Raw genomic sequence first — 144,179 nt, forward strand, 5'->3', positions numbered from 1 at the left:
GGCAATGCGTCGACCCGACTTTCGAGGCAGTTCTCTGAAAACAGAAAAAGCTATAAAGAGCGCGACTGCTTTTTTTTAATTTCCCTGTTTCTTGGCTTTGACATTTCGCGACGTTATGTAATTTGCGCTAGTGAGGAGTAAAATGATGCATGCTATTTAATGTAAATGTTTTGTTACAATCAGTGCCATGATAGGGGCCAGTTGGTACTGTGATGGCTAAATGCTAAATTGCCTGTGCCGGAACTTGGGATCGGGTTTCGCGTGTGTTCCGGGAACCACCGACATCTCCACAATTTTGCCTGCTCGTGTCGCCTTTTGTCCGAAAACCGGATGCGAGAAGGGTCGCTGAACACGCTGGAATGCAGGGAAGACGCGTTAATGACGGCTACTCGTGCGCTGTTGCGGAGATGGCGAGAGTTTCGGGAACGGGAACCAAGGACCCGAGGTGACAAGGAAAGCAACAGAAGGACGGTGGGGCAGAGAGGAACGAGAGCCGCTCTAGAGCCGGTCCACCCAGCCTCGTCTCCCGAGGGACGACTGCCTGAAAATACGAAGACGGCTCGCTAGTCCTGGCGGCGCGCCTATTGAGCTCACCGCGTACACCGTCACCATCAGCGCTGCCTGCAGCTATGGCCATCATCTCCCACCTCAAGCACCGGATCATCGCAGCGGCGTCCAGACGCAACCTCAAGACCATCGGGTGAGAGGGTGGCATCCAGCTCGTATTAAATCTGTTGCTGGCCCTACTTCGTGTGTGATTCCTACTCTCCACCCCGGAAAGAGACCTATAACCGGGATATCACCGTACTGCATGTTGGTTCTCAGCGCGCTAGCATCCACAAACAGTTGAAAAAACGTGAAAACAGACAGGACGAACAGAGTGCACAAACAGAGACAATGCTATTCGAGACTGCGTGCCTGAGTGGGGGAGTAAGGGAACCTCCTATATCGGTGGCAGTAAAGTTGTCAATCAATCAATCAATTGTGGCCGTTTCGCAAGGCGCTCCTCTGCTGTGGGATTGGAATGCATGTTAAACTACCCCAAGTAGTCAACGACATCGAAGCCCGCCGCTACATCCTCTGTCATAGCAGATGTCGCTTTCTTTCGTTAAACCATGCTTACTTTTTCTTTTTTTTTTTTGCTATTCAAGGCTTTTGCGTATCCGTAACTGGAACAGTGAGAGAATTCTGCTTTCTAAAAATGTTCAAATATGTGAGAAACATGCCTTCCCATCGCATAATCGTTACATTAAATATTACATAATACACTTACATCAATATACTTCACAGGTATTCCATTAAAATCCCTTTTCGTATAAGTGCTACTGCTGTCTCCTGAGCAAACACGTTGTTTCTGACAAGGAGAGTAAAAAGTAGCTTCATGGGGGCTTAACTATCGGTGGAATAAATACATCTTTACAGTCGCATGATAAAATGAACTTCATTTCTTTCGGGATAGTTTTATATATCCGGCACCTCTTTTGCAAGAAACCCGAATATTTTGCTCCGCATAAGGTTGAGTAACTGCTCAATAATTACGGTGATAAAGAAATCGTCAGCCTCTCAAAATTCCTTGCCAGAACATGACAGCGCCCATGCGCAGTGTTTTACAATGTCTTTGCAGCGACTGCTTCGCAAAGCATGCACTTTAAAGTTATTGGAAATTAATCGCTGGTAGTCCTAAACTATGTCAAGTGTGTAATTCTCTTAAACAGTGAAATTCATTGGCATTGTATACAAATTATTACACTACTAATTTACCATTTATCAATGCCACACACATAAGAAATCCTTATATTTTCCTCGGTTTCAGGAAATATTTGAGTCATTGGCGCAGTGCTACACTATCAGATTCTCTGACATTGGCCGCAAGAAGCATTCGCCTCGCTGTGAGCTCGGTAAACTCAATCCACTCAACACTCCACACGTGAACAGTAGCTTTCCTGTGCGGCGACATTTTCTGTACAGTGTCGGCGTAATCTCATTTTTGGGGAATACTTGTGCCTGGTTGTCTACCAAGGGTTGGTGTGCCCTCAGTCTACGGCAAGTTGCCTTACAGTGCACTGTCAGTGCTACATTTAACCAGCTTAATCCTCGAGTCAAGTGCGATATAATGAACCAGGCTGTGTCTCCATTCATTCTAAAGGACTGCAGGTCAGAGGACGAACTTTTCATTTGCGTGGGCTTGACACTAAATTTGCCTTTCTGACGCTCTTATAAGACACGCAGACATTGTTGAAAAAACAATACGAAGAACAAAGCTGTCATTAGACAAGTGGTACACAACAAAGATATCAGGCCCACGAGCGCGGTACAACGCAAATAGCGTGCAAAACGACGCCAGTAAATCTAAAAGACCCGTTTGTTGCGTGCCTTGTTTTCCTGAAACCAGCGCTTCTTTTCCGCAGCATTGGCCCAGTCCATTAATTTTTTTCTGCAATATTGGAACATATTCTGTGCGGTAAATCACTAATCCATTGCAGAAGGCACATTTTCTTCGCCAACAAACCCGCCGTAAACTTGGAAGCAGACATACGCCGCATGCGTTTCCGCGCACGCGGCGTAGCCACGGTGGCACCACCTCAAGGTCGATCTCGCGACGATTCTTGGACTCTCTCACTGCTTCTTTGGCTAGCCGTTTTTTTGAAAGCAGTGCGAAAAGCTTCAAACTTCTTCAGCTGCATCGAGCAAATATGAAGCATTTGAACCAAATTTGTTGCCCTTGTTGAAGAACTAGAAGTTAAGGCTTTTACTGCTTCGAAACCTTCAAGGAAGGGGGTATATATTATGGTACGATACGTGGCGCAACAAAACTGGGGACTCTTGAGATGTAACTTACTTTGAACGTCTGCTTCAGGTCAAGACATTCTTCCCCGCTGTGGCAAAAGCCATTGAGGCGGCTCTGGCCTTGCCATTTACCACCTGCGCTGTTCAGCACAATGAGGAGAGTAAAAACCTGGCCACACTCAACAATGACAAACGACAGGCTGGACGGCTTTTTTTTTATGTTGAGTGTACACAAATAAAGATCGATGAAGAACAAAACTGACTTTATCACCAGAAAAACCCCCAGATGCCTGCAGCTCTGTTCACATGTTGGTGAGGAGAAGGACGAGTAGAATCGAGGCACGCAGGCCTCCTGAGCCTCCGCACGACCACCTTCTCGCGATCTAAACGTTCATATGATGTTGATCCATGACGTATATGCGGCTCGACTAACGACGATCTTCTGCCTGGCCAGGTCCGCCAGGCCAGGTCTCCCAGTCTTCCCAGCATATTGTGCTGCGTGTGTCACCCGTTAATAATTAGAAGATTATTATTACCGATGCGCCCTTAACGGTGCGCACACTCCCAGACACCCTTGGAGTGAGTGGGGGTAGCTGTTCCGGTCGCAAAGGAGGTGCCCTCGACTTGCGTGGCAAGCTCAGCCGGAATTCAACTACCTTGTAGTGACAGAAGGGGGTGGCCGTTTGGTGCCCAGCTGTCGCCAGTTCAAGCCAGAGTAGGTTCGGACTCAAAAGTAACAAACAAAACACAATTCATGCACAGCAAGAGATGATACAATGGAATACGTAAAAACACTTTAAGTGCACAGACGAGAGGTTCACAGAATACAAACGCTAAGCATGCAACTACAGATGTATTCAATAACACAGAGGCTTTACAACACAGATCAAAAACGAGAGAGTCACATAAACAAACGCCAAATTGTTCACCGGGCACTGTTGCAGTCCGACGCCTCGAGGGTCACGATGTGGCCGCCATGCAAGACGAGCGCCACTCCCTCGCAGGTCCGTGGGCTTGCCAGCAGCGGGTGATTCCCGGGAGTCCAGCCGAAGCCCAAGCGAACACGTCGCAAACACCGACTGACTGACTACACAAGCGGCGCGGCCTCAATAAATAGGGCGCGCCGCGTCTGTCTGTTAAGGCGCGCTAAAGCTAGCGCGCACACACACTTGGCTTCGCTGGTTAAAGCCCGGTTAAAGCACTTCATTTTCCTCCCGTCGAGCCGCGCGTCGTCATTGGCTAGGACCCGTAGAAATTTCTCGAGATCTCTGGCATATTCCAGTCTGATGAGTCACCGTCATCGCCGGGTGATGAGAAAGAGGGTGACGGCAACACGTACAAAGCTACGCGCTCTCTCACGCGTGGAAGGAGGCTTATCTCGAACTTTGTGGAAACTTCCATGCGGCGCCGCCGCACGAGCCTCGCGCCGCGCCGGCTTGATAAAAATGTGCGCCGATTTCGTGACAGCGTGCTTTTCTCACGGTGTCGAGAACTCGCCGCAGCGAGACTACACTACTCGTCACGAAGTGATAGAAACTGTTCGCATTTTGCTTCTTTGTCCAATAATAAAACTCAATGTTTCTACAAGGATGGCTCTGCGTATAATTATTATTTCAAGTGCATAGCTCAGACTGCTAATAGCTTTTTTGGTGCTAACCTACTTCCCCTCCCCCCACCTCACACACCCCCGGCTATCGCACCCATCCCCCCCCCCCCCCGCGAAAGGTGTGGCGGACGCCCTTGAACACAACCATTATAGCTAGGTTCTGGCACATGGAGCTGCACCGCAGCCAGCCGAAGCTAGGGTGCAGTTAAGGTGCACAAGACAGCACAATTCAGATCCAGTAGTGACGACGCCATAGTGAACCGGAATTTCCTATAGGCACGATGTTCCCATCCCATGGAAAGCAGCGCGAAAAACAACAAAGCACAGACTGGAGAACCCTCCAGTGGTATTCTTTTTAAGATTGTGTAATAAGTAATTTTGAATTTTACGCGTGTAGTTTGCTAGTTTCGATAACCTCTTTGAGAGGGCTAGATCATAGACCGAGACCAAGCTCCCGCCATCGCTAACTCAACTTATCCACTGGCTGGAAAGCTGAGATGATGGACTCGGGCGGAGTGCACTACAGCCCAGAAGGTGTGCGCTTTGTGACGAAAAGAATCAGTGGGGTGACACGGTCTTTTGTAGGTCGACGCGCCAGCCCCGAGCGCAAAAGTAAAGAGATCCCCTCTGCACCGCACCTCTCATGCCCACCATGGATGATGCCATCACCTACATGGAGCCTCCAGGCAGGCCCACCAGAATTGTATCACGCAGTAGGAGATTTTTAGAACAATGATTTAATATCTAGCCTAGCGCTAGGGCTCCTCTCGCGTCACTGCCGATCTTCTTCTTCGCAACAAGGTATTTATTTATCTAAATATGTACTTAACTTACGAATTATCTCCAATTATTTCACTGCCTAGAAAGGCTTTCGAATGAGGCAACATTCTCCATGAGCGGCGCCATTGAGCAGTGAAGCGGCCACCCGTGTTCGGGATGAAACGATACCCCGACACCAGAGACTAATGCTATGCGTGTGGCAATATATTTTCCTTTGTTCTTGCCATGTTTTTGCAAGGGACCATTTTTCAATATAGTTCTGGTGTTAGCGATTTGCAGTGGCGCGTTGGAAATAAGCGAGGAGAGCGCTTTACAAGCAGCGATGACCTTCGCGGCGTCCAACTACTGCAAACGCAATACGGTGCCACCAAAACCGCCGAGGTGGTACCTGCCGGAGATGGCCTACGAGTGAGTCGCGCAACAGTTTGAGGCCAGCACCATACACCAGACACCACCGATTTCATACGGGGCGTACGTTGAAGAGCTTCACCGCATCATGAGAGCGCACGAGCTATCGGCCAATCGCTGGCCGGCACATCGACGGAAGAGGTGGTGGGATGATGAGGTGCGGGCGGCCCTCGAGGCGCGGAGAACCGCCAACCGCCTCCACCGAAGAGCGGTGAAGCGCCGTTCCCCCGATGCATCCCAGGCGGCCTAGAATGAATACATCAGGCAGAAACGAAGAATGCAGCAGCTTGTGCAGGCCAAAATGATAGCTAACGACAACCAACTTCTACAAACACTGACCAAGGCTGGAAGAAACGGGTCAAGAAAGTTTGGGTCATATGTGGCTCCGCTAGACTGCAAGCCCCCGGCGCAAAGGCTGGTAGACAAGAGTACGGACGAGGAGATCCTGGATGTGGCGAAACGTTCGATTAAATAAAGACATTTCTGTGTCGCTGGAGTCTCGCAAGCCATTATTTCAAGCAAAGGCGGAACTGAAACCGAAACCGTACCTGAGGTCAGATATGCCAGAACTGCAGCGTGTAGTCTTGGCTTGACTCCGTAGCCAAAAAAACTTAGCAACCTATTCCACACTTTGATTGTGCAAACCTCTTCCTGGTTTTTCTTCTTTTTTCTTTTTCCTTTTTTACCGTTTATTTAGGATAGTACACATTCATTGTGACCGCCCGATACGAGGAAAATAACCCCATCACCATCATTGCCATGGTAGAAGAACAAATGGTAGCGTAACTCCCATAGAAGCCTGCGTGTCGACTCTGAGCGAGGCTTTAGTCTCCCAGCGCCCCCTGCGAACTGTGAGGCACAACAATCACGTGACGTTGCTTGTGACGTCACAGGGACGTGCTTTTGGCGGGGAATTTGATCGTCTTTTTACTTTTGAACGAAAAACAAGGCCAACAACGACGGAGGCAGAACGATGCTCGGATAAGGCAGAAAAATGGACACCGTAACTGTTCAGCCAACTTGACATGGATTTCTACAGTCAAGTTTTACGTTAACTGAAATGTTACGGCATCTTTAACCACCTTATCATAGCATCGTTCTGCCTCCGTCGTCGTTAGCCTAGTCTTTCGTCGCGCGTCATGTAAACGCATTCTGGGGCTTATTTCTTCGGGCACATTTGTGAACAAGGGCCTTCAAGTGAATTCGGCAAGCACATGGATAGAATCACATGGCTTGAGGCATTTCACTAAGGGCATAAATGAGTGAAGCTGTGCTGCATAGAAAGCCAGGCTTTATTAATTCACGATTACTTACATAGACGCTTCACGACAATGAAATCTTTAAGTGTGGGAAAGCGACCACCGCTCATTCACGTTCTTCATGAAGTCCTCGTGATAACAAAATATCCTCAGCGTAGGTCTCCTAACGAGACGCGGTGCGATTATAAAAGGGCAAAAAATCTTGCTAACAAACAAAGTACATATCAGTGTCAAAGAACAACAAAAACAAACGAACGGAATAACTAACGCTAGCGCTAGAACGCCAACCTGTAAGAGCTTAGGTAAGCAATTCAAATTGGGATTACTAGTATTTAGAAGCTAATGCGTCTGAGAAGTCAAAATATCTACGATATAGCTTTGCTCCAATAAATCTCGCCCTGTTCATGATTCCATTATTTTACTCGCGCTTCATTTGCCACTGAGAGGAGTCAATGTGAGGTTACAAATTTACAACTTATGCATTTAACATGTTCATGAGAAAGATCCCATTGACAATAGGAACATCACTGTAATAACAGCTAAAGCACGTTCAGCGAACGTTGGTGCGGTAATAGGACGCAACAAGCAAAACACGCAGCAAAGGGAGCGGAACGGAAGGTTTTGAGCAATGCGACACGCGTCTTGGGGGCAATAAAATCTCACCTTCACCGCTCAATTAAAACATGCAGCGATACGCCGCTCATGCAGACGTGTATCCGTAAAACAAGCCACCACTTTTGCGACGTGCCTGGGAGGCAGAGCTGAGCCGCCGAGCTGTGACGCAGCATTGTCCCATCGTCCGGAAATGCGCACATGCAGCGGCAATCAGTTTCTCATCGAGCACAGACAGTCTTAGCCTTGCTGTAAAGCTCTACCACAACTAGCATAATAAAATACTGACTGTTTGTTACAGATAACCCACTCTGTACGCAGCGCGCAACGATGAACGTTGAACCGGGGCCGATGACGCACCCATCCCGCGCATAAAAAAAGCTTTGGTCTGAGCCATATCTGAGCTTTGGGCAACTACGCAGCGGATAATAAGTGGCCGAGAGAGGCCGTTAGAAACAAGTTAAAATATTATTAAAAATGTGACACGTTTTTTTCTTACGCAAGAAACAAAAACTGCATTCATTCCTGAGCGAGAATATTATGTTTACTTTCTAGTTCTTTGGAGTTCTGGCAGATCTTATTTTCTGTGCGCTAGTAATTTGCCTCACAGTTCGCAGGAGCCCTCATCATCGAGTTGATGCCGCTGGCAGTAGGCAGCTGCACGCGCTTTCTTCCAAGTTGCGCGACCAGTTGTACATTGACCTTGATCATTGCGGTGATGCCACTAATACCATTTCTTGCAATTGTAACAAGCTTTTTGAATAAAGCGTGCAAGAAAATAAGAGTATTCATTAACAAGAATACGTCAAGATATAACAAATCTATAAGCATCTTAATAAAAATAAGAAAATTTATGCGATTCAAATGTAATTGGGGAATGTCAAGCTCAACTCACTATAGCAATGTGCTAGGCGTAGGGACAGATGTATATATACGAGGACGCAGGGAGGGTAACTGTACTTCGGTACATATGCTCAAATTGAACAGTGACTGTGTTGAGTTTCACACGCACGAGCGTGAATCATTCTGACACGCAGAAGCGTGCATCGTTCAACATATTTTTTTTCTACATTTTTTAGTAATTCGACCGAGTTATTTCTTTACCAAGGCGTCAAGGATAGTGTCCGAGTTGAAAAGTGGCCTTCAAACCTACACAAGGTGCGGCGGTGCCTCGACGTGGTTTTTGGAGATTTTGGAGCCGTATCGCAAATGTTCCTGATTCCAGCGAGGTTCTTCACGGACAGCAGCAAGAATCTCCTCACAATGAACTCTCTGTACGTGAAGCGTATAGTCAGTATAAAAGCAGTGATAAATGTGAGTGTAGTGAAAGTGATCACGTTCGGAAGGACAGCTTTTTTGTCAAGCTGCATGGTGAAACCGCCCGCGTGTACTACATGTGTTACGAGTGAAAGTTCAATGAGCACTCCTTGCTTTCCGAACGCTGAAATGAATTTTGAGCTGTACATCGTTCTCTTACAGCGATCCAAGCGTACGGTGTTCCTGTTACGTATCGATGACTGATTGTGTTTCGTGTTGTTTTGCTTCATGCAGATCTGTCGTGGGTGCGACGCGACGTGCTTGCGTGCGCGAAACGATTCTACCTGCACGGTGAAGCGTCACCACCAGTCTGTGGTTTGCGGTGGTAGGTTGTCTGATGCGCTTTATTGGAATTAATTTATTGTAATTAATTGTGTTATGAGAGCTCTTATTACAACCAAGCGCTGATGGGATTGTTGTTGATGTTCTTGGCCTCTGTATAGACCTTGGGTTTAGAGGTCCTTTTCTGTCTCTTCTTGTTAATTATCTATCCAATCGCTCACAGCTTGTTGCATTAGGCAAATATAGAAGTGGCCAGCAGCAGATTACATCTGGTGTTCCTCAGTGATCTATACTTGCACCTATTTTGTTTAATTTATATTTCAATGATTTGAGCTCTGTTTGCAGACTGTGCCATGTTTTTCAATATGCTGATGATATGCTCTTAGTTTCTAGACGCAAGGACTATAAGATGGCATTATCTTTTATTCAACGTGACAGCAAGTTAATTAGTTATGGAATTATTCAGCAATAACTTAATATGTGCTAACAATAAAAAGACACAATTAGTATTTTTTCACAATTATTTAAAGGGAATTCCTAATGGTGTGTCAATTCATTTGCACAAACCTTATTGTGTTCATTGCAAGTGTCGTCAAATTATGCCTGTGTCAACAGTCAAATACTTGGTATTCTTTGATTCCGACATATCTTGGAATACTTGTCTTTTGTATGTTCTCAGCTCTGGAACGTTGCTTGTTTGCTGTACTCTGTCAAGTCCCTTTGCCCTATGAATGTACACAAGCAAATAGTATAAGCCTTAGCCTACAGCGTGTTACGCTATGGTATTTGCTGCTTTTATTTCTGCTCTGCCTTTTGGCAAAAAAGAAAGTGAACAGTTTACTGAAATCCGCCCTTAAATCAGTATTACATGGTAGGTCACGTGATGAATATAGTAACGTTTTTGAACTTTTACGTATGCCTGACTTTTTTTCATCTATTTTCTGAAACAATAGTTTTTAAACACATCTGGTCAAATGATCTTTGCACACCTTATGTTCCTGTGAAAGATCTGCGAAGTCGCGATCGTTTTCTCGTGCCTAGAGTGCGTACACACTATGGCGAACGTCTTCGAAAACATTATGTTCCCTCTGTTCTTAACCGGTTATCCAAAGAAATATTTTCTGCTAATTCCAAATAGATAGTGAAGGATTGTCTTGTGAAATTAAGATGTTAGTTCCAGTACACAGCTTTGTTACTTATGTTTTTACATGTTTTCTCACCTGGCGTGTGTACATTTTTGCGTTCGCTCATTTGAATCATTTTATTCTCTCATTGTTTTTTTTTTTTCGTTTTTTCTTTTACATGTCTGCTCGGTGCATGGCTTATATGCTGTCTACTGCCGGGCACTGCCATTCAAGCCTCCGGAGGCTTTGGCAGGCCGGCATTTGTACTGGAAAAAGGAAAAAAATAAATTTTATTATTATATTATTGCAACGATTGCCTCTTAGGCGTCACCATATTGCTCACTGGGCTGTTATGTGCACCTGACGTCAACACGGTGAAGGCGGCAGCAGAACCAGTTTGCAACAGTCCAGAGAGGAGGCGTTTCGACAACATCCTCGCCCGATACAAAGGTCTATAGCCGCGGGTTGCACATATCCACAGGGTATTGCTACCAAGATTTAGTGGTGAAAAAAAAAAAGTACTTTTTTTTTTTATTTATGGGAAGGATCATTGTAGAAACGACATAAGGGCACCAAAAAGGTCTTTAATAAAGCTAGTGAAACAGATTGGGTTGTCTTATGATACAAAATGAAAAAATATGTTGATGCAATATAAAATTGAATTTCATATTTATCTGTTAGGTACAGTTTCCCAATTGTTGCCAAGGTTTAGTGCTGAGCAAAAAAAATATGTTACACTCCTGTTCTGTTAAATGGAATGATCGCTGTAGAAATGGCTTGGCAAGCCAGAAACGTCAGGTCTGTAAGATTAATAAGGTTAGTGAAACAGACTAAGCAGCATTATCATACAGAATGAAATATATATATATATATATATATATATATATATATATATATATATATATATATATATGTTGAAACGATCTGAAATGTAATTTCATATTATCTGTTAACCATACAGTTTGCCAACTAGAGCAGTACAAGGATGGAGATTTTTCTACACTTTTTGCAGGGCAGGCCTCATGATATTCGCACTAAAAAGGAGAGAAAAACCAAAACTCACATAAGTGAAATTGAATAAGGAGAATCTCCAAACCAGTACTCTCGACAGCAAACTACTGGCTTGAAAGTGTATAATTGTCCAGGGATTCAGCAAATGCTATCACATGGCTCACAACTGATAGTGTGTGAACTTTGAACACCATAATAAATATTGGGGTGCAATTTCATGACATAAGAGCAGTGTTTAATCTGGCATGCCTTGGGGTGCATGAACTGACATTTCATAAGAATGATGAATGCTTATATCAATATTTGGCACAGGCATCGGTGAGCAGAAGGTTAATTGTAGGTAAGATGGAGCAGGTGGACTCAGACTGAGTTTGCTAAGAAATCGGCTGCTGTATTCCACTAAATTCCACAATGCCTGGTTCCACCACAGTTCTTTCACATGCGCTAGAATGGAAAACCGAAGCGACCCTCACAAGCTTCTGGCCTCTCTAGACAGGCAGTCTGCATATATCACTTCAGACATCACGCGAAATCATATGAGCAGCCAATTCAGTGGCAAGAAATTTGGCTACATATATTGTCATATAATATAAGTTTCCCTCTTCATGTCTTGTGGATACCCGACAATAAAACAAATGCTTATCATAATGGCCACAGCATGTACTACCTGTTATTTACCACAGATTTCATGCTCCCATTGATGCGTTTTTATGTTGTGCAGTTTTACTTCTTGATTGTTTTATGAATGAAATCGCCTGCAAGTATATATTACGAAAGCCCACTATGCATGATTATCTCTCCTAGTGCTGAAATTAACTTTGATATGTACAGCTATTCGCATTCCTTCCTTTCCTTATAGGGACCATGCACACATGGTATGGTCCCTGCAATGTAGCCATTGTCAATATTGATTGCTATTTGTGCACGTACAATGCTTGAGAACAGCCGTGTATGCGACATGATCTTACCGGAAACTGTTTTGAATGTATGAAATGATCTTGGCTTCTTCCCCTCTGTTCTCTGACGTGACTACAGAAGTGTCGCCGCCACTCAGTGGCTTCATTCCTCATAAAGCATATTTCTTGTGATGATAACTCGTTATCGATGTTTTGACCTGCGTGGTCTTTGTGCTGCTCCTTATTCTGATTAATCGATGTGTTATAGGTGCTGGCATTACAATGGTACGGTGATGATACTGTTTTTTTTCTGGTCTCTCTTGAAATTGTGCATATCCACGATGAGGTATTAATTATCAAGAATTTAGAGCCGAGCCAAAAAAAGTGAGATCCTTGTCCCAAAAGATCAAAATAACACCAAATGAACAGTTGAGGAAGATGGGAAGGTCTGTTATAATACTACTGAAAGTATTAAAAATTTTAGGCACAGAATTAAAAAAAAAGCTTATTACAATTAGGCTAAACATTCATCCGGTTGCAATGATACAAATATGAAGGTACTTGGGCACTTATCAGGGCAGGGCCCCTGATCACACTATGTCAAGGGACAGCGAGCTCAAATAGTGAGCCATAACCGAGTAAGGTGAATTTCCAAACAACTCTCCTTGAGAGCAAACCGTGAAAGTTCGACCAGTGTGGCATCAGTGTGAACGCTGTACAGCACGATAATTGTAGTGAAATCTTGTCGCACAATTGCATTATCTTTCAGCGCCTTGAGCTGCACGAACAAACACTTCATTAAATGCTGCTGCTCAGTGTAGCAAAAGGAGTTCACGATTTTGTGAGTGAAGATGTTAATGATGTTTGAAGCAGGCCTTTGTTAACAAGGTAATAATTGTCATGATGGAACAGGCCTATGAATGGCCGAGTCTGCTAAAAAGTCAAACACTGCAAATCACTAAATGTCATAATGCCCGGCAACCAGCGATGTTGCACTTCTTTTACATGAGCTACAACAAAAAACTGAAGGAACCTACAGGAAACACAATCCTTGTGAACACTTAGTACAAATGAGTATTGTGTTTGTGTAATCATTGGCATTGCATGGAATCCTATGAAGTGCCAATCCAGTGGAAAGGAATTTTGCTACAAACATTGGCATATGAATTCAAGTCCCCTCCATGTCTTGAAGGCAGGTGATACAAAAAGTGCCCATTAAAAATAGCGTGCATAGCTACCTATTATTTACCTCAAATTGCATACCCTCACTTGATGGATACATGCTTCAATTGTACATAATTTTCTTTAAACTGATCATTTGTCCTACTGTTTAATGTTCAAAGCAGGCCTTTCATTTTGCAAGTGATGCTTCTAGTAATCTGCTTCTTTTTCTATCGTTGCTTGCCTTGTAAAGGAGGCTGCAGGCTCTGTCAAGTCATTTGCTTCTAAAGCGACTTTTACCCGCAGTCCCCTCCATCATTGATGGAAGTAAAGAAATCGTTATTATTATTATTATTATTATTATTATTATTATTATTATTATTATTATTATTATTATTATTATTATTATTATTATTATTATTATTATTATTATTATTATTATTATTATTATTATTATTATTATTATTGACAGTTGTTTTTTGCATGTGTTTCTGTTTAATCTTTGATATATTATCTGTATGGATAATTGTTTTCATTTTGTACTTTATGCATTACTTAATATTCTGTAGAGGAGCCATCTGTTTATATCAGCTACATTAGTTTGGTTCATTTAAAGCTGCATTGCACTGCTTGGAAATGAAAAATGTCTGAAGAAGAGAACACTAATTTTTGTACGGTGGTCATGAGCATTTGGGCACCACTGAAATAAACTCGCAACAGAGTCCACACTGACCTCTCCACAATTGTCAGTGCAGCAGCATGCACAGCATCCAGATAACAGCAAAATGGCTGAAGACTCATTGAAATACACATAGTCCTTTCAGTGGTATGCTCAAGCCATTTTTAAGGTTAACATCAATGTATATTAATAGTTGGTGTCATTTCTGCACTGTCACAATTCACTTATTGAATCTTGCACTGCTGCTCCCTGCTATGCAGAAGCACGGCCGCTCGATGGAAGCGCACTGGGTGCGGCCTAAAATCCTTTGATAAAACGAGTTATCGACATAAGGCCTGTACTAGATTTTACCTAATAAACACCTTCATATTTTCACCATAACATTTGTCAGAATGAGATAGAAAGGTTGGTTACCTGTCGCATTTTCACAGAGGTTGCTCACAGTAGGAAATTTTTTTTATTGGATAGCGCTAGCAGTTTCGAGCAGGTTGACATCAATTTGTGTATAAAAGCTGTATGCAGGAAGGAGTAGACGGTATGAAAATGACATACGGAATTTGCGAAGTATTGATGTTAGTGGTTATGCATTAGGCTACCATGACAGCTGAACAGCTTCGAATTGTTCACAGCCGGGTGACATTTTCATTTGACAAACAACAGGTCCATTCGTTTCACCTGCACTACGTGAACTGGTTCACGTGATGCTGCACTTCACCATTCGTTTCAATGATGCAAGATAGCGCTTTCTGCACCACGCCGTTCGTTTCAAAAAGTGCAGACGTCATGCAGGCCGAGTTCACGAAAAGTTCAGCAAAACTGTGCACCTCCTCAGCGGTCAGTGCCGAAATGGTGCAGCTGCAGGCGCCGCATGAAAGCAGATGACAGCTTGCGCGACGATGGCTTGCGTGTTATGATAAACAGTGAAGCGGCCCTTATTCCACTTGTCAACGAGAACGGTGCCTGTGTTTGCCAAAGAAACGATGACGCGTGCTCCAAACTATGTCTACCAAGTAAGCACGTGCATGCGTTATGGTTCATGCTGACTTCAATCATGATCGAAGTTTGTTTGCGCTTCATGCCAGCTGCCGCATAGTGCGCATACACATACATCGATCGAGGCTGATTCGTGTCAACGCTTCATTGCGATGTGCTGTTTGAAAATTGATCGTATTCGGCATTTTGGCGCCGGTTGATGTGAGTGGCAATATAATTCACAGATAGCCGACCACGTATATGCGGTCGGCTTTTCTACATATACGCATTGCATAATCATGAATGAATAAAGAAACATGAAGATTTTCAAGTATACCACATCGCATTAAGTATGTCTTGTGCAAATGCATATATATGCACCTTTTGCGGCAGCCGGCGATCGAAGCGCACATGGTCATGATTGAAATATATAATCAGCATGCATCACACCGCATGCGTGTGTCTACTTCTTGAGTATGCGTAGCCGATACCTTGGCGAACTCGATCGTGTTTTCGTTCACAAGTGCCGTTTATTACAAAGCACAGGCCAAAAGCATCGCGGCTGGATAATGTCAAAACTCCATTATCATGTGCTATTTGAAAATTCATCAAGTTAACCGCAACGTTGGCGTCAGCTGACGCGATGTTACACACAGCCAGCCGCAGCTTGTTGGCGACGCCAAGGCTAGCGGACGGCCCGGCCTGCACTCTACCATTCTTTTGTAAGTAGCTGGTGCCGATGCTGCACCTGAACTGCTGGAACTGGTGCTGCACGCTTGCGGCACCTCCGCAGAACTTTACAGAACTGGTGCAAAGAGTGCAGCTGAATCGAACAGACCTAACTTGATCTGAATGCAACATCACGATAATGCGAGCAGTCCAATCGAGTGGCCTTGAACCACCATCACATTAAGTTTTTCTGGGTACACTCTAGTATACATCCTTGCCGAGCAAGCGCTAAGGGCTGACATGCCCACACTAACACATGACAGTATATTCGTGTTGCCAAATTGTATGAAGCGGAGCTCTTATATCCTTAAAATAACAGGCTCCTACAACGCCGACGCCTCACTCAAAGCGCAGCCAGGCGCAGCTCTCCGCGCGTGGCAGCGCGCTGCTGTCCCCGAGCGGTGGCGCCGCGACGGCGGCGACGGGAAGTAGGCGCCTCCCGCCGGTTTGGGGCGACACAGCAGGCCGCACCTAGTGCGCTTCCATTGAGCGGCCGTTATAGTGCTCTAGAGCACTATACGGCCGTGGCAGAAGACAGGCTCGACAAGACAAACTGCCACGAGCTTGCCCCCCCCCCCCCCCCCCTTTTACTTTTTGCTTTTCTGGAAGGCGTTGAAGGCTTTTTGACATTTTCAGTGGTCTGTATACTGCATTTGTGAATGCAGGTAAATACTTAAATAAAAAGCGGCAGCTTTACCGTAAAATAACTGCTCAGTGCACTCGACTGGTTATCCAGTCACGTCTTTTCGAGGTGGCCGCGGGGATCACTTTGGATGCCTCCGCGGGCAATCGTTCTCTGCGAGCGTTGTTTGTCACGATGTAAGCTCTGACCGCAGCTGGACGTATTTCCATTGGTTTGCGGCAGCTTTGATGATGCTTACATGAGGTGCTTTTAGCTCCCATTGTCACTCACTTTGGTGACGTCGAGCCGAGTTTTCCGCAGAAAGTATATGTCGGTCTGCACTCCCTAAATTTGGACCTCTGCGATTAAGAAGAAATGAATGGCGGCGCAACAAGGAAACTAACAAGAAATTGGGATACTGCATATGCACATGCGTGTCCCTTTCCTAATTGTTAGTGTCCTTGTTGCACCGCCGTTAATTTCATCATGCACCAACTCGCCCCTCAGGCATCCCCAAAATTTTACTTCTTCCGAATTTGACCGAAATTGGTGTTCACCCTAATTTGAGCATGGCGAATTCAGCGGGGACCTCCAATTTGAGGGGCCAACCACAAATCTGGTCATCTGGGCCCACAAGATTATATATACTTGCTCCCCAATTTGACCAAAATTGGTTTCTAACCTAATTTGACCATTCTCCGCAGCAGAATACAGTTTGAAGGCCACTCTGTGCCCTCTGTATATGCGATATTGCGCAAACCCGACCGCGGCGGCCGTGCACGAAATTCCAGGCGGTCAAAATTATTCCGCGATCGAAGTTCCAGGCGGTTGAAATTATTCCGCAGCCCTCTACTGCGGCACCTCTTCTTTCACTCTTGCCTTCCTCTTTTCCTTTATGGCGCGGTTCCTAAAGATCCCGAGGTGGCTGAAATTACTCCATAGCCCTCCACTAAGGGTCCTCTTTTTTCTCTATCCACTTTCACTCTCACCTTCCTCCCTTCCTTTATGGTACAGTTCAGGTGTCCACAGAAACAACTGTTACAGATACTGTGCCTTTCCCTTCCTGTGAACCAATTATTATTATATTGTCCCCGGAGAAATTGTGACCAATACTGTGCACACCTTTCCTTTCCTGTAAACTAATTTACATTTTAGGCTTACCACGCTCGACGGCGTCTCATCTCTGCTTCAACCCGCCTCCCATGAAGGCGTGTTTTAGTGCTACCGAGAACGAGATAGCTTTGCGCCTTTTCAATTCTGCGCTGCGGAATATATTTTTAGTGACTCGAAGCCTGCAATCTACAACTACGTGGTTGGACGGCACTTCGGCCGTCGGTATATTTTGCATTCCGGCATCGTCTACACTGCCTTTCATCACTGGGGACCCGTCGAAACGGCTGGTTGTCTAGACTTTATTATGGTCCCCTTATATCTCTCAGTTGCAAACTGCTGAAGCTCTGTTTAGTGTTTATTAATTAATTTTTTTATTTATTTCATTACCCTCGGGGCCCGAGAGCATTGCAGAGGGGAGCGGGGTACAAACATGAAAGTGAAAAACAAAAACAGCAGTAAAAGAAACATATATAACAAATATAAATGCAGTTTGCAGGAAAAAAAGAAAAAAGATTGCAGCAATAATAAAAAGGAACTTAATAATATAATGGCATAAAGTAAAATAAAATAAAGAAACCAGATAAGTATACGAAGCGTAAGCAGAACTATTGCAAACAAAGAAACAAACGACAGAAAAAAATGCACTCGACGCAGTATTATGTGCCTGCAAAAAGAATAACACCCGTTTTGAAAACCTGCAGTGAGTGGAAAATGAGGTAAAAAAAAAACAAACTATGATAATTTGCAACACCATCTGGCGTTTATGGCGCTAGCAGGTTAGTTATAGCAGCTTTGAACTTAAGATTAACGGATATTTCGACAATAGATCGGGGAAGATGCTTCCAACTTGCTGATGTGCTGGGGATGAATGAATTGTAGAAATGATTGGTGTGGCATGAAGTAACAACACCCTTATGACAATGGTCGATGCGAGCTGAAACGTAACAAGGTGGGATTATCAATTTATTCTTAAGAATGGGGTTGTCATGATATATCATGAAACAGGCAAAGAAGGAATATATTTTGATGCTGTGATAGCATTGGTAATGATAAGTTTGCTTTCATGGCAGTGACGCTCGAGTTTTGATAATTAGAGAGAATAAAGCGAGCTGCCCGGTTCTGTACAGATTCTAGTTGAAGGATGAGCGTCTCTTGACTGGGGTCCCAAATAGATGCAGCATTTTCCAGTTTAGTACGAACTAAAGATTTCTATAGTAGTAATTTTATAGGACTAGAAGAAGGCTGAAAATTGCGGAGTATGTATCCTAGCATGCGATTAGCGTTGTTGGTTACATGGTCTACGTGCATCTTCCAGGAAAGGTTCGAAGAAATAAATACACCTAGATATTTGTAATAATTAAGGCACAGATTCCAGGTTACTAGTGTTAAGATGATATGACGGCAATACGGTGGGAAGCACGCATGTACTTGCATTTATTAGTGCTTAGTTCCATGTCTTAGCCCAACCAAGAACATGGTCAATATCGGAATGAAGAATACTTACGTAAGGGTCATTGTTAATTTTGTGGTACATGACACAATCACCTGCAAAAAGGTTAATTGATGAGCATAAGTTATTGGGTAAGTTGTTTATGTAGATTAGAAAAAGCAAAGGTCCTGGCACGGAGCCTTGTGGCACTCCCGAGTCAACTGGAGAACTGAAGGAGGAAGTATTATTAGCTGTGACAAATTGCAAACGATGAGTGAGGAAGGAATGCAGTCATGCAAGAACGTTAGCATCAAGGTTAAGTTTACTTAGTTTTATTACTTACTTATTTTTTATTTATTATTTACTTAGTGTTATTGATTTCTTCTGCATAGGCACCAGGACTAAATCGCTTTAGCTCTTATAGCTCAATGAAAGTACACATAGCGAAGGTGATGCCTCTTTAGGATTATGCAATTCTTGCTGAGGCTTCAGTAGCCAAATTCTTTATGAGCGCGTCTATAATTCTCCTTATCTAGAGTAAAGATGCTGGAGGGCATTGAGAGAAATACGGAAATAAAAATATTAAAAAGTAAACAGAATCACAATGGATTAACATTTTAAAAAGTAAAATTTACAAAACAAAATAAAAAGAAAAAATTACAGATAAAAACAAAAATAAAGCATCATGATGTGTTTAGTGTCACAACAGGAGGAGCAGTAACGCTCATGCTTTCATATTTCCCCAGTGCAGGTTCTGCAATGCTCATAAATTTTATTTCAATTTTATTTATTTATTTGTTTGTATACCTACATCATTCATGGGGCATTATTGTAGGGGGATTGCAGACATTGTATTTCATAAATAAGAAAAGTCAGGAACAAAAAAAAAGAAAGCACAACAAGTAATAATAAAAAATAATGCATCCAATATTTAATGAAATTCATAATAAACAATGAAAAACGTAAAGAAACTCACAGAAAACACACTTCAACCAGTACTGATGAAAAGATGGTGGATGGGACATTGATTACACTTTGGGGCAGTCGATTCCATTCATTTACCGTAAAAGGGAAAAATGAATGAGCAAAAACATTCGAGCTGCAAGCAATCTCTCCAACTTTCTTTGGATGATCATTTCTAGCAGAAACATAGCGTGGAGCCTTCAGGTAAATACTTTTGAGTGTCACCATTAAATACACTGTGAAATATTTTCAATCTCAGGAATTTTCTCCTTTAATTGGTACAGGGGCTGCCACCCAAGCTCAGTTTTAATGTTTCTTATGCTGGAGCCAAAGTTATAATTGTTGGTAACGAAACGTGCGGTGCGGTTCTGAATACATTCTAGTTCGTTAATCAGGTTGTGTGTATGTGGGTCCCAGATTGGGCATGAATATTCTAGAATAGGGAGTATATTAGTAATATAGAATGCTTCTTTGAGGGTAAGAGGTGCAGTTTTGAAGTTTTGCCTAAAGATATTCAATACAGTACTAGCAAATTTGTTAGCCAAGTAGTCTACATGTTTGTTCCATGAACAGTAGGACGAGAAGTATACGCCTAAATACCTGAAATTATCAACATGGTCAAGGGAGTTGCCACTAATGTGGTATTGGGAGGGGAAAGGCTGGTGCTTTCATGTGAACTAAAATAACATTTCTTGATACTGAGGCGCATTTTCCACATATCACACCATATGATGCCACGTAGTTCAAATCACTTTGCAGAATGCCAACGTCACCAGCTGAATTGCGGATGAATCTGTAAATTACACAATCATTAGTGTACAGACGTATATGAGACGAGATTCCCTCAGTAAGGTATACTGAAATGTCGGAATGTATAACTTCTGCACCATATGCAAAGTGTTAGTCAAGTACAGAAAGCCAGGCATAAGGAATTGTTTTGTGGTTCTTCATAATGAAAACGTAAATTGAAAGCAAGATCTCAATGCTTAGCGCAGCTTTGCTATGAGCACCAAAAGAAACAGTCAGGCACAAGAAAATAGCCAAAAGTGAAAGCGACTAGTCTTTTTATTATACAACCATTAAAGAGCAAAGGTTCTTGGAATTGGGAAACCTTTTTGATCTGTACTTACACCTTATATTATTTTCTCTAGTAGAACTTTTGCAGCGCATTTTTTACAAGAGCATGTGATTAATGACCTCCAAGATAGGCTGCGAGTGAGTAGTAGTAATTGTGACAAAGTGCCTAGTACAGGAGACAGAAATAATCTTCTATAGACTTGTGGGCGAGTAATAGCAAGCTGCAAGAAGATGCATGGTCCAGAGCACAGAAATCTTGCTTCGGCAAGATCATACTTCGCTAACCTTCACAATTTGTTAGCCTTCGCTAACGCTAGCCTTCACAATGCTGTAAAAATACTTACCGCCATCAAAACACTCGAAGCAAAGCCTAGAGTTTCCCGTGGAGATGGCCGTTGGCAGTCTGCAAGCGGATTGCAACGGCCAGCCTGCTGTTTCTGCCAATCATTTTCTGACGGAATTCAGAATATCTTGCATCCCATTTCAAAGAAGTTTCCGCAGCTTAAGGCAAAGCATAACACCGTTTTTCCAGCGATACGAGCGCTATTGTTGACGAAATACAGGTTGAAAATACACGCCAGCCAGCAACAGCTGGACAAACAAAACCACAGAAACGATCCAGAAATCGGAGTTCATGTGACCGGACGTTTGCATTGACGTAGTATCCGCCTTAGTTTGACCAGCCACCAACCACCGTGTCACCTTTCTTTGGCTTTGTTTCGTTACTAACTAAATTCCAGGCAAAAGAGCGCTGTCTTTTTCTTCTTTTGCCAAGTACGATTTATTGTAATAAACATATTAAAAAGAAAACGAGTACAAAAAGAAGCGCATCAACTTGTTCAAGAATGACTGAAACCCTGAAAATTTTTGAAATAACGATAACCTTAAAATTGCTATAGACCTTTGCATCGGGGAAGAGGTTGTCGAAACGTCTCCTCTCTGAACTGTTGCAAACCGGTTCCTCTGCCGCCTCCACTGTGTTGACGTCAGGCGCACACAACAGCCCAACGAGCAGTATGGTGACACCCAGGAGGCCCTCGTTGCAAAGGTCTATATAGGTAGTGTCCAATCTAAACAAGCCGCAAAGCACGCTGGGTAATTCAGACTTCCGGGTCGATCTGCGAGACACGCGTCTGCTACGCTGTGCTTGAAACTCAGCATAGACAACCTTAAATTCGACTTTTCACGTGTTTTATAAGCACGAATAAGGTCGTAGAAAAGGTTATAATGATCTGCACACGTTATGACCCTATTTAACGTTTCGTATTTGAATAAAACGGGTGAAAAATCGCTGCAAGTGCAACCATAACGTGGTGTGTCGTCTAGCTGTTCACGCTGAAGTTTGCATGCATCATCCATTCGGTCAAAGTTCGTTTTTCGTTGATGTTACCATGCAGGAACTACATATATCTCTAAACTATACTAGAATAAGCATTTTTTAGAGGTATTTCGCTAGCAGAAGCCGGTTAATTAGACTGTCGGCAGCCGCAGTTTAGTGATACCTAGGAGCTGATTGTCGAGCAAGTTGTAGCTGCGACGACTAGAGCTGAAAGCATGCAAGTACCACGCGGACATTGTGTACTTTTTTTGCAGCCTTTACAAAGTTTTAGCAGTATATGCTGCACTGCCCGAGATAAAGCAGCTACCTGGTTTCCTGTATTGCGGTGTATCGAAACCTTAGAAGTGTGCACAATCTTCGCTATTTTAAGCTACATGTTCTTGACAGCTCAACTGATTTTGTTTACTTATGTGTTTTCTTTTTTCTGAAAACTGTAGGAGGTAGAATGCCAAAGAACTGTATCATGGTAAACATCATACTGTCAGTCAATGAAAACATTAGAAGGATCACGAAATAAATAAAAATCTCTCAAGCATTTGATTTTTACACGAGTTGTATTACGAAAATGCAACTGCATGATATACATGAGTTGCATTTTTAGCACGGCTGTATTCCTTTTGCATGCATCATACCCCAAACTGTATGCAGCCAAAAACCTCTACTATGCTTGTTGAGGGCTTGGGTCGGCTGCTATTCCGGCAGTCAGAAAGACATGTCCACTAGCCGTGGCTGCAGTGCATGCGAGAAAACCCCACTCATAAACAAAATTAACCAAGCATAGTGTGTGGGACATTTTATGCCATTCACATACAAGCGTGGAAGCTCTCCATGCTTGATTCCCCAATACTGATTGCTGCATTATGTCGGCCAAAATAGGGAAGTAGTAAAACAAAAGCATTGTTCTATTGGAATCTTTTGAAACCTCCAGAAACTTTAAAATTAGAATGCGAAACCATTATTTCTTCCAATAAAAGTTGGGAAGAGACTAACTATTCTGCTGTTGTGTATTTTGTGCTGGAGTCTGACAGAAAAACTAGATTGTGTACATTCAGATGTTTCCAGCGGGCCCATAGGCTATTAATGCATACATACTGAAATGTGGGAATGAACTTCTGCACTATATGCAATGTGTTCAAGGTAAAGGAGTCAAGTACGAAAAACCAAGCATAAAGTCTGGTTTTTGATAATGAAAACATAAATTGAAAGCAAGGTATCAACGCTTAACACAGCTTTGCTATGAGCACCAAGAGAAACGGTCAGGCACAAGAAAATAGCCAAAGATAAAAGTGATTAGTCTTTATTATACAGCCATGAAAGAGCAAAGATCCTTGGAAATGGGAAACCGTTCTCGTACTGCAATAACTCCTGCTATTACTTTCTCCGGCAGAGCTTTTGCAGCACATAAGTGATTAATCGACCTCCATAGCAAGGCTCATGCAGAGTAAGGAATAGTAAACTGTGACAAAATGCCTAGTACAGGCTGTAGAAATGAGCTTCAATAGACCTGTTGGCAAGTAACAGCAAGCTGTAAGAAAATGCATAGCACAGAGCACAGAAATCGTCAAGATTTATACTTCTTATCCCTACAGACATAAAAGCTGCTTGCTAGGCCAGCCCCTGCCTACCTTGCAGAATTTTGCACTTCTTGAGATAGCCAATGACCCCCAGCGCCTTGTTTTCCATCTGAAGGCCACACAGCAAATGAAAATAACACATAAACTTCACGTATGCAGCACCCTGCATTGCATCACAAGATAGCTTGTATGTAAATATTAATTTAATTTTCGCATGCACGTTTAGCAGCACATAGGCCATTAGAAAACTGCTTTGTAACAGCAAAATTTGTTTTCATACCATGTATCTCAGCTGTCAGCTTTTCTATGTGCCATACAATGAAAGATGAAAAATAGCTGGACAATGTTAGTGCAGTCCTGAAGTGAAGATTTTCACTCTGACCCAGAGCATATAAAAATGCTGCCAATTTTTATCCCTGAAAAAGTCTGTCTCTCTCTCCACACAGGATAGGAATAAACACCACCGCACCATGTAGTAGGTCTGCACAAGCAGGAAACTATCAATCTTGCTCGTATTTCTCCGCAATTTTGTGCGTACTCACGCTGATTGCTTGGCTAGTGAAATCATGTTTTGTTTTCTGGAGTTAAATCAGGAAATAGTTGCTTACACAACAATGTACACAGAACAATGTATAAATCTTATACTAACGGTGACACGCCGGCCTAGTCAGGCTACGAGACCAACCATCGACAGCTGATATTGTACTGGGCGTGGTTGTAGAAACTTGCATTTAGCAGAAATGGCCGGGGAGAAAATTGCTCAGTACTTATAATATCATATAACGCTGTACTGACGCAGGCCAAACAACACAATTTGCGAACCTTTTGAAGATGTGGAACGACCAATCGCTGCTACCATCATGCGAAAACAGCTGTAGCCGAAGTCGCCCGAGCGATAACTTGGTGCTCCTGAACGAGAAAAAACAACCTACTTCACAAAGTTTCCCAGCGTTCACAGAGCTATCCAACACTTGCCATTTACAAAATACTCGAAATAAAGCCTCGTGTTCCACGTGTAACTCGCTGTCGACGGTCAGCCAGCGGATCGCAGCGGCCAACTGTATTCGCCGTTCACAACTCGACTGCACTCGGAACATCTTGTATCGCGTTCTATTTGAGTTGCCGTAGTTGGAAGCCGAGCACAACATCACATTCCCAGCAAATTGGCGCAAATATCAAGAGAATAAAGGTCACATCCACGAGCCTGCATGCAATGCCAGCAGAAACCAAACCACAAAAACAACCCGGAAGTCCAAATTAACGTAACAAAGCCTGGCTGGCCTGGCCCTGGCCGTGACGCAATGTCCGCCAAAACTTGGACACCACCTATTACAGTACAAAAACGATGTAGTTTAAAAATTGTAATGTAAGTGTATTATGCAGATTGTTTAAGTATAATTATTAGCCTCAAAAAAAGTTTTTATTTATTTACACGAGAGAAATTTGGCGAAATGTTCGGGTCCAGGCTCACAACTCTGCCCTCAAATTAAAATGGCTGCAAGTTTGGGCAGTAGAGCTCCGGCGAAACGGCATAAGTGGTCGTTCGCGTCTTCTCAGAGGTAAATATTGCGGTATTACATTTGGTTCGCGGTGCTTTGGTACTAATATTGAAATCCACTTGAGAATTTGTTTCTGTAGCTTTTGCTACTTGCCATTTGGCGTATTTCTCCACCAAACGGCACAACTGAGCTTGGCTTGCTGATGACGTTGCGAAATAGTTGAATAACCACGCATTTCAGCAAGGAATTTACCATATTGAGATGTTTTACTTATTAAAAGTTGGCCCTTAATGGTGTCGGCGCACTTTGCTAGTCGCTGAGTTCAAGCATGAGTCTATTTCCCATATACCTGTAAAATAAACCACCTCGTTTTCACCTAACGCGGACTCGTTTTGCGTACGTAAATTGATTGAGCTGTGGCGCGTTCTCCGCTCTCGAAAGCGGGTGACATTACATTGAATTTGCCATGCTATACTTTACACAAGTCACGTGCTTTCTCTCTGGTAGAGGCTGGTTTCTTTCGGGAAATGCTTTGTTTCGTACTGCGAAATCACGTCTATATGTTTGCTGGGAAAACTGCGTTTAGAGGTCGTGGTGGATGAGCATTTGTCGCTTTTGTGGCATGAATGAACGATGTTTGCCCTGTCTCCATGACATCCTTTTGGGCAACACGATTTACGGTAAAAAGTTTTGATTTGTTGTACACTCTCCAAGCAAAGTTTTTATTTTTTTATTTTTGGTTAAGCGGTGCTCTGTCATTATAGCTGCACAACTTATTTCTTCAGACGAAGTGAAAAAGTGGCAGAACTGGCGTCACCGCCGGGCTACAGTTCATCCCTGGGACAAGGGCATAGTGAAGCAAGTCGTGAGACGGAAGCAAATCTCATTGTTAAGGTAGGAACAACCTGTTAAAATGGATTTCTGTGATTTCATGTTCCAGCTAATAAGGCATATTGCTGAGCTGTAACATGGTCCAGTATTGTCCAAAAAAAAATGTGTTTTTCGGTATCAGTTTGCTGCTTCTGCTGGGGATGAATTTCTTCTCTCATGCAGGCTTCAGCAGATGCACGATGGCAGTGATGCCAGAAGTAGGTTTGAGATCATGTGATGCATACAAAAACTGCGGTATAACCGGTTTTTCGTCGTTTTAATTCGCTGCAACTCTTGAGCTGTCCTGCCCAGGAGCCGAATGACAGTAAGTGAAAAAACGGCTGTTGCCATTTTTGTATGTTTCATATGGTGTCAAACCGACCTGTGATGATGCAACCACTATTCAACTTGTAAAACAGACTGAAACTATTTGGGCATAAATAATAAATCCAACTTATAACCTGCTATGAATTCTTTGTTGCGATCAATATTTACTACTGTCTAAGGGCATATCCCAATCAGTGATCCGGAGCAAATTTTTATTGTCTGCAAAACTTGGTGATTTCAACGGGTGACTTGAAGTGAAGTTCATACTTTTAGGTCTGATAGGCCTGTAATGAATTTCATGCTCTTTTGCAAAATTGGAAAGCCACTGCAGATTGCCGATTGGAATACGCCATTAACCATCATTCCAAAGGGGAAAATCTGCGACAAAACATTTGGTGAATCGACCCATTTAAGAAACTATACAGCTAGGCAGAATTTGAACTCCAGAGTGGAATCCGTGTTTAGTATGGATGTTGTTTTATTAAAACAGGCATATTCTTGTTACGCACTACTTGATAAAATGTCATATACACTGTAGACTGGCACGTAATGGTTTTTATTTTTTACCAGTGTGTGTGCATTCTTTGGCAATCAAAGTTCTGTTATGTTAATGCTTTGTTGTGTTGCTGAGTATGTTCTGATCACTGTTTACAGCTGGGAGGGCTTGCTGTGTTGTTGCTATCATTGCATGTATTTCTTGCACTGAAAATCAAATGGCGTGACAACTTTTTGTTATTGTGCTGTGCTGTTATGCAATTCCCATATGCAAAAGTGAGATGAAATTTAATGATGAAATGGATGACGTGTGCATTATCACATTTCAAGTTCTTCCTTGCCCTGTGATGAGATTTTATGCATGCATTCTAAAAGCACAAATTAAAGGAATGGAATTACGGTTCTTTGGTACCGTGTTTCACTTATTTTCACCTCTCTAGTGCATTTTTTCAGCTTCTTGTATCTGTTATGCAACTGCTCAAGACATTTGCATATAGGTACATATATGTGTGCGTTTAGCAACTTTAGAGCCTTCTGTTTTGACCAGTCTACGTTTTGCAGAAATCGTGGGACGTAGCTTTGGCCCCATGGAAACAGGTGCCTATGAACCTTTTCATTATGTACATGGCTGGAAATTCTATCTCAATCTTTCCAATCATGATGGTTGGGATGTTGTTTTTGAGACCTGTCAAAGCGCTGTTAACAATTCAATCAAGTAAGTGCTTTGTGTCATTATCATACTACTTCTTACTGTTATGCGTAATGTTTTTAAACAGTCAAAAGTAACTAGAGCACATGAGAAAGAAAAAGGTTGCTACCATTCAGACTAAATGCATCGATGCGATATACACTACAGGAAGCCATACAATTTTTTCTGAAATTTTATTGAGAGATGCTGTAACAAATACTTTTAATCCAAATGCCATTGCACAGTTAATAGACAAGTGTGGTTTCAGAAATTCAAACTCATGGTTACTGTTATCTATAATTTAAACAAATTTCAATGCTTACTAGGTTGAATATGCTTCTAGTGCACATGAAAATACCTAGTTTAAGTTTGCTATGAATGAACACAATTTGCCGTTTTACACAATGCAGAGTATGAGTTTTGCAGCCAGAAGCTGCTGTGTGCTAAACATTTGTCGGAGCTTGACTTGCCATAAAGGGAAAATGCTTCACTAGATGCAAAACAATGCAGTATTTTGAACATAGCCATAAGAAACAGTTTCTGATTACAGTTTTTAATTTTAAGGATCATGTTCTGGAGCTCTCTATTCTGGCATTGACTTCATGATGGTTATAGAATCGAGCCCACTTATAACAGCTGAGTTACAACAGCCTTGTTTATAATGATGTTCGGTTATTACGAATGGGGTGGAGCTATTGGTTCAGCTGTCGACTGAGAAAAGTGACAGATACTATACCTTTACTTTGCAGTAAACCAGTTTATAATTTTAAAGAAATAGACATAACTTTCATACAACTTGGCATTTTTTGAGCTGGCATAAGAAAGGTCTACTTACTATGAACTTCGGATACAACTAAGATCTGTGACCGTCAAGTTACAAGTGGACTCAATCATATGTTATTGACAGACAATCATAGATCCTAGTGTGCAGAGAAAGCAGTGACTTGTGGAATGTATGCTAGTTTCATGACACCATCTGCCTATGCATGTCTTGATGCATCTTCATTCTCACTCTTTAAACGACACCTAGTGCCTACTGTGTTTGGCTGAGTCTTCGTGTATGCTCCTAAATGAGGAGCATTATGAATCAGGTGCATATATGTCTCTTGTCATTGGGATTGTTGTCTTGCTTTTTTTCCGGGTTAGACAACCATTGGTAGTATTGTTTGGTGGGGCAAGTGAACAAAAATCATAGGTAACAAAATTTTCACCTCGAAAAATGCTTTGGTGGTGAGTGAGTGCCTTTAGGTTCTTTGCTCGTGTTGTGCGCAATTGAGTGGACACTTTAGCTAATCGTTTTGTCCAAAATTACGCTGTTGTCTCCTGGAACACATCTGGCTCTGCTTTCTCAGCTCACTTGAATGAAATAATGTGCTATCAAGCTTTGCTTATCAGGTACAGTGGTACATTTACAGAAGGTTTTCAATTTTTGTGTTATATTTTTCATGCAGCATTCAAGATGATTGAAGGGGGCCAAGCTATTCTTCAGAAAATAGTTTATCTTTTTGGCAACTTGGCTTGTCTGGCGTTAGCGCTCTATAAATGTTCGTCAATGGGACTACTGCCAACACATGCTTCGGACTGGCTGGATTTTGTAGAGCCTCTTCAGGTGAGTTTCCTTGCATGTAAACGGAAAGGGTTTTTATTTTATTATACAGTGTAATATTTTTAAGTAAAGCGTAAAGGTTTGAAAGGACTGCCTCAGATAACGAGGATAATTTGAATTCATGGGAGCTGCTGCCACATGCAGTGTGCTGTGCAAGAAAGCATCTGTGTTGATGCTGGAAACAGATAACACAGCTAAGCTCCAAAGGTTGTATGGTCACATTGGCGTAGTAAAACAAAATATTGGTTATGTAGATTTCATTCACTAAGGTGGTAAAGGTTATTTGCTGGTCTACGGCCATATGCAGCTTACATTTCCTTGCTATACAACAAACTCCTCTCTGGTATGCCCCAATCTTACAGTTTGGTTTGTTATTATTAGAACATTAGAAGAAAGCAAGATTATTGTCTTTGTAAGAAAAATTAGGTGAGCAGTGGTGCATCGAGCTCAGTAGTAATGGCTGTTTGAGCACTGTTATGGCCTTTTGGGGGATTGAAAGGCTGCTTTAGCTCATGGCTTCAGGTTAAGCATAAATTATGCAATGAGATGTTCAAGTTTTTCTGTTCTGCACTGAAAGGATCGTGCCCTTCTTTTATTGCTCAGGGCTAATGTCAGTTGTTAAGGCGAAAGCCTTACTTGGCTCATCAGCAGTGTAGACAATAAGAGGCACAAAATTCACGTGACCTTACGACATAAAAAAAAAAAAAAAATACATGATAGGTACCACTCCCCCTTTACCACTGGTGCAGCAAGCGAGATGATGGCATGCACATCAGATGCCCTTTTGGGATAGGCCCCCGTTCCTGTCTATTGTCCCATTTGCTCGTTTGGCCTCTTTTTCATATGAAAATTGTGGTGCAACCGTGCTTTGTGCTGCGTTCCAGGTGGTGTCATACCATTTTGCTTTCTAATTGGCATGCACCTGCTAGTCCAGTTGGTGATAGTGGTGTGATATACCTCTAATTGTATGCCTTAATTACCACACTACACCACGGGACCTAACACAGCAGGCGTTGTCATAGGAGGAGCAGTAGAGAGAGTGCTGTCAGATAAGCAGAAAAGGTACAGAGGGCATCGTGCTACCAGTCGCGTGATGGCGCATGTCGCAGGAGGAAGCGTGGGAATTGGGTGTTGTGGCAGCACCTTTTAAAAATCTCTTTGCTATGCAAACCATTTCGTTTGCGATGAAAATTTGACTTTGGGAGATATCTTTCCATTGAGTCCATTGCGTGCACATTGCCATTTGTCAGCACATCATGAAAGCAAAGGTATTGCTCACCTTTGAGCTCTTGCACTTGGCATTCATTGGCAACCACAGTGCTCTCTTGAATTCCTGTCCTACCTCAGTGGCAGCCATGGTTGCTTGTTTCCTTCGGAAAAGCCTGTTTAATGCTACCCTGTTCCTCTTTATTTGAGTACTCTTGAAAGCTGTTCACAGTAATCATGCCCCAAGTTTTTAGCTTATGGCTCTTGCAAGCCAGAGGCCAACTGGGGCCATATTTTGTAAGGCTACTTTTCATTTTTCTTTCTACTGACCCTCTGTCATTGGTGTCATTTTTCATGATCTATGCCATGTGGAAGCAGCACCTAGTCAAAGAGGACCAAAAGAAATTAGAGCGAGACATCACCAAATGCAGCTTGCCAGGTTCTGCAGTCTTATTAAACATGCAGTTTAAACATAGGGGTGTTTCATGCTCAATCGTGTCCTTGTGCAAACTTGCTGCCCACCTTTGTTTTATGGGCACATGGGCAGTGCACATATCTCCACATTATCAGAGGTGATTTTGTGTAGTTTCTTTTTGTGCTGATTATGTAGTAAAGCCAATGGATTATGGACCTTGCTACCCTGGAAGTACACTCTAGTCTTAACATAAAAGTTCAAATATCAGATGGACGAAGGAAAAACTTTTAAATGTATCTATCATATTAATTTGTTTTGTTTGGAAAAAGGTGAGTGTTGTACAGCTGCTTATTTTCATTAGGTCGTAGCAGCAGTGACAGCACTCGTGAGTCCTGCCTTGCATTAAGTGATTTGGTTTAAAATTCTTGCGGCTTACAGTACAGTATTTGCAGTAAATTTGTGCAGCATTCGCTTACAACATTAGGAAATCATGGCAGTCCATGTTTTCATTAAAAGTAATCAGCATTTGACACCACTGACCAATGCTCACTTTCAAAGAACTTTCAAAGGCAATGAAAACTGTTCTGATTAATGAGGTTCATACTTTTGTACTGTTGAGGTCCTAGTGTACAATGCCTTGATGCAAACTTGAAAACTCATTACAATAGTATCACCAGAAAATCATGTGGCAGTATGGTGCCTCTGTATCTTCATATAAATATTGCTGCTAATGCTCCTGAAAGAAGGTCAGGAAGTGGTTCGGCATCTTTCAGCAATAAAGTATCCAAGAGTGGTGCACTTCTAATTCACTGCCATCTGGGATTGTGCATAGAGAAAGAATCTGCTGGCATTCATTCTCCTGGTAAACTAGGGAATTCAGCGAGTTGTTTGTTGGTGTTCATAATATGGCCCCTGTAACTTGTATTTCTCATAGGATTGAGCATTCAGTTCATAACATGGCCCCTGTAACTTGTATTTTTCAGAGGATTGAGCATTCAGGAGGGGGCATCATATTGTCATGAACCGCTGCATTGGCCACGAAGCTGATGGAAGCTGCAAGCACAGTGCACGTGCCGGGACTGAATGTCTTTCGCTTCTCCTGTGTGCATGTTCTGGAACAATATGCATCCCACATCTTATGCACACACATCAGCACTCTTGTAGGATTTTGTGGCTTACGTCAGGCGTTGAACGTCTTTTTTGCCATTAGAGTGCTGCATGGACTTGGCTTTTTAATGCCCGGAGGACGGCGCGTTTTCTGTTTTACTGGTGGTGTGAGGGTTTTTTCCCGTATGTATTCTACATGTGCGAAAAGAGGTGAACCAGCCGTGCACAATGTTTACTGTTGTATTTTTAACTAGACGTATACATATATGGAGCTTTCTGGTTTTGCTTGTAGTCTTTAGGCTTTGTACAGTTAGAGAAGTATTCGTGATGGCATCAGCATAAAGAGTGCGCAATACGATGTGCATCTCTCTTTTTAATGCGATTTGCTTAGTATTGAAGCTAATATGCAGTTGTGAAGTTAAGAATTGTTAATCGATGTTATAGACGGTATGTTTATTTTTTTTCAGATTGTAAATGTTAGGAATGCAGTTTTAGTAAAATGCTTGTCAATGATGCGATGGTATAAGATGTAATTCGCACGTGTATATTGACAGATGTACAATACGAATTAATATAAAAGATTTGCAGGAACCGAAAAAAATTGTGTACATTTTGTTGTCATCAAGGAGGTGTATAATAAGCCTGCCTTACGCACACGCCGGCCACTTTTGAAATAAATAAATGGAATAATTTGAGCGCCCTTGCTACCTTCTCTTGATCCATTCATTTCACTTATCTTGGATGTCCTCCTGTAAGTGCACCTTACTCCAGTCAGCACATGTTCATTTAGACAGTATTCATACATTCATGCAATAGTTAGTGTTATACTGCTGTTACATGGGCATTTTTCATGATAAAGATTGAACTTAGTGCAGTTCCAGTATCCTGTGCAGCCAGATCATTTGCAATCAAGGCCAAACATGTCTCCAATGCTGCCCCCCTAGCACCCATATGCATAGGCTGGTTGTACAGTCTTTGGCTTGTGTTTGTCACAGGATTTTTTATCGCAAGCGTTTTCATTGACTTCTTGCAAACCCGTCTATTTACCACCGTTTTGCAACCAACCAGGCATGCAGTGCAACCTATATAGTAGGCCACCTTGCTCGTTAGATCACATAGGAACATGTAGCGCCACTGGATGTGGAGCGTGCTTGGAACCTTGAGATTGGGCTTGATTGGTGGGATTGGAAATGCCTCTACGATAGCAGCATTAGGCTGGGAGGCCTTTTGCCTTCCATTAATACTGGGCTGCCACCATTTGTTCAAGAAGGACTGGAAGGAAAGCATTCATATATTTCATCATCATCATCATCATCATTTATTGTCCCTTAAGGGCCCTGGGTCAGGCATTACATAAGGAGGGGGGGAGGGGGGTAACGAGTAAAGTAAGTATGTGGTCATATGATTATACAGAAATGAAAAGCAAAGAGGCAAGGTAACGTTATACATTTCTATGGAACCTTAAGTAATGAAATGACAAGACGAACACCCATTTGATTCATGATGCATTCAATAAAAATTTATATATGCACAATAAAAGAAAGAAAGAAAAAAAAAACACACACAAGGCAAAGCAGAAAGATTGACATATACATAGGGAAGAGCTACAAAGCAAAATTCGTGTTTGATACATGAGTCAAGCTGGAAATATTTACTGATAATAAGATTATCTGGCAAAGTGATCTGATATTACCTGCCTGAATTTAGAGTTATCACTTTCGTAGACTATTGGTTCAGGGATTGAATTCCATTCTTCAATCGCCAAGGGTAAGAACGACTTATTAAACGAGTTTGTCGAACCAGTTGTGCACTGCATGCTCATGGAATTGAAAAGACGACGCGATGTTCGTACAGGTAGCACTAAAAAGAAAGTTCTCGGGTCAGGGCGATTATAATATAGACTATGAAATAGGCACAGCTGCGAAATCTTTCTTCGAAGTGCTAATGAGTGAAGGCTAATGGATGATTTAATGGCACTAATGCTAACCCGTCTATCATATTCAGAATAGATAAAGCGAGCCTCCCGATTCTGAATGCTTTCGAGAGATTCCATTAGATATTGCTGGTGAGGATTCCATATTGCACTGGCACATTCAAGTTTCGGTCGAACGTACACCTCGTAGGCGAGTTTTCTTTTGCTGTTTTATTGTTTTCTGGGGTCTGTTGTACCAGAAATATTTCAAAACCTTTCGTCCTTTGGTTCAATCCCAGCCAATTTTAAAGGGAGGCAAACGACAATGCTTCTTTTACAACAATTTATGAAGTCTCTTTGAGCCTTGTGCAGTAGTTTCATAGCATGGCTCACTACTCTGTACTCTGAAATAATAACATGTTGTAAAATTTGATACTCCGGGTGTTTTACTGCAAGCTGAAAAATATGATTTTTAATGCCATTTCTTTGGCCAGTGCTCTACCACTGTGGCTCAGTAGTTGGGGTGCTAGACTGCTGAACGCAAAGATGCAGGTTTAGCCCTGGCTGCGGCGACTGCTTTTGCATTGAGGCAAAAAACATGAAGACACCCGTGTGCTGTGCGAGGCCAGTGCATGTTAAAGAACCCCGGGTGGTTGAAATTTTCGGCCCTCGTCTATGGCATCCCCATAGCTTGAGTCACTTTGGGACGTTTAATCATATAGCCAAGCAACCTTTGCCGGGTAACATCTAAGGAAATAGATCAGCCAAAAGCAATGGGATCATTTCAAGCGAGGTTTTTTTTTTAACCTGCTGCATAAATTACCAGGTTTCTTTTTCATTTTGTACAGCCCTCTGAACTGTCCACAGGAGTTTACAGCATCCCTTAACCAATGTATTTGTTAGCATTTTTTAATTTTTATGAAACTTGGAGGCTGTCACTTAAGAAATATCCTTGAAGTGGTTTTGGTAGCCGTCTCATAGCTGAAATTAACATGCCATAAGTACTTAACATGACAAAAATGAATTCATAATTATTTTCCTCATATCATAGAAGAGTCGCTTGGCTAAAATGCATGCTTGTCTGATTTCCAATTGTCTGTTGTACATGCATTGTAGGTAAATTAGTTAGCAAGGGGAATATAAAAATTAGGAATGCTGAACCCTGAGTAATATCTATTTGCAAGTTGTAAAATGCTAGCTACTTATTGTGTAGTTCGGAAGAGAAAAAGTAATATATTGCCTGCCACTTGACTTATTGCAAATGATGTTGACCTTGTGACAAATTTTAAAATGGGCTCAAATGAAGCATCCAATCAAATTTCAGCATCTGAAAGGCTTCATTGTTACATTTGTACAGTATTAGCCAGAATGAAACCTATTTATGAGCCTGCATATGTGGCTTGAATATATAGTATATATAAAATATATCTCAACTATTCTAGGTTTGACGCATGGAAATCATCAACTAGTTTTCCATCCTCGCTGGCATTTTTTATTTATTACTACCTCAAAGGTCGTATTGTAGGGATATTATACATGAGGGCATTGCATTGACTGTGTCCTATACTTATTGCATGCCATCTTGCAAATATGTACATAGTCGACTTGAATATGGCTTGGTTTGGTTTATAAGGTTTAACGTCCCAAAGTGATTCGAGCTATAAGATATGCCCTAGTGGAGGGCTCCGGAAATTTCAACCACCTGGAGTTTATCGCACAGCACATGTGTGCCTTGCTTTTTGCCTTCACCGAAAAGCAGCTGCTGCGGCCGGGACTCAATCTCGTGTCCTTGGACATAGTTGTCGAGTGCCCTAACCATTACACCACCACGGCAGGGTTTGACTTGAGTATGTATTGTATTATTATTGAAGTTTTGTACAACCGGCTGGAATCAAGTAATTTAAATTTTCGATGGCTTCTTTCCATGCCTTCTAGTGCACAGCTCATCTCTGAATGAGCCTGTCATGCCTGGTTTGAATATACTTTGTTGTCGAAGCTGGCTGGGAAAGTTCCACGTAATGTTGGCTACAGACTTTAGCACACACTTAAACGCACGGCTTGTACGGACATTAGTGCCACTGAGCGTTGGCCGGTGGGTCTGAGACCATTTTAGGGTGGCTGCAATTGTCACCTTAAAATGTCAGTAGAAGCAATGAACATAATCATAGGTGTTGGGTTATGGGCGGTGGTACATGGCTGGAAAGAAGTACTCTATGTTGTTGGTGGCTACAGCTATTGCAGCAAATTTCTTCTGGCTATCTTGCAGAATTTTGTGCCTGTTATTAGTGCCACTGAGCGTTGGCCGGTGGGCCTGAGACCATTTTAGGGTGGCTGCAATTGTCACCTTAAAATGTCAGTAGAAGCAATGAACATCACAGGTGTTGGGTTATGGGCGGTGGTACATGGCTGGAAGGAAGTAGTCTATGTTGTTGGTGGCTACAGCTATCACAGCAAATTTCTTCTGGCTATCTCGCAGAATTTTGTGCCTGTTATTCTGAAATTTGAGCATGGAAGACATGAAATATGAGCTCATGGGGTTATTTACATTTCTGATGAAAGAAAGTGAAGCTAGTTTGTATTTTGTTGCACTTCAGTCTTTTCCTGCTGAGAGTTTTAGTGTGAAAGCATTATTCAGGAGGCTACTACACCAAGAAAACTTTTGCTTGCTTGTGGAGCATCTGCAGAGCGACGGGTGGTACTTTCGTCACGACAGCGCAGCGAGGAATACGAAAGCATAGATGTGTGATGGACAGTTCCATGGCAGAGCGTAAGATGCAGCTCGCTGTAAAATGATCTTTAATTGGTGGCAAATGTTTGTCTTAGTTCAGCCAACTACACAAAGCTAGGAGACAGAAGAGAAAGACCTGTGCATCTCTGCTTTCACACGATGTTAGATTGTAGGCAAAATTCTCTGCAGTTTTTTAATACTTCTTTTTGCTTTAGTTTACAGTCTTTGGTAGTATATACATATCATTCATGCAGATTGGGCACTGCAGTTGGTGAAGCCATTGAAATGGTGGTATTTTATTTTATTTTTATTGTAACTCTTGGAAAATTTATGTAAACCAAACTATGTTTTATTCCTAAGGTGTTCTCTGGCCGCTGGTGCTGGCTTTGTGGCCCACTAAAGCCAGGCACGCAGCTGAACCCTGAGCAGAGTGTTAAGGTTCGTTGAAGTGTGTGTAGATATGCGGAGGCGGACCTGAAGCCATGTGCATCAGTCAATACTAGTTTGCTGGCACTGAGAGTCTGCTGGTGTGTGGTAAAGACCTCTAGTTCTTGAAATTAATCCCATGTTCTCAACCACAGGCACCTTGCAGCTCACAATGTTGCTTTGGCTCTTAAATGCCCTTGATAGTGTATTTAAAATATATATTTGAATAGTGTTCTTGTATGCGCGACGTTAAGCATTAAACCAGTGTGGGTTGTTTTGAGAGTGCAGGATTTCGAGCATGCCTTAAAGGAGTCCTGAAATGGTTTGTATGGTAATATTCAAATGTAACTGATCCATATGTGTGGTCTTTGTGGGTATTGGAGTCAAATTTAAAAGCTCTGCATAGATAGTATAGTTTACAAATAATTTTCAAAAAGTGCTTGCTAACACCAATTTTAGGCGTCACCTTCCGCTGACATCAGCAGATCCTTCTGGATGCGCCCTCTCAATGGGCATGTCCAAGTGACGCGAGCAGGACGAGGAGCACTGAGATGGCAACGTGATCTGCTTTAAAATATTTTTTTTATTACATGCCAGTGTGCATTGAGCTGAAGGAGGAGAGGAGGAATGTTATTTTTTTTAATCGCTGATATTATCAGTGTTAATGCAACTAAGCTTCAACATTTAAGAGATGACTGATGGAATACTGATTGTTCGTTCATGTTTTCTAGTTTTAGCAAGCAGCTTTACATGGTCCCTTTAGGTACTAGAGCTTCTTTGAACTTCAAAGGGACTGTACCACATTGCAGAGTTCTTTGGCTGTCGCCATAACACCTCTAGCTGCTAGCTTGATGTTCTGGAAGTGGAGACGCATGTAACAAAATTGCATGTACTGATGCCTACGAAACTGGCACAATGTACAGCATACTCCCTAAAGCTGGTTGGTGATGTAGAACTGGTGTTTACATGTTGCATGGGAAATACTTAAGAACCTATGCCAATGCAAAGTTATGTGAAGGATGCATTAGGTATCATATGGGGCATTTTGCTGGATCTCGAGCATGAATGTAGCAGGTGCTAAATATTATGAAGTAGTATGAAAAATGCATGTGATGTCATCCTAGTGAACTTTGAAGATAAAAAGGCTTTTTTGCATTAGAGAATAGACTTGAGACATTCTATATAATTTTTTTCCCCAGAAATTCATTGTTCATGGAACTGGATGTCAATGTACCAAAACTTGTATGGCATTTCCTATAAGCAGTGCACCAACATAACGTGACTATATGTAAGTTGTATGTATAATAATAATAATAATAATAACTGGTTCAGAGAAAAGGAAAGACACAGTATCTGTCACACTTGCTCTGTGGACATCTAAACCATAAGGGAAGGGAGGAGGTGGGAGTGAGAGTGGAAAGAGAGAAAGAGGAGTCATAGTGGAGGGCTACGGAGTAATTTCGACCACCTGGGGATCTTTAACATGCACTGACATCGCACAGCACAAGGATGCCTCTTCGTTTCACCTCCACCGAAACACAGCCGCCGCCGGTCGGGATCGAACCCGGGTACTCTGACACAGTAGTTGGGCATCTTAACACTGCACCACAGCGGTGGGAGGATATGTACTGGTTGGTAGATTTAGTTTCTAGGTGGCTGCTAGCTATGTTTATCTTTCATTTTCCCTCATTTGGTCCAAGTGCTTTGCCCAAGGATCACCTATAACTATACTATGCAGAGGCAAATTATGAGCACTTCCCAGCAAGATAAAGGTCCTGAATATATGTTGTGTTAGTGCACTGCTTATAGTAAATGCCATACAAGTTTTGGTACAATTAAAATCCAGTTTCAGAACTATGAATTTTTGTAAAAAAAAAAAAAAAAAAAAAAAAAAAAAAAAAAAAAAAAAAGATAGAATGTCTCAAGCTTACTCTCAAACGCAAACGTCTTTCTTCTTTGAAGTTTAGGATGGCATCACATGCATTCTACATCACAGTTCTACTTAAGTTGAGGACAACCCAGAGGGCTATGGAACGAAAAATGGTAGGGGTAACATTAAGAGATAGGAAACGGGCAGAGTGGGTCAGAGAAATAACTCAAGTTACCGACATTCTAGTGGAAATTAAGAAGAAGAAATGGGCATGGGTAGGACATGTAGTGCAAAGAGAGGATAACCGATGGTCGCTTAGGGTAACAAACTGGATTCCAAGGGAAGGAAAGCATAGCAGGGGGCGGCAGAAAGTTAGGTGGGCGGATGAGATTAAGAAGTTCGCAGGGGTCAAGTGGATGCAGCTAGCACAGAACCGGGTTAAGTGGAGAAATATGGGAGAGGCCTTTGCCCTGCAGTGGGTATAGTCAGGCTGATGATGATGATGACATGCATTTTTCATAGTGCTTCATAACATCTAGCACCTGCTGCATTCATGCTTGAGTAACATATATGCCCCACGAGCACAAAAGCCAGCTGTGGGATCCATGCATGCCATGAAAATCACAAGCGTGCCTCTGGCAGGTAATAGTTGGCTGATATTACATGGCAGGGCACTGATTTATCAATGGTTAATTGTGGGCATCGCGAAACCACACATCACGGTTGCATATGGAAAAGTTGCCAACTTGGGCAGCACATTTGAGATGGGAATCAAATACACCAAAACTCGTGATCCCGAGACAGACATGCTCATCATGCAGGCATGGTGGGAACAGCGCTAACACAAGACGGAGTGAAATCACAACACAGCGTCTGTTTTGTGTTCTCGCTCCGTGCTTTGTTAGTGCCGTTTCCACCATGACTGTAAACCAACAAGCCCAACTCTCCACTCTTCTGAGTTCCATGCAGGCATATGTTTGTGTGGCTTGCTTATAGTGGGGTACACATCAGGCCTATGTTGCTTCTGCAGCATACATCACAATCTTCCTCATGAGCACATGCTTCTTATATGAGCTGCCCAAATTGCTAGCTCCTGCGAATACGTCTTACAAATTAACATTCCGACCAATCACTACCTGCCAACGTAAGCAACAAATTTGAGATCTGGGTCTGTAGTCCAAGTTTGAGTCGTTATTGAAAGTGTCACTATCTCCCCGGCCTCATACATCACAAGCGTGGCAGATGGTTGTTGACAGGTGACATATATCCAGGTATTGGTTGATATAAGCTGCTATGACTCGGCACTTCACACAGAATGTGAGGTGCAGGTTTCTGCAAAGTATGCATAGTCATAGCTCATAGTCATTATGCAGCATATGCAGCACTTTACATTGTACCGTAATATAAAGCAGCTTAATGCTTTCGCATTCGTTCTGTTAGTGTATGAAGACCGGGTCACATGCATGCATGGCTATGCAAACCTGAAGACGTTAGTTTATTTACATTTTGGTTGGCACTCGTGCGTGCACGTGAAGTGTATTAAGTTTACTCGAGTCGAGTGAAAATCACCGATGCGATGAATGTACTTTTATATAAATGCACGTCTATGCGGCTCTCAGTTTTGTTTCGTAATGCTCGAACTGTTCTAACAACCACACAAAACTAGTAAAACCAGTAAACCCCTCGGAAACTACGCGGTCGTCCACTGTAGATTTTGCAAAGGGGACTGTGGTAATGTGCAAAGAATGCGACATGAATTGACCTTGTGCGACATCTGTAGTTCTGGTGGTTCTGGTTGTGCTCGTTGCATACTGCTACCAACCATGTGCCACCGTCATGGCGGCGGCCACGGATGGAGGAGTGTACGATAGCCTTATCTTGTAAGTTTTTCGCTTTTCCCACGTCCTCAGTGGTTTGTGTGCATGCTTATTAGGTCGCAGAACATGCGTGAATGACAATTTCTTAGCTTATAGCGTTACAGCTTTAGTATGGGTCGCTGTAAGTTGCACAAGCTGCTGTAATGGTACCGACCTCTTCCTGGCCATCTTATCCGAGACCCGTAAGAGGGACGTAACGTTTCGAATTTTAAACCACCATTTTTGTTAATTATTTTCGTAGCAGCTCTCATATTAACGCCTTATTGAATGAGTTATTGATCTTTTGGCAACGAAGCGCATGTAAAGCAACAGCCTGGGTGGCTTAGAATTCTGATTTGAGTAGCCTAGTCGCATATCCGATATTTTTTCGACGACTTGCGTTTGCTTATGAATCGAACATGCTACGTCGGCGCTGTCGCATAGCTGCAGTCATATCACTTACGGCAGTTTGATCAAATTCTGAAAATCTAGGTGTTTACAGCCTTATATCGTGATGTCTGGAGTGTACGAGGAGTGTGTTTTGTGAGTGCGCTCATTTCCTTGCAAGTAAGAGAGTGAACTTACTCCGTGCTGTGTATTCGCTTAACTTTAATGTTTCTGTTAGTCATGCTTAGAAACAAGAAGTAAAGCGCTGTCTCTAAAGCTGGCTTGCATATCGTGACACAGTATTCTCTCTCACTGTGTCTAGGCACGTTGTCGTTTTATATAGAACAGTCGTCATTTGTCTAGTTGCTGTCTTTACCGCTACGTCTTCTTTTGTGCGCCGATCATATTGATTTTGGCACGCTTAAGTTTCCCTAATTAAATTGCATGAGTTCACTACAAACGCCGGGTAGTGAACCAGTGTTACATATGTGCTGGCATGCGGAGAGATTTTACACATGTTAATTACTTCGGTTGTAGTCAACGCATCTACATGAACTTTTCATTGACACTTTGTATCGTCCTCTAGGCACGAATTAATGAGTCATTGGTGCATTGAACGACTTTCTACACCACTTGCGGATTTAAAACAAAAATGCGGTAACCGTGGGTGATTTCGACGTAGCGGGTGTGAAATGGGACGAAATGATGCCTAGACAACGCAAGTTCGAGGAAGCGTTCGGTCTTGTCGATTTGTGCCTTTCCCACAGGCTTTAGCAGGTATTACAAAGCACAGTGACAGACCTTTCTCAAATTTAAGTTCCTTCATCACAGAACCTGTCCCCTTTGAGGTTGAAATGTTACCTGGTCTTTTCGATCATTGTTTAGTTAGTATGAAAGTTTCACTTGCTTCTTTTCAAAAGCAGATAAGGGAAGTGTCATCTTAAAGAGATTTTAACCCGATTGCTGCTTTGGTTGGTTTGAAGAACTAAGTTGTAAACAGCCAGTAACTGTTAATGAATTATAGTTAGAATTCAAATCTTTAGTTCAAGATGCATAACTTTCTTGAATAACAAAGAACATTATTCATCTAAAGAGAAGAGTCGGCCGACATAGAAAAATGTACCAATGCATGCTTGTTCCGGTGTATCCAGGTTCCAACCTGACCACAGTGGCTGCATTTTGATGGAGGCGAAATGCAAAGGCATTCGTGTGCTGTACAATGTCAGTGCATATTAAAGATATCCAAGCAGTCAAAATTTTCCAGAGCTCTCCATCCATGGCACCTCTTTCTCTCTTCTTTCAGTCCCACTTTCCTCCCTTCCCTTACGGCGCGGTTTAGATGTCCACAGAGAAGTGTGACATTACTGCACCTTTCTTTTCTTTAAAACCAATTTACATTTTGCACTCTATCCAGCTATGTTGAGTGACATGTTAGATCTAAGCAGTCAGTTGAGGGCTCACGTAAAATAATTTACATTCAAGTTTAGTAACATTACAGTGGTAAAATTTATTTGAGGATGACTTCGAAGGTTCAGGACACACTTGGCAGTGTCAAAGGAAAAAGCCACTGAGGCAAGGGCAGAGGGTGGAACTACAAGTGATAGGGCTGAAATCTGCTATATTTTTTTTTACCAAAATCCATGACCAGAAGGGGCAAATATACACCATTTTCTTAGACTTTAGGGAAGCCTTTGATCAGGTAAGTCATAGAAAACATTTAAGTAAATGTCAGTCAGTGCTGAGAAGCCCAAATATCACTCATTGGCTATGAACTTTTCTTGTGGGTTGCAGGCATTTTGTAAGTTTTGATGGGGACACATCTAGGGTATGTGATGTGATATCAGGAGTACCACAGGGATTGGTACTGGGACAGTTTTATTTTATATATATATATATATATATATATATATATATATATATATATATATATATATATATATATATATAGAATTACCTCATTGAAGATTCAGAAATCAATGTTAACACTAATGTTAACTCTCTTGAAGATAAGTTAATCTTAATGGTTACCTGCTCAATATTAATGAGCGATATAGAAAGCAGAAAGTGTCATTAAATCTCACTAAAACAGTGTGCTTGAAAATCACACAAACTGCAGCCACTTAAATTTGACTACTCACTGAACAGAAAACAGATTGAATCGAGGGACAGAATATACGTTCTTGGGAGTGGCAATTACCCCAGACCTGCATTGGCCCACACACAGTTAACATAGTTGCCAAAGCAAATAAAAGATTGGGATTTATTAGGCAATCACTTAAGCGTGCTACACAGGATACTAACCTTAAAGGTGCACTTTGGAAAACTTTGAGGGCATCTTTTAGTTGCAGAAACTTGGTCTACCTGCTCTGAGCATTCTTATAATATTGTTACTTGGCGGCAGGCCGGTGAACGCAGGAAAAAGGGAACTGAAAGGTGTTGTTCGATGGCAGTGAGATGACGTTTAATGAATTGTTGGCGGGCCTAGCGCAAGCGCTTTTGCTCACGCCACTGCCCACTTTTTCCTGCTTCCTCGTCTGTAACAGTATAAACTTCAAATTATTGCTCTGGATGATAATTTTACTGTTAAAAAAAAAAAATGTCCCAGTTCCCACCTTCTTTCTTTCTTTTTAGTTCACCGCAGAGAGTAGGAGTCACTCTATCTGCGGAGTTCGTTTCAGGCATTCACATGACAACTTGCCACTTAATTGTGGGCAGAGTAATATGGTGACTTTTTTTGTGAAAATAGTCCGCTTGCGTTGAGCTTGTTAATTCGTTCACATGCACTCTAAACCATAAAAATGAAGTGGTTTTAGCAAAATGTTATTTGCATGGTATTCAAAAACAACAATAAAGATTATTTTCGATGGCTTCACAGATTAAAGGATTTTCATTGGCCAGTGCAGAGTGATGAATTTGAGTCTCGTGAAAGCAAAGGGTACGGGCATATATTTATAGCCCATGCTATGGGCATAATTTAGGCTATGTCTATACTTCATGCTTTATAAGGTATATAGTTTATAAGTTTATAAGGTATATACTTTGTAATATAATTTACTATATGCTTTTAAATTACACATTTTATACTTTAGCTGACTTGCTCCCTCTTCAACAATGAAGGAAACAGAAAAGACTGATTCTTTTCTATAAGATTGTGAAAAGCATAGTACGCATTTTGGATCTTTTCTATAAGGTCATGAACAACATAGTACACATCAAATAAGCAGGAATACATAAGCGAAACCACTTCACATGTTATTCAGAATAAACATTGCGGGCATGTAAAAGAGGAAAAATTTTCTAAGCAGTGGTATCAGCATTCCTTCTTCCTATCCTTGGATGGAAATATGTACCTAGATACGTTCTCTGCTGGTGTACTTGAATTGCTAGCCTAGTACCTGATGTAGTGTGCTTTTGTCATTTGTGTTTGACACAGTGTTCTCGCATTGTTCCATGTTTAGTTGCATCACGATTTTCGTACATGCTTGTGTATTGCAAACGGATCAATCCTATTTTTGAAGGGCTTAAAGTTGGAATTGACTGGACGGAGCTTATGTTTTGTTTACTGTGTTCACCCTTTTGTTGTCCCCATTACCCTTGTTACTTCACTCCTATATTGGTCCTGACCAGACCGACAGTATATCTGGTCCGTGAAGTGAACGAGGAGTGAGCTTGAGAATTAATGAATGAATCTCATGTTAAAACTTTTTTTTTGCCTTTTTCACTGAAACATATGAGCCATTGTTTTCAGAAGCCTGTGGTGCACACTACCGCCCATTAATCTAATTGCTTCCGCTTGACTTCTTTCTGCGTGTATGTGAAGATTCAGATATCTTGCATCTTTGGAAATTAATAAATTTTGGCCGTTTCTAAGTGCTTAATTTTCATAACAGGCTTCTGAGCTTTGCAGAAGTTGGCGAGCATACAGTCACCACATCATGCATAACAGCAAAGTTGTGTAGTTGTCGAGCTTTTTATTCTTGTGTCCACACTCCACCGCAGTGGCTCTTTTCAGGGTGCTTGGCGGCCCAACCTGAGGAAGCGGGATTCTGTAGATACCTGTCCGCTTCAGCATTCATACCTGTATGTGGACAGGGCTAGGGCAGTTCGTATGTATATATAACATAATTATTCAGAAATGCAGTACAGATCTTTTAAGTCACTTTGAAACTTGTGAGCATTGGAAGAAGCCAATCTGGCCTGTCATTGACAGCCAGCAGAAGAAAATAACAAAAGAGAAAAAGTACTTTTTACCCTCATACCCAATAATCAATATAGGTCTGTTGCTACAAAATGTATCAAGACCGTACACACCCACTCAGTTGTGCTAATATTTAAACAGCTTAAATTATGAAAGCACAATGCTTTAATTCATGTTGCAACTTGCAACACAGCAGATAGCCATAAAGAACCACTAAGTTGCACAGTGGATATTCCGGCTTTTCATATACCATTGGAATAAGCTGAATTGTGGCTATGGAGAAATATGTGGATATAACCATGTGTTTTGTTAGTATGAAGCACTAGCATAGTTCAGGTTCAAGCACCAAATTTTTGGACTATCGCTAAACCGCTGGTTTGTGCTCCTGTGAACTATACATGCGTCAAGTGCATTTTTCCACTTTATTTCTACCAACGTGTCACTTGTTGTGATGGCGTTGATGGGTCCACATTATGAATTCCTTCTCATGTTTCGTCATACTTACATGTAATTATCTTTCTGTTGTGATTATTAGTTGTGGGCAGCCTATTGCTAGCTGTATGCAGCAGAAGCTTTGGTATTTTGCAGCAGCACTTGTTCTTGCTGCTTTCATTTCCTGCTAAAGCAGGTGTTGTGTTTTGATAAGGGTGATAATAATAGCAAAACAATAGTAACAGCTTATTTATAAACCAGGTTATTTGCATGGGTGCTTGTGTATATAGGGAGAAGTAGTACTGGTTTTTAAATAATTAGTCAAAAAGAACAAAAGGCATTGAAGTTTAGCTACAGCAAACAAAAAGTTTATCGAAAATAGACATGACTGTTGAAGTTGTAAGTAGCCCACAGTGGAGCTTTTAAAGTTTTTTGGCACATATATTTGCAGATATGACACCTCTGGTGGATTAGGAATGCCTTGAAGAAATTTTGTGACTTCTTAAATGTAGCGTCAGGATATTACATTCTGAGGTTCTTTGATGGTGAGCATTAGTCAAGCATATTTTTCTTCTGTTCCCATTTTCAGGTACAGCACACCGGAAAGGTACATTATTGAACCATCAAATTCATCTGATAAGAGCCTTGTCATTGACAGAGTGTCCCGGGAGATCACTCTCTCAGGTGGGCCTTGCCTTTGCAGCCATTTGTTGTTGCATTTTCATAGAAAATTCAGATGTGTCATGCATTCTTTTGGAACTTATAGTAGAGTCATTTGATTTGATTTATTTTGTAATTGAAATTTAGAAGGCTGAACACTGTATGCGTGCGTACGTTGGGTATTGAAAACTGTGGACTAAATTAAATGCCTCGTTCCATTTTAAGCATTACGTTGGTTTTCATATGCATTAGTTTTCAGACCTGATTAACTATTCATAAAATAAAAATTATGGAAAACTTTGCCAAGGAGCTTCTTGTACTGTCAAGTGTTTCATGATAAATAAACAAGCAGGATTTCAGACAGGTGACATGTTCTAATTGTGGGCCAAATATTTCTTCTATATTAATGCTGCTGCTGCATGGTATACCCATAAAAATTAATACAATTGATGTGGTGAACTTCGCGTAATTCTGACGTGAAAAAGTTTATTATACACTATTGTAAGACACTTAGCGGGGCAGGTTGGTGCATAGTTGTCAAAAATTTAAGCGCAACAGAGACAACACACAGACAAGACAAGTGCAAGTCCTGTCCTATCTTGTCTGTGTGTTGTCTCTGTTGTGCTTAAATTTCTGACATTTATTATACACTTTGCATTGTATTATGCATTTTCTTTGTATTGTGACAGATTTGTACTTGGTTTGTTTCCTGTAACTACAGGTAAAGTTGTATTATTGAAATAGCTAGGTATTGCAGGATTCTTCTTTCCAAAACATTGCTGTATTGAAGTTTTTCAGCGTGACGATGCTGTTGGATTTGCCTAATGGTGTCCTGCTGTAACTTCCATCGCATATTTCTATGCGGTTGATTGCAAAAATTAAGCAAGTGTGGAGTTCATGAGAAAATATTTCTCGCACCCTTGTCGCACAGCTTTTAGCTGGAGATGCAAACTACATTACTCTATTGTGTGGTGCATGTCTAGACACTGAGAAAAAAAAATGTTTTTCGTTCAGTTTCATATCAGAGCCGGCCAGAATCCTTCACGCTGCCCCTAGGCCACGCGGACATGTTTACACGCTATCGCGTCAAAGCTTAAATGTCCCCCATAATTTTTGCCTCTTCATTAATGTAAATAAGAATTTATGAAAAGTACATTGGATACAGAGGATTTTCAATGCCGTGATAAAAATGAATTCAATAGCAAAATATCAAAAAAGAGAAGGGTGCTTATATGTATGCATAACATTGTCTGTGTTATTTTTAAATGTTGCTTGCATGCCCAAGCAAGTCATCATGTTTAGATTGGTCTTCACTTTGATATTGACATAGAAAAGGGACTGTAGCCTTTGCATCTCAAGTGTTGTGGCAGCGGGGACAAGTTTGTTATTTGCAACAGTTAAATGTTCGGAGTTTGGCTTGAGCATTTTTGTTTACGATTAGCAGTGCAGAGATAATAATGGATTTTTTTCTTCTTTGCAACAGCAAAGCCTGACATTCCTCCACATGCAGTTAGAAGAGTAATCTATGGCATTGTTGGCATTATCCACCTACTTGCAGGTAACTATTTAATCTAGCTTTTATTTGTTGGCCAATGGGGGATTCACGTGACAGACTGAATCTACCATTTCAGTAGTGGGCCGGATCATGGTGCCTATCATTGCCGACTGATTGTCTTCATGTATTAAAAGAAAGGCAGCTGATTACTGCCAGGATTTGGCAGCTGTCTGCTACTACATTACCTTTCATGCTTTGCACCCTTGACATGAAATATTTCTGTTTGGCCTGTGCTTTGGTCTGTGTAGATTATTTCATCACTCTTGAAAATTCTGCACCTTTCAGGACAGACGCTTGACAGTTTTCAAACAGCACCGTATGACAGTCTGTGTGTCTTAAGATTATGTACACAATCATCTAAGGCCCACCGCAGTGGACCAGCGGTTACAGCATCCGACTGCTGAACCCAAGGACACAGGATAAACCAAACATGGCAGCCGTATTTCAGTGGAGAGGAAAAGCAACGTGCCCGTGTACTGTGTGATGTCAGTGCATGCTAAAGAATTTAGTTGGCCAGATTTCTGAAGCCCTCAACTATGGCGTCCCTCATAGCCTAAGCCACTTCGAGGTATTAAACCCTGTAAACCAAAACAAGTAACAGTCATTTCAAGCAAAATAGCTTAGTTGGGGATAAGTTATTTTTGTCTAGATGCCTGTAATGAGTCTCAAATGCAGTGGTGGAACTTTAACAGTTGTGCCATTTGCAGTAAACTAGACCAGTGGAAAATCCTGCTATATGCTGCTATGAAATTGATTTTTTGCTCGCTTCTAGGCTACAATTCTGCTCAAATATAATCGAAAAAGTTTGGTGAAAGCAAGACTGAAGCTGGTGCTTTTTCCACAACTGTGTCGCTAAAGTAGGTCCATGGAAATATAAAAAACTTGGATAGTTTGGGAACTGAATCTGTTACATGCCTCGAGTTGTACTGCAGGTTTCCTTTCGAAGTCCCAGACAAATATCCAGAAATCACGGTCATTCCTGCTGCCCAGAATTCGCAGTCAAAAATTGTGGCGTGTCTAAATAGCACTCACTAGCTTCACATGCACGGTCGCCAGCACGTGGCAAAAGTGTGCATCTAATAGTGGTAGGCCTTGCAGCAACTAAATTTTTTCGGAGCCACTGCAAAAGCTGCCATGGCCACTCCGCACTCGTGGAATGAAAAACAGAAATACAGCTCCCTGCAGTGCATCATTTCTTCATGTCACAGCGTAGCGGACGATTGGCCATGATCGCAGTGAACACGCCAACTAAGAATGTGAACAGGCACCAGTGTTCCTGCCCTTTTTTGGTCCTATGATGCATTGTGTGCATAAAAATGGCTTGTAGCATAGCAGGCATAGCTGTAGCGCGAGCACTCCAGCAAGGTATTCGCGGCAACCTCTATCACTCCACGCAGTTTTTGTCTCCTAGAATGTTCCTTTAGGCCATTTCGGATAAGAAAGAGCGGGTCTGAAATAAAGGCCTCAGGCTGAGATCAAGCTGGTGTGTCTCGTACATGTACCACGAGAGGGAGCTCGTATTGTCTCTCGCAGTATAGTTCAGCTTTCGCTTCGTTCTGTGCACTCATGTCAATGTACTGAGGTACTAGCAATAATATTCATGCCTCATGTAAGCACGTGGCGCGTCATTTGGAAATTTCGTTAGTGTTTCTGAAACTTAGGCCATCCGGCATTCTTTTGAAAGCGTGATTCAAACACTTTTGGATATGACTGTCAACTATTGTGAATGAATTAAAGCATCACAAAATAATTTTTGTGTAACTTTGACAAGCTATAAACGCTAAAGGCTCACATAGCCAAGTGTTGATGCGCTGAGAAGAAAGTAGACAAAGCAGGAGCTTTCAGCAGATTGGTTCAGCATTATTTTAACAGTGCAATGACAAAAATGCAGAATATGAAGGATGCAAGCAGGCCCTGTCTGTGACCCTCATCTTCCTCTCCCTCATCTTTGCGCTGTTAAAGTAAAGAGAAGAAAATATTGCTATCAAAATCACTACAGTGTTTATTGCTGAAATGTGACGTGAGTCAATCATGTTAGTGAGTACAGCAGAACCGATATGCGAGCACCAAACGTGATGCATGTCTGTGATTAAACAGCATTTGGGCAGAATTTTTATTGTAGTGCTGTTCTCCTAGTGTTGCAAAGGAATGTGTAAGGGATGATGCCACTTGCATGTTTGCCTTAGCTACTGTTGGTTCCTGGTCACCAGCTGTCTTGTTGCATTTCGCCAATGGTGTACCACTTCATGCTCCTCAGAGTAATTAAAGAAAGGCAAGAAATACTACCTGGAGGCTTTAGTGTCAAGTATATGATTCTTGCATGTTTCACTGATTTTTGAAATGTATTTTATATATTTACTGTCAAGGTTTTAAGACGGCTGTAAAGATGAACGACGGAGTTATGGCTAATTATTTATTCTTTTATTGAAGTCACAGTGGAAGATCCTAACTTGCTCATTCTAGTAGCTAGAATTTCAGATAAACATACATAAAAGGGGGACTTTTATGTGCTCCAGTGGCAAGGTTTTACTTTGAAACAATTTCTCCTACTATAAAAGTAAGAGCGTCTGCTACAAAGCAGGAATTTTCCTGCTAAAGAACCTGAAATTTCTGCTACGAATTGCATTCTCTTCTTCTACAAAAGCTGCTACCAGATGCCTGTTGTCAGTTCTGCCACTGCAAAGGTGACAATTATGTCACATATTCACCATGCATACTCTAAAGATAGTATAGCAGACGTGTGATCAGTGTCAGTTTCTGGGCTCTGTGGTGTAGCCTACTAGTCATGTGACTGCTTCATCCATAGCCATGCAACCTTGTGCATCTTAATTTTTCTTCACACACTGAATGTTAATCTCATATACAGCAAACATCTTTTGCCCTTGGTTATAACACTACTTCGGTGGTCTTAAGTGATTTGCTTTACTTACTTGTTTCAGGCCCGTACTTGATTGTGATCGTTGAACGCCGAAGAGTCGGGGATATCAACGGCCAGGTGATATGGCGAATCAAAGCAACCGAAGCATATTCTTACACAAGGACATCACTGCACCTTACAGAGCAGCAGGCATGGAACCGTTTTCTTAGCCTTTATGTGGCAGGGCTTCATGGCTTGCCTGGGTTGCACAGTATATTCATTTAGGGTCGCCTTTGATGATTTAGCAAAACCCTTACTAATCACTTAAAATGCTGCATACAGTAGAATCTCAATGATATGACTCTCACGAAGTGGCTAAAAATATTCATATAAAATAAAAAAAGAACACATCCTTATGCAGAAGCGCAGGAAATGCGCTCATGTGAATCTCATTATGGATGACAGGATTAATTTAAGGCTGCGCCCGGTCGCCTTGCGCTCACGGTACATACTGCGTGACTGGCAATCATGGAATTGCGATATGCAGTGCATGCCTCACAGCCAGCAATTGTGGTGTTTGTGATGTGAGAGCAGCTCAGTGCCCATAACTGCTGTTGTGGCTCCTGTGTTATCATCCATCTGGATGGGAGAGTGTTCTGTACATTTGAAATCCAGCCCATTGTGCACAAGGCCGCTTTGACTAGGGAGCACTGTTTCTACAGTGTTAATCTATAAGCGTGCCGACGTGAAATTAGCTGCTTCTTTTTTTTTTTCATTGTTTTATTTGTCCTAGCATGCAACTAATCATTTACTATGTGGCCATGTATTATGATCGGTTTCGGCTATAAAGAACACTCAAGGGTACAATGTTGCCAAACAGTGCTTTGGTAAACACAGCCAGTCATGTGAGGCTTTAGATTTCAAATTCTCCAGGCAGTCTGCTGCTAGGAGCTTGTCAGTTCTTGGATGTCAGCATCCTGCACAGTGCATTGGGAAAACAGTGCACTGTGCAGTGCATTCTTGGGGAAATTTACAGCACATCGTGCTTCATACCGAATGAACCTGCTCTGTCTCATTTATGTCAGTGCTTTGAGCTGCTGCTGCTGTTACTGCTGCACATGTGTCTCTGTCAGTTTCATGCATTTATGCATTTTCAAAAGCATACTTAGCCGTATTTGCCAATAATATTTTCTGAAAAAAATCGGACTTTATAGATATATTGAATTGACTTCATTGTTTTGTGTCGGTGCTCCTTTGAACATTGCTTAAATTTTTAGCGACAGTAATTTCAGTTGTCTTTTAGAATTTTGTAGTTGCAAGAATGCTATTTAGGTCGGTATGTGGTGCAGAGGTGTCTTTTTAAATGCCTTTATTTTTAATTTTCTTAATAAGAAGGCATGATGGGAAATGAGAATTACAGAAAGCAGAAGGAAGGTTATTTATTTATTATGCATTAAATGTTAGTCCATTTTTCTAAGTTACTCAATTTTACTCAGTTGTCTCAATTTCTCAGTCAGTTCAGCCTATCTTCGAATAGCCTACTAGTTGCTTCACATGGAGCCTACTGGACTGGTTGTTCTTTATTGGCAGACAGGAATATGCAGTTACTTCATTTTAATGAGCTGTACATACCGAAAGCAAATTGGGGTAACTTTTACTCCTGCCACTTCGGGCCATTGAAAGGGGTGGGGTCCGCAGGTTTGGAAGCGCTGAAAACAAACATGCCCTTGACTTGCATCAACTCTCCTTGACAGTGTTACTTTTCAGTAAGGCATTTAAAATAACTTGAAAAGCATATGAAATTTTTTTCCTTATTGATTGTGGGGTGCTTGCAATTACTTTTCTTCCTTTTATCGCATCCATTTGTACCTTTTTTTTTTTTTTCGAACCTGCTTACTAATATAGTGTCATGCCTTTTCAGAATGAATACAATAGGCAGTACACTGCCATGGTTCAGTCAGTGCTGAGCACTCCAAACTTCTACTACTCCACTACTTATGATTTGAGCCACTCTCTGCAGAAACTTTACAACACGACACCAGATTTCCTCCAGATGGGCTTGATGGAACGGGTAAGTGTAGAATGGCTAAGGGGTGCAAAAAGCGTCTACTTATTGCTGTTGCATATCCTAATTTGTTTTGAGTTTTCCTGACAGTTGCAGATGTTGCATGTGTTAGTGTAGATAGTGGCTTGATGGCTTTGACATTCAGCTGCTGAACCCAAGGTGGCTAGATCAAATCCTGCTACTACACATACTCGACTGCTGAGCCAGATGACGCGCATTCGATACTCACCGTTGCACTTTTACATTTCGATGGAGACAAAAACATAAGGTGCCCGTGCACTGTGCAACTTGAGCGCTTGTGTGAAAGGACCTCTTGTGCTTGAAGTTAATCTGGAGCCCTCTACTCCAGCATCCTTCTTAGCCGATATCGCTTATGCCCCATGTGCTATACCATACCAAATTGAGGATGCAGTGATGACATTCTAATGGAACCATAAAAGCACAATACAGAAATGCCTTTGTGCTGTGAAGTGCATGTTAAGGAACCACAGATGGCCAAAATTAATTTGGAGCTGTCCACTACTGCATCCTTCATAGCACCTGTACAACTTCAGGAAGCCAATGTGCCATACCATAATGTAATTAGGTTAGTGTGTGACAGTAGATAAAAAGCATAAATATTTTATTGCAAAATTATTGATATATTAATAATATTATTGCTAGAAACCAATGGAATTGTTAAAGATTGTTAAAATTAAACTGGAAAAAAAAATAAATCAGAAAGTTATTTTTGTGTTAATTGGAAATGTCGTTATTAAATGTCAGTAGTGAATTACTTCTATTGCATCACAATAAATTGTGGTGTATTGCTTTAAATGTGTGCAATATATTGAGGACAAGTAATAGCACCGGAATAGTGAGAAGAATTTGTAAATAATGCATTGCGTTGACCTAGACAGATGTTTTCACCTTATCGTGTGTGATTATAAGGAACTGGGAAGTGGTTAGTGTTGCTTTTTCTTGATTTCCTTTTCTTTTTTTTTTTTCTTTCATGCCGTATTAACTAATTAAATTTTTCGATCAACAGGCAGATCAAAGATTTGTGTGGAACCACTACTTGATGAGTGAGTTCAGCAACCAAGTTGAGGTAGGTTTCAGCTAGACTTTGATGATGTTGGAGGGGTATTTACTTGCTGATATGCTGTTTTGTTGCAGCTTCGGAAGTTCTGCCTGCCAATCATTCATGGATGTATCCTTTTGCTTCCTTTTGAGAGGAAAATCATCAAACTATTTTTGCCAGTGTCTGTAGTGGTCGGCATATGTGTGAGTTGCATCAAAAGGAAGCAGAGCATAATTACGTGATAGAGTTGTGTATGCATCTGGAATGCTGGTCATTACAAGCATAGTATGTCAGCAAATGTGGCATTGAACCATTCATGCATTGTGCTAGATTAGAGGATATAGACACCTATTTGCTTGCATGGTTTATTGTTTTTCAGGATGTGTAATGCATTGCTATACATGGACCACCACGAGGTATTTTCTTTTGACGAATAAATCATTTATAATTGAATTTCTTCAGCCACCCATTTCAGTTTTGGTTTCATTTATGGCTGAGCAATTTCAGTTACGTCAAATAGCATATAGGCCACATGAGGGATAGAAAAACTGCGATATTAGGGCGTCTGGAAAGGGAAGTGTGGCGAATGAGGCACATTGCCCATAGAGAGGAGTGGCCCCTTGCCACTAGCACAAAGCAAAGCGCTGTGGTCAGGGGCGCCATCATTGTTTCGAAGAAGACAGATGAAAGAAGCCAGTTAATGCATGATGTAGTTTGGCGCTGTGATTTTCGGTACTTTCGTGTGTTTGCTGCTTTTTTACGCTTTTTGTATGCCATCAGTGTCAAAGAAATGTGGCTGGATACAAAACCATCCTTTTTCTGTCTGCTGGCTTGCAGAGAACAGTTCGCGAAGTGGGCGCGCGACATTCCAAGGGCAGACAAACCGCTGCAGGGCAATTCAGCTGCTTGCGAAAAGTGTTTTGATGCAAGGCAAGCGGTTTCTGCATACCTTATTCCTTTTAAAACAACAACTGGTGTGTGAACAAAAATAATGTTCTAAAGCTGAAGTAGGGTTTCTGATGGCGTGCTGCCCATCTCTCAACTTCATATTTATTTTGACAGTCACAGTCTCCAAAGCGTTGATTTTGCCCATCTTTCTTGTCGGGTGGCAGGTATATACAATGTGAAATCAGCACATTGTGAATAGCAATGAAATCGTAATAATGTGCAGCGTTGCAGTATAGAGAACCAAAGCCAAACTTTCGGCGTGCAACGCCAGCTCCACGCCTCTCCTGGCAGTGAGCCATCAAGGCTACCGGGAAGAAGCACGGCGGGCGCTGCTGGCCAAACGGTGGTGGTAGCATCAGTAAGCATCAGTAGCACGTTTGCATACGCGCCCTTCAATCAGAACGGGAAGAAGGAGGGAAGCGGCGCTGGACACGCGCACTCTCTGCTCCTGCTCATTATTTTTTTTAACTGTCTATAAATGGCAGGTTGCATCATAAAACTGTTTACCAAATCAGATTTTTTCATGTCTGTTGCTGGCTCCTTTTGTCGAATCGCCATATGCAAAATTTCTACATCAGTGCAATTTTATGCTCTGCTTCCTTTAAAATGCTTCAAGGATTGCTTTGACTATGTGTCATCCTTACAGCCTTGCTTCTCATTAAGCATAAAATTAGGCTGCAAATTTTTCTTAGCCTTCTGACTGAATGGCAAAGCTGATAGATGCAGAGGTGCTCATACATGAAGCTTGTTGAAAGCTTTCCATGTAGTTGTAAAAGTAGAGGCATTTCTTACTCTTATGAAAAATGCACCATGTAAACCCAATTTTGCGGGAGCTTGGTGAGTGATGATTAATCTCTTGGTAAGGTTTCTTAAGCAGGCTTCAGCTTTAATGTTTGTGATGTGCCTTAATTAAGCGGGAAACCACAACTTGTTGACCTTGACACCTGTGCAGTCGTGTACATCAAGTCTTGTGCCATCAATGGCCATGGATTCACGTTTGCACTGATTTCACGCCGTAGTTGCTATAGAGCAGGCACCCGCATGTTCATGAGAGGCTTAGACAGTGAAGGCCATGCTGCCAATTTTGTTGAAACAGAGCAGATCATTGAAGGAGACACTGCACGCAGCTCCTTTGTGCAGGTAAGCTGCTTGATGTACAAACTACTCTTTTACAGCCGATTATGTTGACTACCCGTATTGCAGTACGGCCATTGCTGCCTGCATTGGACTTATCTGTAGTAGTGAGAATTTTTTTTTTTGCCACCTTATCTGGTAACCACAGATGTGCTGCTAGCCAGGCTTTAAGGGATCATACTGCTCTACTTATAATCTTGAATGAAGGTTTTACTGCACCGTTTTTACGGCCCAAGTTTGTTTGAGCTTTTTTTTCATTATTACTGATTGAGCAGGTCAGTTGCTGGCAAGTTTTAAGCAGTTATTAGATGTGGAGAGTTTTGTCAGGATGTTGTTAAATACTTTGACAAGTGTTATGGTCTCCAATAATCTTTTGTCACCATTCACTTGCCAAGATAAAGCATCAAATATACAGTATATTCTTGTGTGCTGGTAGGTGCTGAATATGCATGAAACCTGTGCAGAAAGATGGTATAATGGCATTTTCAGGTTGCTTTAGTGTATGCGTTGGACATGCATATTGAGTATTCTCTGAAGCTTTTGTACCTCCATTTGTACTTACTGAGGACTATTTATTTTTTTCGAAATACACTCAAAAAGCACATGCCATTGGGTAATGAAGTTAAGACAAATGACTACATTCGGTCATGGCAAAGGATAAAAAAAAGAATGGGAGGGAAAAAAGAGCTAATAACTGTGTGAAATTTTCACACTTTAAGTAGACAACAAGAGTATAGTTACTTTCCTTGCGAAAATTGCAATGCACCAGCTTGCACTGCAAGCAGATGAAAAGAGCCCTTGTGACATAGAGCGCAGTAGTTTGCTTAAACCATGATTAGAATTATCCTAGATATTCATGCTGCGTAGCTGGCATGCGTAGCTGGCGTAGCTGGCATGCTGCGTAGCTGGCGCGGAAGCGACATGCTGGGCAACAAAATGGTGCCCATGACATTACGTGAATGACCTCCTATGGAATACGGACAGTAAAAATCTTATGTATGTTTGATGACTGCCATTGAGTTGCAGGTAACAATTTGTCAGATGCTTTGGATAGGTGCTAGATAATATATCAAATACTCATTAAACAATGTTTAAGGTAACCGAATAAAATGTCCAAGCTAACCCAGTGTTGAATTATTGGGGGCAGCAAAGAGCAAACAAAACATCAAATCATTGGCTGCTTTATTCGAGGAATTCGTTTAGCAGCTGCTTTGTCAAATTGTGCTGAGCACATAAATAGTTGCATGAACCAATTGATGCGTCCTCTAGACTCGCAGGACATCGACAGCCTTCCTGCCCCAAATATACACCCCAAGAAAAGAGTACTGCATGCTGAGTAATAGCATACAACGTAATGTCAAAGGGTTACAGGCTCCACGATGACACGAATCCTGACGCCACGGTCTTAGACGTGCATGCAATGAAAGCAGAAGAGCATCCTGTTGTACCTTCTCAACTGCCTGTCATCGGGTTGTGTGCAGCACCTTGCTTCAGTTGGACACCAGTGCTACTTGTCCTATAGACGCTTACAGCGCGAGAGCATGGGCGCCATTTGGTCACGTGACCCTTCCGCCATTGCCAGCCTTCAAGCCTTCTGGTTTCGACGGGTGCCGCGTACCCGCAATCACAGGGGGCAACGAAGCCAGTAGATAGCACAGAAAGTTCATGTAATGGTGCATTGTATGTGTAGATGCTGCAAAATTTTTAATTTAACCACCTAGTTCATTGCTGCATCCTTCTGACTGCCTGCATTGGCTAGAACGTTTCTGCAAACCTGTTGGCTGTCGGCACGTTATGTTTTAAAATATCAGTTCGCCCTCTAATGCTCTTTGTGGACAAATCAACATGCTTTACTGTCAAGCTGAATAGATTACAAGGTGAGTATCGCCTAAAACATTTCGTTTCAGCATTCTTGCTATGTAAAGAACGAAAGTGTTTTTCAGACCGTGCTGACTGAGACATATCAAGAATGTTCACCGCCTAGCATTGTGCACTATATTTATTTATAAATATGGACACACATGGTAATCCTCCAACAATTGGCTAGATATTATCTCCCGTAAATGTCGCGGCTTCAAAAAACTATAACGCTGCTCTAAGGCCGCGTCAGGCGCTCAGCGGCATCCGCCTGCTTTGGGACGCCTGGGGCGAAAGTAAGACGAAACTTGGCGGGATCGAGTTCAGCGCCCGCAGATATAACCAGCCCAAACATGCGGAGATATACAAAAATCTTGTCGTGTTAAATTTCACCATTGATCCATGCATTAGTTTGATAAAAGCAAAAATTATAACATGTATTGCATCAGTGTAGCTGTAATAGCCATACCAAGATACTTTTTAATGTCCTACGAAAAACGCGGCAACAGTGCAAAGACGCAATATGCAACTCCTGTGAAAACACTAGGATCATTCTCGTATTCCCGCAGCTACTGCCAGCACTGAAATGAGCGGGCACGTTAAGTTTATGATAGTCATTTTCCTACAACTAACAGGCGCTGTATTCTCTTAGAAAGAATCATGAACTCATGATGCACCTCCGAGAAAAACGTCAGCTTAGTCCGTGATGCGTATCTTATGTAGAAAGTGCCCTCTCTTTTTCCACCGATAAGCCACAGGATCATTAGCTCTGTATTTCTGCGTGGACTGCCTTGGCAAGACAGTTGACACCCGCAACAAAGTGGGGGTGTTTTGTTTAAAAGTCAGTCGGCATTCTTACACAAGTTGCACAGCAACAGTCAGCACTGCGCACTGATGTGTTCCAAAGTGGGGGTGTTTTGTTTAAAAGTCAGTCGGCATTCTTACACAAGTTGCACAGCAACAGTCAGCACTGCGCACTGATGTGTTCCAAAGGCTAAAACTGACTGATATTTTAGTAGTGCCACCTGTCGAGGAGAGTGGAATCGCTCTCTGTAAATGATCTATAGTGGTGTAACTTCAGAGCCTTTCACTCACCACTGCATCTCGAGTGCTCAGTGCACCTGTGAGTTCTGCTGCCTGTCTAAATTAACTGAAGCCTTGCTTTATTCCTCCAACCTAAAATTTACACCATGAATAGTAGATATGTTTGATAGAACCGGACATCATTTTATCATAGTACTGTGCACCGATAGTTCATTAAAGGAACTAATTACAGTTGGAGCGCATTAAAGTGCACGTTAGGCAAGAGAAAAATTCAGACATTTTTGTGTTGGAAAAGCCCACCTTATACGGCGTAGTTAACAAAAACATGGTTAGCATTGTGTGACATTTCACTCAGATGTGCTTTGATGGTTTTTCTAAATGTTTGCAGACCCGTGGTTCAATTCCATTGTTTTGGACACAGTTGCCAAACCTGCGATACAAGCCTCCCCCAACCGTGAGTTCTGGCCTCAACCACGTGAGTGTTTCAATATCTGTAATCTTGTGTGCAGACCAAGATATTCTGATGATATGCAAACACCACTCTTGGACTTCCAGCTTGAAGCATTCCAGAAGCACTTTGACAATCAGATTTATACATATGGGAACCAAGTGATAATCAGTCTGGTAAGTGTGAAATCGCCATGCACTTCTAGCTGGCAGGACAGTGATGGGTTGTACACAGGACTTCCATTGCAGCTTGTATAAACCATGCTGTTAAAACAGGGGTACTGGTTGGACAACTTATTGTTCTCTCAGCATTTTAAATTCACAAGTGGAGTAAAGGCCTAACATAACAAGGTCACATGGGCACCACTTTTAACTAGAGATGAATTTCTTCACCGTCTACAATGTTAATTGAGTGCCTACATAAAAAGCTTGATATTGATTGTTTTGTTTCTGAATGATAATTTCAGTCCTACAAATTAGCTTGACATAAGCACTTTGCGTAACAGTGCTAAATTCATAGTGCAAGAGACTGAACCTTTCCCCTGGGTTTGCCTTATCTCTTGTTTAATGCGGGTGGTGATCTTGAGAGCTGTTGTTTCTCCATATTTTCTTCATCTCTTTCACTTTAGATTGACCAGAAGGGTCCAGAAAAGGCACTGGGAAGGCAGCTGCAAGAGGTTGTGAACCTTGCCAACAACCCCAAGATCAAGTGAGCCTAGAACACAGCTTACAGTGTTATGTTGTTCTTGCTTTTGATTCATCCTTTGTTAACTGCATTAGGTATGCAGCATATAATACTTCATTTTAACCTGTTTTGAAGCCTTCTAAACTGAAACACAACTCATAAATGCAGGGGTGGAAGTGCTGCTCCATTTTCTCCATTCTGCTCCAAACTGCTTTCCCTGCTCCATCCTGCTCTGAAACACAACATTGCTCTAAATACCCTTCGTCGCATAGTCGGTCATTAATGGTACTGTGTACAAAAATGTGGTCTGATCCAGTCTGATGCACATGACCGTGAGAAACACAACAGGTTGATGTAATGCATGAGTTGTGTATCGACACTATAGAGGCCGCCATAGTTGTAATGATGGCAGCACACTGGTGGCAAAGGTATGACACATATTGTGGTGAGGCTAATACAAAGAATATTTTGTTTAGATAGAGAAGCATGGAGCGTAATAAATATTTTTTCACAAGTAAATTTAAGACGCGCCACAAGCTTTGGTGGAAATTGTGAAAAAAAAAAATGTTTTGTGCATATCACATAGCACCTTCTCCCAACCTTTCGAGTCACCGGTGATGAGAGAAGCGAGAGCAGTGATTAAAGGATGGAGTGCAAACTACCACAAGCTGTTGGGAAACTTGTCCAACTAAAAAGAGCTGCATGACTTGTTCATGTGCTTTCGCTGTGAAAGCAAGCAGCTAGGTACTTCACCATAGAGACTCTTTGCCGACATCAAGTGTGTCAAGCCTACAAAGGTATACTTGAAGTGTTATGTAGGCAGCGTCATGAAAGTGCCAATCACTAGAAATGTCCCCAAGAGCGTAAGGAAAGCCATGCAAGCTCTATCGTGCATGTGTCGAAATTAAGGAAGCCTGGGTGTCCCTCAAGTGCAAACTTGAGGAACCACTGACCGAAGAAAGTGAAGAAGCTAAAAGAGGAAATATTAATGTCACCTATACCACCTGCAGGCACTAGTATAATGACTTGAGCCCAGAAATTTATCAGCACAGGTGTAGGACGAAAAGGGATATGCACAAGATACCGGACATGTGCTGCATTGATGTGAACTCCAAATAAAAGGTGTTGCTTGAGCACATCAAGGTGGTAGGCTCCACATTTGAATTTATCAAGTGAAAATAGTCAAAAGCTTTGACGGTCAGTTATCAAATGTAGAAGCAAGCATTCGATTTGCTGCTAGTCTGTTCCAAGTTGCTGCTCAGGTCGGTTGTGGTTATTTTAAACATCTGTACATATTGTGGCTGTCGGTTGTGTCATGTTAGAGATGCATTTGTAGCCAGCAAATCGTTACGCGTTGTATAAAAAGGAATAAAAATGTATTTTTGTGTGTCAGGAATAGAAAAAAATTGCAATTGTTAGGAGTGTTTGATCCTAAAAACATGCTCCATAACATAATCAGAATGCTCCAAAACGTGTTTTATTGCTCCAAATTTGCTCCAAAATGGCATTATTACTGCTTCTTCAGCTTCTCCAAAATACCTGCTTCCACTCTTGTAAATGTCATTTTTACATCTGTGTGATATAGATTGATGCATTTTACATGAAAGAGCTCTGAATGAACTATGATCTAAACTGAACTGCTTATTTATGGACAGCTGTATTGAACCAAATGCCTATTCTCTGCACCTTAGAGTAATAAAATTCCACTGTGAGTGCACCAAAGCACAGGGGCACTATGTCGTCTTGTTTTGTTTTAGTAGTAATATTTTTTCGGCCTAGATCAGCCATACTTATGAAATTTTGTTTCAGTAAGGTGTGCTAAATATAAATGCGCTCATTCTTAATCTAGGCAAACTAGCTAAATAAGTGACATAATACATTGGCAGCAGCTGCCCATAACCCACAGGGTCCTGTATCGCTCCACTTAAACATGACAGCGGTGAATGAAATCAATGTTTTCATGTTTCAATTAGGGGTTCGCGAATATTTAAGTTTTCCAGTATGAATCGAATATGAATATGGGAAAAAAATGCCTTCGAATATCGAATATCCGATCAATGACAAAAAAAATTGATAATCTAGAATACCGAACATTTTTCGTCTTGTTTACTTCAGACTTCACATGGTGTCTGCAAATAAAATTAAACTAGAATTGCACAGAAGTATTTATCTACTAAAAAAAATTCAGTACAAGTTTTATACAGGATTTTGTATACTAGTCTTTTTGCATAGGAGGGGCCTACATGAAACCCAATGGAACTGTCATATCGCTGCTCAAGACAACGAACTCTTAATAATTCTTCAAGGGACTGGAAAAAAAATCCCCAAGTTAGCTGGAAGCTTGAATTATCAAGTGGGCCTGAAAAGTGCGAAAAACCAGCCACATCAGCATAATTTTATCTCCTGAATACCTGCACGATGCTTGTCTGCATTCGAGATGAAACCGAAGCAAGAATTATTTTACTGGTTTCGTCGAGTGCTTCAATTTGAACGCACTGTTTGAAATGCTCGCTTCACTAAACGGCTCCGTCGCATTTTGAGGATGCTTCGCTGCATAGTCAACATATTCAAGCAATGTGGTGAAACTGCAGTGTATTCAGTAATCTGCAAATACTCGGAAAACTTCTAATAGCAGTTTTTTGAATACAAATTAAATAAAAGACATATTTGATTCAAAATTTAGGATATTTGCACCCTTAGTTTGATTTATTAGACAAGACTCTCAGAGAGATCAAAATTTTACACGTGGGATTTTGTTTTCTCGTTCTTATTTATGAACAAAAGTAAGCTCTCCTTTAACAGCAGACTAGTTTCTTTTCGTAGAAGAAAAATGTGCAGTGGTCATGAATATGGGTGGAGGGTCACCGCTGATTTCATCGTAAGCAGCTGTTTGCAGCTCAAGCATAGTTTGGAGGTTCTGTTGGTCAACCAGTGTAACATTTTTATTTTCATTGCTTTTTTTTCTTATCCTGAAGTTGAGGCTGACCTGCATGATGCATCAACCAGCGTGAGAGTAAATATGGAATAGTATGCTTTTGTCTTCACTTAATATTCGATTTAAGCGAGTAGGGACTTTTCACTTCAATTCTGGCTAAGAGAGTCTAGTTGCATTTGAGTAATTACGGTATTGCAGTAAAAGTTTGCAAAATCCTATGTTGAGAGCTTGTTTATCGTGCCATACAGCACCTGTTAAATACTGCTGTGCTGCTGCTGTGCTGCTGCTGTTGCTCAGGGTTGCCTCTGGCTGCCAGTTCTGCCCTCAGCCACTTTAGCATTCACTTTTTGCAATGTACACACATATGCACAATGTGGTAGTGGATTATGTGTTGTGAGAGGCAACCACTTGGCGTGACTGAGTAACTTCCTCTTCCTTGTTTCTCACATTGTCGTATCCTGCTGCTCTGACTTCCTATTTTCAAGCTTCCATTTCCCACTAATGCGGCGACTGGGAGCAATTATGGGCTGGAGTGAAAGCCGAAATTTAGTTGTGCATCTCGTTTCTGTCGGCTGTTGTAACAGCTTTTAATTTACTGTGAATAGTAGTAGTACCACTACTCCACAGTCCACAACCCTGTATTTGCTTAAGAACAACTTTTCTACTTGAACAGGCAGTGCAAATGTGCACATACTGATCAACACAGGTAAAATTATAAGAAGAGATCTTTTTTTTCTTTTTTTAACTGAAATAATGAAAGATTTAGCCCATAGAAATATGCGGCCTCCAAGCAGGGCTCCATGCTCGAATGTGATCTTGCATTTCCCCTAAGAGGTACAGAAGTTGGTTGCACAGCAGGATGGGAGCGAGCTCTGAGAGGGGAAGAAGTTATGGTACCTATAACTTAATGAATATTTCACCTTTTAGGAGTATTTCTACTGTTATGGTATGCTTTGGACATCTTTAAATAAGAAAGAATTTACAGTGAAATATATTCTCGAGGACCCATTTGTTCTTCTTATACTTCAGCTTTGACACATATTGCCATTAATTCAGTATTATGTGGCTAAATTTGCATGATTAATAATGCTGTCAGTGAGGCTAAAGCTGTTCATTTCTATTTCATGTGTGTATGGTTGGTTTCTGCAGAAGCTTACTCTGTAAATTGTTAAGGTGTTCATAAAGGCTGTCTCTTATGCTGGGGAATCGATTGCATGTACTTCATGATGCTTTATGATGGCTCAGTGCCCTGTATCCAGACTGGGGTGTTCCGCACCAACTGCATCGATTGTTTGGATTGAACCAATGTTGTGCAGTCACTGCTTGCCCGGCGTGGGCCTCATAAAGCATTAGTGTCGGGGATGTTACTGTGTTAGCAGACCAAATGTTGTCTCCAGTGACCTGTGCTAACCCCCAGTCCATTGGCAGGTATGAGGCTTTTGATTTCCACCATGAGTGCCGAAAGATGCAGTGGGATCGTCTCTCCCTACTGATGGACAGGGTAGCCCAAGACCAAGATGCATTCGGGTAAGCGAGAAATTCAAATGTGGTGCACTTTTTTTTTTGTTTTTTCTTTGTTTTGAACATTTTTTGAATTGTTAAGGTGTCCATAAAGGCTGTCTCTTATGCTGGGGAATCGATTGCAGGTACTTCATGATGCTTTATGATGGCTCAGTGCCCTGTATCCAGACTGGGGTGTTCCGCACCAACTGCATTGATTGTTTGGATCGAACCAATGTTGTGCAGTCTCTGCTTGCCCGGCGTAGCTTGGAACAGCAGCTTCAGGTAAGCTTATTCCTGCCTTTGATGGCTGTTCTGTTAAATGAATACTTCTGTGTGGCTCAGTGTCTTTGGTACCTAACTGTTGATCACAAGGTCGTAGGATAGAGTCCTGGTTGTGGCATAGCTACTGCTGCTGGTGTAGCTCTAGTATCATGTCAGTTCCGCAGAATTCAGCATGATGTCAAGTGATGGTAATGTGACAAGCCAGAGTGCCACAGTAATTACGCATCACATCCCTTTGGCAAGCCAGCAAAATTATTTCACTCGTTTGTGTCCTGCGCTTCTGGCTAATCACGTAGAACATGCAGAAAATTAGTCCGGGAAATAATTTGGATACAATTTCAAATCATGATCTCGAGAATAGTGTGAATTCAGTATTTTCTTCCTGTCTGCAACATAAATTTTGATATGGATGAATTAGTTAAGCAGAATTCATGTTTGCTTGCATTTACACAGTACCCAAAATTGCACCATTTCACCTGTGGAGTCAAGGTACACTTGATTGAGCCTTGCCGCATGAATGGCATTCATCGCGCTTGGTCCTAAGTCCATCTTTACATCCAGTGCACCTTTCTTTGCTCCAGCACCTCTTGGGCATGCATTTTATGCAGCTGCGCAGAATTTTTCCTTATTTAAGGGTAGAGTGGAGAGCTGAAGGGTCTGAAACTTCTGCGTCTCAAAATTTGGCATCCACAAAATATTCTTTAATACAGCTTTATCGGAAGTTGTGGAATATTGAGCTCAAAGAAAAAATTGCTGTGTTTATAATTTCGGAGAACTTGGTGGTAAAAAGGTTGATCACTACAGGGTAATCAAATTGTCACCCATTTAATTTTTCCTTGGTTATGCTTTTTCCAGAAACCAGCAATGGTGAGACAAACCTCAAGTGCTCTAGCATATGTTCCATTTATATTCAAGAACTAAGGCTCACAACATGCTTCTGAATTGTTTCTCTTGGGCTGTGGTGGGCCCACGTTTCAAAAACCGGTTGCCATTTGGAGAGACTCAAACGGATAAAAGAAAGCTTGTTAGGACAGATTAGGGCCTGTATTCCGAGTTTGAGTCATTATCGAAAGTGTCGCTATCTCCCCGACCTCGAGTCACCTGATTGGTGGAAACGCCGAAACATGATATTGCTACCTTTTCCAGTTCCGTAGTAGCACCACCCGGTTCCGGCGTTTCGACCAAACAGATGTCTCGAGGTCACGTGAGATAACTATACTTTGACAACGACGCAAACTCAGAATACGGGCTTAGATCTCATTGTACTACCCTTCTCCGCTTTCCTTTTGCCTATTGCAGAGCAACTTGCTTTTTATGCCACTTGTGTGTTGTCAACCATGCTTTTTCATCATTTAACCAGCACCAAATAGCCCATCTACACACCATTGCTTTCTTTCTTTCTTTTTTTTTTTTTTGGCTCATACTGTTTACGTACCCTGACATAGTGTAGCTTAATGGTTTTGGAAGTTGCGTGCACCATAATTTATAAGGGGTTATAAGGCATAGAGCTACTTACTGAGGGATCAGAATAGTAGACCGAATTGACTGAACAACTGCAGAAGCATTCCTAGTAAGGCTATTTTGTAACTGTTGTGTTCCAGGTTTGCCCATACCACTGAATGTGGCCAGTAATGCAGGTCACATTACTTCATACCATTGAGGCCAGATTTATGGCAGTCTGTAATTCTCTCTCTCTCTCTTTTTTTTTTTCAAAGTGTTTAGCAGTTCCAGCATATGTATTATGTGTGGCCATTAAGTTTTCAAGCACTATGGCTGATAGATTACTGTAGAAAGTAATACTAATACCTCTGCAGCTGTGCAATTCGCCCCACTGACTAGAGTTATAGCTGGCGTACGTGAAAATGGTATATCTTTCATGACTGCTGAATGACGCATTATGAAATTAATCATTGGAACTTTTTATTGGCTGCTATCGCGGTATGTTAGTAAATGTGCTGGTTTTCTTTTTTTTTTTTTTAGAGGACTGGTATTCTTATGCCAGGAGAGACCATAAAACACCATCCCGTTTTTGAGACTTTGTACAAGAATGGTAATGAAAATAGTTTTCCAGTTTTCCTGATTTTTAGTTACTTATGATCAAGTTTTTTTCCGATTCTGTACCGATGCTATTTCATTTTTGCAGTCTGGGCAGACAATGGGGATTTCTGCAGCATCCAGTATGCAGGTACTGGTGCCCTCAAAACTGATTACACAAGGTAATTCTTCTGTGGTGTCAGCAACATACTAGCGTTAGTACAGAATTCATGCTCTCAGGGCGCTGTATGCAGATTTGAAAATGAATGAATGGCCTTTATTGTTGTGAGAAGTGCTGGTGCTCAATATTTTCTGTATAATTGGGCTGTAATGTGAAAACTGGAGCATGCACGGAAATCTATAGTATACATCAGAAGGAAGTTCCTAACAGCTGATTGTATAGATTGTATAGGCCACCAGTAAAGGTAGCATATTGAAAACCCTAATCCCCAATTATAATTGTATGTGTATACTTCCAGGGCTATTGAAATAGTTCAGTGGAGTATGTGCATGAAAAATTTCCATTTTTGTATTAAACAAGTTCTCTGTCAAGCTGTGGAGCTTCCATGGGTGTATTTTGTTGTCACCATTTATTGACCATATTTGCGGCTTACTGTAAGGGCATTTGTGATAGCTAAATTTGTAATGTGTCATTTACAATTGTAGTGTTTGTTATTTATTGCTCCTTTTTAAGGACTGGAAAGCGTACTATCCTCGGAGCACTGAAGGATGGCTACAACTCAGCTATTCGCTACTTCAAGAACAATTTCAATGATGGCTTCAGGCAGGCAAGTCAAGATTCTTGTTTGCACATTCGCGCCTTTTTTGTGTGTGTCTGAGGGGGGGGGGGGGGTGCGCGTGTGTGTGTTAATATTAGGGAGGGGGTGGGAAGCACTTGTTGGGATGCTAACACAGGCCAGGAATTATCGACTGAGAGCTGTGAATCCCAAACAAAGACTAAGCTTCATTTCTCCGGTTGATCGCAAGGTGCCTCTCTGCTGTGCTCCCTCCTCCCTAGTGTGCTCCCCCTCTCTCACGGGGAGAGGAAAGCTGACGGTCACACGCAACTGACGGCCGTCAGCCGCCTTTGCAGCTCTGGTCACAAGCGGCGCGTGATGTGCGAATGTAGGTTACTACGCACTGATGTGTGGCACAACTCGTGGCATGTTAATATGAGGTGTTTCTCTGCATTGCAGGATGCCATTGATCTTTTCCTAGGAAACTACAGGGTTCAGGAGGGTGAAGGTGCAGCCCTTTCGTGCCCACTCACAGTTCACAGGGAAAAGAAGTACTGGGCGGTATGTAAAACCTGTCATTTGGCTATTTACCCAACTGCATCTCTCTCTTTAGGCTCTTCTTGTCTACTATGCCATGCAGCGTTTCCTTGACTACTTGTTTTAGGTGTTGCTGCATTGATGTCGATAATGTCTCGTGCAGTGGTTTTCAACTAGTTCATTTCAATTTGTTCAAAGTTTTCTGAGCAGCTGAATATCTAATACAACATCTATGACTGATGCATGTGCGCTGGGACTTCCATTGCCAGACATGCTGCTGTCAGGGCAAGAGGGAAGAGACTAAATATGCTCTGATATTTTTTTGACACGTAAATTTGCCTGCTCTTGAAAGACAAGTGCAAAGGCTGAAGCAAATTGTGTCCATTGGAAACCTTAAACAAGTTTTTCACGGGTGCAGTGCAGGCCTTGCAATTTTCTTGCCCCAGCTCTTGCATTCTTTTGTGTGCTATCAGCAGACGGCTAGTTTTATACCCAAAAATAAGCTCAGCTACTACATTGAAAATGTACTACCCCCTGCTGAGTAATTAGTCTTGAAGCATGCGAGATGTTAATAACACTGTTTGTTTCTTTACAGCTTCCAGGCTTCCTGCTACTGGCAATAATTTGCTGCTTTTTGTGCCTGCTCAACTCTTCAGGTATGTAACTAAAGTTGGCAGATGGGAATGATGTTTTATTTTGCTTTCATTTCGTGCGACTGCTGGCATTGAGTTCAGGATTTCATCTTTAAATAGCATCATTTCCTTTTGTATGGAGTAGAAGTCAAGGAAAACTGCATCAAGGAAAACTTCAGTATAGTTAAAACCTGAATTTAATGAAACTGATTGGGGTCCACAATTTTTTCTTACATGAAGAATTCTTGTGCACGTTTTTTAGAATAATTGTTTTCTAGCATTCTGCTTTGTCTTGCTCTAGCTGTCATTATTATTTTTTTTTATTCTTTTGATACTGTACTGAAAATTGAGTTGCATGCTTGCACTTTGTGAGCTTCTCCACTTCCCTCAATTTGTTGGCGGAATTATTACAACATGTAGTTTCGGACTGTTTTCATCAACATACTCCTTCCTGTAAATTGGCACTTTGCAATAAGTTCATGATGGGTCAAGGCTTAACAATCATAGAGGAATTTTGAAGGGATAGTCAGGCCCTTCTCTGGCCCTAGTTGAAGGGAAGTATGTGCTGTGTTAGTGGCCGAGCACTGAAGACTTTTTATAGGTGGGATGTGCGAAATGGTCGCGAGTAGCAAACTTAAGATCATGTGTGTGTGTGCGTGCACGCACGCGTGTGTGTGTTGGCTTCTTTAAAAAGCTTATATGCTTTTCCAAAGCCTGATATTTTGCACAATTTTTGTGAGACCAGTTCCTGCTGTTCGAACAGATTTAGCAGATCTGGTCAAGTTTTCTTGAAGGAGTCCGCTATGTAGGTCACAGAAGCTGGTGTGCCTTAATGCCATGGTCTTCAGTTCTGTTCACCTGATCTTAGTGATAAGGTACAAAAAGAGGATTACTACATGGGCTGCTCTACATTGGCCCTCTGCATTTTGCCTGTATTCCTTTTGTGTTAAGCAGCATTCACCACTGTGCTTTGAATAGTGCAATCTCAGATATATGCACATTGGCCTGGGCTACAAAAAATATCAAATAAGGCAATAATTGGAATATTGTTATTGTAAAGGATTACTATGAAGGGGGGGGGGGGGGCTACACTTTTATAAATGGCCGGTTGTGTAAAGGTTACACAGATATGTTAAAGGTGCTGATTTGCTACTCTGGACTAGTCACTAATAGTACTGCAGCATTCTGGCCGTACTGTGTGCTTTCCTTAGTAACTTGCACTCAGTCTATTGAAATCATTGCTAGACCTGTGTGTTTACTGAGTGTGGTTGTAAATTTTTGCCAACCTTATTTTTTTCCTTATTTTGCAGTGTACTCTATGGAGTCCTTCATGTACTTTTTGTTTTGGCTGACAATGACTGTCCTGACCCTCATGGCCATAGTGTATTATGGAACTGAATTTGTGGACTTTCCAAAGCTGCGTGACCTTGCGCCTAACAGAAGGTCAGATTAGCCTGCTTGCATGGACCTGTCAGATTGTCCTTTCCTTCCTAAACCTCTTACTCTCCAGTAGGAGCTTTGTTGTTTACAATTCTGCATTAAAAGGCTGACAGTGCTGCAGTGTACTGGGAGATGATGAGTGCACCTCCGTGTCAAGAATAGGCAATATACAAATCCTTCCAAGTTGTTATTTTTTTATTTGACTTGTTATCTGTTCAGGCCTCTTGTCAGACTTCCTAGCATGTATGGAACTAAATAAAGGACATAACTAACACTACTTACCTGCAGTATGCGTTTTGCCTGAATCAGAATGAAAAAACACTCCTCACATGAATCTTCCATTTAATTAATCTATCGTCATACATTGGTGTTCGTGAAATGTCTTTTAAGTGTGTAGTTTCACCTGCATAAGATTATGCTACCTGTGCACATTACGACTGCCTTCTTTTTGGATTTTACTTCTCTCCTTTCTGTAACTGCACTCATTCTTCACTTTGTTTGCTTCAACAACTTGATGGCACATCAGTTGTGGTGTTTAAAGCTAACCTATAGTTCTAAAATATGTCGAACCTATGGTTTGTGTACTAGTCTTTTTTTGGAATTGATGTTATTTTGCATTCGTTGCACTTTAATTATTTTGTTGCATTTATACTGTTGTCTGGCCTTTCCTGAACAGTGTCCTAGCAGAGGTAGCCCCTTCCCGTACACATATGGTTATAGTCTTTGGTCATGTGGATTAATCATTTAATAATGTCCAATTGTTAACGGGTCTCCAGTTAGATCATTTACTAATATAGTGTGGCCACGAATACTGGCTCACACAATGAAGCTGTGAGACATTTTATTGTCAGGTGTGAGGAGGAGGACCTCACAATAAAATATGTCAACTTCTCCAACGTGTGGCCCGCCCAGCCGTACAGCATGAATAAATGATGTGACCCACTGGTGATCCACAATACAGTGAACATGTTAACATTGCTCCAGGCTTTGCTGCAGCCAGCATTTTTTTTTTTTTTTTTTTTTAGGTACAATGAATGGGATTCCAAGAACTTTGATCAGGCTTCAATGAAGCTTTAATCTAGGGAATTTTTAACTGACATGTCACTTGCCAACCTTTTGATTTAAAGACCTTGAAATGGTGTTTTGTTCTTTATTTTATATCTTTCTTTTGTGGAGTATTTCTGTGGCAAAATTTGTTCCAAAGTGTGTTAGTCTTTGTGCGATTATAATGTGAAACTGAGGAATCCATGCCTAAAATATACAAAAATAATTTTGCGTGCATATAATGTAAAATTTTGCTTGTGCTAAACTTTCAAGATGAACTTTGCTTTTCTTCTTCTTCAATCAAGTAGGTCGAGGTACAAGTTTTCTATGCATTGTATTAGGAATTACCTAATTGTGGACCTCATTAGAAATATTGTGATTAAAGCGGCTTGCCCAGAATCATAGATTTGTGCTATGAAGCGTCTAAAATTTTTACTCTGCTCATAAACAAACAGCTCATAGACAAACATGATTTACATGCTATCATAAGGTACTATAAAGGTCACAGCACATGATGAAGCATTGGTAGCAATGCAAAAAAAGTCAAAGGCCTCACACTTTTTTTTTTTTATGCCAAGTCTTTTGCAAGCACACTTGATATGAGCTTGCAAGCATCAAGGGCTTGTGTCTGCTAAGTAATATTACTAGTATAGCTTCTGCATTGTTTAGCCTCATCATAACGGTAATTTTTACTACCTCGTTTACTTAACTTTGTCGTCAATGCGGCTTAGGTGGGCAGTCATGCATGATCTGTGGTTTATAATATGCTGCAAAAGTTTAATCCCCTGCAATTGGGCAAGTGGTTTTGTACATTTAATAGCTTGGAAACTGCAGTTACATTTTTGCTTTTATTGAGGTTATCCTCACAGCAAAGCTCCAAAAGAGGAAAATTTGGTAAAATGTAATTGCCACATGCTGCATAACATTTAATATGCATTAGTACTGCCCATGGAATGGTGTCTGCCGTACACTTGAATCTTTTCAACAATCAACTTTTCTTCATTGGTATTTATCTACAAACACTTGGTAGATATTGCAGGGTTTTATGGCTTTAGCTACAATAGCAATGCTTCACCACATATGCTGGTAAGCTAAGCACATGTTTGGAGATTGGCATTGACATTGAAAATAATATTCATTCAAATTTGCATGATTCAAGAGAAGGTGAACTACCAAAGCAGAAATGAACTCTTGATTGGTCCAGGATTCTGCAGTCATTGGAATGATTCCTGGTGCTCTAAAACTTCCTAGATCAAAGAAACCTTAGTTCCTTTTTTTTTTTTTTTTTTTTTTATCATCGCTCTATTGTTGCCTGGGGTGGTGTAGTTGTTTCTTGATTAGGTTTTTCGTTGAAGTCCGGGCTTTATCAGGCCGTGTAATGTTTTTGATGTGCAGCCAGGGTCTTTGCAAGGTTGGGAGTGGAGGCAGTGTGTCTCCTTAGTGAATGAAAATGGAGAGATATACGAAATAGCCTTATTGCCTTATGTGCCACTTCATGTAGTGTCTTAGAAACCTGGCTAAGTATTTTAATGCATGTGTGTGTGTGCGGGGAGGGAGGGGGGAGGGGGAGTTGCAGCAAACATAATTTTTCTGATTTCTTAGTTGATATATGTGAAACTTCCTTAATTCGGACTGACAGCACAGTCCTCCCCAGTGTTTAAGTCTGTGGTGTCAGACTCCATTAAAGCAGATAAGCTCCTGGGATGAGGCAGTGTCGAGGTATAACTGGCACGGAAATGAATGCCCATATACCACTCCTCTAACCGAAATTTCACATTGTCCACATACCCTTGATTGCACACAGTAGCAGGTGTAACAGATCCACTATGATCACTAGGATGAAAAATAGCCCGGTCTCATAGACTTGTATTCTGTGCTGTGTGCCCTTTCCAAGGCTGGCTGGCACGTCACTTTTTATTTCTATTAGTGTGAAATGGTTTTAGCTCGCGTTCTCAGCGGATTTGGGCAAACATGGTCCAGGAACCATGGCCCATGTCGTTGGCTAGTGAGCATGTGTGTCTCTGGCTGGTTTTGTGCTTTACGGAAGTCATTGGCAGGAGTTCTTTGTGATGTGTGGCATGACACAATAAACGAGACCTTCCATTTCATCCAAGTCTTTTGCTAGGAGAGAATGCCATTGTCGAAATTTCTTCTATTTTTGATTTTTTAGAAGAAGTAAAGCTAATAAACAAACTCTGAGTTATTTTTAACAAGAACTGCTTTACCCTGAGTTTGGCACATGATGGCCTTAGTTGCCTATGTGCCATAAAACCCAACACAACACCCAACAACTTCAAGAATGCGGTTAGCACTATCTATAATAGTTCCCGACAGTACTGCTACAACATTACTGCGAAGCAATTCATGCTTACATCTACTCTCGAGGATGACAGAGGCTGCAATTTTTCGCCCACGGTGGCTTGGTGGGTTTGGCGTTCAGCTGCTGGTCTCAAGGCTGAATGATCGAAACCGGCCGCAGCGGCTGTATTTCGATGGAGCAAGCTGGGATAAAACCTGTATGCTGAAAGACGTCAGTGCATGTTAGAACCCTGGCTGGTTTCAAAAGTCGTCCAGAGCCCACTGCTATAGCATCTCTTAGCCAGCCATCTGTTGCTTTGGAATTTAGATCCAAGGAGTGTTAGACCCCACATACCAGTCTTAGCTTCCTTTTCTTATCTTTAAAAGAAGTCCAGTATGCATTTCTGTCCGTGCGGTTTTCTCCTGCACCCACTATGTTGAAACTTTGGCCTCGTCACATACCATTTCACTGCAACTAGGCTTTATCTGCTCATACAACACCGTGCACGGGGTCGCTAAGGGCCCTGCCATCTCGTAGCAGTTTGTTTCAGTGCCCTCAACACTGGGCACGTGGTAAATCATTTGATGAAACTTGGAAAGTCATCATTGCTGCGCAGTGTTCACCTCAAAAGAGGGTGTCCACTGCTCAGTTTGTCCCCTAATAGATTTACTATGGTATGAAAGCTATTTGGCAGGGTTCTCCTGTCTTTTTTTTTCCTTTTTTTTGTAGACAACTTGGAATTCACGTTTTTTTTTTAATTTTTTTTATTTTTTTTTTTCAGCCTTCTGAAGTTCAGAGTAACACGTTTTTGCTGCATTGACATGTGCTGCAGGCAAACAAAAGAGCATATTATTTAAAGTACACTAAAAAGTTCGATTTATAACATTCAGATGTCTTGAGCAAGCTAGTTACATGGGGGAGAGACTATATTCGAAAGAGGGAGGAAAGGGAAGGATAGAGTTAGAACATTTGCCTCACTGAATGCAAGCACCATGCATATGACTGCAGAATTCAATGTATCCTGCAACAGGGTGTTCAGGCTGATGAAAACTAATAATTTAACTTGAAGGATATATTTGCTACAAGAAGTTGAGGCATGATATACTACAACACTTAGCCAAGCGTAAACTGCAGATAAACTTTTCCTCGGCTGTCACTCACTCCTTGTCCCTGTATCAGATTTGGGGAAGGAAAAAAAAAAAAAAAAAAAAAACAGAAGGGTAGTACAGTAAGCTCTGGCATGGTGGATATCATTTTGAGCTTGTCTATTGTACAGAGAGCATGTTTTGCCAATATCTTTTATTTACCATCCATGTGACATGCGTAAGTTACTGAATTTAGAGAAAACACTATTGGAATGTGTTAAGTAGTTAAGTTGCTTTTAGCTTCAAGGACAGAGATGCAGCAATCTGTGGTTTTATTACAGGTGGAGCATCCTACATGTCCTGACGCCGAAAGAAGACGTAACATGCTATATAATATGAGAATCTTTTTGATATTGGTTTTTCTACTGGGAATAGCTGCAATCATTTAAGGGTATAACAGACATCATCATGTCAGAATACATACTTATATAATGATAGTACTACATAGAAATGAGCAGATGTGACATTTCATCCAGAGCCATTTGCTTGACGGGATCAGATGCCATACATGAATAAATATATCTCTTTTGAATGCCTTTGATTATAAAGTACAGAAAAATAGATTATATATATATATGCTTACTTTCACCAGTGAAGCAGTGGGCATTGATGTTCTCTGTGTTGACTAAAATGTCGCCTTTTGGAATGCAAAAGCAGAAGTTATAGGGGAGTAAAGCAGTGTCTTGGAAGCTGGTCATTTACGTAAGTGTTCGGCTATGCAACTGCCAAGCTTTTGGAGAATTCCCTGAAAGCATATGCATGGGTGGCTCGCCACCTAGGCGGTGCTTTTGCAAACGGTCACTGAAAAAGCATAGGAACAATGACCATGTAGGGAGCAACGAATGCCTTCGCAAACAAACTTCTGAAAGTCCTGCATGCACTTTGCAGCCCGTTCGTCAGGCTGCATCAATGTTTTGGCACAATAACCGTGGCCATCAAGGGTAGCTTCATGTCCCCCAAAGTGCCACCAGTGCCAGCACTATGAGTCCGGTTGAGGCGCAGAACGCACTAGCAGCGGCTGTTCTACAGTCGTACCAGCAGTTGGCATCGTAGATGTGTCCCAGCATGTCTCGTGCCTTAGACATCAGTAGGGTTACCAGGTAATCCACCTCGTGATGGCAGTTGGCGTGGCGTATCGCTGTTCGGATGCAGTCTTCAAACTGGGCCACGGCGCTGCTGGGAAGATAAAATGCATCGTTTTTATCCTCGGTATCCAGTGGCTGCTAGTAGGGCAGTCATATGTGACAATTATTTTTTAATATGACTTGTTGAATTATTTCTGCACAATTTATTTAATAGGTGCAGGCGTCTAGTGACAGGCGTGGCTCTTAGAATGAAACTGTCTTGCAGTGTTTTTCTTTTGCTATCTCAATACTAGTTTAAGTCGTTCATCCTTATACACTGCTGGAGGTAAACAAAAAGTACTGGTTAAAAGAGTTGGGGAAAAACCACCAAAAAAAAATGGCATGATTTTCGTTCAAACTAAAGTAACTTAGAAAACCACGTGAAATCTATTATTTCTACTGAAAGAGCACACTCCCCGCATGACACGGCTAGCAACTGATCATTGACACGTGTTGCGCAGCTCTTGTCACTACCTGCGAGAGGGAGCAGCCAGAATCTTTCGCGTTTGGGTTTTTCAGCACTTTAACTATAAAAGAAAAATAAGAACACTATAGTTACAGAAATTGAGCCAGCTGTGATCTCTCTTGACGTTATACTAGTTTCTTGTTAACTTTTCTCGGGTACTAAGCAGTTTGCGAGTTGATTTACGAATTTATTTAGCATGAATTAAGACACCTGTGCTTTCTAGGTGATAGACTGCTGGCTGCAGTGTACCTGGCCTGTACATATTTTTTTTTATGCTTTGCTTATGTTGTCTGTATGGATCCACAGACTTTGAGTATATCTAAGAATACCTTGTATTTTTCTGTGGGAACTTGCACTCGCTTTTCAGTACACAAAATTCCTGAACAGGGATACAAGAAAGCAAAGGCAGGAAGATAAGCCCTCTTGTTGAAACATTGGATAGTGGATAAGCCCTCTTGTTGAAACATTGGATAGTGGAACGAGATGCCATGTTGACCGTTCATTTTGTTTTAAGTTTTAAAAATTTTCTTAAGAAATGCCCTCGATTGGGAGTGTCTTAAAGACACAGCAAAGAATGCCTGAAAGAGCAAGGTGAATGGACTTTATTGAGGCCAGATCAGAGCTCTATATAGGCTTTTGTGCCAAGCAGATGATAACCAAAAAGTCAACGTGAGTTGCCGAGGTAAAGCCAACCATGCCTGGCAATGGGAAGAGGTGGTTAGGCTTGTGAAGAGCAGATGGCTGTGGAGCAGGTGAAAACAAGATCAATGTTCCACATACCATTTGTCAGTGCAAAATTGGGCCTGACGAGGAAGTATAGATCTTTGCAATGAGGGCCCCCTGGGCGTCTCCGTAATACTCGCTGAGCTGTTGTGTGCGCCTGACGTCAGTACAGTGGAACAAATATTTAGGGGAATCCCCCAAGGTGGAGTAGATTTCTAATTAAGAAGTAATTACTCCGTGACGTCCACCCAAGCGCAGCCGTACGGCTACAAAGGAAAGCTATACAGCTTTCTCAGAAACTTCATAGTTGGTTCTCAGAAACTTCGTAGGGCGGTGGTGCCGGGTTCGATCTCCGGATCAGACGAATTTTTCTTTAACTCTGAAGTTTCTGAGAAAGCTGTATAGCTTTCCTTTGTAGCCGTACGGCTGCGCTTGGGTGGACGTCACTGAGTAATTGCTCCCTTATCAGTACAATGGAAGCGGTAATGGAACCAGTTTGCAACAGCCCAAAGAGGAGGTGTTTTGACTTCCTTCTTGCCCGATGCAAAGGTCTATAAGTGAGGGGGGCTGTGACCAGTCCTTAATCACACACAGAGAGACTGTCTCAGGCAACTATGCCACAGGAGCCTGCATGAGCAAGGGCGGGAAAAGAAAGAATCCACATATTTTTGTAAAGAATTCATGTCTGCACTCTGAATCTCTAAGGAGACTGAAAACAAAAAGACTGTTCATTGTGCATATATATCCGTTTGAATACCCAAAGATTCCAGAAGTAGCACATTCTTATCTAGTGGTGCTTCTCATAGCTTAGAGATGCGTTTCTTTTTCTTTCTTTTTTTTTAAGAAGGGGGGGGGGGGGGGGGTCGGGTGGCGAGGCTAAGCTAGACAAAGACTATTTTTGAACAGACAGCTGTCTGCCAAGCAGTCAATTAATGGTGCTTTTCCAGTGGCTGTTATGAGGCTTCAAAAATGTGCAGTCGTTAATGGTAACACAACACTGAGAAGACACAAGAGCTCCTTCTGCTAGATCCAACGAAGTGTGCTCACATATCGCTAAAAAATTCCAAGCTAGCGTTGTTGTGTACATTACTAGGCATGTGTTCGTGCAAACAAGCTGTGTTTTATGCGTTGCAGCATCTCATAGGACCTGCACTGTAATAGAGAGCGCTGCAGGGTTTTGCACTTCTTAACTTTTTCGCTTGTATCAAACACTGCCAGGCGTGCCCGCCCAGGGTTACTTGGACAAACCAGTGAGTGCCACTGATTAAACTCTGTCTACAAATGAGCTTTCTCTCATTCGGCGTTCACAAATGAACCAGTAGTGGTTTATTCATAAACCACGTGAACAATTTTAGCGCCGGTATTCCTTCATTTCCGAAAGAAGCCCCAGCCCGGCCCGGGCCCGGCAAAACAGCAATTGTCCTGGGCCGAGCCTGGGCTTTCTGGCCGGCCCGTGGAGGACTCTAGTTACTGAAGATAAATGTGCTGACATATTTAACTGCGCTTTTGTTTCCATTTTCACATACGAAACTGATTCCTCATTACCCACCCTGCCTATTGTAGCACTACCAGCTATGACACCCATTGAAATCACTGTGCAAGGCATCATAAGTCATATTCACAAAATTAAGCTTTCATCAGCATCAAGAATGGACAAAATAAACTCTAAACTACTGAAAAACACTAAACACATCTCAGCCATATATCTTTCATTGTTGTATTCTCAATCGCTTTCAACAGGAACCCTAACGGATTACTGAAATGTGGGGAGGGTCATTCAGGCGTTCAAGACAGGTACACCAAATTATCGCCCCATCTATTTAACCAGCGTGCCTTCTGAAATCATGGAACATGTCATCTACTCCCTTGTCATTAACTTCCTAGATTCCCACAACTTCCTTCATACGGCTCAACACAGGTTCCGTAGGTGTCTGTCCTGCGAAGCCCAATTTGCAATCTTCACTTTCGACGACTTGTATGCTAACCTTGACCTCAACCAGCAAACCGGTGAATTATTTTTAGACTTCGTAAAGGCATTTGACAAGGTACCTCACAGATGCCGATTACTTAAACTCCTTTTAAATTTATACCCTAATATTCTAGACTAGGTTAAAAAAATTCCTTACTAAGCGATCTCGCATCGTTTCTATTAACAATCGCAGCTCAGGCACTCTGCCTGTAACATCCAGGGTTTCACAGGGATCTGTGCTCAGCCCACTTTTGTTCCTAATACTATATATTAATGATTTGGCGCTTCGCCAGTGTCTGTAATTTATTGTACTGTTACTAACATTTCTGATGTAATGACCCTTCAGAATAACCTTAACCGTGTTGATGAATGGTGCAACATCTCGTTAATGATGCTAAACACTAACAGATGCAAACTCGTCTCATCTCAGCGTCATCACAACCCCCTCATTTTTTCTTGCGCAGTTGATAACTCGCCCATAGAAAGTGTGCAATCATTTAAGTGCGTCTGTTAACCGTGTGCAGTGACCTTCCTTGGCGAACACACATTACCACAATCGTCACCTGCCAACAGATCTCTAGGTTTCCTAAAACATCATCTTTGTTATGCACTGCAGCATGTTAAACTACTGGCTTTTAAAACACTTATCAGATCTAAACTTGAGTATGCTAGTCGAACACTCACCAAATGTACCTAACAAATGCACCCGAATCAGTTCAAAACCGCTCCATCCACTTCATTCATTCTGCATATTCGTATTCCATAAGCGTTTCATCTCTGAAAAAATATTTTCTCTTTTGAAAGCCTCGAAACTCGCCGCCGCATCACAAGCCTTTGTTTGCTTCATAAGTTTTTCCATAGCACTGTGAATCAAATATCTTACATTACTCATCTAACCTGTATATCTCGCCGCACTGTACATTCATTTCAGATTGCCTGGCCCCATCTCGTACTGCAACTTTTTCAGGTTCCTTTTTTCCCCACACTGCTGTGGATACCTTCCTCTTATGTAATACCCTCCCAGGGTGGTCTTTAAGGTGAATAAAGTGAAGTGAAAGAATGAAAATCCGATTTTTACCATCAACCCTTGCACTCAAACTTAAAGTGAAATGAAACCCAGAAACTAAAGGCCCTATCTGGTACACCTACCTACAGTAATATTGTAAACGGCAGGAAGTATACAATTTTTTTTTTAGAAATGAGCCAAGTCCACCTAGACAGTGAAAAGAACACGAGTGTTTGTTATCCATGGAAACCATACCGTTATTGAAGGGGTTATGTGATGTACTGTGTGCGTAAGTTAGTGAAACTCCAAGACACCATGTACTTACTGAAAAATTAGGCAAATAGCTAAATCAATATAGAGGTATAAACCTTGGATTTGGCTGCTTCCGATGGGAAACTGTAAATCTGACCCGGTTTTGTTCCAAAAATGTTATTTCTATTGTAATGATTCAAGCCCTATTTATGAAAGCGATTTAAAATGAAAGTTATGTAAAGTAAGCAGAAAAGGGTTTGGAAGGTACAATGTGCACAATCAGGGGCATTTCAGAGCTTCAATACCATTCAATGTGAATAGCAAGCTCCTTTTTTTTATGTTCCCACTTCAGCAACAGAGAAGTAAACTAGGTAGAATGTATAGGAGGTTCCTAAAAGTTGCATCGTGAAATATCGATTTGTATCAAAATGGTAGAGGCAGACTACACAGCACGGCAGACCACCCCGATCATTTCCTCTCTGCTTTTGCCATTTCATCGGTAGAACTGAGTTTAGGAAGCGGATACCAATTCTCCAAACTAAATACTTTAAAGGCCAGTGTAGGAGAGGTGCATTCTTGGTTTTTCGGTGACTGGGCTAATGATCTCTTCCTTATCGTTTTTTTGGTTCAGATCTTGTATCAATCTATTCATTTCTACAGTTAATCGTAAAGTAGGTAGAGCTAGAGGAAGAGAAATGAAACCATGCTTAAAACAATCCACGCTATAAGGCTCAAGCTGACAAAAAAATGCTTTAATTAGTGGATTTAGCACAGTTTAGCACCAAAATCTGGTTGATATTTTTTGTTCGGTAAAGAATTTGCGTGCTGTTTTATGTTGCAGACCAAGTTTTGCTGTAACCATATTTTTAAAGGAAAGATGGATGGACAAGCTTCTTATAGTAAAATTAGGCTGTGCCAGTGTCTAGATTTGGCTTATTTCGAAAAAAGGCACCTCATATAGCCTGGCGTGATATTTTGTTCAACACTGATAATGGGGATAATGAGTTATAGAGATGAAAAAATTAGTGGAGCCAAGTTCATCGGCCTAGCGCATTAATTAGCAAGAGCCGATTACCATTATCGGCTGAGAGGTTTGCGCGTGAAACCTTAATTTTCTTTCCTTGAGAGATGCGCTGCTCAATCAAAAGGGGCGATGCGCGGGAATGCAGACTGAATGATGATTCTGTTCGTCAGCAATTTTGAAGCGAAAGTTTCACTACGCTAGTTAGAGCAGCGCCTCGCGTCTGATATTTTGATCTTCAAGTGACTTTGACAGATACTAGCCTTTCCTTTTTTATAAACCAGTTTACGAATGAAGTGAAAGCTTCACTACGCTAGGTAGAGCTGGTCTCGCGTGGCACTAAATTTGACCTTCAAGTGACCTTTGACATAATTGTGGGTGTCCACGATTCCGTGGTGTCCACCCAACAGTATATCGTGCCTTCCTTTCCCCAAAACAGAGAAGCAGCCCTGTGTTGTGCGATGTCAGCTCATGGTAAAGGGCCCCAGGCGGTCGAAATTACTCCATAGCCCTCCACAACGGGACCTCTTTCACTCCCACCTTTCTCCCTTCTCTCAAGTCTGACATATACTATGCCATCCTTTTTATAAACCAATTTACAAGAAAACAAAAACATGGCCTTGACTTGGTTAGGTGTAGGTATTCACTGAAAAGTATGGCCTTTCTTTCCCTAAAACGTGATGAAAAATTATGAAAAACCGCGGATTGAAAAGGCAGTGTTACAGAGACTATCGCTGCAATATACAGCTTTCGCTCTAAAGGTTCAAGTCATGCTTAACCCCTTAACTGTTTCGGACGAGCTGCGCTCGTCCTTGCCAAGCCGTCCCCAAACCGTTTTGGACGACTATAGCTCGTCCTCGCTGAATAGGTTCTTTTCTTCAGCGTTTCGGACGAGCAGCGCTCGTTTGTGGCATTTTGCTCGACAGATGGCAGCACTGACCTGATAATTTGGTTTTTTTCTACCACATAAACTTCTTTTTCGTATGGCAACATGGGTTTTAAAAATGGCATCCGGCGGAGGCGACGCGTGTATTGCTGGCCTGTCTTCTCGGAAACGACGCTTTTCTTCGTCATCTTCTTCGAACGATGGTGATTCAGACACTGAAGTGTACATTGTTTCAGGGAGCGAGGACGATAGTGATGACTTTGTGCTGAGCAGTTCTTCCGTATTGTGAGAAATAATAAAGTTCAGTATGCTAATTTGACTTCGTATTTGCCTGAAAAATTTTTTAAAGTTCGAATGCATGCTTTTTATTGCAATAATAACCGAAATCAGGAATAAAAAAAATAAGCAGTTTTGTTAAAAATTTGTTGATATAACAAAACGGTGAAGGGGTTAACCTCCGGTTCCGGCATTTCGACCAATCAGATGCCTTGAGGTCACGTGAGACAGCGACACTTCGATAACGATGCAAACTCTGAATGCGGGTCCAGTTGTCGCCAGTACGTGCTTTCGGTGTGATTGTGTGTGTGATGTGGTGGCGGGTACGTGACGTGGCAGCGACGGTAGTCGTAGACAATCGTATTGTAGCCAAGATGTTCAACAAGGGTGCATACTGAAAGGATGGGGAGGCCATCTGCCGGCACCCAGAAGCTCAGTTCTTGGACAAACGCATTAGCTCGTTTCCGGGGTATAGTTATGCGAGGTACCCATGTGATAGTGATGGGATTGAGGATGATCAGTAGCGTTGACAGTATTCGAGCGGACGAGTGTGAGAGGGTGCTTCGCATTGGATGGAGGGGGCATTGAATCTGACCTGCGAATGTCTGTGAACACGGCGGTGCTGATTCAAGGGAACGGTTTGAGTTCTAGTAGGCTCCGCAGATGCGGGGGGATGGGTGTTTGAGTGTGAAGTAAGGGATCAGGAGTTCAGGGGCATTGTAGCCCATTAAGCCCAAGAGATGAGTGTCTGTATAGATGTTGTGCGGAGTCTGCGTTGTTGGCTGGAGAGGTGCGCCTCTGTGATTTCCTCAACATTGCTGTGTGCGCCCCATTGAAGAAGCTGGATTGTACTGGTATGACGAGGTAAATGGAGGGCTGCTTTAATGGCTGAGCGGTGTAGGGCATTTGGTGAGCTGGGTTTTGGTGAGGTGGTGGTGGGGAGGTGGTAGACTAGTTGGCTAACGATGACGGTGTCTACGAGCCTTGAAGCGTCCTTTTTTTTTTTGAGGTCGTGATTGCGGCGGATGGGATGTGGGAGCTGGCTCTGCAAGAGGTGTTTGGTGTGGGCTGCTCTTGTGTCCTGTTGAATGTGTAGACCCAACATTCGGAGTCGTCGTATTGTAGGGATCGGATCGTTGCTGAGGAGTTCGGTGATGGTTGGGGCTTGTGGGGGAGGTTTGATGATGAGATCAGATTTCTGCGATGCATATGAGAGACCTGCAGCCTGTGTGTATATCTGGAAGGCATCCGTAGCGAGTTGCAGAGTATGTTGAACTCGGCCAGGGCAGCCCTTCCTAGTCCAGAGGGCGATGTCTGCATATATGGCTTGTTGAAGATCGAGTAAATTTTCGAGTATCCGTGCTGAGAGAGTTAGAGCATTGTTAAAGAGGATGGGTGCGAAGACCGAACCCTGCGGTGTGCCTCGGTTGGCTAAGTGGATGGTCGGAGAGGTGTAGGAACAGAGTGTGATTTGGGCCGTGCATAGGAAGGCCGTTTGGATAGGAAGGCCTCAACGTAGTGCCAGATGCCTAATCAGAATTTAGTTGTGGCAAGGGTAGACAGAATGTGGTCATGGCTGATTTCAAATGCCATTTGTGCATGGTATATCAAGAGCAAGTATCGCCCGTGTGGCCTGTTTATGGATGGTGCTGTTGAGGACGGCCTCTCCCAGGTGTAGTAGAATGTCTTAGGTACAGAGATGTGGGTGGAAGCCAAATTGAGTCTGAGCAGAAAGGCAGTAGATTCGAGTTCAGGTTGATGTTCATAGAGTTTTCTGAGACAGCTTGTTAGAGAGATGGGACGTAGGTTGTCTAAGGAAAGGGGTTTCCGGGCTTGGAAATGAAGTGTGGCCAAGATGCCAGTAAAGTTCCCTCCCTCCAGTGTTGGTTGTAGCATGCTGTAAGTTGTGAGAGGGACATATCATCAAGGTTTCGAAGGAGCTAGTATGTAATTTGGTCAGGCCTGGGTGTGGTGCTACGAATGATGTGAGTGAGGGTGGCCTATACCTCTGCGGTGGTTATGTCCTCATCCAGCTTCGGGTTAGGTGGGGAATGGGGATGGGGACGAGAAAGGGATAGGAGGGGGTGAAATATATCTCTGTGTGAGGTATTGGAGGATGTCTGCCTTGTGCTGCATTGTGAGTGATGCGGTGCATGTTGATGGTTGTCTTGTTTGGTGAGGGGGGGGGTTTTAATAGGAGAATAAATGCATTTTGCCGGTTTCTCGCAGCTGGCAGTTCAAACCGCCGACCACGTGCTCTTGGGAACAAAGATACAACATATGCTGATAACTGGCATTTATTGCTGAAATAACGCCAACTAGCAATAAAACACGCTAATGAATCTAGGTCGTCCTACTCACCAGCAAGGTTACGGGCGAATGTTCGTTAACGCTAGGGCAGGAGATAAGCTCCGAGGCCGGACGGAGCAAGCAGGTGGGAAAAGACCCACGAGGCTTTGCCTCGCTGGCAACTTCGTAGTCCCACGAGGATGCATCTGCTCGTGTCGATTTCCCAATGCCGAAGCTCCCTGACCTTCCCGTGTGGGCAGTGACGCCATGGGTGGTGCTCGTGCTGCAGTGCTGCTGGTGCCATCTCGTGATAACTAAAGTAACGACTGCAGTGGAAAGTCGACCTTAAAGGGAACAATGGAAGATCGTTCCCTACATGGTCCAGTAGAGTTCGGAGGACATTCCAAGTTTTTCGTTGGTCTAAAGTGCCCTGAAGGCTGTTGCAGAGGTTTCGCCAGTTGGAGTTAGCCAAATTAGCTGTGTACTGGAGTCGGTGGGAACGTGTGCGATCCGGAGGCGAAGTTTTCTATTGTGTCGTTTCTCTCTATATTAATTGAGGCTATCTATCTATATCTATTTTATCTATATTTAATAGGCGTATATTTAATGAGGCTTCGCCTTGCCTCCCAGAGATGCAGAATGTGAGGATCAATTTCGAGTGCTTGCAAAGTGTTTTGGATGTGTTTAGTGGTGCGTTTGAGTGCAAACTGGAACTTATCCATCCAGGTTTGGGAGATCGCTGTCTTCGGAAATGGCTGCCGCTAATTGCTCACGGAATTTTGTTCCAGTTTGCGAGATGCTTGGTCGTGGATGTGAACTGTTTGGCGTCATGTTGCAGTTTAGTTTGAATAATGTAATAGTCGCTGCCCAGTGGGTCTGGTATTACGTTGCAGGAAAGAGAGAAATGGATTTTGGTGAGTGTAAGGTCTGGGGTGGTGTCTCTGGTGGTGTTAGTTCCTAGTGCCGATTCGGGTAGGGGCATTGGGGTCCGTGATAAGGGTGAAGGAGTTGTATGAAGATGTACAGGTGTGTGCCCTTGGGCATATATTTAAGGTATCCCCAGGTTGTTTGTGCACTGTTGAAATCATCTACTATTAGTGTGTGTGTGACCCAGGTATGCGTTTGATGTCGGCCAGGAATGTGAGGAAGCTGTGTCATGTGGCTTGAGGTGCGTGGTAAACGTTCACTTTGAAGAGGCTCGGGGCGTCTGGTGTATGCTGGAGGATTTCAGTGGGCGTGTGCGCAATGATTTGGTTGCTGAGTGTATGGTCGATGGCCGTGAGTGTTTTTGGCGAGCATCGCAGTGCGTGCAGATAGCGAGATGGTATTGTATGCAATCAAGGTGGAGGCGCCTGTTTCCTGAAGGGCTATGACATCAGGACTAGTTGCGTGGTTCTGAATGTAGAATCGCAGTGATGCCTTTTTTTTCATCTGAAGCTGCGGCAGTTCCGTTGCCAGACTGTGATGCTGGAGGTGGCTGACCAGCGCATCTTTTTATTGTGTGCCATCTTCGCTGTGCGTGTGTTCCGTGCACGGAACGGAGGCGTATGGGTGCATTCTGCGGGCTTCGCGAGCGGACTCCGTAGCAGTGGGAGTAGCATGTGTTTAAGTGCCTGAGTGAAGACTGCTACTGCCTCAGTAATCTGGTATTGAAGCATCGTTTGCATCTGTTGAAATTGATGCTGCGTTTCCTAGTGGTGCTGCCGCATTTCCTGGCGGTGTTGCTGTAGTTGACCTTGCATGTGGTTTAAACTTATGTCTACATATTGGATGTTAATCTGACTGACTGAACTGAACTGCTCGAACTGCCCGAACTGCTCGAATTGCATTTTGAGCTGACGGTGAAATTCTTCGAATGTTAAAAACTGTTGTTCATTGAGAGAGTTTGGAGCAGGGCACTCAGGGGTTGGGCCATACGTTAAGGGAGCAACTTTGGCCGCCGGATTTGTGGGAAGGACTGTTAGGGGTTGTGAAGCGAAACTGCTCGACTGGCTCACCTCTTCGGTATGTTGCCGACGGGGAGGGGCCGGTGGGTTTGCAGCTGCTTGAACTTCTCTTGATCCTTTCTGTGGCGTGGTGGTTAGATCTTGAGCGTGAGGGTGCGTGCCTGCTGCTTAGACAGCTGTGTTGCTGATGTCCGGATGGTGGGGGAGCGGTTGCGATGCAGTACGGTGGGTAGCTGGGGGCTAACCCTGACGTCGCTGCATTGGTGATGGGTTTTGAGCGCGTGCTAGATCCCGTTCCTATCATGCTGGCTGGTTCTTCGTAGGTTGGAGTGCCAGATGCTCGTTGCATGAAATGCTGCCCATCTTGTTTAGGGCGATGCTCGATGGGGTAGCTCGTTGCGAATGGGAACTGGGGGTGGCTCTTGGTAGCTTTTGCTGCGAGTGGTGACAGGCTGTACGAAATTGGGAGCGCCCTGTAACTGTTTAGGCTTGCTGAAGTTATTGCGTCTCTCGGACAATCCTTGTTTAGATGACTCTTGGATCATTGCACTCTCAAAATCTCTCATCCGAAGTCTCTAGAGATAAGCTTTCTTTGTTTCCCATTGGTCTTTACGCTTTTTTGACAGGGCAGGCGGGGTCGTTTGTTTCATGCTCTCCACCGCATTGAAGGCACAGTAGAGAGAGCTGTTCTTTTTCAGGTCTTTACAATTGCTTCATGCATTTCTGGCATTGAAGGATCATGGTTTCTGTGGGGCAGTTATCAGCTCTGTGATCTTATTTGAGGCACAGTGAGCAAAACTGCATCGGACAGGATCGGAACATGGCCCTAAAGTAGAGCACAGTCCTTGGGACTGTTCGTTCCAAATGTGATGGCTGTTTCTGAGCGCCCCATCATGTATGCTGCCAGGATGGTTGGGCCAGTCTCCAAATTGCTCATTAGTTGGTCTGGAGGGAAGTCCATGAAAAAACTCCTTTGCAGGAGTTTGCGGACGCGGTGATGTTGCCGTGATCTTGTGCCTAAACTTTCCGAAGGGAAGGTGGGTCATAGTAGCAACTTTCGCCGCTGCTGAAGGACGCGGGGTCTTCACAACAGTGATGTTATTGCGTGCCTTGATATGGATGGACAGTCCTTGACTTGAGTCTCGTGGGATGCTAGGTAGGCTTCTTGCCTAATGGCGACAGAGATGTGATGGAGCTTGAGCTCGTAGGGGTCGAGGTCATGCTGCGTTCTGACGACGATTGTTTGCAACTCAGTCAGCGGTAGCGGCGTCGCCCTGGCCTTCATTTTTTCTTGGTACAAGATCCAATTCCCAAGTTCGTGTTCTGAAGATGATTTACCTTCGTTCATAGCGAGGTCGTCTTGGCTTTTCTCACGATAGAGATGCGGTGGTGCCATTCCGCTGTCGTCGTCCATGGCCAGTGTTCGCAGCAGACGAGCCGACGGCAGGCTCGTCGGATGGGCCTCGCCATGGCAACCGCGCGACCTTTCCCTGCCCTGTGAAAGCCAGCTTCAGACATGGCAGTAATTGACTTTTCTCGGTAATTTGTAATGTAATGAATTACTTTTTTGATCTGGTAATTTAGTAATGTAATATTATTTTAGGGCAGTAGTTAGCTGTAAAAGTAATTAGCTCCTTTTCAATTAAATTACTGCTATTTTAGTAGGCTACACAATTGAGTGCCGCGAAAGCAGGAGCGGCACGCGACAAGCCTGGGTCAGTGTAACGGATCGGCAAAAATAGAACTGAGTAGAACTGCCTCTGAGGCCTCAGATGTCCTGTGTAGCCAGATCACTTACTGCGATATCATATGAATAATCAAAACCACAGTACTTCTAGCACCGTGGTCGCAACATTCTCCTAGCAGCGAAATTGAAGGGGTCAAGAGGCGGTCGAAGGGACAGATGTTGGAAGACGTCCGGATTTGAAAACTATAGGAGGTATTCACATGACGTTACAGCTGACATCAGTATGCAGCCGACGCCATCTTTGCGTCCTGTTTTGACTAGTACTACAGGTTTTCCCTCTGAATTTATTCCTAGCGCCAGCGGAAATAATCTGAGCGCCGACTGATATAATCTAAGCGCCATGTAATTTAATTCGAATGCCAAGCATTTAATCATAGCGCCAACATATTTAATCCAAGCGCCAACTCGAATAATGTCCGCGCCAACCAATTTAATCTGAGTGCCAACGCAATTAATACAAGCGCCAGCGAATTTAATCCGGGTGCTAACCAATTTAATCCACATGTGGAAAATGAATGTGGTGGAGGGCTTCAAAGCACAAAACATGAATTCCAGAAATAAATAGTAATTGAGATCACATTCCAGACCATGCGACGAGTAAGCGTCACATCTGCATGCACTATTTCTCTTTGTTCCTGTATTTTTGCAGCAACCAAGAGCCATATGTGCAGCTGAAAAACAAAAAGGGGTTTGTGACACGTCTCTTGCAGCTTTTAGCTTAGACGCATGGCAAGTGAATAAATATACCTGTCATCTTCTAATTGTTTGGTTAAGCACTGCTTATCATAGGTTGTCTTACACACTGAATCTGCATGCTGATGGCAACTGCGGCCTTCACACAACAGCCGGCTGTTTTTATGAAAATGCAACCAGTGCAGAAATGTATTAGTGTTTCTAATCATGATTTAACACCGCTAGCAGAAAAGGATCAGTGTAACGCACAGTAGGTTCCACGGAAAGAGAGAGCGCGCCCCTGCTTTCACTCTGACCGCGACACGGTAGAGTGAATGAAACTATGTACAGCGGAGCTTACAACCGAGGCCAGGAATAGCTACTGGCTTCTCACTATGGTCACCTTAGCAGCAGTACTTAATTTGCCTGGACGGCAATCGTAGGTTGCCAACAAACTAAGCACGTACAAGCACATAAGTAGCAGACTAAAATGCAATTTTATTTTCGAGGCAACATTAGGCAGGTCTAAGTATAACTCGGAACGTTTTACATATAGTCTTCATGCAAAGCTGCCCATATAAAAAAGTTATGGCGGTCAAAAGCAACGCACTCTACCCTTTGTATTTGCTGAATAGAGTGTCGGGCAGCGTCGAGCAACAAACTGCGCCGATAGTCCTTTTTAGTCATTCCGGGAGGAGTGATTAGAAGTTCGGATGAGATTAAGAAGTTCGCAGGGGTCAAGTGGATGCAGCTAGCGCAGAACCGGGTTAAGTGGAGAAATATGGGAGAGGCCTTCGCCCTGCAGTGGGTATAATCAGGCTGATGATGATAATGATTAGCACCAGGTCTCTCCGCTCGCTGAGGAAAGCTTTGACTTCCGACTTGAACATCGAAAAGACTTCCCCTATAGGGTTGAAAAGCGGGCTGTAAGAAGGCAGCCGCTTGATCGAATGCGTCTGCCTGGCCAGGCTTGCCTGTTCCGCACGACTATGAGCTGGAGCGTTGTCAAAAATAAAAACCGCTTCAGAACCAGGTTCTTCACTTTCGACACGGGCTGATATGTCGCTCAAAAATTCATTGAAAACGACCCAGTGAACCTTGTCTACGGCCGTCCAATGAATGACACCATTTGCGGACATGCAGGCGAGAATGTTAAGGTTTGCTCCTTTGGTGCACGTCGTCATCTGCACCGCAGGCTGTCCCTTCACTGCACGGCCGAAGCTCCTTGAACGCCATATGTTATAGTTGGTCTCATCGATGTAAAACCTGCACAAGTGAGTTCCTTCACACTGCAACCATTGCGCGTATGTTTCGCGGCTGCGTTTCACGTCTCTGTTACGGTCAATCGGCCTCTGAGTCATCAACTTCATAGCGTAACCATGCGAATCCAGTAGGCGATCAATGCTACTTGTGCTGATGGCTATTCCCGGCAATTCTTCCATTACTTGCTTTATTTGCTTTAGCGTGAAAGCAGGGTTGTTAGCCACAATGTTCTTTAGAGCTGTTACTACCTCATTTCCGAATTTCTTCAATGTTCTGCCTTTCTTCAACGCTTCTCTATCGCTCGCTGCAATGGATCTCGTCGTCTTTAAATTGATGCCCAGCGTGTCTGCCAATTTTTTCACATCTCCTCCACGCCTCGACACTTCGAGAATTCTGGCCCTGTCATGCTAGCTCAGAGACTTTGCTGTTCTTTCTTTTTTGTGCACCTGGAGGCTTGAACGGCGGTCCCCGTTTTCGGTGCCTGATTAGGATATGTCAGGGCACTGCTCATCAGCTTCCTGGTTCTGGTTGGTTCACAGGAAGGGAAAGGCGCAGTATCTGTCACACTTGCTCTGTGGACACCTGAACCGCGCCGTAAGGGAAGGGAGGAAGGTGGGAGTGGAAAGAGAGAAAGGGGAGCCGTAGTGGAGGGCTACGGAGTAATTTCGACCACCTGGGGATCTTTAACGTGCGCTGACATCGCACAGCACACGGACGCCTCTTCGCTTCGCCTCCATCGAAGTGCAGCCGCCGAGGTCGGGTTGCTCATCAGCTTCCATGGAAGCAAATAATGCGTGTTAAAGTTCATGCAAAATTAATGAAAACACGCAGACTACCACCTGCCTATAATATACGAGTACGCACCACCACCGTCCGGCTCTACTCCGTCGTGCAAATGCAGACGACAACGCGGCACACACAATGGAGGCGCAAAGATTGCCGCCTGCTTTGAAATCTCTTGTCTTCTGCGTTTCTAGCAGTTTTTGTTTTATGCTCTTGAGAAAACATTTCTATTTCTTGCAAAAGAAAGTACACCTATTTCTAATAGTGAATTCACGTGTCTGTGCTTTCATCCATTCTCCTAGCATAGCGCAAAAACAGACAATTCGGCACCGAGTAAACGGAGGCGGAAAACTTGCCGTCTGCTTTGGAACTTTTTGGCATTGGCTGTGTAATGTTTGGCTGATGAAATTACATATAGCTAAATTAGATACGGTTGATTAAAACATTTTTTAATTGTGTGATAAAATAATTGCGTTTCATCGAAGACATTTTAATTCTGTATATATTTTGTAATCAGCAGTGCGCACATTTGTGGGATAAATTGTCTTTTTGGAATATAGAGCCAGTAAGCCACAGCTCTGGGACCCTTCAGTATTTCAGTGCCGAAATTGTGAGTTTGTCATGATATTGACGAAAGTCATCCCATAAGCTAACGCTTCGCTTTCGTCGCATGGTCTGGAATATGATCTCAATTTCTATTTATTTCTGGAATTTATGTTTCATGCTTTGGAGCCCTCCACCACATTCGTTTTTCACATGTGGATTAAATTTGTTGGCACCCGGATTAAATTCGCTGGCGCTTGTATTAATTGCGTTGGCACTCGGATTAAATTGGTTGGCGCGGACATTATCCGAGTTGGCGCTTGGATTAAATATGCTGGCGCTATGATTAAATGCTTTGTATTCGAATTACATGGCGCTTAGATTATATCAGTCGGCGCTCAGTTTTTCCGCTGGCGCTAGGATTAAATTCAGAGGGAAAACCTAGTAGTACGCGGGGCGGTGGTTAGTTTAGCTGTTCGTGCGCGTCCGTTTGCTCTGTCACTCTGCCTCATGCCAGCACCGTTGTTATGAAAACTCAATCGGTATCATTAGTGACCGTTCGATTTATCAGCAAAGTGGGCGCGATGAGGACAGAGACCTGTACGAAATAAAACTTTGGTACCAACCCGTGTGCAGTCGATATGCGCAACTTCACGGTAAGCGTCGGCCTGTGCCCACGCATAAATATGTGCGACATTCATGAATTATATGTCCTACGGACGAGCTTCGTCACAAGAAACCAATCGCAAGCCTACTGACCACTCGAAGAACGCAACTACGTTACAAGCGGCTGGGTTAAGAGCCGCGGTTGAAGCAGACGAACTCGCTCTTTGTGCAATTACGTGCGTGCCGTCCAACGTTTATACCAACCAAACCGCTGAGTTTTTGTAGCTGATATTCTGCATAGAAATGGCGTTTGGTAGTCAGTATCTTTTATACAAATCTTGTTTGGTGTACTTGCCTCAATCGATCAGAAGTCGGATGTTTGCATCGTCTATGGCGGTAAGAAAGCAAAAGAAACCGCTGCCACGCGCCACAGAGATGACACCGGTAGCGCCACATCGTTGCCTTGCGGGCTCGAAATAACCTTTTGCAACAAAACTCTTGAAATACAGCGCAGTTTTGTCCAAGCTAAACTTGATTTGTTACTAGAGATAAATTTGTTTATAAAGTTCTTCAAACCTTCTGCAAAACAACTCTGCCCGCCTACGTTTCTTCGCCGAATCTGCATGCGAGCTGCTTTAATTAGCAGCCGACTCAGACGACGCGAACATCCGACTTCTGTTCGAATGAAGCAAGTACGGCAAACACAAAGTTTAGCGAGCCCTCTTTGAAGGATTTTATTGCAGCAAAACACGACTAGGAGGTGTTGGCGGCGCGCTGAATGCATGCGCATGACTGCAAGCGATACATTGCCGCGCTACTCTTTTACCGGGAATGCGTCTTCCGAGTGCGTGAAGAACAGTCGTGCACAGATAGTGACAAGAGCTGGCTGCTATAGGGCGCATCCGGAAGATTCCAGTCCAGCCCATTTTGTCATACATTTCTCATATTCCATGATAATTGTGCGGTTGTGCCGTGCCAGCCATACGTGGCGTCGCATCTCTGGGAATTGTTTCGTTCGGGTGGAGTTGTTCGTATGTACTTCCGGAACCTTAAAATGCCGATTTCTTTCGCGCAGCTCTTCAGCTTCCGTTGTTCACACTGTGCACGCGTCTATTACAGTATACGATAGCTCAATAAACAATATATAGCTGCGGGTGCCACTGCTTGCCGTGTTCGTTCCGTGTACACAAAAATGGCCGACTATGCCTCAATTACCCACAATGCACCGCGCACAGCGCGTCAGTGAATACCCTCTGTAGTTAGGAGTTCGCAGCGGCACTCCCTGTTGCGTTGGCTAAGGCAAAGTAGACTTTGTTACACTCGTGGCCGCGGTGTGAAGGAGTGGTGACAGAGGCGAAAAAGTCAATGGCGTGAACATTATTCAGCGAAAGGAACAGAGGTCGATTCCTGGAACCACGGAAGAACTGTGGGGGCACTTTGCCAGCTTAAAGTGCACTAGGCGAAAGCCTTTGCGGCGCCACTTCGTCTGCCAATTAGTCGCTATTGGTACTTCCTTTCTGCCTCCCTTGCTTTCATCCCAGGCAAAGCATTGCGCCGTCGCAAACGCTTTCGTTCCGCATCTCTCAGGAGAAGCCTGGAGCCGCCGTTGACGCATTCTTTCATTGATCTTCCGCCGTTCGGTGTTGGAGGAATCCGCCTTCCTGCGCTTATCTGAACCGCTTTGTGCGGAATCATTGGGCCACTTGGGAGCCATCCGATTCACTCTACTGCAACCACACGTCTGAAGGAGCGCCGTCGCTGCGAGTACTCGTAGAGAAAGAGATTGGTAAAGAGCGGACACTCCCATAGGGCCCAGCCAGGCCTAGCGGCCCATTTGACTGTAGCGCACCAAGCGGCCGGCGGCAACTACTTCCGGTCTTGCTGAAAGGTGCGCGATTTGAATGCTAGCATGCGCTGCGCCCTGCCCTTTTGGCGCATTATATTGGTTTTACATGGTCTGCTAGTGTTTCTATATTTTCAGCATCCATAAAAACATGAAAAATAGATTCCTAGTTCCTTAAACTGGCCATCGACGCAGCTGCGCCACAGCCGTTGCAAAACAGTATTGCAGAAAATACGCCAAGTGCTTTGTGAAGTGAGCATTTATTTTGCGGCATATAAAACACATAAGAGATGCAACAGATGTAGACGGATGCATTGACAAAACTTGGCACATATTAGGCGATGTGCACAGTACAGAAAATAAAAATACACAAGGCGAGGAACAGCAATTAGGTAGACAAAAAATAGCATTAAGTTGATTACCGAATTATGGCAAATATATAACAAAACAAGCATACATAAACTACACAGTGCCAGTCGCGGCTACCTTAGCAAGGGTAACGTGCATTGTTCAGGGCAGAGTGGAGTACTGACGCTTGGGGAAAGGCCACACCACTCGTCGCATCTACTGTGCTTCGGCTGCAGTCCGTGGGTCCATGCAGTGCTGTTGGAAAATGAATGAACATGATGCAGAAGGTTGCAATGAAATGTAAGGCCACTGCACCGCGCACACATCTGTGCATGTGGGTGCATACTCAAGGTTTATTAGCAGCATTTATGGTCCAGAACAGGAAAGTTGTCATTCGTAAAATTGATACAAAGGCTACTTTTGCAACGTAGAGGTCAGGAAATGCAGGCTAACCGAACCTATCTGAAAATGCATTTCTACAGTAAGTGAAATAACAGCCACTAAACTAATATTCCTCCAAAGCACTGAACAGCTGAAGCAATGAAGCTTGCAGCATAAAAAAACATTTCTCACTTTAACGTTGTCCCGTTAAATGCATTGCGACACCACGCAAAACTAGCCGTTCGCAAAACCGCGGCCTGGCCTCAGCGCCGCCGGCGAGCACGCCATGTTGACTTGCCCTTCATATACGCAACTTTGTGAAGCGCAGACCGCCGTGCTGAGCTAAACTGCTCGAAATGCCTCGCAATTTGACAAAAATGAAACATTTCTCACCTTGCGGTTGCCCTGTTAAACGCAACACCACGCAAAACAGCCTCACGCCATGTCACGTCACCGCTGCCAGCACGCCTTGTCATGCCCGTTAGCTTGCCCTCCACGCGCGACTTTGTGAAGTGCAGTCGCCACCGTGCTGAGCTAAACTGCCTGAAATACTGCGCAGTTTGACAAGAAAGTCAAGAATGCAACATTTCTCACCTTACCGTTGCCCTGTTAAACGCGACATTTAGGAAAACTAGCCGTTCGGCAAACCGCGTCAGGCCTGGCCGCACCGGCCGGCTAATACGCCATGTTGGCGCAACGGCGGGCCTTGGTGCCTTCACATGCCACTTTGTCTAGCGTGCTGAGATAAACTGTTCGAAATGCAGCTCAGTTTCGCTGGAACACAACATATTAAACCTCGCCGCGGTTAGAAACTGCCGGAGCGTAACGAACTGCGCCTTAACTTCTCTATGCCTGAACAGCCGGCGCGCCTGTTCACGAGCTGCGAAACATAATTGGCACTGGCCGGCGTGCTCATGGTAAACTGCTTCAAATGCAGCGTAGTTAAGCAAGAAACGTTGCTCACCTTGACGTCGTTCCGCGTAGCAGCCCACGAGAGATGAAAAATATGCGGCCTGTGCCGCACAGGCGCGGCGAGCCACGAGCAGACAACCGCTCGCTCCCTTCAACAACACTCTGTCGTCTGCTCCGGCGGGCCACCGCTGCAGCAAGTGCCGTCGCGCGCGTCAGCGCATGTCTGCGCTGGTGCTGCCATCCATCAATCGACGGCAGCGCAACAAGTCGCGCGTCATTTCTTGGGGCCAGTTTTCGCCGAGTGTCCGCTCTTTACCAATCTCTTTCTCTATGGAGTACTCGCCCCGCCTTCTGGTGCAAGTGACGTCACTGTTGCTATGCGCAGCTTTAGTTTACCGTGATCCGCCACCGCGACCCTCTACCGCGCGTGGGCGGGTGGGGGGCGCACAAGCTGATTGGTCCTGACGCGGCAGGTTTATGTAGAGATGGGGAAATACAGCTCACTCTAGTGAGCGGATCGGAGCGGCTCCGCTCACTAAAGTGAGCCGCTCACTTGAACGGCTCACTGGCTCACTTACGTCTGTAGAGGCACTCCGGGGGGGATCTTATATATATATATATATATATATATATATATATATATATATATATATATATATATATATATATATATATATATATATATTATATATATATATTATATTAATAGTAATAGTAATAAATAGTGAAATCAATTTTGGCCCTCACGTGACATAGCAAGCGGTGGCATTTAGTATCAGTTTCTGCCTGCGGTTGTGATTGCGGTTTCTGCCTGTTGAGACGATTGAGGAAGTGCTACGAAAGAACGCGGAACATTCGGACCATGTCGCTCTGCTTTTCTCCTGTAGCTGTACCTTTAATGTCGTGACGGACACGTGGGCCTTATTTTTTTACGCGTTCTTATAGTATTATTATTTCTCCAGAATTAGGTCTATTACATTCGTCCCGACAAAAATCTTAGAGGACAAACGCTGGCTCGCATTTTTTTTCTCTCTCTCTCTTTTTCCCACTGCGCTTCGGCACGCTGGCTTCTCGGCGCATCGCCTTGTTTGCACGCCGTCAGTAAGGAGGCATTGCATGGCAGAACGGCAACTGTCGTGTTTCTGTCGGTGCGATGCTCCTTTGTGTTAGACGCGAAGGGCGGTTGTACGACGAGCGCGACGGGCATATGGTCATGTTTTCCCTCTTCTTACCACCTACTGACTTGTTTCACTTCTCTTTCGATCAGATGTATAATAGTTGTAGTCAGTGCTCTCTGTGTCCCTTGTCCTCGTCCTACGTGCTATTTCATCAAAAAAGTAAACTGCATGTTCGATTGTCTTGAAGCACGAAAGACTTCGTCTTCAAATGGTGGTGTTGCACCACCGAACATTGCACGACCCATGAGTGTCGTGAGACATTGTTCGAACAGCAGCATGGTAATGAATGACACCATTCTTTGCCAATTAGGCTTCTTTACTCCCCCCTCTCCCCCCTTTAGTGGCATCGTGCATACAGTGCCAAAGGGATTGCCGCGAACCACTTAACACAGCGGAAGAGTACAAGTACCGGTCCCCACTCGTCGGCATGGAACGAAACCACAAAACTGCAAGACAGAAGAAAAGTACGGGTACCAGCGGCAGTGCGGCTGCGGTACCCGCGGGAAGGTCCGAAGGTAATGGGTTGGTTCTGACACTGACAAGGAAGGGCGGTATAATTGCTTTTTCGCTTTGCGTTTTGAAAGATCTCACCCGGCTCCGACAGACAAGATTCACTGAACGAGAGAGAACCGGCTTTTCAAATAAACCGCCGTTCCAGCCATCTAACAGATCTCCATCCATAGAACAAAAGCAAAAGAACCACCTCACTCGCTCTCCAAAAGAACGGCGCAATCCGCTCAAAAGACAGCCGAGGACGAGGACATTATTGCGAATCTTGCGAAAAAGGGCAGGAGGTTGCTTTCTCGCATCGCTAATAGATGGTGCGGAAGTCGCACCCGCCTGTGACGGAAAGGCTCACTGAACGACACAACCAGATACAACCAGCAACGAAAGATCAGATCGCTCCGATGGCTCCGACCGCTCCGGATCCGACGGCTCCTGCGGATCCGGCTCCGACTTTGCGGAGCCAAATGGCTCACCCGCTCTTTGAAAGGAGCGGCTCCGGAGATCCGGCTCGCTCCGGACCGACCCATCCCTAGGTTTATGTGCCGGCATCCTTGATGTTATCACCACCAGCGGTTCTTCTTTTCCTTTTACTTGTTTTTCTTCCAGCCTTTGGATGTAACGGACGGACGGTCACCGCTAGTATGAGCGGTTAAAGGCTTTCGCCTGAATAGATAACCTGTATGATTCGAGGGGGGTGAGGAAAGCTCTTCAAAGGGTGGAGACAGCTCCGGATCAGCAAGCCGGTGGATTCGCCGCTCTCGTTTTTGTCCTGAGGGCAAAGAAAGCGACGAGCGTTCGACCGCGCTTCTGTTTTGGTTAATTTGTAGCCGGCAAGTGTCTAATCTTTGTGACAGCGCGTACTGTTGGAAAGAGGGAGGGACTGGGACTGAATTTGGCAAGAAGGCAAATAATGTATGCGTCACGTCTGGAGAGAGGTTGCTGCTTTGTTTACTAGATTTAATTACTTTTTGTGTGGATGAACGCAGAAAATAATTTAAAGGCAATTACTCTGCTGAAGTAATTGTAATGCAATGTTATTACTATTTGAGAAAAGTAATTAGTAATGTAATTAAATTGCATTTGGCGATTAGTAGAGGACTCCGGAAATTTTGACCACGTGGGGTGCTTTAACGTGCACTGACATAGCACAGTACACAGGCGCCTCGCCTTTCGCCTCCATCGAAAAGCTGCCGCCGGGATTCGATCCCGCATCCTTGGGCACAGTAGTCCAGCGCCCTAGCCACTGCGCCACCCTGGCGGGATATATATCCCGCCCAGAGCGATTTAGGCTATGATTGACGTCATAGTGGAGGGCTTCAGAAATTTTGACCACCTGGGGTTCTTTAGCGTGCACTGACATCATGGCCTCGAGATCGAGCAGAGTCGTCACCTGGCGGCTCAGCGGCGAAACCTACTCAATGTGGATGCGTATTCGCGTCGCGTGTCAGCCCGCAGTGATTTACGCGCGCGCATGCGGCGTGTACAAGAGTGTTTTTGTTTGTTTCGCGGTTCCTGTGAGCTTTTGCTTACCTATATGCCTCTTGCAAAATAAATATGAACAGTCTATAACCCCACGCTTCATTAAAAAAAAAAATATACCTGTCCGTATCGAGCATGTCATGCTTGGATAAGCACATCATCCATCGCGGTCTTCGGCGCTTGAGATCCTTTGACATGCAATGTCTCAAACGAAGTGGTACTGTAGTTACCGCCGTGTCAAAGCAAAACAGGTCGTTGCCGTCAATAAAAGGTAATGCAAACGCTCAGAAATCGCATATTCCCGTTTCTGTTTGGAATACCGCAGCTACTAAAACACGCCACCGCAGACTGCTTCATATAGCAGAAGGCAGTTTGAACAGACCACTCTATGCCTACTGTGCCCTCTGTATGCACAATAGAGTTGTGTGAGTACTTTTTTTTTTTTTTTTTTTTTTGCTTTTAAACCTCTGTCGCGGTGTTTCAATGGTAAGGGCGCTCGACTGCTGATTTCGAGAACGGGGGAATCAATCACAACCGTTTCGAAAGGCGTCCCCTGCTGTGGGATTTGACTGCACAATAAACAATCCCACGTGGTAAATGTGGTGTTAATAATGAAAATGAAAAAAAAAAAACGACACCAAAACCAGCCTCTGCAATCATCCGTCATAGCCGATGCCGCTTTCATGCGTTAAACCCGAGCCAATATGCATTTATTTTCTTTTTTTTGTTGTTGCTGAAGGCTTCTGTGCATCCATAAAAGTTTTAGTGAGCACATTTTGCTTTAGAGAAATGCTCGAATGTTTGGGAAACATATTCCCTGCACCTAATTGTTACGCTAAATGTTACATAATACACCTAGATCAATGTACTTTACTGGTAGCCTATTTTAATCATTATAATTCCTTTTCGTCCAAGTGCTGTCTTCCGACAAAACTCGTCATTTCTGACAAGGGGAGTAAAACAGCTCCATGCGGGCTTAAATATCGGTGTTTAGTTCGGGAATACATTTTTATAGTCGCATGATAAGATGACCTCCATTTCTTTCGCAATAGTTTTATATCCGGCATCTGTTTTGGAAGCAACCCTAATATTTTACTTCGCATAAGATTTAGTCACTGCTAAATAATTAGTGATAAAGAAATTTTCAGCCTGTAAAATTGCTTCCCAGAACATGACAGTGCCCATGCGCAGTTTATAACGATGTCTTCGCAGCGAGTAATTCGTAGCTTGCACTTTAACGTCACTGAAAATAATCGCTGATTATTGTAAATTCTGTCAAGTGTGAAAAGTTCTCTCACACGGTGAAATTTATTCGCATTGCAAAACAAAATAATTACACTACTAATTTACCATTATATATTAACATCACACACATCAGAAATCCCTTATACTTTCCTCGGTGTCAGGAAATTGTTTAGTTAGTGGCGCATGCATTAATACACTATCACATTATATGACAGTGGCCGCAAAAAGCATCCCGGCAAATTCAATCCACTCAGCGCTGTACACGTGAACAATAAGCTTTCCTGTGCGCCGAGGTTTCCTGTATAGTGTCGGCGTGATCTCATTTTTGGGGAATACTTGTGCGTGGTTGTCTGGGCCAGAGTTGATGTGCACTCAGTCTAAAGCAACTCGACAAGCAGTGCGCTGCCAATGCTACATTTAACCTGCTCAATCCTCGAGTCAAGTACGATATAATAAAGCAGGCTTTCTCAATATATAAATTACTGCAGGTCAGAGCACGAACCTTGTATCTGCGTGGGCTTGACACTGGATTCGCCGGTCTCACTCGCATGAGACACGCGCAAGCAGTTTAAAAGTCGATAAGAAAAACAAAGCTGTCATTAGGCAGGCCCAAGCATTAGGCGCGTGAGCTTGGTACAGCGCAAGAAACGTGCAAAGTAAATCTAGAAGACTGGTGGTTGCGTGCTTTGTTTTCCTGAAATCCGCTCTTCTTCTGCTGCATTGGCGAAATCCTTGGATTTTTTTTCTGCAATATTGAAGACACGTTTTCATCGCCAACAAACCCGCCTTAAACTCGGAAGCAGACCTACGCAGCGTGCGTTTCTGCGAGCGCCGCCGGCTGCCGATCCACACTACCGGAGTGACGGTGGCGCCACCTGTAGGTCGATCTCGCCGCGAATAGCACACGAGCGCCTTGCTTTTCGCCTCCATCGAAAAGCGGCCGCCGCGCCGGAATTCTATTCCGCATCCTATGGGCACAAAGTACTCATTATGATAGTTGCTGACAGTATATGGGGATATCATCGTTGGTGGTAGTAGTAGTGATAGTTTGTAGTAGTGGTAGCTAATCACAGATGATGATAGTGGCGATGACGATGGTTATGGTAGTGATTTTGATGATATATGGCAATGTATTAAAGATCCCCAGGTGGTCGAAATTACTCCGTAGCCCTCCACTACAACTCCTCTTTCTCTCTTTCCACTTTCACTCCCACCTTACTCCCTTCCCTTACGGCGCGGTTGCAGTGTCCACAGAAAACAAGTGAGACAGTTACCGTGCCTTTCCTTTCCTATAAATAAATGAGTTTTTTTTTATGACAATGTATTTAGTGATATTGATGATGATGATAGTGACGATGGTGGTGTACTATAACGTCACGCGTTTGAGCAAAGAGAAGGGCTTTCGCATTTCCGCTCCTAAGCAGACTGAAGCGCAATCCTGTAATTTTTACAGGCCCCGCCGGGGTGGTGCAGTGGTAAGACGCCCGACTACTGTGCCGAAGTTCCCGGGTTCGAACCCGACCCACGCGTTTGAGCAAAGAGAAGGGCTTTCGCATTTCCGCTCCTAAGCAGACTGAAGCGCAATCCTGTAATTTTTACAGGCCCCGCCGGGGTGGTGCAGTGGTAAGACGCCCGACTACTGTGCCGGAGTTCCCGGGTTCGAACCCGACCGCGGCGGCTGCGTTTCGGTGGAGGCGAAACGAAGTGGCGTCCGTGTGCTGTGCGATGTCAGCGCACGTTAAAGATCCCCAGGTGGTCGAAATTACTCCGTAGCCCTCCACTACGGCTCCTCTTTCTCTCTTTCCACTTTCACTCCCACCTTCCTCCCTTCCCTTACGGCGCGGTTCGGGTGTCCACAGAGCAAGTGTGACATTTACTGCGCCTTTCCCTTCCTGTGAACCAATTTTACTTAACTTAATTTTTACAGGTTTTCGCTACAAACGGTCATGTTTTTTTCAGCTTTCAGCGCGAATATTGTTTTCACATTAGCTTGAAAAGCGCGTTTGATGTCACATTATGACATGCTCTGCAGAAAATGCGTATTCCAGGCCGGCTGAATGGTAATGGTAGCTGCACTCGGACATCGGCCAGGGCCCATACCGCCACTACCGGCACATTCGCCTAATTATATTCTCGACCAGGGCGACGGGTCTCCTTGACAGCCTGCGCTTTATTAATAAATAAAAGGAAGGAGGAGAATGTTGCCGGTCGTGGAAATTGCTGTCTAATATCTTAAGCACCCGAACTGTGGCCTGCAGGGAAAAAAAAAAGGACAAGGAGAGGATAGCAAGAGGTACAGAGGGGAGTGACAGCAAGAAAGGACAGGAGGAGCTTTGTAAATTTTTTACAAAATACAAAAAAAAGAACGATTGAGCGCAGCCGCTTGTATTTTCTGCGTTATGCAGAACGCTCAGTGTTCCTGGCTGCCTGATGCGTTATAGCGATTGCCCTTCTTCGCCCCTTAGGAAGCGTTAGGCCTCCTTCTCAGCTCTGTAAACTGGCCTGTCTATCGACTTATCCGGCTGCACTGCGCGGCCACTGCGTCAGCACTACTGTTGCCCGGTATTTCGCAATGCTCAACGCTTCGGTGATGGTGAAGACAATGATTTAGCGTGAGAGGTTGCCTAATGCGATAAACTGCGGCCATGACCGAGTGGTAGGCATAGGCCCAGAGACGAAGCTGCTCTGTTTCTGTTCGCTTCCCTCCTTTTCCGGAGTGCCTGCACCGCTCTACAGATTAGCTGTGTTTATATGTATACACGGACATGAATCAGTTTATTTGGATCGTAGCAGTGATAAAACGTGTGAGGTTCCTTTCCAGTCGGAAAAAGCTACAGAAAAATTTCTGTAGTCACAATAAAGTTTCTGCGTGGTTCTTGGCCGCGAATCTGTGGTGAGAACAGAAATTCCTGTAGTAACACTAGAATTTTGTGCAGTTGCACACAAATTTACTGGAGAGTTGCATGCAGACTGCAGAAAATACTCCAGAAGTAGCTACAGAACTGCAAAAAAAAAAAAAAAAAAACAAAACAAAAAAAACCCACTGTTCTCGAACAGAAAGGTCTGGCGTTTAAACAGAACTACTGAATGTTTTGTAGTGTTTTTGACGCGGTTCTGTCCCGTTTTTGTTCTGGTTCTGTCTGTGAAATGCGTTCTTTCTGCCTAAATGTAGTTCTCCTTACGGTTAATTTTTTTAAACATCTAAATTCAATTCGTACGAAACTTAACTGGTTTCCATTAGTGACATATTCTTTCCTTCTTCTATTTCGACTTGCCACCAGCACATGTGTCTCAAGTTTTTCTCAAGGCCCCATAACATACAGTACAGTTTCAGCGTAGTCACGCAGATGAAACTGTTCACTGCATTTTATTCCGGCATATTGAAAAGAAAAGTGAAATTATTGTAATTGAGACGGAAAACGCTCTAAATGGCAAGTTTCAAGATTTCCATGCACCACGACTTCTGTCATATGGTATACCTCCGACAGGTGGGTTCTAATTATTAGTGGTGGTGCAAAACAAATTCAGATCAATTACGAGCATGGCCAGTGGCCATAAAGGTATGGACCTGTGTTCTAATAGCATAAAATAAACTAGCCATCACTGCACTCGTATTAGAATTGCACTCCCTCCCTATACAGGAAGCGCAGTAGCTGTCTTTATTTTTCTTGCCATCGCAGCTTACTCATTGCTCGTGTTCTTCATGGCAGTTGCTACACACTGCCGCATATATGTATGGTCGCAAGTCGACGTCGACTAGCGAAGCGATATATATCGTTTCGGTGTGTGACGCGATAACGTTTCACACACACGATCAATGTTTTTTTTTTACTTTATTTTTAATTGTTCTCATTAATGTTTACTTTTACTTTATTTTTATACACTGATACTTAGCATCATCAAAAATTGACTTTCCACTCTGAACAGTTTGACACCTTTAATCCCCCCTCTATTTTTGTATTTCTTTAATTAATAAATCAGGTACAATGATTTCAATTAACTTGTCATTGCGTGTGTCGCACACCAATCAGTCACTAGTCACTAGAACAAAATATTACCATGATACGATTCTTCTTTTACTTAGCGACGATTAATTCCGATGCCCGGTGCCGACTATGCTTTTCTATCGAACGAGCAAACGGCACTGGAGCATATGGGTCGGTCATGGTTGATAGTATTCTGTAGGGTTTAACATTCCAGCTAATATTAATGCGCGAGCATTACTAGGCTATTTGCGCAATAAGCGTTCGCAGTAGGTGTCCGCAGAACGTGTTCCCAATAAGTTCGTACAGAAAGTTCCTGTCCGCTCCCCCGAAATTTGAGTTGTCCGGATTTGGTGTCCAACATAATTCGAGTATGGCCAATTTAACTGCGACCTCCGAATTTGGCTAGGCCACGCTTAATGTATACGGTCCCTGGATCCCAGAAATTTGACTGTCTGAATTTCACAGTAATTGGTGTCCAACCTAATTAGCCTATATGGTCAACTCAGTGATGTTTTTCAAATTTAGGTACACACCCCCAAACTTTGGCCCACCGAACCCCCAGAATTTGACTTCACCCAACTTTCACCGCAATTGTTGTCCACCGGGGTCTAACCTAATTGGACTATATATGGCCAACTCAGTGGCGACTTACAAGTGGACCAGACCCAAAATTTGGTGTGCTTACGCATTCTCCGCGCGTGTAAGGCTATGTGCACCTTCGGAATTTCTGTGCATGTTAGTTTTCTCTCCAAATGGATCCGTATTAATTAGCCTAGAGACGCATTCTAGAAAAAAAACGGCGCTGCGGCTTTCAGGATACACTGTCAAAAAGTCTTTCTACGGCATTTGTAGCGACCGTCATACAACACTCTCTTGGATAAATTCAACATGCGCTTACCAGCAGAGTTGCTCTTTGTGGTCGGCGTTGGAAGCGTTAAATATGTTTTTGTCTATCTGGTGGATCTGGTCCTTGCATTGCTGGAGTCCCGTGACAGCCAACGCCTCATCACAGGTTGCTAACGCTGGCGACGCCGCTGCAAGTAGTACTGTGTAAATCGTTGTCTTTAGTAAAAGCAAGGTGCAGCACTGAACGCGAGCAGCAATCCTTTGGTCTATGAGCGCACACTAAATTGACTATCAGTTTTGTGCAAATAAGCAGCATGAACGCTGCTACCGTGGAGAACTACCTTTACGTTGATTGATTCGATTTTCTAGATACCTATCGCGTTGCTTTACTTGTTTCCGGAAATATTTCAGTCAGTCAATAAAACCTCATGCGTATTTTTCAGTTCCCGATATTTCATTCATTTGCGCCGCAGCCTGACAAGGAGATTCCTCGATCTGTGCCGTTCGTCGATCCAACGGCAGTGAGCGGGGCTATTCTCGCTCTGTCTGCGTTGGCTGAGACTTTTGAAACAGCCGCGAAGAATCTCAGACGCTCGAGCGTCTGATGCTCATGCAGGCGCGCTCTATTCGCCGAGCACCGCCAATCGCTATTTCTGTCTTTGCACGAGCGAATGCTGAACGCACTACATGCCGAAACTATTATTGTGAAGACGCTCATCTGTTGATCGATCGAATGCGTTAGGATTAAATTCGATTGCCTTCATTGTGTTTCATTAAAGATCGTTCACATATTTCCTTTTGTGCTGCCGCATTTTCTCGGTTTCCGCTGCACGCCTACGACGAATGGCTTCAGCCTTCTTCCATTGCCGGCCTTCGTACAAGGAATCAACACAAAAACACGTCAGTCTTAAGCGTAGAAAGGAAGGGCTGCATCCTCTTGTGAAGAGAAAACTGAAAAAGTACGAACACGTCCGGCTGCCAGAGGTGAATTACTAGACCGGAATCACACCCTCTCCGTTATCACCTCACTTGACGTCAATAGGTCCACTTAGTGTTGACGTCACAACCATGGTAACAAATCACATCCTCCATCTGGCTCCATTTCTTACCTTTGGTATTACTTCCTAGATGGCTTTCAATCAGCTTTTACATCCTCTCACCCTCGCTCTCTTCTCTCTTGCCCTCTTTCTTTTCTACATTTCTGCTTCTCTCCACTCGGTTACGGTCAACTGACAGGCAGAAGTTTCCACATTCTTTATCATTGATTTTTCTGTTGCTGATACATTAATGGCCGAATAATCCCTTCGAGCTACATACGCTTGTATTTTCAGCCGAAAGAAATTATCTACATTTCAGATTCGTTTAGGTTTTTTATGGCACATACAGCGCAATACCACTCACAGAAAACCTCAGCGCTTGTCCTATAGGGTTTCATTCAGGAGTTGTCTGCAATGAAAGTCAGGTGGGCGGATGAGATTAAAAAGTGTGCGGGGTCAAGTGGATGCTGTTGGCACAGGACGGGTTATGAGAGAGGCCTTCACCCTTCAGTAGGTATATATATATAGAAAGAAAGAAGCCAACGGTCCGCGAGGATGCTTTTTTTTTTTTTTTTCATGTATTATAACGAGTACCCTCATTTCCCCTTCATTTATCTGCTCATATATATATATATATATATATATATATATATATATATATATATATATATATATATATATATATATATATATATATATATATATATATATATATATATATATATATATATATATATATATATATATATATATAGGATGCGAGAACATTTAACGTACTTGGCTATGTCCAAATGCTCAAAAAGCCGCAACACTATCCAAGAAGATTCACTCTTGAGAAAGATCGGTCTCCGATCGAAACGTCGAGTCTAATAAAATGTTTCTTTAAATGAAGCGTACCCTTCGCTCTATTATATATATATATATATATATATATATTTAATGATGAAGATGTGCATTATACCTCGCTGAAGTATGACGGGAAACCGCTCCCTTTTTTCGCCGCTTTATTTCCATGGTTCTGTGCTATCTTGTAAATGGTGGTGTCTGCGACGTACACACGTGGCTGCGCATGCCTGGAGTACGGAACCTAAATACATGGAGCCATGCGCTTAGAGACAAATGAAAAATCACTTCACCTGTTCTGTTCGAGGCGCGGTGTTTGTGCCTTTCTTGCTTTCTATGTCTATGCAGCTCTGATCGAGCGCTAGCATTTTTGAAAAAAAAAAAAATACAGTATTGCGCGAAACCATCTGCCGTTCCCTTTACTTTGATTTTCTGTTTTCTTTCCTTTTTTTTCTTCTTTCTTATTTTCCTCATTCCCCTTTTTTTTCCTCTTTTTTATCTTGTTTTTTGTTTCTTACGTGCTTACTATAACGTGATCAGTGTATTCAAACCCATGACGTTTTGCTGTTGCTATCATCACTATCACCGACATCACCAGGATCACTATACCAACTATCATTATAATCATCACTATCGCCAAATATCTTCATCATTGTCGCTATCATCACTATCACTGTTTCTAGCAATTTCACTAGTATCATTACATATTTACAGTCCTTATCAGCTATTCCTTAACTATTACATTCTGTTTAATAACCATACATCTGATAACAGAAATTCGCGCGCACACATATTTGGCCGACGCTCCTAGCTATAGTGAACTAGAGTTCTCCTGGCCGGCACTCTATGTCTACGCCACTCATGATCCAAGAAAAGTTTTCGTCACAAACTAACATCGCTTCGTAAAGGCCAAACACGCGCCCAGACTACGCGCAGCAGCCACAGCGCTGGGAGGCACCGCGAAGTCGGAGCGCGCCCACCAGTCGAGTGCTCTGGACACAGCTGTGCATCAACACGTGGTTGACACGAACCCGAGTGTCTATCACGGCAGTGTCTCACTGGCTTCTGTTTCCTTGAGACGTGGGGCTGTTGTTTCTGCCGCATGTTTCGTTTCTTTGGTTCTGAGGTCTATGTGCGCTACTTCCAACACTGCCGATATGTGAGGCGCGTTCAGATTTCTCAGTTCCTCCCAGCGCCGTGGCTGTTGTGCGTAGCCTGGGCGCGAGTTTGGCCTTTACGCAGCCGACGAACCGGATCAACTCTGAGAGCGCGGGCACAATGGGACCTTTGGCAGCTGCCGGCAACGCCCCTGCGACAAGCAGCTGCGCCGGTAACACTGCGTCTCTTATTTTTCCTGCAGCTGGCTGCGTAAGCTAGGAGCAACCGACAGCAACATATTCAGTGCATGCCGCCATTCTCTCTTCTCACCGGGCGGCGTCTCTTATCAGAGCGGCATGGACGCGCCCAGTCTGTCTACACGCGTTGTATTTAGCGAGAATGTGCCCACGTGCTATGGGCGCCGGGGCACAGGGCCATGGATGCAGCGTGTGCTGCTGTTTTTACGCAAGACGAGCAGCAATCTTACTATTTCTTACATGCTCGGAATTCAGCATTTATTGATTGCACGCGAGTACAACTTTCCTCATCTCGACTGGCGTCAGTGCTACAGGCCTGTGCGAATAGCATGCTGCGCGTCACCAGATGTTTTGCGCGGTTTCGCCTTTTCCACGAAGCTAGGGCTCAGCCTGTTAGTGGCAACCACCCCCACTCACCATGGGGCCCGTTCGTGCTTTCAGAGGACTTCCCCAAGGTCGAGCGCGCGGGCGTCAGTTAAGGTAAACTAAAGCATTTGCTCACGGACGCTTCGAATCTTCAGGTGCTATGATCTGACACTGCTGGGAGCGAGAGATGTCTTGGTGATTCTTTCTCTAAAGACGAACGCAGGATATTGCAACGAGATTGTGAGAGGGGAAAAAATGGTGTAACTACCGCGTTTTTCTTTATTTTTCTTCTATGATTTTAATACTTTGGTGATTGTAGTAACGACTGGAAGTCGCGAGGTTGTGCAAGGCAGCTATGTCTCCGCAGTGCATGCTGTACTCCAATGTTCTCCATGTTCTCCTTTTCACCGAACCATGTTCGTTTGTAGAGAAAAGGTCACTTTCTTACGTGCCACTGCATTATATCACACGGCACACGTTCAACACCAAGCAGTCGCCTTTACTTATTGTTGTTGTCCATTCAGTGTTCGAATGAAATATACCTGCGATGTGGTGACTGAAGTAGATACCGCGATACCAGCCATAGCACGCAAAAATCGTTTTTTTTTTCTGCCTACGGTTTTTACTGTAGTAACCAACGTCCGTGTCTTCAGAAATAAAGCGCAAGAAGCAAAGTTTCTTGTCCATAAAGGCGAAAGTTGGCGAGAGGTTGGATCTGTTACTGAAACTATTGAAAATTACTTTATTAAGTTATTTTAGTGCATTCGTGTACGCAAAGCTTCCATGTGTCCGCTTTGTCACGCTAACATTCAGCACTGCAGTGAATGTTTTTGGTTACGTTTAGTTTGAATGTACCAAAGCGACTCAAGCTACGGGGATGCCGTAGTGGAGGGTTCTGCAAGTATCGACCACCTGGGATTCTTTAACGTGCACTGATGTCGTCATGTACATGTGCGCATTGCTTTTCACCTCCATCGAAAAGCGGCTGCCGCGGCCGGTATCGAACCCTTCTTGCGTTCAGGAGTGGACACCGCCCCAAACACTGAACCACCGCAGCGGGGGGGGGGGGGGGGGGGGGGGGGGCGGGGGGGACCGAAGAGCAGTGAATCTCTCTCTCTATATATATATATATATATATATATATATAATGTGTAGCGCTTCTCTTGCTCACTTTTTTTATAGCCTCAGGCATTCATTATATTTTGCTAAAGCGCAAAGAAATCGAAAGTGCTTCTTGAAATCCAAACCACAAGACTCTAGTGACCATTTTAGAATACAAAGCCAGAGCAGCTATAGCGCTGTATAGATTTTTATCAATGACTTTGGACGCCAAGGACCAAAAAGATGCTGACATTCACCATCTACGCTGGCTCATCCTCTTTTTTTTTATTATTATTTTGCTTATTAGAGGTTTCATCTCTCTCTCTCTCTAGATTTTCGCGGAATGACTTTTACACTCGCAGTGAGTCTTCGAGGTATAATATAGCAGTGATCTGTCGTCTACGCGTTTTTTTAAGTAACTCATTATTGGCGCTTTGCGCGTCGAAACAAGGATATGAAGTTTTCTTCGCATGCCCATTTCGACGTGTAAAGCGCCAATATTCACAAGTATTTCTTTTTAATCATTTGCACTCGAGCGCGTATCATGGCAGTGCATGCGTTCTCCGGCGGGGTAGTTCTGACATGGTCATTTTCACACAAGTTGTTGCTGATGTTAAAGGCCAAGGGTACGCGATCTGTGGCATGTTTCTCCGCATATGCATTCTGTTAGAAATCCATACAAGCCACCCGTAACCTGTTCACATGCCTTGGTTAACAACGTTACCGGAAGTAAAAGCCGTCCAAGGGCTTACCTGTGACGAATGTGATGCATCCAATCAGTCGGTCCATTGTATACGCGAGGGACGCCCATTAAATGGCGCGGGAACCGTAACCGCTACGCCGCCGCGACAGGCTGTGCATGCTGGAGGTGCATCGGCAGCAGCAGTCCACCGTCTCCGCAGCAAAGTGCGGCGCACAGACGCCGCGCCGCCTGCTTGGCACTTTAGCGCTCCCTGCAGAATGTAGCGGCGGATGTGACGTGCGGAGACAACTGCTTGCCTTCTCGGTTATATCATATGTGTCTCCGAGGAGGCCGCCAAGAACTTCTGCGGAGGATGTGGGTACCGTCTGTAATGAGGCTTGCAATGCGAAGTGTGGCATAATACTTTCGCGCACGACACCGTGTATGACAATGGGGGGGGGGGGGGAAGAAACAATCAATTCATACGAAGGGAGTGCTAGGTGAAGGGAACGGAGTTAAACAGGTAAACACTATTGTTTAAGCCGTAATGATTAATTTAGTTAGTTCAGGTTTATCAGCTTTCATATCACTGAAGGTGTGCGAGGAACTTCTCTGGGTGGCTGTCTTTAGCAAGTCTTTTTGCCGATCCATGCTACCGGATGAGGCAGTAAAGGCTTAACGTATTTGCATTATCACCAACTCTTTATGCACTCACTTCTAATTTCCCAAAAACTAACTTTATATCAATAGATTGAAATAATATAGCCTGCACCTTAAAGGGCCACTGTCCAGGGAAGGCCCTTTTAAGCAAAGGAGCCCAGTGTTTCGATCAGGTACCGGAGATAGTCTGTGCAAAATTCTACAGTGACACGCGCGCCGCAAAGCATCGAAAATACAATTCAAAGCTCTCTCATGCTCTCCTTTGGGAAGCCAGCTTCCCCGTTTTTTTTTTTTTTTTTCCCCGCGCTCGCGGAGTGCCACGCCCCATCTCCCGCCAAACGCGGAGGAGGAAGGGGAATTTGTCTTGCAGAGGCTAGACGACCTCGGGCAGGAGAGTGAAAAACCTTTGCGAGGGAACGGAAGGAGAGAAGCATGACAGAATCGAGTGATTGCGGTGGCTGGAACTGCGTTATTAGTTACTCTTTTCAAAAACATTTTGCGGCCTTGCGTTCTAGGGACGAAGTCTCACAGTCACCGAGAAAGAAAATATTTTCGACCGGAGGGTGGACAGTGGGCCTTTAAAAAACAATACGCTAGTAACTTTTTGAACACATATGCCTTCGGCCTGTCACAAATTGTTACGGAAGGTACGCGCAAGACTATCATTCACCTGACATTCTTAATCTTATACTGGCATCTCACCCTGTCAAATTATTTGCCATTTCATGCATTTCTGGCCTCAGTGATCGCGTCGTTGTTCACGCCACGTTTACTTCAAGCGTTTGAAACAGCACACTAGCTTTTTACAACAAAGGTGGCTACACAAGCATGAATCTTGATCTCTCTGCCTTTTATGATAGTTTTGGCTTTACCTATCATCTGCGTTCCACTAAATCTAACTGGCTGCTTTTCAAATCCGAGTTATTACGCTCGATAGGGCTTTATGTTCCCACTATCATCATAACAGCGAAGACGTTTCCTGTGGTTTAATGAAACACTCAACGCCTAAAAAAAAACCCTTTTCTGGCCTACAAAATCTATTAACAGTGAACTAGTTTGGAACGAATATCACACCGCCAAGAACCGTTGTTCCAACATTGCTGCCAAAACTAAACACCGGTTCTGTTCTACTACTATTCCTGCCGTGCTTCAGACCAACCCAAAACGCTTCTGGAAGACAGCCGTGGGGCAACTAATTCGCTATGTGACAACTCCGACTCACCTGTACTTGTATCTGACGTATAGGCCTGTACCAATATCTGTTTTGAAGCGAAAGCTTCACAGGGCTAGCTGCGGCGCGTTTCGCGTACGCCGGAGTTTGACCTGCAGCCGACCTTCAGCCACGTGCCAAGTGGCGCGCGGCCAGCTTGCTGCCCTCTTCTTCGCACTTGTGGTGCAGGGAGCGGGCGGCGGTTCATTTTTTATATTTACATGAACAATAAACGAAATATTGGTGATCCATTCTTCTGCCTCTGCTTCGGTTCTTCTGCGTCGCACACCTGCTTCTTCGCACACCTGGCAAACTTCATTCGTACCTGTACATTTCGCCGGTCTCCGTGGAGCGCCGCGCGTGACGTCATCACTTATATATGCGCCGCACTGCGGATGCGCGGTGCTCTTAAGCGCCGCGCCGCAGCAGGGATATAAGCCGTGAAGCAGCCACTCGCTTGAAAAGGCAATATAAGCTGAGAATTGCGGCGAGCCTGTAGTGCTATGCCGTGGATGAGGCAACAAATGCGAGCGCTCGCTACGCTCGCCTACAAGCTGAATCTACTCATCCTGCCGACATCACTCGCCGTGAAAAAGCGACACGTAGGAAATACGAAGCTGAGACAACGACCGGTGGAAACTCCCGAAGAGCGAGAAGAGAGACTTTCAAAGCGATGACGTAAGGCGACGAAGAAGAAGATGCGACTAGGACAACAACAGAGAAACGATTCGGTATCATCCACTACTATTACTATCGCCGCTTTGTATATCCTGGCTTAGCTGAGTTAAGCCACTGTTTATTTTTTTTACTAAATAATCCACCCAAGACCTTCCCAAATTCCTGCCTTTCTCGCATCTACCATTGGCAGTAATTGTTCTCAACCCACACGGCATGGTCAAAATAATGAAATCACTAAAGTGTTCGTCCTCCTCCGGTATCAACCGAGTCAAGTCCAAAGTTAAAAAAAAACACACTTAACATGTTTGCAGCATTATCATATGTTCCTAATTTTTCAGCAGTCATTTTATACCACGGTTCCATCTTTCTTGACGCGGGTTGGGAACCTTTCTTCAATAAAAGTTACCGAGGTTATCAAAAATTACCGATCAATTTCACTGACTAGTATGTGTTCTAAAACCCTGGAACAAGTCACTTATTGTATGTCGCTTGGTTTCTGTCATCTCTCTACTTCTTTCACCCTAACCAGCACGGCTTCCATAAAAGGCATTCGCGTGAAACCCACAGTTTTTTTATGATATTCATTCCAATCTTGATCGCAACATCCCTACAGATTATATATTTCCAGGTTTTAAGAAAACAGTTCACGAAGTGCCTCACTCCCGCCTCCTGTCCAAGTTGTGCGTTTGCTATAGTGGGAACAGGCCAACAACCACCGGGGGTTCGAGCTTCGCGCGAACCGAGGACTCGATCAGCTGTCACCACACACGCACACTCAAGCACTAGAACGCTCACTCAACCTCAGGGAAGGAGAGCGATTCGCTGCAGTGCAACAAGCATCCAAGTTCGCAAAGATGTTTATCGAACATTGCCCTACGCTCAGTCACCACGTCCCGGGAACGCGCGAGGACCAAGGCTCCGTTGCACGCAATCCGCGGCTTCTAGAGGACTAGAAAATCGTTAAAGAAGTCTCCGGTATCCTTAGAAATCCTTTGAATTCCAATTTGGATTTAGGCGGCGCTGTGTGGGACAGCATTAAGGCTGAAGTGCGTGACTGTTTCAAAGCGGCAGGAATGAGGCGAGCACGCGAGGAGCGCCAGGAGATTACAAATATTTCTGACGTGATCCTCCTGCTTTCCAAACCTCTTTTTGCTGGCCGAGGAGTCACCGAAAAACTTGCCTCGCAGCGCATCCGGCTCCGGAAATTGCCCCAACGCCGCTGGGATAGTCTGAGGATTATGGCGCTCGCTGAGCTGTGGGAGACGGAATATTGGTGCAGCAGGCACCTCCTTCGAAGTCGCTTAGAATTTATAGACCCTATTACGGGCTTCGTTGCAAACACGCCGGACGTACGGCAGTTATAAAACTGCCGTACGTCCTCTTTACCAGGCTCCCTTCCAGACGTAGCTATTTTACCATTTGAGACGCCATCCAACCCAATCCACAGGAGCTCTATTGGATGAGATTGAACTCGAAGCGGCATTAAGCCGTTTCATAGGAATCGTAGGCCAGGTTTGGACGGCCTAACACTGTGTTTTATGTCAAGTTCTGGGGGTAGCTCGGGAAGCCTTTCACCGCCCTTGTGAACTGGCTCCTCAGTGAGGGAACGCTATCAGATGCTCAAAGGGAAGGGCTGATCCCTCTCCTTCGTAAGGATGAGTCGAAACGCTCTGACCTGCGAGTCTAGCGTCTCATCACGCTCCTGAACGTCGACTACAAGCTCATTGCCAAGTGCATGTTCTCTCGACTCACCTTGTTTGTACCAGATATTATCGGTCCATATGCGACTTGCTATGTTCCAGGTCGTTCTACACAACTCCACGATTTTGCCCTGCAGGACCTCTTCCTCTAGGCTCACCATAGAAATATTCCCGGTATCCTTAATTTGCTTCTTTCAGCAGGAAAAGCCGTTCGATGTCGTTAGCCAACCTTGCTTATTCCAAGACCTGGAGGAAGCTGGTATATACCTAGACTGATTTCCAGCGCATGGTCAGAGCTCTATATTCCAGGCCAGTTTCCGCAGTTACTGTGCTAGGTCGTACACCAAAGGCTTTTGAGGCGGGCCGTGGGGTCCGGCAGGGATGTTCCCAACATCCTGCACTCTACATGCTCGCGTTCGAAACTCTTCTACAACGGCTATCTTGGGATATTAGGATCGCTCGATTGCCCTTTTAATCAGGTTCACCTTCAGCCCCCGTCTTTGCCTATGCAGACGGCCTGACCATTGTTTTGCCGGATGAGACATCATTTTCTTCCTTTCTGGACGTCATGGAGGTGTACTGTAGGGCGATTGAGGAAAAGGTTAGTAGGTTGAAGAGTGCCACCTTCTATTTTGGTTGTGCACCATCCAGTCCACAGCCTGCTCACGGTCTTCTCGTGAAGGCTGAAGTCCGCCTCTTTGGCTTTTACTTCAATTCGGAAGGTCCGTCAGGTAAAAACTGTTCCATGCATCAAGAGAAGATCGGTTCCAGAGCGCGAGATGACGAGCTGTTGTGCCCGCGCATGGTTCGGGCCACTATCACGCTGTCTCTCCTGTACTCTGTGCTGACCTATTTCGCCGGCGTAACACCTTGGTCGTCGCGGATGAAGCAGACCTTGAAGCGGATCCTTTTTCGTTTTCTGTGGGGAGGGGTTCCGTACAAGGTCAGAAGGCCGGTGGCGAAACTGCCTAAAAATGGGGGGGTCTCGGCATCCCTGACCTGGGCGTCGTAGCCTCAGCCTTGCACGTCAGCGGACCCAAGTGGCGCTGAGCTCGGACATGCATCTCATTCGTAGCCTGACTTCTTAGTTTCTGAGCACTCGAATCCGCCTCTTCGCCCATGGCACGTATACTCACTGCGTACCACGGTCGGGCTCTCCATCGCCCTATTACGCCCAGGCAGTCTCGGTAAGGCAGAGGCAGACAACGATGTAGTTTCGGCTCTTCTTAAGAAATCGGTTAGGATCCTCACTCCAAGTCTCCCTCCTCACCTCCGCTAGTATGATCTTGCTAATGTTAGGCCCAGCTGGCGGTACATCACAGCGGACGTTTTGGATATAAGCAGAGCGTCCTTCATGTATCGCCTTGGCAGGGGCATTTCATTACGGCTCCGGCATTTGCACGGGCCAGCTTGCGACCAACTTATCCGTCCTGTGGCGGTAGAAAGGACACTGTATATGTTCTCACATTTCTTCTTTCTGAGGCGCTTCTCTGTCGTGTAGCTGACTTCTTCCAGCTTCCGGGTGTGCCGTACCAGACTGCGCAATACCTGAATCCGTTGCCAGGCGAAGCCGTTAACCAGTTCGTCCTCCTGCTCGTGGAGTGCGCGTACGAAGTATGGCTGGCGTGCTGTGTGGCCGCATACTGCAGCAGAGTTCCAAGCCTCCATGAAGTAACTGCAAAGATACGGAAAGAGATCTGGTTTCACCTGCAGTAGGGACGTTGCATCCTCGGCGAGCGGAGGCTCCGGAGCTTTGGTGTCAGCCGTCTGTGACTTTTTCGGTTACATGTGGAACACTTACTGTCTCGATATGACTTCACTGCAGGAAGTGGTCGTCCTCAATGAGGCCTTTTGTGCGGTCATGAAGATTCAATGCATCGCTGGCTCAGTGCCACGATGGCGCGACAGGCTGCCTTTGCGCTTGATGTAGCCTATTCTTGTCGTGGCACCGCGCGGCTCTACCCTCGTCCGGGTAGGACCCTCACTTTGAACCCCAAACTCTCCCCCAGATCCCAATTGGCCTTGGCGAGAGGGGCTACCTAGGGGTGTTTGGCTACCGGAGGTCTTGTACGGATGATGATGATGATGGGATGATGAGTTATGTGTGACACTTGGGCACGGCACTAAGTACGCAATGGCGTGCTGTGTTCTCTCGCGGTGACCGCAAAGCCGTTTTGAGAGAGAGTGGGCAACCAATGTTAGGTACGCCTGCCGGAGATCGCTGGACCCTGATTAACAAGGTCAAGTGATCTCAAAGACGAGCTCGAGTACACAATGGTCGGTGCGGGCAAAACGAGCCGGCAGAAAAGAACAGTACCGTATGCACCTTAACAATGTTTCAGAGGGGTCTCTCTCTCGGCCCCACTTCAACCGTCGCTCGAGCGCAACGAGTTCCGTATTCTCGCCAAAAGGCGCCAATCAGAAAAGGCCATTGGAGCGCCGGGGAGGAGTTGTGGTGTCACCGAATGACAGCGGCATGTCGTCCGGTCACCTTTCCATCGCCTGAGGCAGGAAAGGTGAACATCGCGGGAAGCAGGCGGCGGCCGCTCAAAGGCAGCGGCGGAATGCCCGAATCCCACAGCTGTCTCGGTTAAACCTCCATTCACTAGTTTTTAACAGGATCCAAGGCTTGCTAACCGACCGCATGCAGTTTATTTCCGCTAATACCCAGTCCCCGTCTTTTTTAAGTGTTCTTTGAGGTGTGCCATGGCGTACTGTCCTTGGCCTCTTACTCTTTCTAATTTACATTAACGATCTCCCTTCATCAGTACTTAACCATCTGCCTTTTCGCTGATGATTTCGCATTTTACCACTCTGTAACTCGTTCATGCTTCTGCCCTCCAAAGTGATCTAATTCGCATATAGCAGTGGTGCGTACGTGGCTTATGCCCTTGAGTTTATTTATTTTATTTTATTTTATTTATTTCAGGTATACTGTCAATGCCCATTGGGATTTTTAGAGGATGGGCATATAACCTAACGCAGACTATAATAATGGCAATAGAAAGGTTGCAACAGTTAGCAGGTAATAAACAATGTCACACACAGCATATCTGATTGGCAATAATGCAGTTATACATGGTAAATAATGTAGTAATACAATAGCTTATTTGGTTATATTTGGTTCGAAATGGCTTACGTATTGTGGAGTAGTTCTTCTATAGGGGTTACAAATTTCGACAATGATGTGCTATTAGTGATGCGTGGATCCAAACCGTTCCATTCCGTAGTTGCACGTGGAAAAAAATGATTATCTAAAACACTCGGTGCGGAAAGCATATTCTCTGAGAGTTTTTGGGCGCTTATGCCGGGAAGGTCTGCATTCATCTAAGGATATATACAACGAGCTATCTATGTTTAGTGCATTGTGTAATATCTGGTAGAGTAATTTTAGTCGTGCTAGTTTGGCGCGCTTTTGTAAACTAAGAATAGAGGCTTTTTTAAGCAAATGGGATGGCGAATCAGCAATCCTATATTCGTTAAATATAAATCTAACTGCCTTTTGTTGTATTCCTTCGATTTTTAAAAGCTGCTGTGTATAAGGGAACCAAATGAATACCTCTAAAACTCTATTGATTTATTTCCACCACCGTTGAAACTACACACCCCTACTTACTAAATTAAAAATAGTAATGTTGATCCAACCAATTCTCTTAGGTACCTTAATGTTCATCACACTAATGGTTTAACATACATGGTTTTGCCAGGTAAGCTATACTCAATTAGTTCCTCTAATCGAACTGTTGAAATACCTCCGCCACAACCTGCCCATCGCACCTTCTTGTGTAAAACAACTAGCCTACAGAACCCTTGTGTGACCTCAACTTGAATATGTCATTGCTATCTTTGATCCACACCACTTTAACCTTATTAAAGTTCTTGCATCACTTTAAAACCGTGCTACCCATTTCTCTCGGACTACTCGTACTCCTCCAGCGTCTCCCCTATGAACACTGAGTTACAACTTCCTCCTCTCGCTTCTAGTCTCTAGATTTGTCTCTATCACACTTTTTTTTTCTATACACCTCGTGACAGCTCATTCAACTAGCGCGTCATTTTAACCTGAGCGTCATTCCGCCGCGTACCCGCGCGACTACGTTTCATGAGTCATTCTTCGTGTGCACCGCCCGCGACTCGAATGGCCTTCCCAACTATCTGGCGCTCGGTGATCATTTGCACTTCAATACTGCCATCAAGCTGTCTCATCATAGCCATGCATACTGTCAGCCTGTCACCATTTATCGTCGTGTACAAGCCCACCCCTCATCTAAAGTTGCACGAGGAAACTTTTGAGGCCCCATTAATAAATAAATAAAATATATTGGGAGCCTCTCCCATATTCCTCCAATTAACCTGGCCCTCTGCTAGCTGCATCCACTTGACCCCTGCGAACTTCTTAACCTCGTCCGCCCACCTAACTTTCGGCCGCCACCTGCTACGCTTTCCTTCGGTTATCCTCTCTTCGCACTACATATCCCGCCCATGCCCATTTCTTCTTCTTGATTTTTATTAGTATGTCAGTAACTTGAGTTATCTCTGACCCACTCTGCACGCTTCCTATCTCTTAATGCTACCCCTACCATTTTTCGTTCCATAGCCCTCTGGGTTGTCCTCAACTTAAGAACCCTCTTCGTTGGCCTCCACGTTTCAGATCCGTATTACAGTTGGTAGTGTGCGCCTGTGTTGTGTTTCTGCTTATGTGACTGTGTTTGCTGCGCCACATTTCTGGGTTCCACGCTTCAGCCCTATAGGTGAGTACAGGTAAGATGCAACTGTTGTATACTTTTCTCTTGAGCGATACCGGTAAGCTGCTAGTCATAATCTGCGAGTGCTTGCCAAATGCGCTCCGTCCCAATCGTATTCTTCTTGTTATTTCCTTTTCGTGGTCCGGATTTGCGGTTACTACCTGTCCTAAGTAGACATATTCGCCTACTACTTCCAGTATTTCGCTACCTAATGTAAACTGCTGTTCCTTCCGGAGGCTGTTGAACATTACCTTAGTCTTCTGCATATCGATTTTCAAGCCTACCTTTCTACTTTTCCTGTCTAGGTCATCAATCATTATTTGCAGTTCATCCCCCGAGTTGCTTAGCAAGGCAATGTCATCAGCAAATCGCAGATTACTGACGTATTCTCCATCTATACCCTTATCCCTAACTGCTCCCATTTCAAGTCTCTGAATACTTCCTCTAAGCAAGCTGTGAATAGTACTGGGGAGTTCGTGTCTCCTTGTCTAACACCTTTCTTTATGGGAATTTCGTTACTTTCTTTATACAAGACTATTGTTGCTGTGCAGCCACTACATATATCTTTCAGCACTTTCCCGTACGGCTCGTCTACACCCTGATTTCGCAATGCCTGCATGACGGCCGAGGATTCTACTGAATCAAATGCTTTTTTTGTAATCAATGAATGCTATGTATAAGGGCTGGTTATATTCCGAGCATTTTTCTATCACCTGGTTGATGGTATGAATACGATCGATAGTAGAGTACCCTTTCCGAAAACCTGCTTGATGTTTTTCTTGAGTGCAGTCTAAAGTTGTCCTGATTCTATTAGCGATTATCTTAGTAAATACTTTATACGTAACATACAGTAAGCTAATTGGTGTGTAATTATTCAGGTCCTTGGCTTCCCCTTTCTTATGAATTAAGATAATGTTTGCGTTCTTTAATGGTTCCGGTATCGTCGATGACACCAGGCACTGCGTATACAGGGTGGCCTGTTTTTCTAGCACTATATCCCCTCCGTCCTTCTACAAATCTATAGTTACCTGATCCTCTCCAGCTGCTTTCCCCCTTTTCATAGTTCTAATGGTTTCTTAACCTCGTTCTTCGTCACTGTCGGAACGTCTGACTGCTTTTCTCTACCGCCAAACTCATTATTGCTCTGACTTCTTTGGTTACTGTAGAGGTCAGTATAGAACTCCTCGGCTACACTATATTGTGCAAATTTGTGATCACGTGCATACATCTGATAGCGCATGCATCTTATTTTTGCCTATGCCCAATTTCTTCGTCGCTTTTCTTTTAATTAGTTTGGGATAATTAGAGGTTAGAAACAAGTATCTACTAAAGCTGAATTTTGATCTTTTGATTTTGATTTTGCACCCAGCCCCAAACCACTCGCTTAGTTGGGCTAGTGTAGCTCGTCTGTTCGCACTCATGTAGTGCCACATGTGGTGCCACATGTTCGGCTGGCCGCCATTAGGGGATTTAGCTTGCCGGAGACGTACTATTGTTGACGTATACCGATTTATCGGACCCCTTTCAAGCAGGCGCAGTGGTCGCGATGTCAATGTTCATGCGCAGAAGGGGTCCGGCGTACAACATAACTTTAGCCAAGGGTAGGCCAGAAAAACAACTTGCATAAAGCTACCAGCCATCCGGCGCACCAAAGGCAATTTGTATGTTGCAATTAGCTAATCAGTAATTAAAATCTTTTTCTAACTTACTAACTGCTGTCTTTAAACAATAAATGATATTTGCAAAGTTTGAGAGCACCTTCTGAAACACCCATTTCATTTATTTCTGATAATGAAAGTCTCACCAGTATCTTTTTTCACGGCGGTAAAAAAAGCCCGCGAAATACAAAAGAACATATCACGTGACTGGCGCATTCGCGCGTCACGATTGTGGTGCTCTCAACCGTGGTTTGAGTGGACGAAATCAGCTTCAGCCGTGGCTTTATGGAGTGGCAGGCCGATAGGTCTGCGATGATTTCTTCGTCGGCTTCAGGCAGTCGGTGCACGTGATGATGCAAGTGCAGTAACCATCCCCAACATATCAGCCTACCACCGGAGCTGGGCTGTCGAGTCACTGCCGCAGCTAACTCCGTTCAGTTCAATCGCAGCGCGCGAATGCGTGGCGTCAGCGGCATCCAGCGGTATCAGTAGGTCGCTGCTAGCGCTGGGGGGATGAAAGGGGGGCGGAGCTGGTTACGAGGCCGACGACGACGCCGACGCGAAACCCAGGAACGGACGCCAAAGAGCTGCGCTCTAAAACATTATGGAAGCAATGCGATATTTATATGTACGATCGCAAAATTTTTCGGTGGATGCCAAACAAGCGACAGCACTAATTCAGGTGTCAGGCGGTCAAATTTAGCTTCACCTAAATTTGGCTTAACCTCAGACGAGTACTTGCGGGGACAACGGGGTGTGAACATCGCCTCGCGATGCGTAATTATTATACAGGGAAAGAAAAGCTGCATTCGGGATAAACTTTTGTACTGCGCAAGAACCTTGCTTCCTAGCTCACGACCGCTTTCACAAGATGATGCCGCTACACCATCCAGCTCACGAGAGCAGTTTCTTTGAGACTTGTCGAGCTGCCAATAATATGCTCAAAATGAATTAATTTTCATGAGAACCCAACTTCTTATATTATTGCGAATCTCAAAAGCCTCGCGTAAAACTGCTCCTGTGTATAATTAAAAAAGAACAGCTTCAGAGGACCTGTTATCTGTTTCGCGAAATGTTGTACTAGCGATAAGCCCACTTGCCAAATTCCAGCATGGCCAACTCACGGGGTGTTTTTTTTTTTTTTTTGCGACCAAAATAATTGTTACAAACTGCGTTTCACTTCCTACTCTGTCGCGAGATGACATGCCATCCGTCGCTCTCCATTGTATTATTTCCCGAGAAGGACAAAGGGAATGTAATCTGTGTGAATCTGTAGCCTCGGCGGTTGCCACCAGCTTTCAAGATCGAGTGTAAAGGGGAGCGATCGAAAGGGCACAATGGTGCATTCCTTTGACAAATACCAGGCTCGACTTTCTCCACATGTTCTTGGTGCGGCTATGAACACAGAAAGGCAGATCCTCAACAACAGATATTATTGTGTGACACTACGCGAATGATATTAAAGTCGAGTGTCACTGACTGAAAGTTACACTAAATTTCCCCGAGTGACTACAACATAGCAGACGCAACTGTCCATATATTTAGTTTATAAGCCCTCACGTACGCTGAAAATTCAAAATTTACACTTAAAAAACACAGTGCGCTACTCTCGATGCCAGGAAATGCGATGCTTCGACCTGCTTCAACGTTGAAGAAGGCAGACCAAACTCTGTTGCACACAATTACGGGGAAGCCAAAAACCGCACAAAGCTCGTGATTACAAGCAGATGGGTGAAGCGGCGTGAGATAAAGTCATTCCAAACAGAAGTGCGTAACTGCGTTAGACGAGTACACAAATATCGTTTAAAACGCTTTATACAGACCGCAAGAAAGACGACACGCGCACATACACAAGCGCTTGTGTGCATGTGTTTGTCATTTTTCTAGTGGTCTGTGTCTGAGCTAGACTTTTTTACACGATTGAAATGCACCTATTCACTCAAAAAAAAATTATGAATGCATAAAAGAAGCACAGATATTGTGGCTTACTTCGCAGTCCTCACGCTTCACTTTCGTGTCCCATACATTTCTCCGTCTCTTATCCCATGGAGAACGAAAACATCTGGTTCCTTTTTTTTTCCTTTTTTGCTGAGCCAGCACACAATGAAACATAACAGCCTGGCATGCTAGTTTTCGCGACTGAACACAGTTCAATCGCCCAGCACTCAGCGCACAGCGCAACCGCTTCGGACACTCCGCAGCAACGGCCCGAACCGACTTGCCCCAAGTAGGCGAGCGCGGCGAAAGCGGCGGCGTGAGGCATGCCAAAGGGTGTCACCACCCTGTACGGCGGCGCTGGTATCGAGGCACCCTACTAGCTATGACAACGACACGCCATCTGCCGCGCGGCGTGGCTACCGACCGGGTTTACCCGACGGCTTGAAAAGGGGCCCCATCTGCGGTCGCTCTAAAGGTCAAACGTGGCTACTGGCCGGTTTTACGCGACGGGTTGAAACCTGACGTATTGCTTACGCAATAAAAATGTCGGAGTTTAAGCATGGCTTGGACCTAGTGATATAGAGCCAAAGCTGTACGGACGCCTGAATTTAATGTGCCGCCGTCACAACGTTCGAACGAACCTTCTGTCCTAGCAATTCGCTGTTGTCGTTCGCCTCTACTCTTCTTCTTCATCTTCTACTTCTTCGTCTTCGTCTTCCACGGTACCATGGTGCCACGCCGACGGCTTGAAAACCTACAGTAGTATAGCTTTCGCTACAATATCTAGCCTCAGTCGTTGAAGCTAGATGATCTCCGAGGCCTGGGGAATAGGAGGATATGATGGAGAGAGGGCATAAAGAACGACAGAACCCTGCACCTGTTTTGCACGTTCGGCTGATAGGCATGTCCTACTCGCGTCTTGTTTGGCGTCAACTCCAATGCACCGGCGCGGGGGCAATGCGTCTCAGTCGAAGAGTAAGGATCCATTAAATCAATCCCTGCGTGGCTAGCTTCGCCGCAACAAGAGCTTCGACGCGAAGCAGCATTCTTTACAGGAGGCGATACCGTAACAAATGCACTGAGATACGAACAAATAGCAAGCGACGAAGGAAAGCGAATCAATAATGTTGGTCTTAGTAATGCACTTATAGGGATAAGGGAATTTTGTTGACAACTCAAAAGCGACAGCTATTTTGGATATTACTCTATGTAAAGACGTCAGTTTTGAATAGTTCAGCTTTTTGCGCCGGAAAATTTTAATCATAATGTCCTTGTTACGACAATGCGACGCTTTAAAGAAAAGTGTGATATATATATCTCTCTCTATCACTCTCAAAGCCAAGGCCTTGACCATTGATAGTTGACCACTTCTCCCAAAAACCTCCTTCATGCTTGGTGCTCCCATCTTTTAGTGAGAACGGAAAAGCATTTTTTTCACCATCTGCAGCAAACACGTTCCCCCACCTGTTTCTTTTTTTATTCTTTTTGTTTTCGAAGTCGTTCCGCGGCTGCCTGTATTGTATACAGATGACTCCCGGCGGCCGGTGCCTTGGGTGGATGACCCTTTGAGCCTTGCCTGCTCTCCGCACCTGTGTGTGTATGTGTGTTGTGCGTGCCTAGCTGGTTCACCTGTATGTGCCCATATTCTGTTTGTATCACCTCTTGCCAACACTATAAGAAGACGAACAAGAATCATGTACCCTCAGCCTTGAGAAAGGCAGGTACGTCTATTTACTTATGCTATATGTGTGTGTATATATATATATATATATATATATATATATATATATATACACACAGCTGTGAGCTAATATATATATATATATATATATATATATATATATATATATATATATATATATATATATATATATATATATATTAGCTCACAGTTGCATTCTTTGCAATGGGTAGACAAATTTAACCCGCCTCCGTTTTCTAACGATTTCTCATGCGGGTTTCTCATAGAAAACGGAGGCGGGTTAAATTTGTCTACCCATTGCAAGGAATGCAACTGTGAGCTAATGCTTAACAGTATAAGGATTCTGGGCAGGAGTCGCGATCAGGTGGCACGGGAAATTCTTGAAGCCTTTATGATAAAAAAAGAAGGGTAGCATTTGTGTTAGCGACTCGTCTGTATCCCTCCGTAGAAATGAAGTTTCATTCCTTGATAATTTTTGTGACGGCATGCACTGTGCGACTTTAAGCCCGGAATTTTTAACGGCCTTGTGATGTTTAGTTAGGCGGGTTGTTAATTTCGTCGCTCGTTTGATTCTGCATTTGCTACCAGTGCTTTTTGTTGCTGTTGTTTTCGGTTTGACCGCTGTTGTTTCTTTTGTTTTGACTATGCTTTTGCTTGGTGTTGGTTGGTTTTGGTTTAGGTTTTTGACTGCTTTTGCTTCCTTTGTTTGACTCGGCTTTTGCTATGATCGTCTTTTGTTGTTGTTGGCTTAGTTTTTTTTACTGCTTTTGCTTCATTTGTTTTGACTCTGCTTTTGCTACGATCGTCTTTTGTTGTTGCTTAGGATTCTGACTGCTTTTGCTTAACTGTTTTGACTCTGCTTTTGCTACGATTGTTTTATCGTTTTATTTTTTATTTGTTAAGGGTTCGGGCTGGTCGCTTCTCATGTCTTACTCTGCTGTTTTCGGTCCACACTGCATTTGCTATGAGATATATGGCCTGCCTTCCGTTTAAAAAAAAAATGTTTTTTTTTTTTCGTTTTTGATAGTTTATCTGCTGAGGTTAGAAATATCTTGTGTGATTTTCTGTTGGTGCTGCTTGGCGTTCACGTGTTGGGTTTGGAGCGGACTGTGGCGATGCGTCTGATGCTTGAGATGGACGTATAAATATGCCACCTTTCCGTTTATTAAATAGTTGGTAGTGTGCGCATGTGGTGTCCCCTTCTTGTCTGTGTCCGTTTCCGTGTTGCGCCGCCGTTCAATTCCATATATATATATATATATATATATATATATATATATATATATATATATATATATATATATATATATATATATATATATATATATATATATATATATATATATATATATATTTATCAACTCTTGAGAAAGGCAGGGCTCCTGCCGAAACGTCGACTCCAAATAAAATTGGAAACAATATTAAGCTATTTTTCACTTGGGTATAACCTCTAACAACCAAGTACATCTATTTACTAATGCTATATATATATATTGTAGTGAGGCCGGTTTAGGTAGTTTGCACGGTAATATCTCTATCTTATCGTTGCTGCTACGACGGCCACCGTTCTACAGCGAGATCTCGAGCTTGGCCCGCTTTGTCGTCTTCTGTAACGTCGTTTTTTTTTTTTTTTTTTTTTTTTTCACGGGTCAAGTATCTCTCTTACAATACTCCCTGTGAAAAGACGCCATCTTGGCGGATTAGGCGGAAGCCACGGTGGCAGGGTCATAGTAGGGTTTGAGGCGGTCAATGTACAATTTCACGTCCTTGGCGGCGGTGATCTGTTGCAGGCGTGAAAGGCTCGATAAAGTAATTAACCGGGGAAGTTTTTTGAGGCACTCTACAGAGTCCCTGGTATCGACTCAGAAACTTGGGCGACTGGCCTGAGGTAGAAGAGGGTATCCATAGCCACACCAACGAGTCGGGACGGTAACCGACGCGGTTGTTTTTCTGGTGGTACTAGCTTTGAGTTGTGATTTGACGTGCGATCTGACGGCACTCTTCGGCATAGGCAGCGGCTTGAGAAGTGGGGTAAATCCGAAGACGATGGAATGGTAGGTTAGGACCATGCCCATTGTGCAAGAAGGTTCCTGGCCGTACAGAAGGAAATAAAGGGAGAAACCGCGGTAGTCGCTTGAGTAGCAGAATTATAGGCGTAGGTGATAAATGGTAACACATGGTCCCAATTGGACTGAGTGGAAGAAATATGCATTGCCATTATATCTCCGAGGGTCTGATTAAATCGTTCGACCGTTCCGTTCGTCTGGGGATGGTAGGAAGAAATCGTGTGATGAACAATATTGCACTCAAGAATGGCTTCTATGACATCAGACAAAAATACGCGACCATGATCACTAAGCAATTCCTGTAGCGCGCCGTGGCGCAGGATGAAGTCCTCAAGGATGAAACCAGCGACGTCACTGGCAGTGGCAGCTGGTAAAGTCTCAGTTTCAGCATATCTGGTGAGGTGGTCGATGGCAACAATGATCCACCTGTTGCCGACGAAAGGGCAGGGTAGAGGCCCATAAAGGTCGGTTCCAACACGTGCGAATGACCGAAATAGACACGGTAGAGGCTGCAGGGCAACTTGAGGGTGTGGTGGGTTCTTGCAACGCTGACAGTTGATGCAAGAGCGGACGTACTGGTGAACAAAACGATGCATGTCCTGCGAGTACTAGAGATGACGCAGGCGAATAAATATTTTCTAGAATCCAGGATGGGGCGCACTCGCACTGTGGATCGTCGTGGTAGCTGGCGCAAAAGACAGAGCGGAGATGTCGGGGAATTACGAGCAGAAATTTTCGGCCATTAGGGAGGCATTTTCGGCGGTAAAGGAGGATGTCACGGATAGCAAAGTGATGGGCTTGACGTCGGACAGCCCGAGAAGGGAGGCAAGTTGATTGGTTGGCCAGAACATTCATGATTGAAACAATCCAGGGATCCTTGCGCCGCTCACAATCCATATCCATGGTTTCAAGGGAGAAAGGAGTGAGGCCGGCGACAGTGTGGTTCAGGGTTAGAAATCACTGGGGAGCGGGAAAGGGCGTCTGCGTCGGAGTGCTTACGACCAGAGCGATAGAGGACAGAATGGCATAGTCTTGCAAACGAAGAGCCCAGCGGGCGAGGCGGCTAGAAGGATCTTTGAGGGACGGCAGCCAGCACAGGGAATGTTGATCGGTGATGACATCGAATGGCCGTCCAATAAGTAAGGGCAAAATTTAGTGGTGACCCAAACAATCGCCAGACATTCCTTTTATCTTACTGTACAGTTGGTCTCTGCTTTGGTCAGGGCACAACTCGCGTAAGCAACGACGTACTCAGGTAAACCAGGTTTGTGCTGAGCGAGAACGGCACCGATATCGATGCCGCTGACCTCCGTGTAGAGTTCGATAGGAGCGCACGGGTCGAAATGACGTAGTAGAGGTGGGGACTTTAGAAGTCGGCGGAGCGTAGTGAAAGCTTGATCACATGCAGGTGACCGAGCAGACAATTCGGGTCTCCCAGCGAGAAGCTTGGTCAAGGGGGATATAATGTCAGCAAAATTTCTGACGAAGCGGCTGAAATACGAGCAAAGCCTTACAAAGCTGCGCAGTTCTTTCATTAAGGTGGGCCTGGGAAATTCCGCCACGGTAAGAAGTTTGGCAGAATCCGGCAGGACTCCGTCCTCAGACACGACGTGGCTTAGTATGATCAGCTGTCGAGCACCAAACCGACACTTCTTTAAATTTAGCTGCAAGCATGCGTCGCTCAGACATCGAAGAACGCTCTCGAGGCGAAGGAGATGAGATGGAAAGTCTTTCGAGAAGATGACAACATCATCTAAGATAGCAAAGACATCTCTGCCATTTAAGCCCGCAGAGGATGTTGTCCATGCATGCGCTCAAATGTGACTAGAGCGTTGGGCAAACCGAAAGGCATAACATTAAATTCATATAGGCCGTCAGGCGTTACGAATACGGTTTTCTGGCGGTCGGCTTCAGCCATTGGCACTTGCCAATAACCAGAGCGGAAGTCCAGCGAAGAGAAGTATTCAGCTCCCTGCAAACAGTCAAGGACGTCACCGATGCGAAGGAAAGGATAAACGTCCTTGGTAGTAATTTTGTTGAGCCGGCGGTAGTCGACGCAGAACCAAATGGAGCCGTTTTTTCTTTACGAGCACGACGGGGGAAGCACGCGGTCTGTGAGAGGGCGGGGTCACCCCGCGCTCGAGATGCATGTCACTCACTTTGCCATCGATGATGCAGCGTTCCGCGGCAGAAACTCGGGGAGGGAAGGGCGCTGGCGCAGTGGTGTGTGGAGGCCGGTGTTGATACGGTGGCGAACCGCGCTGCTGTAGTTCCCAACGAAGTTTGGTGAGAGTTGAAGGAGGCGACGAATCGTTGAAGTAAGGCGACGAGCTGGTCGCGCTGGGTAGGCGGCAGACGGATGTGTCGACAGAACGGTTGAAAATGTCAGGTGTAGTCGAGTCGGTGACTCGAGTGGGGGCAGTAATGAGATTCACTATAGGATCCGAAATAAAACTAGAGGCGTGGGCGGAATCAATGATATCAACAGTGCCAAGCGATTCTCTGCGAAGAAGTCATTGGAAAAGGCAACGGGTTGGTGACGTACAGAGCACTACTACCACCAGAAACAGTGAGCACGGCATGCGGGAGCAGCACATATTTGCGATGAGCGCAACGGACAGACGGTGTATGTATTACAGTTGCGTCAGTAATGGCGTCACACGTCACAGGCACAAGAACAGAAGAGAAAGCAGGGGCAGGGACATTGATGTCGTCGGCAGCGAGGATGGGCGCAGCGGGAGCAGGGGTTGTTTCTATGAGAGTGTCACAAAACGGCAACAAATCAATGTGAGCAAGTGCGCAGTCAATGATGGCATGATGATTAGACAAAAATTCCCATCCGAGGATTATTTCATGAAAACGATGATTAAATAATGTAGGAAAGGCCTTGTATATTATGCCGTGCGGTGCACGCAGCAAGTGGTCGAATCTGTTCGGCGTCTGCGGTTTGCAATGAAATATTGGGGATCGGCGTCGTCACTTTCATAAGTTTGCGACACAGGTTACGGCTAATCAAAGACACCGCAGCACCAGTGTCAACAAGCGCATCAACAGCAACACCATCGCCGAAAATCTCAATGATGTTTACAGGGCTTGACACAGTTACTGAGAGCGCAGTTCTTGCCTCCGGAACTGCGGCGCCTAGTTTTCCGGCTGAAGGGGTGGTGATCGGCGGGTCATAGGATAGCGGGATCGGCGGCGGGGAGATGGCGATCGCTGGGTATATGAATCGGAACGTGTCGGAGAGTGATGCGAAGGCGGACGACCGGACGTTCGGAGAAAGGTACGTCGTACGCTGGAGCGCGCCCGTAGTCGTAAAAACAGGATCCACGTGCATGGCACCACCGTGCCACATGGCTAGCTACACCGCAGACATAGCATATCGGGCGGTTATCCTGTGTGCGCCATGGATTCTGATTGCGAGGACCTGTGCGAGGCCGAGCAGGCTGCGTTGGTGGCATTGGAGGCACGGGCTGTCGCCGAGGGAAGATGCAGTCCGGGGGCGCGTACGTTGACATGGCGGGTGAAAGCGGTGGCCGGCTTGCAATTTCGGCGTACGTAAGCAGAGCGGCGACCATAGGGGGTTGGTTGGTAGATGACACGCTGTAGAGGAGGCGACAGAGATAATGGGTCGGGACGGCAGGTAACCAAAGACAACTGTCGAGACACCTCTCCCAGCCCAAAGTGTTCTATTTGCTGGAGAAGTGCTGACTGATCCTGAGGAGCACCGGGAAGATCCAGTGTCGGTAGTGCTTCATCCGAGGAAATGGTACGTTGCGTCATGAGACAGTTTGTGGAGCTCGTCGTAAGTCTGCCCTAAAGAGACGGTTTGAGGTTTTTTTGCCGACCAGCATCTGAAATGCTACATCTTCAACCACCCTTGAGGACATACTTGATATTGTCTTTTTCAGCCATAGATGGATTAAGGCGTTTACAGAGGGCACCAATATCCTCAGTGTAGCTTGTGAAATGTTCGCCTTTCTGCTGGGCACGAGAACGCAACCGTTGTTCGGCGCGAAGTTTCCGAGCAGCGGGGCGGCCGAAAACCTTCGTGAGACTAGTTTTGAGTGCTGCCCAGGTAGAAATATCAGCTTCGTGATTTCGGAACCACATGTTAGCTATTCGTCAGTCAAATAGAAGATGACGTTGGTCAGTTTAAAGCAGTCATCCCACTTATTGTACACACTCACACGCTTGTAGGAAGTCAGCCAGTCCTCTACATCAGTGTCGTCTGTGCCGCTGAAGATGGGTGGGACGCTCTGCCGCATTGGTCCCGAGCTGATGACAGCGTTGGGAACAAGCGGGCCAGGCGGGGTCGTGGCGTCTGTCATGGTAGAGCAGGGCAAGGTGCAACTTCGGAGCTCTAGGTTGGGAAAAGGCGACACCTCCACCAAGTGTAATAAGGTGGTTTAGGTAGTTCGCAAGGTAATATTTCTACCGTATCGTTACTGCTACGAAGGCCAGCGTTCTACAGCGAGATCTCAAGCTTCGCCCGCTCTGTCGTCTTCACAGGTTCGTCGTCTTCTGCAATGTCTCCTTTTTGCTCTTGCTTTTTTCACCGGTCCAATATCTCGCTTACAATATATGGTGCGCCAGAGGCGACAAGGGAGGGGGGGGGGGGGGGTGGAGGGGCCCTGCTTCAGGGTTATCTGTGGCTGTGGCTAGTGGATGGACAACGGCTGTCGCAAGGCACCTTAATGGGTATCATCCAGTTTAACGACACACACACACACACACACACACACACACACACACACACACACACACACACACACACACACACACACACACACACACACACACACACACACACACACACACACACACACACACACACACACACACACACACACACACACACACACACACACACACACACACACACACACACACACACACACACACACACACACACACACACACACACACACACACACACACACACACACACACACACACACACACACACACACACACACACACACACACACACACACACACACACACACACACACACACACACACACACACACACACACACACACACACACACACACACACACACACACACACACACACACACACACACACACACACACACACACACACACACACACACACACACACACACACACACACACACACACACACACACACACACACACACACACACACACACACACACACACACACACACACACACACACACACACACACACACACACACACACACACACACACACACACACACACACACACACACACACACACACACACATATATATATATATATAAGCGGGCAGTGGCGCGCGGTGGAGCACTCGCGCTAGGCCATTAAACATATTTCATCATCATGTCATCACGTCGTTCTGTTTTCTGGTGTGTCGCCATGTTTCAGCGCTTGTCATGCCACCACGCAACATTTGGTGGAGGTGCGGTTCATCCCCATCCTTGCCTTGCACCGTCGACGCCAACCGTACGCCGGGTCCATCGGCTGAAAGCCCGTGGAGATCGCCGCCCAGCTCTGCCCCAGCCCTTTCTGCTCAGACCCGACCAGCTGCTCTCCCTAGCCCCGTCCCCAGCCCTGAACACAACACACGACGACCAGGAAGAGTCCAAAGCCGACCCGACCGACCCCACAACGAAGCGACCGCACGACCACTCGAGCGAAGACAGCACCCCCGCCCAAGCTGTTCGGCGTGTCCATGAGCCTTGGCCTTTGGAAAACGGTGAACATTGGACCTGATGCTCCGGGGCAAGCATTCATCCCATCTTCGCATTCATTGTGGTGCCAAGCATTCCATCTCCGAGTCCTACGCCTGTGTTCATTTGTCACATCATGCATTGGATTACAAGCAATCGATCGGGACGATCGCTCGGTGGCCCCGGGTCATGTTACGAAAACGACGAAGCAGGCAGTGGCGCGGGGCGGAGCGCTCGCGCTATAGGCCCGCTGGCCATTAAAGCATTTTTCATCATTATGTCATCACGTCGTTCTGTTTTCTGTTATGTCGCCGTGTTCCATCGCTTGTCATGCCACACACACACACACACACACACACACACACACACACACACACACACACACACACACACACACACACACACACACACACACACACACACACACACACACACACACACACACACACACACACACACACACACACACACACACACACACATATATATATATATATATATATATATATATATATATATATACACAGAGAGAGGGGGGAGAGGGAAAGCCCTTCCCCCCTTGTCGCTTCTGGCGTGCCATTTGCTCGTACGGCATCCCTGAAGGACCTCCATTTGCAGCCACATTTCCTGTTTTACGTGTCAAAATTGGGAAAATCTATGAGGTGTCGTACCATAATTGTTTCCCATTTAGCATCCATCTGCTACTCAAGTTGGAGGCTGGCTTGGGATAGGGATTCGAACCGACGAGGTATGTGCATGCCTCCGATTGTATGCCTTAATTACCCCACCACACCACGTAACTTAGCGCAGCGGGCGCCATCAGAGGAGGATGCGCGGAGAGGGCGCCGTCAGAGACGCAGAAAGGATACAGAGGGCATCCGCGCGTCGAAGCGTCGGTAGGGGGCGTCGCGGCAGCGCATAGCGTGGGCGAGCTTTCGCAATCATACATGTAGGTGGCCCTAAGAATCTCTGCAAAATTTTGAAGGCAAAGTACTAGGGACAAATTGTGGCAAATCGGCCAATTTAAAAGCAGAATATGCGCATCGCTCCGAATCAGCTCCTGCATATGCCACTACAACAGAGAGTGAAACACTGCGCCAAAGAAGTCGGTGCATGCATGTACCGCAGTATGCAGTATACGGACTACGTCATGAAATTCGTCAGGGGTCTGCGAAATGATACAGCAGCTAAACGCGTCATGTGGCTACATTTCTATTGGCCAATTCGGACGATAAGCGAAAATTCGTCTGAGGGAACACAGAGCTCGCACTTTGACAGCCGTTCCCACCTCGCCGCCGACTGATCACCGTGTCGATTTCAACTTTCAATTGATGAACTTTGAATATTGCACAGCACAATGCATCCTCACGCTTGACAGAGGCAGTAACTGGCATTGCAAGGGCAGGTGATATGAGTATTAATGCGTGGTCGACTTGATTAATATTTAAAGATAAGGGTTTTGAAAGCGAATACGAAAACTGCTGTTCTTTGCTTAATTGCTTGTGTGTGCTGGCACAGTTGCTTGCCCAGTTTAAATGTTCGTTGTATACGTTGGAGCTAGAATTTTGTTTTCTGCGTTCTATTAACATTACGTTGCGTTGTCCTGTTTTCCCACTGTGCGTCTTCGATGCGCTGCCTTATTCCATGGCCACATTCCAGCTTTTCACGTTACTACGCTCCTGATAGAGAGTGATAAAACTGCCGGTATGAGAACAGAAACGACAATTTAATGCTTCCGACGGATAATTCGTCTCTCTCTGTGCGTCTTGCGAGCGTGGTTTGTGATCTGGAGAAACTTGCTGCGAAAGGGCAGCTTAATGTTCTCAAGCACCGAATCGATGAAAGATTTGGCCTTGGTCTCGATGGTGATGATGATGTACTCCTTGTATTGGCGCAGCAGCTCGGTGGTCAGAATGCGGCCAAGCCAGTTGAGGGCGATCGTGGCGCCCGTAAAGCGCGTGACATCGGCCACTCCGAAATCGACCACCTGCGCGAGTGTTGTACTTTTCATCTCAGGTGGACAGGACAGAAAACAAACGCAAAACATACTCTTCAACATGTGCGTGCATGTACGCGCGCACGACGCGATAAGAGCACACAAAGTCCCTATTTGCAAGCTCTGTCCCGGAGCTTTGTAACAGTCCAAGTTATGTCAGATCTCGTCGCAGGCGTTAGTTGATTAGGCGCGCGTCTACCGAAATATTAGGACATATGGGGAGCAAGAGCGATGCCTGGGTGGCGACGCACTAGACATGGGTTTGCGGCGCGAAGGAAACAGCAAAAGGAACCGAGTTCATTGGTCGTTAGGCTCCAAGCATTGACCCTGTGTTCCCTCTTACTTCATAGCCATAAGAACTTAAGCCGTCCGTCAGTAGCCCAGCAATAAGGCATGGTTCCATAAGAATTAGTGGATATGAACGCTGTAGGAAATAATGATGTCTAGGTCGAGCGATAGGGGATGTGAGCAGAGTGACCTATAAAGGTTGTTATCAAGGGCGAGAGGGGCATCACGCTGTGTTCTCAACCAACCAGAGGGGTGCTTCTAAAATTGCGTATACGAAAGGCGCTGCAACGTAGTCGGTTTCGTGCCTCGGAAGCGATCGCCGACCATAAGGGGCCAACGCACAAAGATAAACATGCAGAAACTCGTTGGCGAAAATTCGCGAACGCCAGCAGCGCACCTAGGCGCAGCGAGGGGGGCATTTCAACCTGAAACGACGCGCGTTGCAATTCTGTTGTGCTCGACAGAAGATCTTCAACTACATGGTTCGTGAAACGGAGAAAGTGCGGCAACGTCTAATCTCTGACGCTGTGAGCGGCAGTGCAACAGACCAATAATAACTCCTGAAACATCTCTCTTTCACACGCTGCGGTGGGTTGAGTAGCTGCCGAGCACGACTTCGCCAGAAAAAAAAAAAATGCAAAAAGCGGCAGTGTCCCATGGCCCACGCCGTTGCTTCCGCCTGCATAAATCTGTTAGTTCATTTTATCAGCTCGGCAACATACCCCTCGGTTTCTCTTGACAAATCTGGCGCCTTCTTCAGGCGGACGGCTTTGCTCCTTGTGTACTCTGCTTTTTACGTAAGCGGGCAACCTTGCTCTGTGCGTATTTTCGAATGGTGCACAATTTATGACCAACTGAAGCGAGCACTGATGACAGTGTTCCTGAAACCATCTGCGGCGCCGCCAGGCGCCCATGTCGGGAAATCCGAAACCACCATAGAGGCCCGACACGTGCGCAAGCGTCCGCCTTCCAACAGGCCAGGGCGAATGTGAGTGATGCCATGGGTTGAAACCGCTATGAACTCTTATACTCCAAAAGCAAAAAAGTACCTTACCATGAGCGGTTCGCATAAGCCTAAACATCTCGTAGAGTTATCTCGGGCATGCACGCGTGTCCAATATCTGCGCCCCAAGGAGGCGACCAAGAGTAAAAAATTAGAGGGTCTCTTAAATGTCTCTTAATACCATTCCTCTCCAATCACTTGTCGCTCATCGTTTGCCTCTTATTGGCGTTCGTTGCAGTGCTACATATAAATATAGTTGGTCTACAGCAAAGGAAAGGTGCAGTAGCTGTTGCACTTTCTCCGGCAAGTGGGAGTTTGGACGGTACACCATCGCTACTGTCGCGTGGCGTTCTTTGGCGCGCGTTCAAGGGTGGGATTGCAGATGGCAGGAATGCTAGACAAGAAAACTTCTCGTGTAATATGACAGATATCGTGCACAGATCTCGCGCACAACTATCGCGCACGAGATTTCATTCCATAAGCCTAGAAAGGCTTTCGCCTTAAAAATTTCTTCAAAGCCAGGCTTTTAGAAATGGACATTTTAACGTTGCACTCTTCCAGGAGTGTGCAGCGAGCGAACAGACATCGACGCATTTGCAAACCTTTCTACATACGCTAATTTGCCCTCAAGAACCGTTCACGGGTATGAATTTGAACAACGTCACCTTGAACTGCGTGAGCACGGGGATCTCATGCTTGACGCAGATTTCGATGCCAACCGTGAGGCCCGTCAGCAACACATCCATGTGTCCCTCTAGCTCGAGCACGGAAATAGGTTTGAAGTTGTACATGCTCTTGATGAAGAGGCTGCCGAACGACAGCTGCCCCTCGATTGTTACAGTGAAGGCGTTGCGCAGCTGGAGTGTCGTGTCTGCGGACCGATGAAGCCGGCTCAAGCCTTCCACGGACACGTTGAAGATGCGGCCGCGATCCATGGCCACTTCGTCCAGGTTCAGCGGGTCCAGGACACCAGACACGCTCGGCTCGCGCGCCAACCGCTCCACAATCAAGTCCAGCAGGCTGTTCGCCAGCCACACGTCGCGACGGTACGCTCGCTCCAGAGTGCGCTGGTCCAGCTCTGGCCTCCGTGAGAGCACATGCGCAAAGCAACCGCGTCAGCCCCGTCATCAGCGCTGCTGACGGCCCGAGCGCTGCTGCGCGCTAGGCGGCGTCCATGTGCAAACGGGCAGCAGGGCTCCGCACGTCTGCTACGCACGTGTCTGGCCGCAGAGGAATGCAACAGAAACTACGCAAGTCTACGCGAATTTTGCAGCCTTCCTCCGGTAGCGAGGTGTGAAATGTAACACTTCCGTTGCTCGCCGTTCGCGGGTAGACTTAACATCAATGTCCTAAATAGAATCCATAGAGACATACTGTGTTCTTTATGGTCCTGGCGCGCAGTTTGTAAACTGGCTGCGCAAAAAAAAAAAAAAAAAAAAAATGTGTGGCAAAGACTGTTAGTGAAATAACTTTACGGTGGGTATACGATTAGAGTAAGGCCAGATTTATATGATGCCGAGCTTTCTTTTGCTGCCCATTTTTCTCCACTTCAACACATTACATCCAAAGTTACTTAACGCGGCCATTCCAGCACTGGTACTGAGTACATCCGTTTTCATGCGTTCGTTGCTCTTTGTGGGATCTCATCGAAACCTACGTACGTGAGAGGGAAAAATCCGATATTCAAGTTTATAAATGTCTTTCCTACCGTCATTTGTACTTACGTACCATATCGGTATATAAGTACAAGGAACTCCACCTGAGTCAGCGCCCAGTGCGAAATTATTGTGAGCATCCTCGGCTAAAAGCTTACTGCAGCAAATACGAATCACGTCGGGACTTGTTAAATACGACTTTCTCTTACAGCAAACGAACGCGCGACAAACAGCACAATTATTTAGCAGTACGGGCTGCTTTTGTTCTGCTCCTAAAATGTCCGCTTAATTCCGCTGATCTCTTAATGTTGCTCTCGACGTATGCAGACATGCTGTCGTAGATTGACCGCGTCTTTCGGTGTCAGAAGAGTACTCACTCGTAGCCTCCCCAAGGGAACATAATGTGATTAGCCAAATGAGGCATTTCCGCATGGTTCAGTGAGCGACGCTCTTCAAAGCTTCTTCCTTTCAAGCACATTCATGGAGCAGGCAGACATCGACCAACCAACCCGTTCTTGTGCTTCAGCTCGTCGTCTTCATTCGAGCGTCGTCTTCCTCCGCTTCAGTTAAAAGTTTCGAGCTTTTTGGTCTAAATTCGGTTTGACCGTAGAGATCAACACAGTGGTGTTGAGACCACAGGGCAGATGATGATGAAATCTTTCGGCACTGCACTGGAAAACTGGCTCAGTCATAGGTGGAGTATCATGCCCTTTTCGACGACTTCTGCTTCTATGTCCCGCTCCTTATGAGAGGTAGGCGCTGGACACTGTCTCTGGACCTTCTCGGGAACAGTATCTCTTCACACGCTCGCCGACAGAAGCATCTGCATCGATGCAGATCACTCCTAAGTCGACTGCCGAACGTAGATGATTTGATATCGGGTACCAACCACACCATACATCTTGGTGGACTTCCTTCGGTAATCCGGCCTGTATCTGCATCTGTAGGTAACTATTTTAAGCCACAAGACACCCTGTCGCAACAAAATGTACCAGGTAGAAGTAAACTTTTACCAACTGAATTAGTGAAGAAACAACTATCTTATCCTTCCTACTTGAAGGTAGTGCAAATACGACACGGAGAAAAAGGGAGAAGAGGACACAAGCGCCGACATGTAGATGTAATTCAATTTGGCCGAACAATCGCACCTAATCAAAATCAACCGAACAGACAAAATTGGAAACAACCGAAAAAAAAATATTCCTAATTGTTAGCCCTGTCGGATAGTTCACTTACACAAATGTCTAGGCATCTGTGTCATTGGCTTCTGGCAGTTCGCGTGAATCTATAGTCACGGTGTTTGAAAATAATACTGGTAAAGAAAGGGGACATGCACTTGCTGGAATGACATAACCGTATGCTGTTAACTAAGATTGCCCCCTCCCCTCCTTGCAGCATCTGTGGACGCAATCATGTGAAGGCGATGGAGTATGAATAACCTACTAACCAAGAGTCCAATTGGGTAGATTTTCCATATCCGGGCAGCTAATGCCGAAGGCCGTCCTCTAGGCCAGTATCATGTAGAACTCATTTTCGTTGTTGTACCCACTAAGGCGCTTCTTTATGCAGTGACTAGTCCGCCTGTTAGTCTGCATTATAGTAGGTCACACCGGTATATCGCATAAACGCAGAGCCACGTCGTGACCAGTCAGTAATACTGCTGAAATTTTCTATTCCCGGTTGTTTTAACTACCTTCGTGGGTTTTTAACTGCTTGCGCTGTAGACTAAACTCGAGTCAGCGCGTATGCCTTATTCGTACTGTTTTGAGCCGCGTATTATTTGCATTGTTGGCGTGCAGACTAACAGGGAACTCTCTCTCCTTCATACCGCGTATCGAATTTTAAGGTCCTAAGCCCTACTTGTGCCGAAGAATGTTCTACAGAGACCATAGTATATAAGCTTGCCAAAACGATTACACCTGGTAACGTCATCTTGAACAGCATTTGTTTTTACTGCGAGCATCTCAGTAACTATTTTTCACGTTCCCATTGATTTCCCTCTGGCTCTGCTTAATGGCTGCTTAGCAAGAACAGTATACAGAAAAACACTGATCCCTAGCAAGACTTTTCGTGTTCACGAACGGAGCCGAAAAAGCCTTCGTGCACTATTCGCCTGTCTTAATTTAGCACAAACGGTGCACAGCTGTTCACTGAAACTGGAGAGGTTCGCATAAACAACAGGCTAATACGCCCCTTTCCAGACGATGCACTTTCTCACGGGATTCATGTTCGACCCTACGGGGCAACGGAACGTCTCCTGGAACAGCCGGTTGTTCCAAAGAGGTACGTTTGTCAGGAAGCTGGCCACTGTGTTGCCCGCTGTGTTGTCCAGTGCCGGCTCCTCGCAAAGAGCGAGCGCATAGTACACAAAGAACAGGTGAAAAACGCTGTAGGTCGGGAAGGTCTCGAAACGCACGTCGATGTGTTTCTCGCTCTGGAAAAGGTCCATAGCAGGCTTGAGGGCGGCGGTGTGCTGCAGGAGCTCAAGGGGCCCCAGCTGGCGCACTCCATACTGCTGGAGGCAGAGCTGGGCCACTGCTAAAAAAGAGCTGGACATATCGGGCCACCAGACTCGGCTGGCGACAGTGTTCCCACTGAATCCACTGTTCACGCTGTTGAGTATCAACTGCAGCAAGCACCGCACGATGCGCACGCCGGAGTTTGGTAGCTGCAGGCTCTGGTCGGCGTCGTAGCTGAACAGCGTGAAATTGAAGAGAAGAACTGGAACGTACACTACTTTGCCTTCGAAGGTGCAGTCGTGGTCAAATGCCGAGCCCTGCCAGCGGTCGGCCTCGTCTCGACGCAGCCTTTCCGTGAAGCTGTGACTGTGCAGCGTGTAAAAGGAACGCAGACTTTGACCTCGGACGACGCGTGGTAGTGCATTCATGTAGCCTTCAAACTTTTCGTGGTTGCTCAGCCAAGCGGGTCGGAAGAGACGAAAGCGAGTGTTGTTGAGCAAGGCTTCCGCTCGAGCTCGTGAATCGCGGTCGAGGATTGCAAACTTGGACAGGCTGTGGACAAGCTGAAGGCGGAGCGCTTCCAGCAGCCGCTGCACCATGTCGAGTGCGTAATGTGTCTTGAAAGCAAGCTTGCCGGCGTGCAAGAACAAGTCGGGTAGTGCTTTCTCCGTCGAGCGTATGCAGAGCCTCCACCGTGGCAGCCACGGCCTAGGCCGACCGTATAGGTGGTGAACAAGCGTGTGGACCAAAGGTCTGCCCGACGAGGGAGAAAATGCAGCTACTTCAATCATAAGGCGAACGCCTAGATAGTTCATGACAATGTACTGTTCTGTGTTCCGTACCAGGTTGATGAGCGCATCGACGAAGGCGGGCGACTCAGTGAGCAGTTCTGTGTGGCTGCCAGAATAGAGGGCTGAGTCACTGTTCAAAAACACTTCGACCAAGAAAGAGGACAGCTCCAGCTGAGTCTTGAGAGGCTTAATGCGACTGGTGGACAATCCGGCCAGCACGGTAAAACTGTACACGAGCATCTCAAGGCGCGACGCAAACGCGGCCACTTCGAGCGAGTACACTGTTGGATTTCGCTGCTTTTTGAGGGCAGTTATACAAGCGAAAGCGGTGCTGTTGTAGAATTGAGTTGCCTGCGCCTGGTCACTCCCTTTGGTTGCCAGCATAGTGGGCACGCCGACACTGAGTATGCCCATGTCGGCCTTCGTCGGATGAGCAACAACCCGCATGCTGAGTAGGGCCTCGGCGCCAGTCATCTTCAGCACCTTGGCGGCAATCTTCCACGGCGAAGTGCTGTTGCGCGGCGTAGAGCTGAACGGAAACCCTTCGAGGCTGACCAGCCACAGCAGCTCCAGTAGCGGATTCCAATCGTCCATGTCCAGCTGGCGCGTGTTCATGCACTCGTAGAAGAGTGCTTTGAGAGGGGCGAGGTCCTCCGGCGAGCTGCTACGCTGAATGAGCACGTGTACACTCTGTTCTAGGTGGTGGCTTAATTCATCTGAGGCAGCCGCCGCGATGTCCCCTTTGACAGTTCCGTCATTGCCCTTCCAGCGACTGCACACGAAACGATAAAAGTTGTCGCACGGATCTAGGTCCCAGGACAAAAGCCCTTTGAGGTAAGCTCCATCGAGCTTGCACGTCGTCGTCGAGCAGGTGTCGTAATCTTCCTTGACTGCGTCTGGACCAACGAGGGTTCCGTTTCTAGCAAGCAGCAAGGATTTCGATGCGCGCGCTACAGGGGACTGGGTACTCCGAGTAGCAAGTAATTTACTGTGCAAATATGATGCCGAGAGTCCGAACATCAAAGCCAAAGCGACAAGAATAGCTGTGTAGAGTACCGCCTTCTTCCTCATGAAAATTATGCGCAAGAAAGGTTGTTGTTGTTCTACCGCAGGCGGCTCACTAAGTGGTGTAGCGCTGCTTGTCTTCTTTGCAGAGCTGAGAAGAAAATCGTGGTCTGCAAGGTCATCGGGGAGGTCGAGCGCTAGTGCTTGAGGAGGACTTTTACTGTTTTCAGGAGTTGCGCGGAACCCGCTCAACCCCGAAGCTTTTAGTACCTTAAGCATGTGCTTGCCGTCTCGACTGTCTCGATTCCAGCTTGCTGCGGGAGACGCGCGCTCCAGGACATCGAGTTTAGAGTTCTTCATTCCCTTCGCGAGAAGGTCAGCACTCAGTGACCTATTGTTTTGGCTCATCCCAGGAGGAGCCCTACTACCGTCGCTAACGGGTCGCAAGTTTTTCTTGAGGCCACCTTTCTGCATAGTATGGCATATGTACGTCTGAACTGGAGGCAAACGAGCATCGCACTCGCCCATCATTGGCGAAAGTTGTTGGAGCGCTTTCCGCAAAGGGTAAACCGTCCTCAGGTTGTTCTCCGAGTAATCACCAAAGGCTCGGTTACCTTGTTTTTCTGTACCAGGCGTGCGGCACGTTTTTCGGTCAGCGAGAGCGTGGCCCGACCCGTTACTGTCCGGTAATGGATGGGACGGGACTGGAGCTGTGCTTTCACAATCGGCCAAATCCTGCGCCGTGTCGCCGCTTGATGCCTGATCGTTACGCTTGGCCGAAAAGAGGCGAGAGTCGCGGTTTAACGAAGACGAGATTACAGCGCGCTCGCTTTTTTCTCTCTCCAGAGGAACGCCGTCCAGCGCCAGACTTGATGTGTCGTGAACCAGGGATGCAGAAGACGTGCTACGGTCACTTGTTTCCAGCCATGGATCCTGAAAATGTCGTTCCAGAACGTGTCCACTTTCAGTGACAGAAAATATTTCCACTGGGTTCGCTAAACGCATGTCCACGCTTTCTGATCGATTCGCTGAGGAAACTGTGGCACGAGCAGAGCAGCCTGCTTCCTCTTCATCATCGCTGTCCCAGGAAAACTTTTGAACTCGATAAACCAGGGCAGCTTCCACCGAGCATGCAATTCCGTTTTGATCACAGTGTTCCGCGCGCTGTATGCATTGCTTTGGTGCTAAGTCGCAGACAGGACTAACCTCGCAGGCCGCATCGCATTGAACGTCTTCATGAGCGAGCGTCGATACACTGTTCTTGCTTGAATCAGCTCTTTTTTCCTGAGAAATACTGATATTGCCTGCCACGGGGGCCGCTTGCTTTGATGACAGGTGTCTAGCTCTCACAAGTTGTCCCGCGCAGCTGTCCTCTTCGGCAGCGACAAAAGGAATAGTAGAATCAGAGTAAGTCTCAGATTTGGATGTCAGTCTGTACACCTTGCGTGACCTGCGAGCGTTGCACTCGATAGTTCCGGCGCTTTGGGATTTGTCATGAGGAAGGCTGCGACGGCTTGGGAAGCGGACAGGTGCGTCGTACGTGGAAGACGTGTTTGCTAAGCTCACCCTGGAATGACCACGAAACAATGCTCTGTGCCAAGAGAGCCGTGTGTCTCCTGACGCCTGTTCCAGAATCTTCCTGTTGCCTGCACTTCGCTTCTGACTTTGTTCGCCTCGGTGATGGCGTGACGACCGTCCCCGCGATGTGGCCTCGTCTTCACACAAGCTCTGCTCTGCAGTCGACAGTTGGCCAGACGTAGCGTTGTTGCCTCGACGACTGCTGGACGGTGTGCTTGTCATGTGTACAAAAAGTCGGCGCCGCAGCCAGGTCAGCCGAGTATGAAAATCATCCAGTCCGTAACGTTGCGGCTTCGCAGAGAGCACAACGGTTGGTGTCGTGCTCATAACTGCCGATGTGCTGCTAATAACTGTTGGTGTGGGACCACAAGGCTTGGCACTGTGACAGTTACCTTCTGCTCCTTCTCCTAATGACAGACTAATACGCTGCCCCTCGGTGCTCATCTCAGCTTACCAGTGCGGCACCTAAGACGCGATACACTAAGCATTGTCTTTTGCTTCCTCTATGTACAGTTGAATGAGGAAGAGAAAGCTTATGTGTAAAGATGTCGCTTTTTTTTTTTTTTTCACTAACCTTTTTATTGAGCATGGCAGTTAAATAATAAAGAAAACGTTTTTGTATAAAGATCCCGCTTTTTTCATGTGCCCATTCATCGAAAGCAGTTCATTTTTCACGTTCGCTTATCGCAAAACCGATGATCGCAGTCTGCTCCACTGTTGTGCACACATTCAAGGGTATAGTGATATTTGCGCTCTGTTGGCGTTATTCTTATATGCCATGTTGCGGACAGTGAAGCACTGTTCAAAATGGTGGGCAGGTACCAACATACCTCGAGCAGAAGAATGCGCACGCAACATGACTGTGATTTAAGGTTACGTTTTTAGTCGTCCTTATACTTGAATAAATAGTGCCAAGTGCACAACGTTTCCTCCACGAGGCGCGCACATTTCTCACTGCTGAGCTTTGCGGCGCGAAAAATTCGAGTATCCGTTTCGCCCGT

General features: G+C 44.4%; 4 protein-coding genes across 12 annotated transcripts; 2 read left to right on the top strand and 2 right to left on the bottom strand.

Annotated features, from left to right (window-relative positions):
- The first annotated feature begins 25,068 nt into the window (after positions 1-25,068).
- EMC4 (ER membrane protein complex subunit 4) lies at positions 25,069-32,658 on the top strand. The gene is made up of 5 exons (XM_084590032.1): positions 25,069-25,299; positions 26,025-26,133; positions 27,493-27,646; positions 29,071-29,228; positions 31,830-32,658. The coding sequence occupies exons 1-5, from the start codon at positions 25,232-25,234 to the stop codon at positions 31,866-31,868; spliced, it is 528 nt and encodes a 175-aa protein (XP_084446158.1). The 5' UTR covers positions 25,069-25,231; the 3' UTR covers positions 31,869-32,658.
- Positions 32,659-40,615: 7,957 nt separating this feature from the next.
- Positions 40,616-75,194, top strand: Sac1 (phosphatidylinositol-3-phosphatase SAC1). 4 transcript variants are annotated; one of them, XM_084590027.1, is made up of 20 exons: positions 40,616-40,769; positions 46,352-46,446; positions 47,906-47,980; positions 50,917-51,044; positions 52,756-52,905; positions 53,927-53,986; positions 54,055-54,088; positions 55,860-56,047; positions 59,331-59,417; positions 59,498-59,566; positions 60,019-60,098; positions 64,438-64,536; positions 64,656-64,794; positions 66,775-66,844; positions 66,938-67,010; positions 67,523-67,616; positions 68,025-68,126; positions 68,698-68,758; positions 70,045-70,177; positions 74,944-75,194. In XM_084590027.1, the coding sequence occupies exons 1-20, from the start codon at positions 40,726-40,728 to the stop codon at positions 74,999-75,001; spliced, it is 1,839 nt and encodes a 612-aa protein (XP_084446153.1). In that variant the 5' UTR covers positions 40,616-40,725; the 3' UTR covers positions 75,002-75,194. The 4 variants fall into 4 exon arrangements, with proteins under 4 accessions (XP_084446153.1, XP_084446157.1, XP_084446156.1 ...); XM_084590029.1 differs by lacking the exon at positions 40,616-40,769 and adding an exon at positions 41,245-41,288; XM_084590031.1 differs by lacking the exon at positions 70,045-70,177.
- On the bottom strand, positions 61,082-110,635 carry LOC146205376 (uncharacterized). 6 transcript variants are annotated; one of them, XR_014704171.1, is made up of 5 exons: positions 110,414-110,635; positions 105,012-105,159; positions 75,698-75,838; positions 73,591-73,739; positions 61,082-61,646 (listed from the first exon to the last, which is right to left on the bottom strand). XR_014704171.1 is itself a non-coding variant. In XM_084590035.1 (4 exons), the coding sequence occupies exons 1-4, from the start codon at positions 110,448-110,450 to the stop codon at positions 73,655-73,657; spliced, it is 411 nt and encodes a 136-aa protein (XP_084446161.1). In that variant the 5' UTR covers positions 110,451-110,635; the 3' UTR covers positions 73,124-73,654. The 6 variants fall into 6 exon arrangements, 5 of the variants coding, with proteins under 5 accessions (XP_084446161.1, XP_084446163.1, XP_084446162.1 ...); XM_084590035.1 differs by lacking the exon at positions 61,082-61,646 and having other exon boundaries at positions 73,124-73,739; XM_084590037.1 differs by lacking the exons at positions 61,082-61,646; positions 73,591-73,739 and adding an exon at positions 73,798-74,687 and having other exon boundaries at positions 110,414-110,625.
- A 23,494-nt stretch (positions 110,636-134,129) lies between these two features.
- Positions 134,130-137,777, bottom strand: LOC146205377 (uncharacterized). Its single transcript, XM_084586909.1, has 3 exons — positions 137,723-137,777; positions 136,356-136,768; positions 134,130-134,390 (listed from the first exon to the last, which is right to left on the bottom strand). The coding sequence occupies exons 1-3, from the start codon at positions 137,775-137,777 to the stop codon at positions 134,130-134,132; spliced, it is 729 nt and encodes a 242-aa protein (XP_084443035.1).
- Positions 137,778-144,179: the final 6,402 nt, after the last annotated feature.

This window comes from Amblyomma maculatum, chromosome 1 (genome assembly GCF_055883805.1).
Source record: "Amblyomma maculatum isolate TAMU_Amacu chromosome 1, ASM5588380v1, whole genome shotgun sequence".
Taxonomy (NCBI): domain Eukaryota; kingdom Metazoa; phylum Arthropoda; class Arachnida; order Ixodida; family Ixodidae; genus Amblyomma; species Amblyomma maculatum.

Bases quoted from the DNA above. Each gene is read 5' to 3' on its own strand.
- EMC4 (XM_084590032.1), top strand. From the start codon at position 25,232: ATGGCTGCAAGTTTGGGCAGTAGAGCTCCGGCGAAACGGCATAAGTGG. The intron at 25,300-26,024 runs GTAAATATTGCG...TTATTTCTTCAG, and splicing joins TCGTTCGCGTCTTCTCAGAG to ACGAAGTGAAAAAGTGGCAG. The intron at 29,229-31,829 runs GTGAGTTTCCTT...TGTATTTTTCAG, and splicing joins ATTTTGTAGAGCCTCTTCAG to AGGATTGAGCATTCAGGAGG.
- Sac1 (XM_084590027.1), top strand. From the start codon at position 40,726: ATGGCGGCGGCCACGGATGGAGGAGTGTACGATAGCCTTATCTT. The intron at 67,011-67,522 runs GTAATTCTTCTG...CTCCTTTTTAAG, and splicing joins CTCAAAACTGATTACACAAG to GACTGGAAAGCGTACTATCC. The intron at 68,127-68,697 runs GTATGTAAAACC...GTTTCTTTACAG, and splicing joins GGGAAAAGAAGTACTGGGCG to CTTCCAGGCTTCCTGCTACT.
- LOC146205376 (XM_084590033.1), bottom strand. From the start codon at position 110,450: ATGGACCGACTGATTGGATGCATCACATTCGTCACAG. The intron at 105,160-110,413 runs GTAAGCCCTTGG...CGATTTACACAG, and splicing joins ATGCATCACATTCGTCACAG to TACTACTTGCAGCGGCGTCG. The intron at 75,839-105,011 runs GTAAGCGCATGT...TTATCTTCCCAG, and splicing joins CACAAAGAGCAACTCTGCTG to CAGCGCCGTGGCCCAGTTTG.
- LOC146205377 (XM_084586909.1), bottom strand. From the start codon at position 137,777: ATGCGGAAATGCCTCATTTGGCTAATCACATTATGTTCCCTTGGGGAG. The intron at 136,769-137,722 runs GTGAGTACTCTT...CACGGAGGCCAG, and splicing joins TTCCCTTGGGGAGGCTACGA to AGCTGGACCAGCGCACTCTG. The intron at 134,391-136,355 runs GTGACGTTGTTC...ACACTCGCGCAG, and splicing joins CCGTGCTCACGCAGTTCAAG to GTGGTCGATTTCGGAGTGGC.